This window comes from Myxocyprinus asiaticus, chromosome 13 (assembly GCF_019703515.2).
Source record: "Myxocyprinus asiaticus isolate MX2 ecotype Aquarium Trade chromosome 13, UBuf_Myxa_2, whole genome shotgun sequence".
In the NCBI taxonomy this organism is placed as follows: Eukaryota; Metazoa; Chordata; class Actinopteri; order Cypriniformes; family Catostomidae; genus Myxocyprinus; species Myxocyprinus asiaticus.
The window spans coordinates 17406003-17540012 of NC_059356.1; the positions used below are offsets into that span (position 1 = coordinate 17406003).

At 41.5% G+C, this 134010-nt stretch overlaps 1 protein-coding gene across 1 annotated transcript; it reads right to left on the reverse strand.

Annotated features, from left to right (window-relative positions):
* Positions 1-328: 328 nt before the first annotated feature.
* LOC127450081 (heparan sulfate glucosamine 3-O-sulfotransferase 2-like) lies at positions 329-52506 on the reverse strand. The gene is made up of 2 exons (XM_051713819.1): positions 51805-52506; positions 329-1048 (listed from the first exon to the last, which is right to left on the reverse strand). Exons 1-2 carry the CDS (start codon positions 52338-52340, stop codon positions 430-432), a joined length of 1155 nt encoding a protein of 384 aa, XP_051569779.1. The 5' UTR covers positions 52341-52506; the 3' UTR covers positions 329-429.
* Positions 52507-134010: the final 81504 nt, after the last annotated feature.

Genomic DNA, 134010 nt, shown 5'->3' on the forward strand with positions numbered 1-134010 from the left:
ATAAGTCTATGGAAGTCACATGTGCTGGGATAGTTGTAACTGGAATTTTACAAAATTTTCCCCCAAAATACATTAAGATGTACACCAAAAAGTATATTGTAGAAACATTAGGGAAATTTCTGCTTACTTAAACTTTTTTATCAATTGTAATCACTTTCAAATGAGGCTTTTCTCTTTTCTGTTAACAATTGTCATGTTTCCATCCAAGTTACAAATTTAATCGCAAAAACAATTTTCAAATAAAGCAGCATTTCCAGAGAACAAAATAGTCACTTCTGGGGTAATTTGCGCAAAATAGAAAAAAAAAATAATGAAGTTGGCTCTTTAATAGTAATAGTTCACCCTCTAACTTTGGACAAACTGATTTAATTCGATGACTTACACATCATCAGAAGAAAGGGGCTGGTTTCACCAAGGTCCTCCTCCTCCTCAATCCCACCTGAAGTCATGACCCACCATTTCATAAAATTTCACATTGAAAGGCCTATAAAATTCTCTAAGCTGCTCAATGACCTCCTGGTCTATCTGCACGTGAGTTCTGCCCTTGGACTTGCCGAGGCAGCGGGGCTGGCTGCTGCTCTCCGGCTTCTTCAGGCACGGGAAGCCTTTCGTTCGGTTAAAGTAGAAGTGCTTGTCTGTGATGATGCGTTTGAGACCCAGGAAGTCCTGCACGCGGCCTAGCTCTCCAGCCGGGTCTGTGATGAGCCGCTCCCCGCTGACAAAATGGATCTGCGAAAGACGGAAATACTGCAGCCAGTTCTCCAGGTGTAGGATGTACATCCCAATGCGGATGGCATTCCAGGATGTATCCACGATGCCTTCGCTCCTGTTCTTGAAAGCTAGTTCCTCAAAGGAGGGGATGTCAGGCTTCTTTGACAGGGTCTGCGTGTAGTCAGAGATTGCCCTTGTGACTGGGTTCCGCACCACTACGATCAGCTTTGTTCCACGGGACATGTTTGAGATGCGCCGTGGTGCCTCCCATGTCACAAAGTAACTTGGTGTTTTCTCCATGGTTATTTGGCTGTCCAGAGTCCTTGGCATAAGGCCTCTGTGAAAAAGCAAAACAGACAGATTAATCAAATTGTATGAAAAACAGTTAACCAAACAAAAAACAATGAACCATTAATCATTATGAAGCAACAATTAGAAATTGATTAAATGCCCCTATGACCAGATATCTATACTGTATATGGCTAACACTTTTGTCCTGTGGTGTGAAATGCTATTCTCTGTCCAAAACTATTTAGACTGCATTTTCTTCATTTATAATTATTATGCATGCAGCTTTAATGAGCTCAAATACATTTGAGAAACTGCAGTCACACAGCAGCATCATTTTAAATGAACCAGTGAAGGCAAAATGGTGATTAAAAATTTTGAAAACTTAAAATACATGGTAAAACAACATATACACTTTCCCTTGTTGAAAAAAAAAATGTCCATGGACAGTAATTATGGCACTGTAATGTGGAAATTTGTGTTTTAGAGGTTATGCACACTTTTTAACAAGTTAATTTCCATGAATTTTCATTAGGGCTGGGTATTAATACAGATTTCTGTTTCAATTCCAATTCACAAGCTCTCAATTCCATTAGATTCCAATTTCATTTTGATTCAATTAGATTCCGATTCATTTTGGTATATTTCAGTTATAATTTCCATTTTGCTTACATATAAAATATATTCTGTATTTCATCAATCAATATAATGTATGAAGTCAGAAGTTTACATACACTTAGGTTGAAGTCATTAAAACTAATTTTTTAACCACTCCACAGATTTTATATTAGCAAATTATAGTTTTGGCAAGTCATTAAGGACATTTACTTTGTGCATGACATTTTTCCAACAATTGTTTACAGACAAATTGTTTCACTTTTAATTGGCTATCGCAATTCCTGTGGGTCAGAAGTTTATATACACCAAGTTAACTGTGCCTTTAAGCAGCTTGGGAAATTGCAGAAAATGATGTCAAGCCTTTAGACAATCAGCCAGTTAGCTTCTGATAGGAGGTGTACTGAATTGGAGGTGTACCTGTGGATGTATTTTAAGGCCTACCTTCAAACTCAGTACCTCTTTGCTTGGCATCATTGGAAAATCAAAAGAAATCAGCCAACACCTCAGAAAAAATTGTGGACCAATTGTGGAAGTTTGGTTCATCCTTGGGAGCAATTTCCAAATGCCTGAAGATACCACGTTCATCTATAAAAACAATAGTATGCAAGTATAAACACCATGGTACCACGCAGCCATCATACAGCTCAGGAAGGAGACGCATTCTGTCTCCTAGAGATGAACGTAGTTTGGTGCGAAAAGTGCAAATCAATCCCAGAACAACAGCAAAGGACCTTGTGAAGATGCTGGAGGAAACAAGTAGACAGGTATCTATATACACAGTAAAACCAGTCCTATATCAACATAACCTGAAAGGCTGCTCAGCAAGAAAGAAGCCACTGCTCCAAAACCACCATAAAAAAGCTAGATTACAGTTTGCAAGTGCACATGGGTACAAAGATCTTACTTTTTGGAGACGTGTCCTCTGGTCTAATGAAACAAAAATTGAACTGTTTGGCCACAATGACCATTATTATGTTTGGAGGAAAAAGAGTGAGACTTGCAAGCCGAAGAACACCATCCCAACCGTGAAGCATGGGGGTGGCAGCATCATGTGGGGGTGCTTTGCTGCAGGAAGGGACTGGTGCACTTCACAGAATAGATGGCATCATGAGGAAGGAAAATTATGTGGATATATTGAAGCAACAACTCAAGACATCAGCCAGGAAGTTAAAGCTCGGTCGCAAATGGGTCTCCCAAATGGACAATGACCCCAAGCATACTTCCAAAGTTGTGGAAAAATGGCTAAAGGACAACAAAGTCAAGGTATTGGAGTGGCCATCATAAAACCTTGACCACAGTCCAATAGAAAATTTGTGGGCAGAACTGAAAAAGCATGTGCGAGCAAGGAGGCATACAAACCTGACTCAGTTACATCAGTTCTGTATGGAGGAATGGGCCAAAATTCCACCGACTTATTGTGAGAAGCTTGTGGAAGGCTACCCAAAATGTTTGACCCAAGGTAAACAATTTAAAGGTAATGCTACCAAATACTAACAAAGTTTATGTAAACTTCTGATAATATCCTACATTTATTTTAATTTCAATTGAAAAGCTCCTCGTCCCCCCCGCACTAACACATGCTCACACACATTGAGACTCGTTTGGCGACCAACAAATAGAGCTGCAACCCCCACGACTTGATCAATACAACAGTTCCTATTATCCAAAAGAACTTTTAATATGTGAAACTTTTTATGTTTCAGTGTATTTCACCCTAATCAGCCTCACATAGCACCGCAAAAGCACCGCGTTACCCCTCCCCATCCCTTTCGCTCGCACACACGCACACACACACACACACACACACACACACACACGCACACACACACACTACCTTGTTATTCCAATGCCAAAAAGCAGCACATCCTCCGTTGCTTGTTCTAAAGTGACATTTTCGAACAAGCAACGAAGGCTCACTGCTACTGAGAAGTGCTTAAACTTACATCTTGGCGATTCTGAAGTGATGTTACTTCTGACGAGAGTTGCAACAAATAAAAGTAATCCCACAGGTGATCTCTCTCAGTTTCTGTGCTTCTCTCTTTCGATCCCTCACACACAAACTCTCTCACACACACACAAACGCACTAACTTGTTACTCCAGTAAGTCCTCAAGTAAAGCAGCACAAGCCTCGTAATCCTCCGTTGCTAGTTCTCTGCTGCAGGTCGTGACCGCATTACCGCCTTGGATGTGCATTATTTTTCAATAATTCAATGGTCAATTATTCCTTATACAGGTGCATCTCAATAAATTAGAATGTCGTGGAAAAGTTCATTTATTTCAGTAATTCAACTCAAATTGTGAAACTCGTGTATTAAATAAATTCAATGCACACAGACTGAAGTAGTTTAAGTCTTTGGTTCTTTTAATTGTGATGATTTTGGCTCACATTTAACAAAACCCCACCAATTCACTATCTCAAAAAATTAGAATATGGTGACATGCCAATCAGTTAATCAACTCAAAACACCTGCAAAGGTTTCCTGAGCCTTCAAAATGGTCTCTCAGTTTGGTTCACTAGGCTACACAATCATGGGGAAGACTGCTGATCTGACAGCTGTCCAGAAGACAATCATTGACACCCTTCACAAGGAGGGTAAGCCACAAACATTCATTGCCAAAGAAGCTGGCTGTTCACAGAGTGCTGTATCCAAGCATGTTAACAGAAAGTTGAGTGGAAGGAAAAAGTGTGGAAGAAAAAGATGCACAACCAACCGAGAGAACCGCAGCCTTATGAGGATTGTCAAGCAAAATCGATTCAAGAATTTGGGTGAACTTCACAAAGAATGGACTGAGGCTGGGGTCAAGGCATCAAGAGCCACCACATACAGACATGTCAAGGAATTTGGCTACAGTTGTCGTATTCCTCTTGTTAAGCCACTCCTGAACCACAGACAACATCAGAGGCTTCTTACCTGGGCTAAGAAGAAGAAGAACTGGACTGTTGCCCAGTGGTCCAAAGTCCTCTTTTCAGATGAGAGCAAGTTTTGTGTTTCATTTGGAAACCAAGGTCCTAGAGTCTGGAGGAAGGGTGGAGAAGCTCATAGCCCAAGTTGCTTGAAGTCCAGTGTTAAGTTTCCACAGTCTGTGATGATTTGGGGTGCAATGTCATCTGCTGGTGTTGGTCCATTGTGTTTTTTGAAAACCAAAGTCACTGCACCCGTTTACTAAGAAATTTTGGAGCACTTCATGCTTCCTTCTGCTGACCAGCTTTTTAAAGATGCTGATTTCATTTTCCAGCAGGATTTGGCACCTGCCCACACTGCCAAAAGCACCAAAAGTTGGTTAAATGACCATGGTGTTGGTGTGCTTGACTGGCCAGCAAACTCACCAGACCTGAACCCCATAAAGAATCTATGGGGTATTGTCAAGAGGAAAATGAGAAACAAGAGACCAAAAAATGCAGATGAGCTGAAGGCCACTGTCAAAGAAACCTGGGCTTCCATACCACCTCAGCAGTGCCACAAACTGATCACCTCCATGCCACGCCGAATTGAGGCAGTAATTAAAGCAAAAAGGAGCCCCTACCAAGTATTGAGTACATATACAGTAAATGAACATACTTTCCAGAAGGCCAACAATTCACTAAAAATGTTTTTTTTTTTTTTTATTGGTCTTATGGTGTATTCTAATTTTTTGAGATAGTGAATTGGTGGGTTTTTGTTAAATGTGAGCCAAAATCATCACAATTCAAAGAACCAAAGACTTAAACTACTTCAGTCTGTGTGCATTGAATTTATTTAATACACAAGTTTCACAATTTGAGTTGAATTACTGAAATAAATGAACTTTTCCACGACATTCTAATTTATTGAGATGCACCTGTATAGAGAGAGAGAGAGAGAGAGAGAGAGAGAGAGAGAGATACATACAGTTTACTGTAAATACACATACATTTTACGTTCATTGTTTACATCCATAATTTGAACTACTCACAAGTATTTACATTAATTTGTAGAAGACATGCTAAACCAATATTGCCTTTAAGTATAATGATAGTTCAGTAAGCATCTCATCTCAACGTGTTTTGGTTGAACACATATTAATGAGAGAGGAGTTGAATGGCTTCTTTACTACATCTGAGCTATCTGTATATGTATATATATATATAGATATATATAATTTATTTATAACAGTAAAGGACATTAAAAGAGATATAATTCAATGACAAATGGGTTGTGTGGATCTTGTCTTTGGACACATATTATACAGAACTAGTCAAACCAAACTTTTTACTCTCAACAGACAGTGAAAGTATCTCAGGGTGCTAAACTTCTTCACCACTATACTTCTCAATCACTGGAGAGTTAAATATGAACACTTACCAACCAGTGACTAATCAGACATTTTTAGTCGAATAACGTAAAATTTGGCCGTATATGCGTGTAATTAACTTGCATTGAAGAGTATTGCGCATTTAGCGATTTTGGGATTTAAGAATGTAGAGTGAGATTGTTCTAATCAAGACTGTGATGCATCAGAAAATCGTTAGTTTTACCCAGCCCTATTTTCCATGACTTTTTAGTCATTTGAGATAACTGGATTTTTTAAATAATTTTGATTCAGACCAATTTGTTAATGACCAGTTTGACAGTTTCATTGAAAGGAACCAAATCAGAATTTTTTTTCACTCCAAACTGAACATTTCTAGACAATGAAATATTTCAGAGCAAAGTAAAACCAGAAAAATCCACTATAGAAATTTGCATGACGTTTATTCATTGTATGAATTTATTTACTTGGCTTTCCAGGCCTGGAAAACACAATATTATGATAAATATGACGATTAATATGAACATCAAAATATGAATAATATGATAATTTCAGGTTTTCCATGATCAAGAGAACCCTGGCTCTATTAAAGTATCCAAATAGAAAATATAATTCTAGTTTTGTAATATAATTTCTTTTTTTCACATACTGTATGATGTACTCTATAAAATACTGTATTTCGAGGACACTTTCCAGTTCTAATCATAGAGATTGGACCATTTAGTATAATGCAGTTAATTATTTATTTATGAAACTCTATAAGCTACATTGCCATGATCTTTTTCACTGCCTGTAAAGTGTGCAATGCAAAAGAATGTGGTCAACCCTCAAGTTAGTGTAGACTTCAGCATGACAAATTGGAATTCTGTTCCAGAAAGTGACAAAATAATCAGAGCACACACATAAAGTTTTAATCTTTTCATACAATATTTCTAGTCTCTTATCTCCCAGGTGTGCGTGATGCTGAAAGGTGTGGGAAAATTATCAAATCTCAGCCACATCCTTTTCTCTTGCTCATAAATCACTATCACCTGCATTATACATGCACAATAGAGGGAAAGGCTTCTGCAAATCTGGGACATGTGAAATAGGTCATTATTTTCACAAGTTTCTTGAAGAACCCGTAGTGTCCAACTTTCGAGTTGTTATGACTTGAACTGATGAACTACATAAAGAGATATCCATTCGGCCACAGTTCTGTTGTTGAAGCAGACAGCTGGCTGTCCTGTCAATCACTTTGCAGAAGCATTTTAGATGTACAGCAGCGATTTTTCATGAAATAACACAGAATATCCCTTCTACCAGACAGATTTTACAAGGTCTTATTGAAATGTTTTCAAAACAAATTCACACAAATATGTTGGAGCTGTGTCCTAGTGGTTAACTTGTGGGTACTTGTGTGATATCAGTATTTGTTAATTAACAAGAGCTTTGCTACATTTACAAATCCCTTACATTTTTTTTTTTTTTTTGTCCTGAGAGTATTAAACCATAGCTATAAATTATTTTATTTGTGATTGCATTAGTGTCAACCCATTAAATTGAGAATTACAACTACAAGACAGGATTAGTGAGGTCTTAAATATGTAAAATTTTGCTAAAGACTGTAATAAAGATTAAACATTATATTGACCATCTTATTGTATGGAATACTGGGGTCAGAGAATAACCTCAAGTTTCCACCAGTTGTGACTCATCCACAATTCATAATGGGCTTTCCTAAAGCAGGAGTTGCTATTCTTTATCTCCACAGTCCTGGAAATATTGATCCATTTGGCTTGATTTATAAATGGTGTCCTGCTGGCCAGGGTGTCTCTGTTAGCCTTAGCCGTTCAGGGTCAGAGGCAGCCATTAATCTTACGTACTGTTCAATGGAGCTTCTCCCTACTAAACAACTTCACTATGTGTTAGAAATGCGTACCACCAATCATAGCCTCATACTGATGCAATACATGCTTGAGTTACATAATCAAACATATTTATTTCTGGACATCCATCAAATGTCCTTCAAATTATTATTATTATTTTTTTTTTCTCTAAATATGTGGACATGAATTATTGATTCAAGTTTATGTTGAAAATATGAAAATGATTATTTTTATTATTTTATTAGCTTACTTGTAAAGACTGTGGAGTGTGACAGAATATAAGCACAGCTATTTTGGAGGAAACGACACTCATTATTTAGGAATATCTGACAGCTGAATACTGCCATTGATTAATCAGCATGAAGTATGCCAGAGAGCTGTGCAATAATACAGAATATTTGTTTAGAGGAACACTTTGGTCCAACCTCCATTTCATTTGTCTTTGCACCTACCTCTGCACTCACAGTTCTCAAATTAATTGCGTTTGCGAGAATCAAAAGAATCCATCAATCTGCCAGTCTGCCTGTTATCACATCATTGATGTGCCTCTAATATGTTGTCTTGAGGCAGGGGCTGGCAGGAGCTCTGTTGCTTACATAAGAGTCTGGTCTTTCAGAAGAAAAATCCTTTTAGTGTGAAGACTGAAGGCTAACTTTGTTGAAAGCAGGAATAAAGAGGTGCTAATTGCAGAGTGGTACACAGACACATACTGTGGGATCTACAGTGAGAAACAGCCAGTAAAATAGCCAGAAGTGGAACAAGTTCCAGGCACTTTGTAAAAGGTTTTTTAAAAAGCTTTCATTTTTTAGATTAATTCAGAGATACAAATGGTAAAACTGGTGGTTAATGGTAAAAAAATAAAGGAAACAAGGTAAAGAAGGCACAAAAAGTTTTTTTTTAATTTTTTTTATATTTATTTATTTTTATTCAGTCAGTCATATAAGGTACTGGTTTATTACGATACACATTTATTAAGATGAAATAATGCCAAACTTTGATAGGTTAGTGACATCAATTATTTTTCACGAGTTCACTGGTTCATACATAGTACTCCAGGAGTGTATTAAGGTAAATGGATTTGGTGTGCCGTTCATAACAGAGGGGCTCGAACACGGAACTGGGCATGAGCTCTGAGATCCCCCCTGGACTATCTGACTAAAGCAAAGAAATGAATGACAATTTTGAAAACAAAAAAAATAAAAAATATTGATATAGGCGTTATAAATATAAAGGTGCAGATATGGAGGTTAAGAGATGCCGTAAAGATTGTCACCGGAGTGAGGGAAGCAGCTGCTCATATATCCGTGAGATATGATTGGCATGACTAGATGAACAAACTCCTGCCGAACTTATGTTTGGAACTTCATTAAAATATATTCAGAGTTTTGTATGAGGTCTTTAGTAGCAATCAAACTAGACATCCTTAAGTGCAACTGTGTAAGGTGGGTTTTCAACTAAAGTGGTTCAGCTGTAAGAATGTCGAGGTGACCGAAGAAATGTCAACAGCATGATGCTGTTAATATTTCTTCAGCTACTTATACCAATGACGAAAAAAAAAAGTGTGCCAAATGTGGGAGAGCACCTTCAATAACCTTATTATGACCTTATTGTAATGCAAAGTGTAGCACTTAAATGTTTAATCTTAATACACTGTAGTGTAAACAGTTCAATTAAACTACACATGGATTAAAGAGAAACTGTTTAATAACAGTTAATGGCTTTAAAGGCTACATCAGATTTACAATTTAGATGGAATTTAGATGGAATCATTACAAATTGGATATTTGAAACATGTAGATGAAACCAGTATGCATACTACCTGAGTAGAAAGACAGAAAGACTGTGAAAGGGCAGAGAGCGAGTTGCCATTGAGAGCTAGGAGATTGGCTTGATGGCCTGCAACCCAGTCACCCAAGAGAAGAGCCCAGAGCATAACAATCCTCTTTTATCTCTTCCTTGACAATGTGACCAGAACCAGACCTGATACATTTAAACTGACCAATCAGCAGACCACCTTTAACCCCCACTGTACTCAAGTTGTGACCATTTGCAGAGCCCCAGTAAACAAACACCTCAGCCAATAGGCTGATAGATTACTATCAGTACCCTCTGGAATGCAAGAGATCTCTTTTTACAAGGAAATGGGGGTTATAACAGAAATTAATTCCTTTTTTAATAATACAACTGTTCATTCTTCTTTGTTTTCTTAATTTTGTGTGTGAACTAGTCTGTACTTATTTCCTTTACCATACTGTACAGTCTCTACACAAGTTCTGCTATTTTTCTGCATGTTTCTGAACATTTGTTCACGGAGACTTCCGTTGTTTGCACATGCGCCTTGAGTTGGCTTTACTAAAGAGTATAATAAAGCAGTTGAAGTGTGCATGTGTTAAATGCATCCATACAGGCTTGCGGTCAGTTCTAGAGCATTTGAGTATACTCTAGCCTGGGCATTTCTTGGCCAGAATTAGCTGCAGTGTGGATATTTTGCTTTTGGACTATTTATTTAGTAGAAGAAGACAATCCCAAAGTAAAATGTGTACATCAAATTGTGAACTTGCTGAGACACTGTAATAGGCAAAATTTTAATAACATCAACATATATGCCAATAATGTAAACATTTTAATCACTGGCATAATTCCCCTGCAATGACTTAATTAATATGCTTATCGTAGTGCAGCACAGGAAACATTTTATCTTCTCCCACTGAATTAACTTTGAAGTCTGTCTCTTGCAGAATTAAAGAGAATTAATTCATAATTGAATTTCTATCATAAACTAGAAAGACATAAAGCAATTACTGCCAGTTTGAGACTAAAAGTTCCAGGGGGAACATTCCTCTGTAACATTTACACCAGCAATCTTTTCAAGCCCTGCCTTTATTAGATCTCTGTATGTGTAGTAATAGGTCTACATAATACAGGTTATCCTGATGTCCACTGGCTTTCACTTTTAATGCAGATTGACATTCTAATTCATCAGGGGGCTTAGTCCCTACTTACTGTCAACACATCCACCATGTCAATGTAATAAGTAATGGCATAGGGCAAAGGTCTGATATTACATCTGAAAGTTACAGTGCTGTTAATTGTCTGCCAGTTCACTATGTACTCCTGTTGTCTTTTTTGGTGAAGCTAAGCTTTCACAGAGCTGGGCGACTCTTATTATATGTCTGGTATGAGCTGACAAGTTCGTGATAGCTCTAGAGAACTGGGAATTGCATCAGCTAGTGTCTTACTAATATCGCCTGCTGAAAGTTATCCCCTCAAATTAAAAGTACCCTAAAGGCCTTTTGTGAGCCCAAGCAACTCTATTCTAGAACCACATTGTGAGCTAGACGATAAATGCAAAAAACACAACTTCAGACAAAAATATCTGACGAGTCTGCATGCCGTGCTAAGTGCAAACCAATGTGCCGTTCATACAGAGGTCATTGATTCTGATTAAAAAGGCTTGTGCCCAACCTGCATGCTGAGATGACTTTCCTGTGCGCTGCACCTTTACCTTTACGTTTCTCTAATAGATGACAGTGCACATTTACAATACAGGGGAAACAGAAAGCTGTGATGCAAAAGTTCCTAGAAATATCCAGTCATTCTGCTACAGACAACAGTAAAGCATTTTTCACTCTGTCATCAATAAATGTGAGTTCTTTCTCTCTTACTTTAATACTTTAGTAATACAATTGCCTTGGTTATCTGTTAAACACTGGGTCTATTCAAAATCCTAGAGAGCTACCACAGGAAGCAGCATTTTAAAGGGATAGTTCTCTCATCATTTACTCACACTCATGCCATCCCAGAAGTGTATAACTTTCTTTTTTCAGCAGAACACAAACAAAGGTTTTTTGAAGAATATTTCAGCTCTGTAGGTCAATACATTGCAAGTGAATGGGTGCCAAATTTTAGAAGCTCCAAAAAGCACAAAAACCCATCATAAAAATAATCCATACGACTCCAGTGGATTAATTAGTGTCTTCTGAAGTGAAATGCTAGGTGTGAGTAAGAAATAGATCAATACATATAAAACTTTTTTTTTTACTAAAAATGTTCACTTCCGGCCAGCTTGTGGTTTGTAAGTTGACAAGGGTGGAGTTCAAACTGTCACTCGCATGACGCAAACATGTAAGCTCCTCTGCATAGATATTCATATGTAGATACCTTATTATCAGCTGTTCCTATGCACCGCAATACTGTTTCCACACAAAAGCTGTTTATGTAGCGGTCTGACTTGCATTCAAATCGATCGAAACAGCTCTCCTTGTTGACCGTCCCAAGATGGCGCCGCAGTATCCAAACCAGCCGAATGAGGCATTTATGTGTGATTATCTACGCTCCTCTGTTGTAAACAACTCTGCGCTTCAGTATTTTTCTGTATTTCAAGCTTCAGTTCTCATGTGAACTTGCTAACGCGCTTATGACATGTAAGAGGCTGTGTGACCTCAACCCTCATGAATTTTTTGTAAAAAAATAAATAAATATTGATCTATTTCTTACACACACCTAGCTTTTCGCTTCAGAAGACATTAATTAATCCACTGGGGTAGTATGGATGACTTTTATGATGGCTATATGTGCTTTTTGGAGCTTAAAAAAATTGGCATCCATTCACTTGCATTATATGGACCTACAGAGCTGAAATATTCTTCCAGAAATCTTTGTTTGTGTTCTGTAGAAGAAAGAAAGTCATACACATCTGGGATGGCAAGAGAGTGTGTAAATCATAGGAGAATATTCATTTTTGGGTGAACTATTCCTTTAGGGCACCCCCAATGCAAAGGCTGTTCCAAAAGAAAGTACCTTAATTATGCTGCCTCTGGCAATACCTTATTTTGACCATATTCTAAGGTATCATTGTATGTATCCTTCCCTGGGAAGGCAAGCCAGGTCACTCTGCGTCCATGTCCATGACAACTTCAGATACAGTTCATATTTACTTAAATGGGGAAAGACCGAAATCTCCAAAACGCTTGGTCAAGATTAAGAGCAAATAACATATTTGAAATCAGCAATAAAACCAGTCAACAGTTGTATAGTAAATTATGCTTCTTTAGCTAAAATGATGCAGAAATAAGCTATTTTTCAGGTTGGTGCAGCGTTTTTTAATTGTCTCTGTCAAAAATGTGATTGGCATTTTTAACTATAAGGCGGGACTTCCATTCCTAGAGACGCCATATTCAGTGTTACGGTTTGTCCCATTCATAAGTAGGCCTATACCAATGTCTCATTCTATAAAGTCTCTGGTATTGCATCGTTCCTCTCGCATAGTGTATAGCTGTATTGAAATCAATTGCACATAGAGTCTCCCGTGCACTTCGAGCTATTTGTATGGTGCACTATTTGTATGGTGCACTATTGAGTTGCTGCCTATGTAAAGCGTTCCAAATTGTTCACTGATGAGTCTGCATTTCAGTTAGGTTGGATGCTGCCATAGAAGACAGCTGCCTCTTTAGGCAGGTGGCAGCTTGGTTTTGAAACAGACCCATTGTCTTTCAAAACCAAGCTGCCTCACTGCCTACTACCAAGGCAGCTGCATCCAAGGGCAGCGTCCAAAATGTCAGGAAACCTTATAAGTGACTGATTTGTCATGCTCTACGTAGGCAGCAACTCCACAGACCACACGCTCAGCAGGAGAGACTAATTAATAAGCATAAAATGTATAGCACACACAAATATTGGGTAAAACAATCCATTTTTAATTACACTGAAGTATTTTATTATATCTATGAGAGCAAGCTGTGAGCTAGCTGTGCTTTAGCCTATATAAATCATTCATTATTTTATTTTTCATTATTTCAACTATTTTATTATATTTGATAGTTTTAAGTATTGAATGAAATATAAGTTTAATTATAACCAATATTTCTCTGGCCTTGTCCACCATCTTGGATTTATTTTTTCACTGAACTGTTGCAATACTTTTTGGAATTGCCTTCACCGGAAAGGATATATGTGATGCTGCCTTATAATTTGGCTAAAATGAGGTATCTAAAGAAGCATCATAAACTTGCCAACCTTTTTGTAACAGCCTTCGTATTTGGAGTGAGCCTATAATGGTTGAAAATGGCGCCTTCATAGGCAGCTCATTAGGTTTATGAACAGAGCATGGGAAAGTGACTTTGACTGACTTTGCAGTGCTTTGCATTTCCTATTATAGTATATAATACATTACTGCCACCTACAATGTGTTATACCCTATTCTTTTTATTTTGTACCCCTGAAACTTTACTTCAGTTTGGAACTTGAAAGAATTCAATACCAGCATCTTGAACATCACAAATGCCTTTCCAAATTCTGATGAAAAGGTCAGTTTTAGATGCTCGATCGATAAGATATACTAAACACCCTCCAGATGCTGTTTGAGGAAGGGTAGGAATAAAGTCCATGTTTTCCCCTAGCTTGTGCTCACTTTCATGCTCTGTAGCACACCTGACCTGTCTAAAAATGCTGTACGCATAAAATCACATAATTAAATGTGTATGAGGATATTTGTTTCACATTTTAATGTACTATTTTGTGTGGTAGATTTTAGTCATTTTATGTGTGATGGCTTATTAATGTTTGCTTTTAGAGTATTCTTTTAAACATGCTGTCCGCTCTGTCCACAGAACCCTATAGAAATGTAATGACTCAATCCCAGGGTATTAAGTTTAACCTGGGCATATTTAGACAATGCATGCTCAGAGACTCAGCTAAATTGCATTAGCTAAAGTCTTGTTCAAACTAGCATATGTAATTACTAACTGGTCTGTTATGCCGGTATCTCTATATAATTGAATCTAAGACTTGTGCTAATTAAACTGCTTTATGATGAGATGGGGGATTGGGCAGTAATGTTGCTAGTGCTGATTTGGTTAGTATTTAAATTGGAAAGCATCAATTACAATGACGAATTAGACACAGCGATTTAGACAGTGAGCCTCATTTCCTGTCTAAGTTCAGATGATTATCATCGCTGACACTCCTAATGAGCCCAGTTCATTCACAATATCCTGGACCAGAATCTTTCGAGGGATGAGGCAAACATCATGGCCTTCTATGGAGTTTGGCTGGGATCTACTGCACTTTATAAGTGCTAACAATACAGGGGCCTTCACATTCTACACATTTTTGCATTTGTCTGTTTTTTACTTGGTTTTCCATGTAAACATGTGTTAGATTGACACCTTTGACTGCTGCACTGTGTCTAGCTGTTTTTTTTTTTTTTTTTTTTTTTTTTTGTCTCACACAGGAGCGCCACGTTTTTAAGATGTCTCTAGAACTGCATTCTGTTCCATTCATGCTGCATCTACCTTTTTTTAATGCAAGTACTACCTCAATTTGAACAACACATAACACCTGCTTTAAAAGGGTCATGTCATAAGGAATCAAATTTTCCTTGATATTTTGAGATATAAGAAATCATTGTACTATAAAATCATAGTACGGAAACTGCACTTGTCAAAATGACTAATGATCTGCTGTTGGCTGCGGATTCTGGTCAGCTGTCTATACTCATTCTTCTTGATCTGAGTGTGGCCTTTGATACGATCTCACATAACATCCTCCTAGACAGGCAGGTCTCAGTTGGAATTACGGGCACCCCCCTGTCTTGGTTTCGATTGATTTCTGGTCGCACTCATTTTATACAACTCCAAAAAATTTTATCTAAATCATCACAAGTTATCACTGGCATTCCACAAGGCTCAGCTTTGGGCCCTCTTCTATTTATTATTTATTTACTGCCCCTTGGTCATATATTTAGGAAACATGGTGTCAATTTTCACTGCTATGCCGACGACACCCAGCTCTACCTGTCTTCCAAGCACACTTCTTCCCTTCCTCCGCCCTTTCTGTCCAGCTGTTTATTTGAACTTAAAAACTGGTTCTCATCTAATTTTCTCAAATTAAATTGTGGTAAAACTGAAATTCTCCTTGTAGGCACCAAATCTAATTTGGCAAAAACTGACAGTTTTTCTGTGACTATCGATCAGTCCACTGCTTCTTTTTCACCACAGGTTAAGAGTCTGGGTGTTGTCCTTGATAGCACCTTATCCTTTGAAGCACATGTTAATATTATTACTCACTCTGCATACTTTCATTTACGTAATATTAATCGTCTTCGTCCCTCTCTCACATTGAACAGCACTGCCATTCTCATTCATGCACTGGTTACATCACGTATTGATTACTGCAATGCTCTCCTCTCTGGTCTTCTTTCCAAACTTCTTCCAAAACTTCAGCTGGTTCAGAACTCAGCTGCATGAATCATTTCTAGAACCCCCTCTATTGAACACATTTCACCTGTTCTTCAACATTTGCATTAGCTTCCGGTTAAGTACTGAATTGATTTCAAAATCTTGCTTCTTAACTACAAGGCCTTAAATAATCTTACTCCTTCATACCTCTCTGATATTTTTCATATCTATACACCTACTCGTACCCTCAGATCTTCCTCATCAACTCTTCTTGTCATACCATGTATTTGTCTGAACACTATGGGGTCTAGAGCCTTTAGTTATACTGCCCCTCATTTATGGAATTCCCTTCCTTTTGACATTTGCAACAGTGAAAGTCTTCATACTTTTAAATCTCTTCTTAAAACTCACCTTTTTAAACAGGATTTTTTATGACTGTGCATGTACTGAGTTCATACTTTGTATCTTCCAGTGTTTTTATTGTATATCATAGTATTGTTTGCTTAATGTTGTTATTATTGATGTTTTCAAGGATGACTTTTTTGTGTTCTGTTTGTAAGGTGACCTTGAGTGTCATGAAAGGTGTCTATAAATAAAAAGTATTATTATTATTATTATTAATATTATTATTAAAAACATTTTAATTCAAATCTCCTTTCCAGCCCAAAAAGAGCATTAATTGTTCCCATCCTACAAAAATTACTTGTTTTGAAATCGCCCCCCTGTGGCGTAGGAGATAGGAGTAATTTGAATAGCCCCTATGTAATCGCCACAGTGAATTCAGAGAGACAGTGCATAAGGGATGCCAACATTGGAAGTTGCACAATTGTTACTATAGACGGGAAACCTGCAAGCCAGCACACTGTCTTTTATAACTCTCTTTACAGCCGAAGACTTATTAACCTTTTACATTCATGGCTTCTGTTAGTCTAGACTACTTACACTGTTGTCAGCTTTACATATCATTTTTTTTTATCACCAAGTATTGTATGTCTGATAATAAAAGTATTGGCAAGCAACAGTATGATAACTTTATTCGGTTTTCAGTTATTCAGTCGAACAACTATTGTAATTTGTGTGCTTCACATATATTGGGACATACAGCTATCAATGATTGTCTGGAGTGAGTGCTTTTAGTGGATTTTGTAAATTGCTTGCATGTTTTCGTTCTTTCATTTTTGGAAAATACAGTTCTATCAGGAAGACTCGCAGACTTGAGTGAATTTAAGATGACATTTATTTGATGAATATAAAACAGAAATGTAATGTCTCTCTTTGGTGTAAGCCCCGTTTGGCGGTCTGAAGATGTTGTACTCAGAACCGTCATATCCTGCCAGAGATAGGACTCTAACCCCATGCAGGACAGGACTCAACTGGTGGTGGTGGGGTGGTGGAGGTTGCTGTGTTAGCACACTGAAATGCAATGTGATAGATTGTGAGCAGACTTATAAGGCATTGGCTTACATGTGATTGGCTAGGAGTTACCTAGCTAATGGTGTGATGATGTACAGCTGCTAGTCTTCCCACTAGAACTACGCTGCGCTTACATTTCCACATGTGTAATGGCGTTCACTCTGCAAATATGTAAGCCAATCAGAAAAGTGGCCGGCCTTAAAGCTATACTACGGGGAAAACAGAGTGTTTTATACAGAGGGCTAAACACAGGGTAGTAAAAGGTAATGTATTACTACATTGTGAGTGTTTTTTGTGCAAGAAAACATAATAAGTGAACCTCAAGTAAGAAAAAAAAAATCCATGACATGTCCCCTTTAATGTTTTCTTTGCATCATCAGTTATGGTAAATAAGAGTTGATCAGAGTCATACAAGTGCCAAGATATTTATATCTGTTGCAATGTGCTTTTTTATGAATCTTCTGGTGTCCATGGGTAAATGTTCTTCTCATGTTTGAATTGAATAGAGTAATCAATAGACTACAGTACTTTGTATTGAGCAGTGTGATAAATGGTTGTATATGATATATGAGTTGTATCGCTTGCTAACACAGTAACCTTTTGAAACATACAGTATATTTCCATCCAGTACCGATCCCTATTTTCTGTGGCAGTTTAATCAGTGGCTTATTGCCATAAAAAGAAGAAAGGCACTATCAATTTGTTATATAATTTGTTATTTATAAGTAATTGCTGTTATTTACTTCATTTGCTATATACTTGTTATAATAATAATAATAATAATAATTATTATTATTATTATTATTACTATTAATTTAGCTTTTTATGCAAGTGCACAGATCATATGCATGGTAACCTGATGAGGACAAAAGTTGCTGAAAGCATTTTTGGAGCCATTGTAGTAGTGAGTAGAGCATTTGCGTCAGGTAGCAAGACTTTTGACAATCAGCATTAAGTTTGTCCAGTTTGAAGCTTATTTTGGCCAAGAGATTCCCACTTTAACAGGAAGAAACTGTCTGACCGACATTGCAATTTACAGGGTTGGGGAGTAACGGAATACATGTAACGGGATTATGTATTCAAAATACAAAATATAAGTAACTGTATTCCACTACAGTTACAATTTAAATAATTGGTAATTAGAATACAGTTACATTCAAAAAGTATTTTATTGTCATTTGTTTCATTTAATATTTAGTCCTTTCAGATGGAAAACATTTATACATAATGTTATAATGTTATAATAAATGATGCGATCCAAAGTGCATTTGAATAGCGGTGAAACACTTTCTTATGATGTGTTACATTCATACGAGCAGACAGAGAAGTAAGTTTGAAGTAAGTTTTGAGCAGAAGAAATAGAAATAAACCTTGTGTAAATTGTCAGCTTTACTCTACGCTAAAATGCTATTTCTAGCCATTTTACATGCACATGTTCCCAGCCACAATCATATTTTTTTTTATCAAGAAAATTCACATTGGATCATAATTTCATTTTTTTCTAGTAAGACCTTTGATGTTAGGGCAAAAATCGTATTCTTGATAATAATTTTTTTATTGTTTTCCTGTAAAAATATCTAAAAATCCTTAAAACAAGATCAATTTGATTAATCTTGTTTTAGAAACAACACTGCATAAGATATTTAGGTTTTTCAGAGAATGTATTTTTAACATGTGTATTTTGAGAGTTTATATAGTCAAAACAAGTGAAAAAATCTACCAGTGCTGAAGAAGTAATCCAAAGTATTTAGAGTACGTTACTGACCTTGCGTAATCTAACGGAATACGTTACAAATTACATTTTACAGCATAGTGGAATCTGTAGTGGAATACATTTCAAAAGTAACCCTCCCAACCCTGGCAATTTAGGGGTGTGATTATCTGAAATTGTACATACCACTGGCATGGATGAAAAATTCAGATGATTGCGCCACAGTGTCAGTCCATGACAGGCTGCTGAGAAAACATCAAACAAATTTGTAGATATGTCTGTAGACTTATCCTTATAATTCTTATAATTGAGGCAATTCTTATAATCAGAATTTCTGTCTGTCCAAAATCAGAATTAAAAAACAAATCTGGCCTGTATCATGTCCCAATCACATCTCTCTACCCAATATTTTCTTGTCTCTCTCCACTAATCCCAACCTAGTCTTATAGAATCACATTAAAATGCCTACAGTACATTTATGCAAAAAAAAAAAAAAAAAAAGTATGAGGCTTTTTCTGCATATCATGACAGTTTCCTGTTCAAATGAACTAGAGGTACTACAACAACCATGACTTTTATTCATTTTCACACAAATTGTGAGTAAACCGGCAGTTTATCAGTTTATAAACGACTTTCTGCCCTGTTCCTCACAATATGCTATCTTATCACATGAAAACACTTAGTATAGTGCATGACTTGTAAAGAGATACATTTTAATGTTTGCATTAGATAACCAACTAAATTTAGAAACTTGTTCAAGTGAGGTTTAATTACACAGTAGCGCAGCTGATGGCGCGCTGCATTTGTGATGCAAAGGAACAGGGTACGGATTCTGAAGAGCACATGAGTCAACACAGGAGTGGAAATAGTCATAGAAGCACCACAAAATGGCATGGTTGCTTCAGCAATTGCGGTTTTAAGGTCACATTTGCTTCTTTTTGTTTTTTTAACACTATCTGTTCAGTTTAGGTTTAAGGTTCAGGGTAGGGAGGTAGGTTTTGTTGATTTAAAACTCAATATTGCATTAACTTTACGAACCTCATCTGTTTGGGAGACCATTTGACTCGCTTTTCAAGTCAAAGGACATTTCACCTCGGAACGGCCAAGATGCGTGTAAGGATACGTGTTTTGGCAAAATGTCGCCACAGTCACGAAATTTTAAAAAGATAAGGCTGACTTATCCTATAAGGCATATAGAGCCCATAAATAAATTAAAGAAGTGTTATGCTCACAGATACTCCATGTCACACCCATGGAAAGCTTAATTGAAAGATGATCACATCACGTAGCTCACTTTAAGCTAATTTTTGACCCATTTAAGAGTTAAAAACTGTGATAAACTAGACTTAATCTTATGTTTGGTCAAAATGCTTTTGGGTTATCCTCAACATTGAAAAAAAAAATGAATATGTGAAAAAAAAAAAAAAGATTTTTGTTTTTTATATTATTTGTTTATATTTATGGAATGTCAAACTTTTTGCTTACACCTATTCTGTTCACGTCAAATATGACCCGGGTGTAAATAATGCTGGTTTTCAATGCAGTTGTAAAGCATCTCTTGAGTCAAGAGTGACTCTCTCTCTCTCTTTCTCTCTCTCTCTCTCTCTCTCTCTCTCTCTCTCTCTCTCTCTCTCTCTCTCTCGCTCTCTCTCTATTAAAGAGATAATAAACATTATTGTTACTTTTACTTTATCAAAATCAGCAAATATTTCACCTAAAAAAGACAAGTGCATAAACATATGAAGGTGAACATTTTAGAAATTATATTACAAAGTCTTCTACTTCCAGAAATACAGAAACTTTCACCAGGAGGTAGTAGACATCTAATGCATTGAATACAACAGGGTTTCAGCTAAATATTTATCATGTTGATGATGTAGAGTTTTAAAAAATATAATTTATGAACATACACACACGCACGCAAGCACAAGCACAAACACACACACACGTTGGTACTCCTATCATTATGAGGACTCTCCACAGATATAATTATTTTAATACTGTACAAACTATATATTCTATCCCCTAACCTTACATAAATACTAGTTTGTAACCTAAAAAACCACTTACTTTAGTGCATGACTTGTAAAGAGATACATTTTAATGTTTGCATTACATAACCAACTAAATTTAGAAGCTTGTTGGAATGAGGTTTTATTACACAGTAACTCTTTCCTTTGTGATGCAAAGGAACAGGGTACGGGTTCTAAAGAGTAATTTACTAGTTTTTAACCTAAAAAAATGTCCTCGTAAACCACAAAAACCAACTCACACACACACACACACACACACACACACACACACACACGTTGGTGCGGCTATCCTTATAAGGACTCTCCATAGACATAATGATTTTTACACTGTACAAACTATAAATTCTATCCCCTAAACCTAACCCTCACAAAAAAACTTCCTGCACTTTTACATTTTCAAAAAAACAAAGAAACAAATACATCATTTAGAATCAGAATCAGAATCAGAATGAGATTTATTGCCAAGTATGCTTACACATACAAGGAATTTGTCTTGGTGACAGGAGCTTCCAGTGTACAACAATACAAAAACAATACAAAAACAGCAGCAAGACATAGATAATAATAAAAAATAAAAATAATTATACACATACATACAGACACACACATACATACATACACACATACACATGGGTAGTGCAAATCTAATACAATCTGTTATGTACAGTGTAAATACAAATCTGTTATGTACAGTGCAAATGTTTTTTTGTTTTTGTTTTTCAGAGGAATGAAAAGGCAGAAGAGGTTGGATGTGTTGGATAAATATATGAAGACTAAACTGTGTATTGCACATAGTTATTGCTCAATGAGGCAATTTAACTGTTCATGGTATGGATAGCCTGAGGGAAAAAAACTGTTCCTGTGCCTAACGGTTCTGGTGCTCAGAGCTCTGAAGTGGCGGCCAGAAGGCAACAGTTCAAAAAGGTAGTGGGCAGGGTGAGTGGGGTCCAGAGTGATTTTTCCAGCCTTTTTCCTCACTCTGGATGTGTATAGTCTTTGAAGAGGGGGCAGGGGGCAACCAATAATCCTCTCAGCAGTCCGAACTGTCCTTTGTAGTCTTCTGATGTCTGATTTCGTAACTGAACCAAACCAGACAGTTATTGAAGTGCAGAGGACAGACTCAATGACTGCTGAGTAGAACTGTATCAGCAACGCCTATGGCAGGTTGAATTTCCTTAGCTGGCGAAGGAAGTACAACCTCTGCTGGGCCTTTTTCACAATGGAGTCAATGTGGGTCTCCCACTTCAGGTCCTGTGAGATGGTAGTGCCCAGGAACCTGAATGACTCCACTGCTGCCACAGTGCTGTTTAGAATGGTGAGGGGGTCAGTGTTGGGGTGTTCCTCCTAAAGTCCACAATCATCTCCACCGTTTTGAGTGTGTTCAGCTCAAGGTTGTTTTGACTGCACCAGACAGCCAGCTGTTTAACCTCCCTTCTGTATGCAGACTCATCGTAATCTCAGATGAGGCCGATGATAGTGGTGTCATCTGCAAACTTCAGGAGCTTGACAGAGGGGTCATTGGCGATGCAGTCATTGATGTAGAGGGAGAAGAGTAGTGGGGAAAGCACACATCCCTGGGAGGCACCAGTGCTGATTGTACAGGTGCTGGAAGTGAGTTTCCCCTGTCTCACTAGCTGCTGCCTGTCCGTCAGAAAGCTGGTGATCCACTGACAGATAGACATGGGAACAGAGAGTTGGTGTAATTTATTCCGGAGAATAGCTGGGATGATGGTGTTGAAAGCCAAACTGAATTCCACAAATAGGATCCTTGCATATGTCCCTGGTCTGTCCAGATGTTGCAGGATATGATGCAATCCCATGTTGAGTGCATCATCCACAGACCTGTTTGCTCAATAAGCAAATTGAAGGGGATCTAGGAAGGGTCCAGTGATGTTCTTCAAGTGGGCCAACACCAGTCTCTCAAATGATTTCATGACCACAGACGTCACGGTGACAGGTCTGTAGTCATTAAGTCCTGTGATTTTTGGTTTCTTTGGGATGGGGATGATAGTGGAATGTTTGAAGCAGCTTGGGACTTCACACTGCTCCAGTGATCTATTGAAGATCTGTGTGAAGATGGGGGCCAGCTGGTTAGCACAGGATCTAAGACATGCAGGTGAAACGCCATCTGGGCCCTGTGCTTTTTTTTGGACTCAAGATGGTGCCGAGTATGGCTGCTGCGTTGCAAGCTCTGACACAACATTGTAGTGTTTTGTTTGTTTTGTCTACAATTCTTATGTTTTTTGTATTGGATGTTGTCTGCCTTATTGCCTATGACAGACAAACACTTTTGGACATTGGTTCAGCAATTACACACCGTAAACCGGACTTCAAATTCCTCAATGCCGACCCGCTGTTTACAAACACATCAGCGGAGCCCTTTGTCTGGGCTGCCCGGCCACGGAAACGCAAAAGAAAAAGGGCAAACAGAGCCGGTGTTCTCATCAGAGTAAGACGTCATGCAAATCGACCCCCGCTACCCAGTATTCTACTGGCAAATGTTTAGTCTCTGGATAACAAGCTCTGCGAGCTGAAAGCGCGGATCTCTTTCCAACAAGAGACGAGGGACTGCTGCATTATCTGCCTTATGGAAACTTGGATGTCTGCGGAAATTCGAGACTCAGCCATTGAACCCGCGGGGTTCTCCGTGTGCCGAGTGGACAGAGCGAAAAACCTCTCAGGTAAAAGCAGAGGTGGTGGTGTATGTTTTATGATCAACAAATCCTGGTGTGATCAGAGGAACGTACATTCTATCAAGTCTTTCTGCTCTCCTGATCTGGAATTTATCATGCTTCTGTGTCGACCATTCTGGCTACCGAGGGAATTCACAGAGGTCATTATCACTGCTGTGTAAATCCCGCCACAAGCCGACACAGACCGGGCACTCAAGGAACTGTATGAGATTATAAGTAAGCAGGAAACCGCGCACCCAGAGGCCACGTTCATTGTGACCGGGGACTTTAATAAAGCCAGTTTCAAATCAGTCGCACCAAAATACCACCAACACATTAGTTTTAACACACGAGGGGACCAGGTTTTGGACCATTGCTACTCTCCCTTCCGGGACGGCTACAAATCCCTCCCCCGCCCACCATTTGGCAAATTGGACCACTCCATTCTGCTTCTGCCCGCTTACAGGCAGAAACTGAAACAGGAAGCACCCACCCTCAGAGAGATCCAGTGCTGGTTGGACCAATCAGACTCTACGCTACAAGACTGTTTTGATCACGCGGACTGGGAGATGTTCTGGTCCGCCTCTGATGATGACATTGAGCTTTACGCTGATAGCGTAACGTGTTTCATCAGAAAGTGCGTAGCGGACGTCGTTCTGACCAGAACAATATGGATCTATCCGAAGCAGAAACCTTGGATTAATAGCGATGTTCGCGCGGCACTTGATGCGCGGACCTCCACTTTTAATTCCGGGAATGCGGAGGAGCATAAACAAGCCAGTTATGCCCACCGAAAAACCATCAGATCAGCAAAACGTCAATACAGGGACAAGATTGAAGGACAGTTTAACACCACCAACTCTAGAAGCATGTGGCAGGGAATTAACATCATCACGGACTTTAAAGGGAATAAAAACTCCGCAGTGAACACCGCTGCCTCTCTCCCGGATGAGCTAAATACTTTTTATGCTCATTTTGAGGGAAATAACACCGCACTCGCGGAGAGAGCTCTCGCGGCAGAAGCTACAGAGGTTAGTTCACTCTCCATCTCTGTAGAGGATGTAACCCGATCCTTCCAATGGGTGAATATCTGCAAAGCCGCGGGTCCAGATGGCATTCCGGGCCGCATCATCAGAGTGTGCGCGAACCAACTGGCTGGTGTTTTTACAGACATTTTCAACCTTTCCCTCTCTTTGTCTGTAGTCCCCACATGCTTTAAAACATTCACCATTGTGCCTGTTCCAAAGCAATCCAAAATAACTTGCTTAAATGACTGGCACCCTGTTGCTCTGACCCCCATCATCAGCAAAGGCTTTGAGAGACTAATCAGAGATTACATCTGCTCTGTGCTGCCTCCCTCACTAGACCCATTGCAGTTTGCTTACCGCAACAACCTCTCCACTGATGATGCCATTGCATCTACAATACACACTGCTCTCTCCCACCTGGAAAAAAAGAACACTTATGTGAGAATGCTGTTTGTAGACTACATCTCAGCATTCAACACCATAGTGCCATCCAAGCTAGATGAGAAACTCCGGGCTCTGGGCTTAAACAGCTCGCTGTGCAGCTGGATCCTGAACTTCCTGTCAAGCAGATGCCAGGTGGTTAGAATAGGCAGCAACATCTCCTCATCACTGACCCTCAACACTGGAGCCCCACAGGGCTGTGTTGTCAGCCCACTCCTGTATTCCCTGTACATACATGACTGTGTGGCAACACATAGCTCCAATGCCATCATTAAGTTTGCTGATGATACGACAGTGGTAGGTCTGATCACTGACAATGATGAAACAGCCTACAGAGAGGAGGTGCACACTCTGACACACTGGTGTCAGGAGCACAACCTCTCCCTCAATGTCAGTAAGACAAAGGAGCTTGTGGTGGACTTCAGGAGAAGAGATAGAGAACACAGTCCCATCACCATCAATGGAGCACCAGTGGAGAGAGTCAGCAGCTTCAAGTTCCTGGGTGTCCATATCACTGAGGAACTAACATGGTCCGTCCACACTGAAGCCGTTGTGAAGAAGGCTCATCAGCGCCTCTTCTTCCTGAGACGGCTGAGGAAGTTTGGAATGAACCGCCACATCCTCACACGGTTCTGCACCTGCACTTTAGAGAGCATCCTGACTGGCTGCATCTCTGCCTGGTACGGCAACAGCACCGCCCACAACCGCAAAGCACTGCAAAGGGTGGTGCGAACTGCCAGACACATCATCGGAGGTGAGCTTCCCTCCCTCCAGGACATATATACCAGGTGGTGTGTGAAAAAAGCTCGGAGGATCATCAGAGACTCCAGCAACCCGAGCCATGGGCTGTTCTCACTGCTACCATCAGGCAGGTGGTATCGCAGTATCAGGACCTGCACCAGCCGACTTCATGACAGCTTCTTCCCCCAAGCAATCAGACTTCTGAACTCTTGATCTCCCATGATCAAAATACATCAGCACTGCACTTTATTACTCTTACTCTTATATCTCACACCGGACTGTCATAAATTATATTATTATTATATTATATTCTCTCTTAACAACTTACTATCAACCGACAGCCTAAATGTCAATACAGTACAATACAACCTACTGTACATTCTATATATACTATATATACTTTTTTTATTGTATAATGTGTATTCTATATTGTGTGTATTGTATACTGTACATTGTATGTTATTATTTGTATATTGTGTTGTGTGTAATTATGTGTATATTAGATTTTAAATTGTGTTGTAAATCTGATGTTTATTGTAAATTGTCTCATCACTGTCATGACTACTACGTTGCTCTGAACTGCACCCAAGAATTTCACACACTATTGCACTTGTGTATATGGTTGTGTGACAATAAAAGTGATTTGATTTTGATTTGTGCTTTCCTTATCTTTTGTTGTCGAAAGACGTGGCTCACATCATCTTCACAGATCTTAAGTGCAGGTTGAGTAGCAGGAGGGGGAGGAGGGGGGCTGCAGGAGGTGCTGGTGTTTGTGTGAAGTGAAGGTCAGAGTGGGTGTAGGGTGTGAGATTGGGCCTTTCAAATCTACAGTAGAACACATTCAGGTCGTCAGCCAGTTGTTGGTCCACCACAGGGTTGGGGGCAGGAGTCCTGTGATTCGTAAATTGTTTCATGCCACTCCACACTGATGCAGGGTCGTTAGCTGAAAACCTGTTTTTCAGCTTCTCAGAGTATCTTCTTTTAGCCACTCTGATTCCCTTATTCAGTGTGTTCCTGGCCTGATTGTACAAGACTTTATCCTCTGTACTCATCCTCTTTGGCCTGACAAAGCTGCCTGAGTTCTGCTGTAAACCATGGTTTGTCGTTGTTAAATGTTAAATAAGTCCTAGTAAGAATGCACATATCCTCACAAAAACTGATATATGATGTAAGAGTATATGTGAGCTCATTCAGATTGGTGTCAGCAGCCTCAAAAACACTCCAATCAGTGCAGTTAAAGCAGGCTTGTAGTTCCAGCTCTGCTTCGTTGGTCCATCGCTTTACAGTCCTTAATATAGGTTTAGCAGATTTTAATTTCTGTCTGTAGGTTGGAAGAAGATGAACCAGACAGTGATCAGAGAGTCCCAAAGCTGCTCTAGGAACAGAGCGATATGCATCCTTTATTGTTGTGTAACAATGATCCAGTATATTTCTGTCTCTGGTTGGGCATGTAATGTGCTGTCTGTATTTGGGCAGTTCACTTGTGAGATTTGCTTTGTTAAAATCCCCAAGAATAATAATAACTGAGTCCGGGTATTGTTGTTCCATGTCTGTGATCTGATCAGCCAGCTGTTGCAGCGCTGTGTTCAAACATGTGATTGGCGCAATATACACACTCACCAGAATAAACGAGGAAAACTCCTGCGGCGAGTAGAAAGGCTTACAGTTAATAAAGAGCGCTTCCAAATTAGGACAGCACATCTTCTTTAACATTGTTACATCTGTAGACCAACTTTCATTGATGTAAAAGCATGCCACCGCCTCTCATATTCCCCATTAACTCCGTGATGCGATCCGCACTGAACAGCTTAAAGCCCGGCAGATGTAACGCGCTGTCCGGAATGGCTTCACTCAGCCAGGTTTCTGTGAAGCACAAGGCAGCAGAGTTTGAAAAGTCCTTGTTTGTGAGGGTGAGGAGATGTAGTTTGTCCATTTTGTTAGGAAGAGAGTGGAGATTCGCAAGATGAATGCTCGGCAGCATTGTTCGAAAGCCCTGCCGACGGAGTTTGACCAGCGCGCCTGCTCGTCTCCCTCGCCTGCATCTCATAGCGCATTTAAACAACACAGCCGTGCCTCCGACTAAAATGTCAAACAAAATGTCTGAATATTCAAAATCCGAGAAAAGATTTACTGGTGTATGCTGTCGAATGTTCAGCAGTTCGTCTCTGGTAAAACTGACTGAAAAAAGATGACTAAACACAGGACAAACAAACAAAAACAGCAAAACAATAGAAGCGCTCCACACCGAGGCAGCCATCTGCGGCGCCATCATGATGTATATTTACAACATATTTAGTATGTTTTTTAAGTGATTTGAATTATGGGGACACTAGAAATGTCCTCATAAACCACACTTATAGCATAATACCCTTGTAATTACCAGTTTTTAACCTAAAAAAATGTCCTCGTAAAATACCCAAACCCGTCCACACACACACAGACACACTTAGTTACAGTATTTGACAATGCTGACAATATATTTGCTGTGCAATAATAAAATTAAATTTGTAATTAATATGAGTATCAGCTTATGTCTTAAGTACTGTAAATCCTTACAGTAAAGCTAAAGATTTACTGTATATCTATTGTACATGTGTAGTACCAAAACTCACAAATAGGTGGCACTCTTTCCAGTTAAAATGCTACTATAGAAGTCTTTATTCAGTAATTTTTGACCCGAACATCACAGGTGTCATTATTTTTAAACATAATAGATGGGTTAAATGTTGAAACTGTGAATTGTTTACCAGTCACAGCATCAAGTGCAGAAATAAACAAAGTCACAGATAATCCCTGAACTAGTGAACAGGCTTCTTACTAATGGCAATCCACTTCCTGGCTTAATTCTGCCTCCGTAATTCAGATCATGAATATTTAACATGTTTAGAATTTCTTCTGGGAGGATGTCAGACCATTAATGACTAGTCAGCAACAGGCACTAGCCTCAGAGAAAGTCTATTAAAAGTTAACCATGAACCATCCACACATACATCATACCGTGGGTGCAGGTGAACAGTGCTGGCAGTAGTAATGGAACTAAAACCAGCATTTAAATGAATAGTAACTCCTTCAATATGACACCTTAAAAATCTGTTATCATTTCTGCAATGCATTCATCCTACTCCCTGATTTCTGATTAATGATTTATACATGCTAAAGCACTGCTAGACATTTGTCAACACAACATGTTCATGGTTTATTTGACACACTTGGTCTCATAGATTTGTCATTCTATGTCTTAGATGTAATCAAAACATATTAAATTAAACAATAACGATCTGTTGGTATTGTTGATCTGGCCAGAAAGATCGATAACAATTAGACCATCGACTACACCAAAATAGACTGGAAGCTGCCACATGATGATGAATTAACTTTACCTTTACCTTTAATTCAGAACAGTACATTATCAGAGAGGTTTAATACACAGTGATGCTGAAAGACTTCATGTGTAGTTGCTCAAAGAGCTCCTCAACAGAGACTATAAAAAGATGAAAGGTCCTAGACTTGTCAATCTCCAAACTCATTTGTGTTGGAACTGCAACATCTTTTGAACCTCAGCAGTGACATAGTATTTTTGGTCTCATTTACTTCACACACGTTCTTTGGGAGGATGAGGTGATATTTTCTGGATGATGGCTTGAATTCAGTATGTGGTGGACCCACACTTCCACTCCCGGGTGCAATTCAATGCACAATATTTCACAGATATGTAGTCAAATCTGACCATATATTGTACCAGCAATTTTTATGTCTGCATTGTTGTAGCCTAATCAATCAATATTAATATTGATGAAATGAGTGGGGGTGGCGTAGTGGGTTAAAGCACATAATCGGTAATCAGAATGTTGCTGGTTCAATCCCCACAGCCACCACCATTGTGTCCTTGAGCAAGGCACTTAACTCCAGATTGCTCCGGGGGTATTGTCCCTGTAATAAGTACACTGTAAGTCGCTTTGGATAAAAGCATCTGCCAAATGCATAAATGTAAATGTCCAATATCATTGTATTGACAGCATCTGAAACGTAAACCCTTTTATGCTTGAACAACTTTAGAGATATACAAATGTTTATGAATCCTTTGGGATTCAACGAATCTGAAGTTTCAAACAATACTGACAGTACATATAAATCAAGAAATTAGTGAAAGGCAAGGCAAGTTTATTTATATAGCACATTTCATACACAATGGTAATTGCGAGTGAAAAGTTTATGTTACAGCGAAACATTTACAGTGTTTCAATGACACAAGTTCAGCCATGAAACTCTATGGGGTGCAAGCTGATTTTTCTTGTTCAACGTACGTGCTCTGCAGCAGCAGCAGCATTAGCAGATCTAGTCTGATAAGACCAATATCATATCAATATGTCATTCCCACATTAACAGTGACTTGTAGCTATAACATTAAAATTATTTTCATAAAAAGTCAAGATTAAAATTGATCATGACCATGTTGTGGAACTAATGAAAATTAAAGTGTATAGGTTTCTTAAAAACAAAACACCAGTCAAAAAACCAGTTGGTGGGTTTTTGTTAAATGTGAGCCAAAATCATCACAATTAAAAGAACCAAAGACTTAAACTACTTCAGTCTGTGTGCACTGAATTTATTTAATACACGAGTTTCACAATTTGAGTTGAATTACTGAAATAAATGAACTTTTCCACGACATTCTAATTTATTGAGATGCACCTGTACATCTGAGATGATATTACGTGTTCCAGATCTTTTAATCGTGAAAATTCCTCTCTACCTAATTCTGTTCTTCAAATGCATGAGCGGATTTGATACTGTATATCTGGAATGAGTTGTTTGAGATAATTGTGTGTTCCTGTGTTTACAGAAGAGGGCACATGTATCGATTCTCAAAACCATGATCATCAATGCAGTAATGACAGTACATGACAGACCATTGTAATAAAACCATAAACTTTAGTAAAAATATAAATCATTATATGTATTTATTTCTTGATATATACTTACACAGTATAAGCAATTAGTTTTTGTATGTATTTAACACTGTAAATATATACATAAACATACTTTATATAGGCCTATAAACATTTATAGGTTATGGTATTATGTCCAATTTGGCTTCATGCATTTTTGAAAAACCTTTATAGCATTTTCTAAAAAAATAATAAAATTAAAAAAAATTGTCATGTGGTGTAACCATCAAGTAAAAAGTATTATAATACTTTCTTTGCAACTTGAATACATGAGAGTATAAACAACTTTTATAAAAAAATTAATTAATTAAAAAATTAAAAAAAAACTTAAGGAATTTTCTTTTCTTTTTTTTTAATAAATATTATGAATTTTTGAGTAAAAAATATCAAGAATTTTTCTCAGGGTTACACCACATTAACAAAATGTGCCTTTTCATAAACATGTCAAAATAAATATCATTTGTTTTTTTTAACATCTTCCTTTCTCAGGTAATTATCTAAATGTTTCCTCGAGCCTATAGCTAAACCCCAAACTATGCATTAATAAGTCCCCTTTTTGTTGGTCAGAGTGGATTGCAAGGGGAGTTAATACACTCGGTGATCTTTATGAGAGTGGTGTGATGAGATCCTTTGAAAATTTGGTTCAATATTTTGGGATCCCCAGATCTCAGTTTTTTAGGTATCTTCAGTTACGCCACTTGCTCTGTACTATTTTTGGGAGTAGCATACACCCCCCTAAAGCAGCAGATACTCTGGGAGAGGTGATTTCTGCTTTTGGAAAAGGTCATGTGACATCAGTGTATTACTCCCTGTTAATTCAGAGTCTGGGGGACAGAACTTCGACTTCTCTCAAGAGATTGTGGGAGAAAGATTTGAACTTGGTATTGGAGGAGGGAGTGTGGAATAGAATTCTAAAAAAACATCAAGTCTACATCTAGAAATGCAAGGGTCCGTCTGATGCAATTTAAGATTTTGCATTGATTATATTGGACCCCCTCTAGATTGTATAGGCTGGGTTTAAAAGACACACCCACCTGTTGGTGATGCCAGTTGGAGGATGGAGATTTATTACATGCCTTCTGGTCTTGTTTGAGGATTCAGGAGTTTTGGTTGGGAGTCCAGAATTTTGTTTCTGAGGTCCTGGTCACCAGACTTTGTGTGTTGGGGTGGTTATGTATATAGCCAATGGGTATGTAAAGAGGTGGGTCCTCACTGGCGTGATGATTGGGAGACAGATAATGGTGTGGGGATGGAAGTCGATGGGCACTCCAAAGCGACTTACAGTGCACTTATTGCAGGGATAATCCCCCTGGAGCAACCTGGAGTTAAGTGCCTTGCTCAAGGACACAATGGTGGTGGCTGTGGGGATCGAACCAGCAACGTTCTGATTACCAGTTATGTGCTTTAGCCCACTATGCCGCCACCACCAATATCATATAGACGGCTTGGCAATTCGGCTGCATATGATAAGAAATGGGGCAGGTTTTTGGCCTTTTTGGGGGTGCTTGGTGACGGGCTGTAGAGAGAGACATTTTGTTTGGATATATATTTGTTAAATTAGATTGCTTTTTATATATATATATTTATTCTTAAGTGTTTTCTTTTAAATGTTTTTTTTTTCTTTCTGTTTATACAGTGCATCTGGAAAGCAGTCACAGTGCTTCACTTTTTCCACATTTTGTTATGTTACAGCCTTATTCCAACATGGATTAAATTCATTATTTTCCTCAAAATTCTACAAACAATACCCCATAATGACAACGTGAAAGAAGTTTGTTTGAAATCTCTGCAAATGTATTAAAAATAAAAAACGAAAGAAAAAAAATCACATGTACATACACTATATTGCCAAAAGTATTCGCTCACCCATCCAAATAATTGAATTCAGGTGTTCCAATCACTTCCATGGCCACAGGTGTATAAAATGAAGCACCTAGGCATGCAGACTGCTTCTACAAACATTTGTGAAAAAATGGGCTGCTCTCAGGATCTCAGTGAATTCCAGCGTGGTACTGTGATAGGATGCCACCTGTGCAACAAGTCCAGTCGTGAAATTTCCTCGCTACTAAATATTCCACAGTCAACTGTCAGTGGTATTATAACAAAGTGGAAGCGATTGGGAATGACAGCAACTCAGCCATGAAGTAAAATGACAGAGCGGGGTCAGCGGATGCTGAGGCGCATAGTGCACAGAGGTCGCCAAATTTCTGCAGAGTCAATCGCTACAGACCTCCAAAGTTCATGTGGCCTTCAGATTAGCTCAAGAACAGTGCATAGAGAGCTTCATGGAATGGGTTTCCATGGCCGAGCAGCTGCATCCAAGCCATACATCACCAAGTGCAATGCAAAGCGGCGGATGCAGTGGTGTAAAGCACGCTGCCACTGGACTCTAGAGCAGTGGAGACGCGTTCTCTGGAGTGACGAATCACGCTTCTCCATCTGGCAATCTGATGGACGAGTCTGGGTTTGGCGGTTGCCAGGAGAACGGTACTTGTCTGACTGCATTGTGCCAACTGTGAAGTTTGGTGGAGGGGGATTATGGTGTGGGGTTGTTTTTCAGGAGCTGGGCTTGGCCCCTTAGTTCCAGTTAAAGGAACTCTGAATGCTTCAGCATACCAAGAGATTTTGGACAATTCCATGCTCCCAACTGTGTGGGAACAGTTTGGGGATGGCCCCTTCCTGTTCCAACATGACTGCGCACCAGTGCACAAAGCAAGATCCATAAAGACATGGATGAGCGAGTTTGGTGTGGAAGAACTTGACTGGCCTGCACAGAGTCCTGACCTCAACCCGATAGAGCACCTTTGGGATGAATTAGAGCGAAGACTGCGAGCCAGGCCTTCTCGTCCAACATCAGTGTCTGACCTCACAAATGCGCTTCTGGAAGAATGGTCAAAAATTCCCATAAACACACTCCTAAACCTTGTGGAAAGCCTTCCCAGAAGAGTTGAAGCTGTTATAGCTGCAAAGGGTGGGCCGACGTCATATTAAACCCTATGGATTAAGAATGGGATGTCACTTAAGTTCATATGCGTCTAAAGGCAGATGAGCGAATACTTTTGGCAATATAGTGTAAGTATTAGCAGCCTTTGCTCAATACTTTGTTGAAGCACCTTTGATACCAATTACAACCTCAAGTCCTTGAGTATGATGCTACAAGATTGGCACACCTATTTTTGGGTAGTTTCTCCCATTCTTCTTTGCAGGACCTCTCAAGCTCCATCAGGTTGGATGGGGAGTGTCGGTGCACAGCCATTTTCAGATCTCTCCAGAGATGTTCAATCGGGTTCAAGTCTGGGCTCTGGCTGGGCCACTCAAGGACATTCACGGAGTTGTCCCAGAGCCACTCCTTTGTTATCTTGGCTGTGTGCTTAGGGTCATTGTCCTGTTGGAAGATGAACCTTCACCCCAGTCTGAGGTCCAGAGCGCTCTGGAGCAGGTTTTCATCAAGGATATCTCTGTACATTGCTGCATTCATCTTTCCCTCGATCCTGACTAGTCTCCCAGTCGCTGCCACTGAAAAACATCCCCACAGCATGATGCTGCCACCACCATGCTTCGCTGTAGGGATGGTATTGGCCAGGTGATGAGCGGTGCCTGGTTTCCTCCAGACATGATGCTTGCCATTCAGGCCAAAGAGTTCAATCTTTGTTTCTCATGGTCTGAGAGTCCTTCAGGTGCCTTTTGGCAAACTCCAGGCAGGCTGTCATGTGCCTTTTACTGAGGAGTGGCTTCCGTCTGGCTACTCTACAATACAGGCCTGATTGGTGGAGTGCTGCAGAGATGGTTGTTCTTCTGGAAGGTTCTCCTCTCTCCACAGAGAAATTCTGGAGCTCTGTCAGAGTGACCATTGGGTTCTTGGTCACCTCCCTGACTAAGGCCCTTCTCCCCCGATCGCTCAGTTTGACCAGGCGGCCAGCTCTAGGAAGAGACCTGGTGGTTCCAAACTTCTTCCATTTACGGATGATGGAGGCCACTGTGCTCATTGGGACCTTCAATGCTGCAGAAATGTTTCTGTACCCTTCCCCAGATCTGTGCCTCAATACAATCCTGTCTCGGAGGTCTACAGACAATTCCTTGGACTTCATGGCTTAGTTTGTGCTCTGACATGCACTGTTAACTGTGGGACCTTATATAGACAGGTGTGTGCCTTTCCAAATCATGTCCAATCAACTGAATTTACCACAGGTGGACTCCAATCAAGTTGTAGAAACATCTCAAGGATGATCAATGGAAACAGGATGCACCTGAGCTCAGTTTTGAGTGTCATGGCAAAGGCTGTGAATACTTATGTACATGTGATTTTTTTTTTTTCGTTTTTTTAATTTTTAATAAATTTGCAAAGATTTCAAACAAACTCCTTTCATGTTGTCATTATGGGGTATTGTTTGTAGAATTTTGAGAAAAATAATGAATTTAATCAATTTTGGAATAAGGCTGTAACATAACAAAATGTGGAAAAAGTGAAGCGCTGTGAATACTTTCCGGATGCACTGTATATGTGTGGTTATTTTCATTTTGTGTCGGACCACTGATTGTGTCTACATCTGTTGACTGCTGGACGTTCCAATTTCTCCCATTCATTTTAATAGAAGTGGCCCATCTCAGTACCAATGTTTATCTCAGCAAACTAAATACTAACAAAGCACTATTTTACTGTGTTTTATAGTTTTATGGTCAACATAAACAACAAAATGGCTACCTACATGTTGGTTACACCCAAAGATTTTGATTTGGTGGACAAAAGCATTTTAAAATATTAATTAGTTTCACTGTTTATTTGTTAAAGAAATAATAATAATATATTATTCTGCACTAATCATGCCAACATTTCTTTTTCTGGAATGTCAGATTTTAATGAGACTTGTTAGATTGAGACTGTTACTTTAAGCCCCAGAAAAAAAGAAAAAAAAATATCAATATGACTTTAAACTCAGCAATTGAAAAAGGTTAATCATAGAAGAGGTGTTTTCAAGTGAATGGTTTGTGTGAATTGCATTTTTTATGTATTTTTCATTTAATAGATCTGGACAAAAATGAGTGTCACTTCGTTGACCTTTAGGACACATGGCCATAATATGCAACTGTTACCCTCTGTAATTGTATTTTATGATTAATTTTGTGAAAAGAATCCACATTATGATCATGAAAAAAGTTTTTTCTTGATTGCTCGCCCACTGCAGACATGCATTTTTCTACTCCAATCTACTACTTGACCATGTTTGAAAGTGCGTGAAACATTTGGAAACTTGTGGCTTAAGTTTCATGTGAACACTAGGAAGGACAAGTCGACCCATCGCAAACTCTGACATACCTGTTTTACAGTGTTTTCAGAAAACCGGCATCTTTTTTCGCAGTGGAGAGGGAGTTCGCACGCTCAAGATTGCCAGATTGCGTGACTAAAGCATCACCCTGGCAGCATATATTCAAACTGTACAAGTGTCCAGATCTGATTGGGGGATTTCACCTATAGAAATCTGGCATCCTCACACATGTCGAAATCTAATTCTGACTGGCTAATCGCCCTTATTTAAAGTGTGTTATTTATTAAACTTATTAAAATTAAATATTAAATATTTTACTTGCATGACAATTGATCTAAAGGGGATGGTAAGGGGGGATGGTGATTTTACAAGGGGGATGCTTTTTGGTATTTCTTGCAACAAGGGGGATGGCATCCCCTCACATCCCCCCTCAACTCGAGCCCTGCCTATAAAGTAGTTAGAGGGATAGTTCACCCAAAATTGAAAATTCTTTCATCATTTACTCACCCTCATGCCATGCCAGATGTTTATGACTTATTTTCTTCTGCTGAACACACAAACAAACAAACAAAGATTTTTAGAAGAATATCTCAGCTCTGTAGTTCCATACTATGCAAGTGAATGGTTTTTAGACCTTTGTAGCTCCAAAAATCACATAAAAGAAACATAAATGTAATCCATAAGACTCCAGTGTTCACATCCATATCTTCAGAAGCAATATAATAGGTGTTGGTGAGAAACAGATTAATATTTAAGCCTTTTATTTACTCTAAAGCTCCACTTTCACTTTTACATCTGTGTAGCCAAGTGGAGAAATGTCATGTAATTTAAATCTACACTGTAAAAATGTCTGTAATTTTAATGGTAAAAGACTGTAAAAATGCTACAGACCAAAACGTTAATTGATGAGTATTAACTGTAAAATATCCAGTAAAATTTTTAAATATATTTTAAAATGTAAAATTCAATATAATGTTGTAAAAATTAAATTTTTTAGATGTAAAAAGTATGATTTTCCTGTATAATTAATGGTAAAAATTTACATTATGTTTAACAAGAGTACATGTATTTTTTACAGTAAATGATTGTTAAAATTACAGTAAAAAACAATAATCGGGCATTTCCACAATTCTCTGCATGAACCATCTCTGCATGAACCATCATATTTCATTATATTTTATGGTAATAGTTATGTTTCTTCTTATTTTTAATATCAGTTACGTACATTGAGGTGTTCTGTGTTACATTTGATGTAGTTTAGTTAATGTTTACTGCATTATTAAATTTCACATGTGTTACCCTGATGGTGTTAAGTGTTTGTGTGAGTGACACTGAGCACTTTCTCTACATGTTTATTGGTCATTGCTCCTTGAAGAGCGACTATTGGTGAACTTCATGTCATCATGCGCTCTTCTGTGATTTTTATGGTGATTAACAATACCTTATAAAGTAAAAAGCAGATTTTTACAGTTTCAGAAGGTTAAGTGCCAGCATGGTCATGTAAATTACAAGTTTTAAACTGTCAAATTTACAGGTTGTTCTGTATAGTTGTTTACATTTTTACTGTATTTTTAACATCATTATTCTGGCAACCACAGCTGCCAGTTGTTTTTTTTTTTTTTAAACAACAGGATTTATTTTTACAGTGTAGTCATAAATTGTATATGGCTCCTTTAAGACCAGAGTTCTGCGACACTGGAGTTTGATGACACCTGCTTCAGGCACTGTCTCATGTTAGAGACGTGAAAACAAATGTTGGGCAAAAGAGCTCCCGGTTTTGTTCATCGGTTGATAATTGTTTGGGTAAATATAAAATTTCACACAAAATGCTTATAAATTGCATGAAATATGTGTTCACAAGTGTCATATGTTAAAGTTGAGTGTTTGTTATGGGTTATTTTTGAAGGATGCATATGGATTGCATGTGTGGAGTTTGATCACATTTTGCTGCACATGGGGGAACTGGGTATGTACATTTAGTATTAATCATATCTTATTTAATGATTTATAGCCCAGAGTGTTTTCCAGTTTAATGAAAAACTTTAATACGTGTTATTTGTGAAAATATGTGTAATATAGAATTTTAGATATCCTTAAATCCTGGTTAGAAATGCATAATATGCTTTGAGTGATTTAAGCAAGTACTTAAATGCATAAAATGCTGTGAATGCTGTAAGCATGTATTAAGTACTGTATGTCTTGAGGCATGTGGGTAGGCTAATGCCCTGCGTGTGTTTTCATTTAACATTAGCCTCTGGTCTCGGCACAGCCATTGACCAGGAAAATAAAACATGGCACTCCATGTTTCATGATTCACTGTTGTTTTGCCTTGTGTTTTGCCCCTTTCATCCAGTTCCCCGGACTACACTTCCCATAATTCCCTGCCTCATCACTGCCAGCTGTTCCCTATTGTTCTCACCTGTGTTTCATTCACTCATTAATCCCTGTGTATATAATGCCCTGATTTCTATCCAGTCGTTGTCAGTTGTTATGTGTTCTTCTCCCGTTCATATGAATCAAGTTCCCATCGTGGATGTTTTGTTTGTTTTATTCCCTAGTTCTTAGTTCTGCCGTGTTCCAGAGTTTTCTATGTTAATTTGTACCACACTTTGTTTCTTTATTAAACTTCTTAAGCCGCACCTATATCCTGCTCTTGTGATTCCTTTTGAAACATTACAGAACAACTGACCACACAAATGGATCTAGCGGCTATGTTCATTCAGTTGAGCGGGGAGGTCTTACCCATTATGGAGTATTCCCATCGTTTCTGCAGCATTGCCTGCATCACAGATTTTGCAGACTCCCATCTCAAGTCAATATACCGTATTGGTTTAACAGCTCACCGATGGAGGGAATTGCCTGAGATGGGAGACCACACATGGGAATATGTGAGGTTGACCCAGGAAACCCTCTCTTCTGAGGATCCTCCTCTCTCTGTCCCGATCCTGGCTTCCGAGCCTTCCATGCCTGAGTCCTCTCCACGACATGTCACAGCCATGACTGAGTCTGCTTCACACCATGTCAGTCAAGTCTGAGTCTGCTTCGCATCATGTTACGGCCACGTCTGAGTCTGCTCCATGCCAAGTCACAGCAAAGTCTGTGTCTGATCCACGCCATGGCACAGCCAAGCCTTCCTCGACTCCTTGCTCCAAGCCTCCCTCAGCCCCTGTCTCGAAGCCTTCCACGGCCCCTGTCTCCAAGTTGAATGATCTGCCACTGATGACAGTGCGTACGGCCATGAAGACCCTACCTTGCCAGCCTCGTCCGTCCCAGAGCCAGCATTGCCAGCCTCGTCCGTCACAGAGCCAGCGCTGCAAACTTCGACCATCCGGAGGAGGAGGAGGAGAAGAAAGGCTTCTGTTCCCAAGTCACAGCCAAGTCTGTGTCTGCTCCACACCATGGCACAGCCAAGCCTTCCTCGACTCCTTGCTCCAAGCCTCCCGCAGCCCCTGTCTCGAAGCCTTCCACGGCCCCTGTCTCCAAGTTGAATGATCTGCCACTGATGATGGTGCGTATGGCCATGAAGACCCTACCTTGCCAGCCTCATCCGTCCCAGAGCCAGCATTGCCAGCCTCGTCCGTCCCAGAGACAGCGCTGCAAACTTCGGCCATCCGGAGGAGGAGGAGGAGAAGAAAGGCTTCTGTTCCCAAGTCTTTTCCCGTGTACACAACCACGGAGGTTGTTTCCAAGTCTCTGCCCATGTTCACGACCACGGAGGTCGTTCTCGAGTTTCTGTCTATGCCCACGTCCATGGAGGTCGTTCCCAAGTCTCTTCCCGTGTACACAACCACGGAGGTCATTCCTGAGTCTCTGCCAGTTTTCATGACCACAGAGGTCATTACCGAGTCTCTGCCCATGCCCACTACCACAGAGGTTGTTCCCAAGTCTCTGCCAGTGTTCACGACCACAGAGGTCGTTTTCGAGTCTGCCCATGTTCACGATCACAGAGGTCGTTCCCGAGTCTCTGCCAGTGTTCATGACCACAGAGGTTGTTCCCGAGTCTCTGCCCGTGCTCACAACCACAGAGGTCGTTCCAGAGTCTCTTGCCATGTTCGTGACCATGGAGGTCATTTCCCAGTCATCCAGGACTCTTTATCTCAAGCCTGCCATGGCTCTGCTGGGGTGGTAATGTCTCGGCACAGCCAATGACCAGGAAAATAAAACATGGCACTCCATGTGTCATGATTCACTGTTGTTTTGCCTTGTGTTTTGCCCCTGTCATCCATTTCCCCTGGACTACACTTCCCATAATTCCCTGCCCTCATCACTGCCAGCTGTTCCCTATTGTTCTCACCTGTGTTTCATTCACTCATTAACCCCTGTGTATATAATGCCCTGATTTCTATCCAGTCATTGTCAGTTGTTATGTGTTTCTCTCCCGTTCATATGCATTGAGTTCCCATCGTGGATGTTTTGTTTGTTTTATTCCCTAGTTCTTAGTTCTGCCGTGTTCCAGAGTTTTCTATGTTAATTTGTACCACACTTTGTTTCTTTATTAAACTTCTTAAGCCGCACCTAGATCCTGCTCTTGTGATTCCCTTCAAAACGTTACACCATGTCAAAAATATTGCCTACCCCTGCCCTAATCAATGTATGAAGAACGGGCCCCAGGTCTATTCATCCATACAAAAATGTACAAATAAGTGTTGTGCACAAATATCTGTGAATAATTGTCAGATCACCCAGTTATTTAAAATGAATTAAGATCCCTTGAATATAACACAGGCAAGGACCATGTATGCCTGTTTTTTTATTTTTCTTTTCTTTTAATCCTTAGCTTTCACTCATTATGTCACTAATAAAAAAATAAATCTGACTTTTTAAACTCTGTCATGATATTGTTGCTTCATTTTCCCAATTAATTTCAGTCTTGTATCAGTGCCATTGTTTGTAACAACACAATATGCTAAACATTTGTTTCAATGCCATAAGCAGAAAATAGCTTCCTTCAAAAGATTATGTGAAAGTGGGAAGCGATGAGAGCCAACACTTTCATTGTCCAACAGGAGAATGGGTCTGATCAAGCCACAAAGAAAAAAGCTTTAAAGATTGCCTCCAAAGTCAAAGGCCAGCAAACTGCACATTGTCTGATGAGCTTCTGTCAGTATTTCAGAATAATTAATTGTGGGTTCCATTCAGAGAGGAAAATAGTAAAAAGATCTATCTATGTAAATAGAATACTTTTGTTATGATATACCAGCCTGGTTTAAATTCGTATTCAGTTTACTTGCCTCTGAGATATTTTTCTATCCTGGTTTAACGCTTGAGCGACCTTCGGGACATTTTTGTCTTTTTCATTTCTGTTTTTTTGATCATTTTGGCTGTTAATGCCAATGGCATAAATTTTACCAAAGGTGTGTATTTTGGGGGGGATTCTGATATTTCAACCTCAGTTCCTAAAATACATCTATAATACACTGTGTACACAAAATAGTTACACTCAGGACCTTCAGGACAAAAATGTCCTCATTAAAACAGCAATATTTGATCCCAGTGCCATTTAAGCATACAATCATGAATTCTTTAATATTATGCTTTCATTCCAGAGCCCTGGCTTAAAATTTATTATTTGTTTTTATATTTTCCACCAGGTGGCGCCAGTTTTCTCATGTTTAGACTATGGAGCAAATACATGCTTTTTTCCAATGTTCTGTTTGCTGTATTATAGAGCACTGCAGGCCAATTGAATAAATGATGCAGCTAAAATTGTGTGGGTGTGTTGGTATGGATGTCAGAGTGTGTTTTGTATGTGTGTATTGAGAAATGTGTGTGTGTGTGTGTGTGTGTGTGTGAAAACAACAGTGGCATTATGTAAACAAACTGGCATTTAAAGGGTTAATATCCTGAAAATGAATTAATATTTGGTAGTTATGAACAGGACTGATGTTGGTTAAAAAAGTCAGTGAAAGTGGAAAATAATATGAATATATAATATTTTTATGGCAGTTTTTTGACATGGCACAAAAAATAATAATGCATCAAAATCAATGTTGTTGCTAATCATTGACATATCCCAGACTGAAAAAAAAAAAAAAAGAAATTCCCTTAGCATTTAGTATATGGAAAATATATTTTTTAAAATTATTATTATTATTATTATTATTATTATTATATATATATTTTTTTCATAAAAAACAACAGTGGCATTATATAAACAAACTCACATTTAAAGGGTTAAAAACCTGAAAATGAATGAATATTTGGTAGTTATGATCAGGACTGATGTTGGTTTAAAAAATTAACTAATTGAAAGTTGAAAATAATATTAATATATAATATTATTATGGCAATTTTTTGACGTGGACATTTTTGTCCTCGAAAGACCACTGAGTAACTTTTTGTTTTATTGACGCACAAGGGTTAAAGGGTTCATTGTAAAGCTGCAGGATAAAATGGGAACATTACCACGGAATAATGAGAAGCAGGCTTACTCAGTGTGTGGCAGAAATGCAAATGGATAAAAGGACACCTGTAATTGTGAGACTACAACACAGAATGCCTGCACTTCATCTAATACCTGATACAAGAATGACAACAGGAAGCCTTGAAAACTTAGTTTATGATCTAAAAATAATTTCATTTCAAACAGTCACATTAATGACTTTAGATAATAAAGAGATGTTCTATTACACCACTTGTCCATTAGAATGAAAAATAGAAGAGGCTTTTTAAATAACATATTCTGTGTGCTACTGTGTTCATATAAAGTCATAAGCATTTTTTTTTTCTTGATGTACTGAAGGGTAATGGCCATATAGATGATGTGTACAACTGCAAACATTAGAGTCATTCCCAAGGAAATCATGACTAAAATAGCATCCAGTAGAGACAGATAATTTTACTGCATACCTTCTCCCACTGCCATCTTTTCCCATAAGGTGTGAGCTAGTGAATATACATTGACTTGTGAATTGATTTTAAAATGGGAAATGGTTATATTTATGCACTGAATCCTGGGAAAAATTTAAGTGAAAAATGATAACATATCTATATCTCTATCTCTCTCTGTTGCCTATATTTGCACTATAATCTCTCTTGGAATTTGTCCACATCAAAACACTATACAGGATGTATGGGGGGGGGGGGGGGGGGGGGCACAAACATTTTACAGAATTTATTAAAAATAATAATGTAATTAAATATGTTAGTATTCCTCTTCTTCACTCCAGAGGCCTGTTGGATGAGGCTAGTTGAACAAACCCAGAGTTTCAGAGTAAGTTTCAGGTTGACAAATCCAGATAGAGCCAACATGATTTAGATCGGGTTCAGCGATCTCAAGACGCTCACTACAAATGTTCTCTGTCAACTCAGAGTTTGATCCGGAGTTCATGGTTATCCCTGAAACTCGTGCACATGAATCAATGACGTTTGCCACAAACAGCCAATGGGTGAAGCTTGGAGAGAGTCAGAATGACTTACTTCTTGCGAGAAATTCTGGGTTATTTTCGTCTCCACTTGTGATTAAAAAGATCATTATGAAAGTATGAAGAATTTGAACATTTAGAACAAGAAACACAAAGACTCATCACCCAGTAAATGTGTCTTTAAAGTGTGAGATTCACCACATGAACACTTCTGCAAACAATATTTTCTGAATTTCTCAGCTTCACGCGCTGCATACAGGTAAAATCAATGTAAAGAAATGCAAAGGAACTCGATAACATATATTTCATGTGCCGCTCAAAAGATAAAAGGTTCCTGATCTCTAAAATAAAAATCTTAATATCTTAATATATAGGTCTAATATATTTAATTTTAATATATAAATAGAAGTTATTTAAATGTATACCTTTTATACCATTTGAAGCGCAGGGGTGTCTTCATTGCTTTAGAGATGTCTCTTTACTCACAGCTGATTGGTTCAGTATCAGTTGGAGATCTGTAACTCATAATAAAACCTGCTCCAAGTCAGGTTACCCATTGTAAGGCTTTACAGGTTGTTTAGATCAGTGTTACTATCAAAAATAATTGGTAATTATTTCTTTAGTAATTAATTAATATTTAAATTAATTAATTGAATTTAACTCATTAAAACCTCATATGGGGCTCCAGAAATTTTGTGCGCTACGTTTAGGGTTTGGTTATTAGCAATAATGAATAATTATCAAAGATAATTATTAATTATTAAAATCAATAGAACATTGATGAGAATCAATGTTAGCTTTTTTTAATCCTTTAAATCAACAATTATCAAAGATAATCACTAATCATTAACATCGATGAAACATTAATTAAAATTAACACTAGCTTATTGATCCTTCAAATTCAACATTCATCAAAGATAATTATCAATTATCAAAAATCAATAGAATATTAATAAGGATTAATATTGCCGGGGCACCACCCTGGTATCAGCGACTAATAACCAGATATTATAACAGTCTCAATATTAGACTGTTTTCTTAGGAAAATTGGCATCCGAATAATATAAATTTTCGAAAAAAAAAAAAAACAATGAATGAAGGCTTGAATCCGAGCAGTGACATCCCGTCAGCATGTGACGCAGGTGTATGCAAAACAAACCAAAACACTTCTCTTTGAAATATAACAAAGTTTATTTATGCAGTAATATCAATTAATAATTAATACAATGCAGTCAATAAACCTCCAACTTACAACTACAAACTAAACAGTGATATGATTATATGTGGAAACCAAAATAATCCTATAACACATGAAGGTGTATGTGTGTGTGTGTGTTTGTATGTGTGTGTAAGAAGGGACTCGCACAAAATGGCGGACGTGACTCACGTGGAGAGTATGTCACGCGAGACTTCCAGCCAGAGAATATGAAAGAAACCAGTCAATGGCATCTACCAGTTTACCGCTTGTATCTGCTTGTACGATAGCTTAGGGACATAGCTGAGCTTTATCACGAAGCTATCTACTAGCCAAAAATGTGTGCGAGAATATTTGTGAGGGGTCACGTGTGTGTGTGTGTGTGTGGTTAGTGCGAGAGAGAGTGAAAATAAAGTGACGGCCCCAAAGCCGATTTTGCGATCGTGGGAGAGAAAGCAGCTGTTAGTTTATCACTCAGAGACGTGGTGGATGGCTCGTAAACCGTCCCGCAGTCTTTGGTTCTTTAATGGATAAACTCAGTGTGCCGGTCTCACCCGTGATGCACAACACTCCAATGTGGTTGGACTACAGTACAGCAAATCTCATTCGTGATAATTAAATACCTTGAGTATTTGCCGCAATGAGTGGGCTCAGTGGTCCGTAAACTGTACAAGCAATAACCCTGATACACAAGAATAACACACTATAATATCCTATCTCTGCCCAGATGTAAACCTCTTACTTGAATCGCATGAGGACACAGGTAGAATGTGTGTTCATCCGTCCTTTAACTCCGTCTCGGTTCCTCGAGGCTCAGGTGATGATGGGAGGCCGTTTCCTCGCTCTGTCGGCAGGCGGTACGGCTGCTGATTCTCGGCGGGCTGGCGGAGAAATCAGCGACGTTGACTTGATTGAAGATGGAAGAGAAATCTTTAATCTCTTCACTTCTGCAGGCAAACAGATGAAGATGCGGATTGCTAAGCTGTCTCCTTCGGAGTGTTCAGTGGAACACAGAGTAATCTCAACTCGTCCAGCGAGATGGAGATTGTATGGCCACAGTTTCAAGTCGTACGTTACTTCCTAGTGCCACGAGGCTACACCTGAGAGCAGTGATGAGCTGCGTCTATGCACGGCGAGCAAAGTTGCTGGAAGCAAATCCCGGAAGCATTTCAGAGGTATTTCTACTCCTGATGATGTCATGGTTGAGGTGCGTTCTGTCGTGTGCCTCATCCAATAGGAGTTGAGAGTTCGATCCTTTAGTGAGCAAGGCTTCATGGGATTTGTAGTCTTGTTTGATTTTGGCATGGTTTTTATCAGTTAGATTTATGACTTGATATGTGGGCCTGAGTTAGGTTTTACAGCTGTGTTAGGCCTGCCTTTGTCTTCTATCTGAATACATGAGGCCCAACACCATGTAGCGTAAGTTGCTATGGAGATGAACACCAGTAAAAACTGACATGCCTTCTTGAGACTGAAAAACAGAGTTTGCTCAAACTAAACTCAAACTTACCTGGGTAGCCACTGAAACCGGCAACAAGCCTCAGATGTAATGTTGTTAAGGCAAGATATAAATTTGCCTCTGAACATGCTCACTCTTCTGAACAAAACTGCCGATGCTTCAAATTTGTTGGGGAATGTTTATTAATTTCTTTTTTAAGTCATTTTATAGATGCACCTAATTAATATGGAGCTGACAGTGACCTTTTTGTGACTTTTTGTATATTTTTTGGGTCATTGTCCTGTTGGAAGATATATTGGCTTTCAAGTTTCAGTGCTTCACCAGACTGTCACACATTTTCCTCTAGAATCTTTCAGAAGGGCAGTTCACACCGAATGCACATTTGCATCCATCTGCTTTGTCTTGCAATCGTTTTTCTATCATGTAAACATGCTAGATTTTTTCTCTACAAAGACTTTCTTTGATTTATGAAGCTTGATGTTAGTCTTCATGGTGTAATGTTTCCCTAGAAATGCACTACTTAAGCCAGGGTGCTTCCACACAAAGGTTTGGATTTTCGGAACACTGCAGCTGCACATGACCCCCAATAATGTAAGTATGAATTATACAAAATGCAAGAGGTAATTCAGATGTGTAAAAGCAAGGGGCTGGATACTTGTGCATTTGATTATTTTAATTTTCCTATGCCATTATAGAGAGCACAATAAAATGTGAAAACATCCAAGCAGGATGTGTTTTATAGGCACAGTATACGCATTATTTAATTTGCACTGCAGAGGGCCAGCAGAATACCATAATATATGATAATATATGATGACCACTTCTCTTCAAATATTCTAAGTGAATTTGAGTGCTTACCTTCAGCTCCTCAGTGGTTCTATGGTATGTCTCTAGAGTGAATCTGAGCATTCAACATTCATCCTTAATCTAGTCAGTCCCATAATGGACTCCCATAGGTAGACACTGTCTTAAAGTAGCTCATATTTACTTACAGCTCTTGCTAGTGGCACTCATGTCTAATGAGTAATTTACACTAAAATCACCAAATCAAAACAAGTCAGTAGCTTGATGCTCCCTGGAATGAATCCAGGAATGATTTGTGTAGGTAATTAATGCTCCAGTAAGTTCTGTAACTCTCAGAGCCGTGCTGGGATTAGCAATTCCCATTAGAGATGCCGGGGAAAAGTAGGGTCTCTCATGCGCACTGAGGTACAGCGGTTTTCCCTGTTAAGTAAGCTCTGTCCAACTTTCTGTCCTCATCAACCTTTCCGACTGTTGTGTTTTGCTGCTCCTTTCCCCTCCGAGCCAATTAATGGTGGGCCATGAGGAATTTCTTGGCTCTAGCAAATGTTAAAAGGCATCTCATATATTCTGAGGACTTCTTAGAAAATCTACTTGAAGAGCTTCCAACGTTGAGAAAATCAATAGATTCAGATGCCCTTTTAAGTTCGGATGGTGTGTACTGCAAAATATTTGTTTGATTACACGATCCAATGGAAAATGGAACCAATGACCATAGACAATTGGGGAAATGGACCTGGTTACAATGCGATATGACATCAGCAGGCTAATAAGTGTCCACTCATAATGGGAAAACTGGTTTGCCTATAATACATGAGCCCATAAAAATGCTTTTCTTTCCTAAATATAAAGTAATGAGCATTACCACATTTGTATTATCTCCCTCTCTTAAGCTTTGGGGAAGTAGCAGTGCAAACAAAACTCAACAATTAAAATTGCCCTGAAACCATTCCTGTGCTTTTTCAGCTACGGTGATGATCTTATTATTTTAAACAATGACTGCATTGCTTTTGCTCCAGTTAGGACAACTCATGGTAAATACCCGGTCACAGGTAATCTGAACAATGCAATCTAAATTTAATGAATGGACCCTGCCAAGACAAATATTGAAATAAAATGAAAACAAGACTCTATAACACTATTAAAGGGCTTTATATAAGGAACATTTGACTTAATCAGCCAATTTATCTTTCTCATTATTTCTGCCCAATATTGCAGGCCTTATTGGTCCTCTTATTGCAGTATGTCAGTGGCTAAAATAAAATAGCTTTCAGTGAGGATTAGGGGGACTGTTTCGATGTCTTGGCCTCTGTGGCATTTTAATTATCCTGTCCACAAATAGTATTGATGAGTTTCTGTGTGAGAGAAGAGGTGCAGTGTATGAGTGTGTGTTTTTGTGCAACTGTGTGCATGTGTGTGCATATTTTATAGGCATGATTTATATATAGATGTTAACTATTAGTCTGCCAAATCCTAATTTATGTTACATACAAGTGCTTATGCTGTATTATGTTTTATGAGTTAATTACCTGAATAGCTGTATGCAAACTGTTCCACATTTCCAATCTTTGACTAATATAACATGGACCACAATTGTTTTATCTCCCAGCAGTTAGTGCGCAAAAGAACATACAGTATCTACACTAATAATAGCTTATTTGTTGGCATTTGTTTGTGCTTAGCACTCATATGGCACAGTGGAATGTCTTTGAACTCTTTTTCTTTTAATCTCCCCTTTATACTGGCTGTTTTTCTCCCTGACTCTTTTTCCCCCTACATCTTTTTCTGACTATGTCCAAATACAAGGGACTAGCATCGATCTGCATATTTCACAAACACATCGGCTTCAATTGATTTAAGCACAGTAGGATGCGGGTGAGTAGAGTTGCCCCTGAATGAAAACACAAGCACAGAAGAAGTGTGTTGTGTTGTGGTTTCGAGATGACAAGCAGACAGAACAAGCTGCAACACCTGCTAATGGCTGGAGGGCTGCTCCCACACAGCTCTGTACTGTTAGCTTCAATGGATTTTCCCCCTCACGTTTGGACATGGCCCACGGGGAGTCCTTTTTTATGCTTGCTGTCCTGTCTCTGCTGGGATGTGATGTGTGTGTGTAATTACTGAATCTGCGCTGCAGGCAGACACTGTGGTGGAAGAGGGAGGGATGATATTGTCTCCAAGAGACCCCTACTCCATGGCCCTATCCACAACACAGAATCAACACTGACTTCTCACACACTCAAACGGCTCCCCAATGGGTATTTGAATGGCAGCCCATCAGTAGAAAGGAAAGAAGGAAGGAGGGACTTGATTTTAATCTGCCCACTGATCAATATGATCCATGCATTTCCTTGGCAGGGTTTATGGAAGGTTTACTCTTGAAAGTGATCCACTGCCCTTTATCTGCATATTTTCCCCCTGAAACTGAACACTGCAATCACTCTGTGTCATTCTCCTCTGGGTCTCTTGCCAAAGCGCTATCATTCTTGCTCTCTCAGTATGACTTACTGCTGACATCTCCTTGTCAGCAGTTTGAATTTTCATCTCTTGTCTTAAAGCTATCACAAAAGCCATATTTTTTTCTTTCATTTTTGTACCCTGCTGATGTTACATTTTACCCATTAGTCACAGTTCTTTTAAGATCTGTGATTTTGCATGATTTGCTTAAAGGGATATTTCACCCAAAAATGAAAATTCTCTCATTATTTACTTACCCTCATGATATCCCAGGTGTGTATGACATTCTTTCTTCACCAGAACACACTTGAAAAAAATATCATAGCTCAGTAGGTCCTTAAAATGCAAGTGGATTGTGATTCGACTATTGAAGCTCCAAAAATTACAGACAGACAGCATAAACAGTCAGAAGAACATGAGATTACATCCGTAACATGGCAACGCGAATACATCACACGAGTGACCATGAGATCTCCACCCTCTCATGAAGCTTACTAGAAGCATTGGATTATAATTAAAAAGTACTTAAATATTGATGTTTTTCGCACCAAAGCAAAAAAGACATTTTTGGTGTCGCTTTAGAAGACATTAATTCAACAGCTGGTGTTGTATGGATGATGTTTATGCTGACTGTCTGTGATTTTTGGACCTTCAAAAGAGAAATCTCCATTCACTTACATTTTAAGGACCTACTGAGCTAAGATATTTTTCTATTTTTCTTTAAATGTGTTCTGGTGAAGAAAGAAAGTCATACACACCTGGGATACCATGAGGATGAGTAAATAATGAGAGAATTTTCATTTGTGGGTGAACTATCCCTTTAAAATATTACCATTTGCATTTCAATTCTTTCAGAGTTTGGTCAGTTCTTACAGGAAATATATCAATTTGATTTTCTTGATTCTAATTAGCTGTCTGGTGGCATTTCTAATGGAATAGCTTAATTTTTTACACCAAAAGTTCATATATAAATTAATAAATACAGTATAACTATGCTGAGCATTAGTGATAGGCAGTGTTGGATGTAATCTGATTACAAAGTAAACAGTTACTGTAATATAATTACTTTTTTAAATGAATAGTTTACCCAAAAATGAAAATTCCCTCATTTACTCACCTTCATGCCATCCCAGATGTGTATTCAAAAAACAAAATCTGGTATGCTCCTAAGTTCTTCAAAAAATATATGAAGGTGCTAATGAATGAGGAAATAATAATCCAAAAAGGAAAATCAAGGCACACTTCCAGATCAAAAATATAGTAGACGACTTTATTGTCAATGGCTATAACAATAGTTAAAAACAATGTAAAAAAGAGGGCTGCAAACCTACGCATATCAGCAAAAATGCCTTCTTCAGGGTGTGTATGACTTCATTTCTTTGCTGAACACAAATTAAAATTTTTAGAGGAATATTTCAGCTCTGTTGGTCCATACAATGCAAGTGAATGGTGACCAAAATTTGAAGCTCCAAAAAGCATATAAAGGCAGCATAAAAGTAATCCATAAGACTCCAGTGGTTTAATCCATATCTTCAGAAGTAATATAATCAGTTTTGGTTGAGAACAGACCAAAATATAGCTCCTTTTTCACTATAAATCTTGACACTAGCAATCTCTTTGGTGATCATGAGTTCAAGCTAAATTACACTTTCTAGCGCCATCTAGCGCCCTGTGTATGCATCAAGTCCTAGGAAATGTAATCAAGCTTGAAATCCTGATAGTGCCTTAAGACTGCAATGGCATTATGTACAGAAAAAAAAAAAAGTTTTGGTCTGTTCTCACACAATACCAATTGGATCGCTTCAGAAGACATGGATTTAAACACTGGAGTTGTATGCAATAACATTTATGCTGCCTTTATGTGCTTTTTGGAGCTTCAAAGTTTTGGTCACCATTCTCTTGCATTATGAACCAACAGAGCCAAAAATATTATTGTAAAAATCTTTGTTTGTAATCTGGGATGGCATGCGAGTGAGTAAATGATGAGAGAATTTTCATTTTTGGGTGAACTATCCCTTTAAGTTAAAAGCAGTGTAGCATTAAAACTTACTGACTTTCAATCAAATTAACAATTATTATTTTATTATTAATTCATTTAGAAGTAATCCAAAGTATTTAGAATACGTTACTGACCTTGAGTAATCTAAAATAGTACATTACAAATTACATTTTACAGCATGTATTCTGTAATCTGTAGTGGAATACATTTCAAAAGTAACTCTCCCAACTCTGACTATATCATAGATTTAATCTTAAAAGTTGTATCTGCATTTTAAAATTATGAATTCTATATTGTATATTGGACTAATAAATGCCAATGCAAAAGGCTACAAGAAAAACCTACCTGTACCAGTCCAAGCCTTTGTCATAGTTTCTATCAAAGAAATGTGGCTCGGTCCCAAGTGCTCGAACATCTGGATGAATCCGGATGAACTCCAGTACCGCCCTGGTTCCTCCTTTCTTAACGCCAACTATAAGTGCATTGGGTAACTTCTTGTTCCCATATTTAGGCGAATTCGTGTTATTACTCTGCTTGTGATCCACCGCGTCTAAATTTCGCGCCTGTGTTTTCTGTTTGCTTTGGTTTCCAGTGAGGTTTGATAAGAGACCCACAGCTCTCGTCTCTTCCGAGATAACTCTGGCCTTCGTTGATATAGTGCAATAATGTGACTTCTGTAAAAGTTTTTTACTCCCTATGTTCTTCAGATAGACGCAGCGATGCTCCTCCAATCTCTGGTTAGGCATGACTGAACCGGAACAGAAGAGGATGCTGTAGCATAAATACATGAAAGACAAAGAGATAGTGAATATAAAAATATATCTTCTGTTTAATCTGTTTGAGGATGGCACGATTCGACTGGAGAGGAACCTATATGCCATGTCTCCATGGATGAGAAGACGGCATGTTTTTTTTCTGTTACTTTCTCTGTGATGTTTGCGTGCTGGCTCGCGCTCCCCATCAAGACACGCAAACTCCGACGGCGCGAACTGACATCTAATTTAGGAAATTAATAGTTGATATTTACGACCAGACACACAAGATGGAAAGAAGTTTGATAATAACACGTCTTAATAATGAGATTAATTTCCAAAATGGGCAAAAGAACATGTAATTCCACTGCCCTTTAGTTTCGGCGTCGCGCGCTTTTGAACGTGAAATCACCTCAGCAGTGCTCCTCACTTCAGAATTGGACTTTGTGTCGATAACATAGTGTTTAAAATATTTAAAGTACTCCCTTTGTCCGACACAACATCCTACTCAATGAAATCCGTGTTTGAAATCTGGTATTCCAGGTCTAAAAGGCTCATTTTGCCCCCAAGTTCCCAACGCGTAGCCGCGCAGCACTCGCCGCGTCAGCCCGTTCAGCTCATGTTTGTCTCTTTCTAAAGTTCTCAAGAATGCCTTTGCGGCAGTGAAGTGCTCGAGATCAATATTTAAAGACGACGCCTGACGTCACGTCATATTTTCATATTCCTCGTGCGTTTGTCTTTTTAAAGGAGCACTCCACAGCTGCTGCTACCATCAAACTAAGTGCCAACGAATTACGTGCGACAGTGCAACAATGAATAGATTGTAAGACAGTTTGTATATTCGGCAACATAAAAGTATGAGACCCAAGATGAAAGAAAAAGTGTACAGACACCTCTCTGTGTATTTCTCTCTTTCTCTTTAAAGCCAATGGTTCAATAAGGATGCAAAAAATAAAATAAAATAAATACATATCCGCATACTACTGATATTAATTGTCCTAAATCAGTGCTTCAGCATCTGTGTGAAGATTGTAATATTTTTAATACATCTGCATTGCGTCCTACACCTGTGAGCAACTTGGGTTGCATTTGCACACTTTTCATAAAATTTCTCCATTTAACATTTGTATCCATGTTGGAGTAGCTTGTATAACAGTATTGGAGTAAAGATAGTTTCAAAATGTTGTAGCTAATTGTATTTGTTGAATACTACTGTTTTGTGCAACATGTATTGGTATAGTGTTCATACTGTATTTAATACAGTGAATATTTCCCATGTTATTTTATTTATTTATTTATTTTTGAAAGAAAATGTCAGTATAGTTTCAGTATATACCTTATAGTCTTGGCTACAAAAATAAAATAAAAATAAACAATATTGCTCAGGCAGGAAAAAAGTACAGATGTAACACATGTTGACAACATGCCCCTAAACACTACTAGAGAAAACGTCTCAGTTACTGTCGTAACCTCCGTTACCTGATGGAGGGAACGAGGCGATGTGCCGATGTAGTGACACTAGGGGTCGCTCTTGAGAGCCCTGAACACCTCAGATCTTTGAGAAAAGGCTAATGAGAATTGCTGAGTGGAATTTGCATGCCACTCCCCCCGACATACGGGTATAAAAGGAGCTGGCTCGCAACCACTCATTCAGGTTTTATGCTGAGGAGCCGAGACAGGGTCCCGGGCATTTCAGCAGGTAGTACAGCGTTGTGGCAGGGGGGACACAACGTCTCGTTCCCTCCATCAGGGAACGGAGGTTATGACAGTAACCGAGTGTAGAGCCGAGGAGGGCGGGGCCGGGCTGGAATGAGACACACCCGGTCCCCAATCAGCCTGATGGGGCGCGCGAGGGATAAAGGCGGCCGGGGACAACAGTTCGAGAGAGGGAGAATTGCAGGCAGCTGTACTGTGTGGTTTTTGGTTGTGTGTTTGTTTAAGTTGTTTATTAAATTATTATTTAAGTTGTCAAGCCGGTTCTCGCCTCCTCCTTTCCACTGAACCCCCTTACACTGGTGCCAAAACCCGGGAAGGAGGAGGGATTCCCGTCGCAGAGTCCTCGACACTGCCGTCCACCCAGGGGAGCGCCGCTGCCGTCCGACGGGGGACGGAGTAGCCCGACCACCAGGATGCGGGGAACGGCCGCTGTCCGCGAGGCGAGTGGGGACGGGACTCCCTGACCGCCTGGAGCGATGGAGCCGCTTGCTGGGGGCGGAGGAGTGCCCTGCCGTCCCCCGGGAACGCGAAGGGGTCGAGGGAAGACCGCCGTCCGCGGGGGGGAGGAGGGAAGCGACTCCCCGACCGCCTGGAGTGGTAGGGCCACTGCCAGGGGCGGAGGAGTGTCCCCACGGGACGCCGGGAACGCGGAGGAGCGTTCTGTCCGCTGGGGGTCGGAGGTCTGTCTCCAGTCTGTCCGGGGAGGAGCGGCTGCAGTCCGCCTGAGAGGGTGGAGTAGTGATCGAGGACCACGCGACGGTGCATCAGAGAACCGGTGAGTTTCATTTTCTCTCTCTCCTCTCTCTCTCTCTCTGTCGCTCTGTGTTGGCCTTTCCCTCGCCATTTTGTTTTGTTGTTTTTCCCCTACTGTCTCCTCCCAGGTCGAGGAAGGCGGGGATGACCCGCCGGCAGTCGGGGCGTAAGGCACGCCCCCCCCGGAGAGGAAGGGTGGGGGATGTACGTCATGCCGGGGGCTCCCCGGCCTGAGGCAACGCCGGGAGGAGTGTAGAGCTGAGGAGGGCGGGGCCGGGATGGAATGAGACACACCCGGTCCCCAATCAGCCTGATGGGGCGCACAAGGGATAAAGGCGGCCGGGGACGACAGTTCGAGAGAGAGACAATTACAGGCAACTGTACTGTGTGGTTTTTGGTTGTGTGTTTGTTTAAGTTGTTTATTAAATCCTATTCTTACAGGGGGAAAAGACCCCGCGGAGACCACATCCTGCCCGGAGGGGAGGTAACATGTGGCAAGCACGTCATGTGGGCCCAGAGCCGCACATGGAAGAGGCGCGGTGGTAGGTCCTGCCTGAAAGGGGAGGAGCTCTACAAACACAGCGACCGGGACAGAGAGGGCTCTGTCGAAGGGAGACGCAGGACTGCTGACAGTGAGACTGTACTGCAGAAAATACATCACAGGGGGTTACCGGAGTAACCTGCACCTGTGAAGCACCTACCTTAGTAAGGGCATATTAGCACATGTACTGGTTCCAGCTGTGAATTCCTCCACTGAATTCCCAAGCCACAGGGCCAGGGAGGAAGGAAATCCAGTGTTCACGGGTTCGTGAACTCACATGGGAAAAGAAGCATACATCTTCACCTCTTTGGAGGGGAAAGGCGCTATACGCAAGCGATACACCCGGCCAGATGTCCGTATTCCCGAACTTACCCGTTCGTACCTGACAGAACAAAACCGGCTCAACACAGAGATTGTAAAATCTCACAAAGGTATTGGGTGTCGCCCAGCCCACTGCAGATGTCTGCTAGAGAGGTGCCATGGGCCAGTGCCCACAAGGATGCCAGACTCCTTGTGGAATGTGCTCATATTCCTGAAGGGGCGGGCATGGCCTGGGCCTGGTATGCCATAGCAATGGCATCCACGATCCAGTGGGCAAGCCTATGTTTGGAGACAGCATTCCCTTTCTGCTGTGCGCCAAAGCAGACAAAGAGCTGCTCAGAGCGTCTAAAACTCTGTGTGTGATCCAAGTAGATGCGCAATGTCCGCAACAGACACAGCAACAACAGGGCTGGGTCTGCCTCCTCCCAGGGCAGCGCTTGCAGGTTCACCACCTGATCCCTGAAGGGGGTTGTGGGAACCTTGGGCACATAGCCCAGCCGGGGTCTCAGGATTACGTGAGTCACCCGGACCGAACTCCAAGCAGGTATCGCTGACAGAGAATGCTTGCAGGTCCCCGACCCTCTTGATGGAGGTGAGCGCAATCAGGAAGGCTGTCTTCAAGGAGAGGACTTTCAACTCGACTGACTCTAGCGGCTCAAAGGGGGCTCCGCGAAGGCCCAGGAGGACCATGGAGAGATCCCATGAGGGGAACAGGTGCGGCCTAGGAGGATTCAGCCTCCGGGCGCCTCTCAGGAACCTGATGATTAGGTTGTGCTTCCCTAAGGACTTACCGTTCACTGTATCGTGGTGTGCCACTATGACGGCCACATAGACATTCAAGGTGGAGGGGACAGCCGTTCCTCCAGCCTCTCCTGCAGGAAGGAAAGCACTGACCTGACTGTGCATCTCTGAGGGTCTTCAGCTCGGAAAGAACACCAATTCATGAACCGATGCCACTTCAGGGTATAAAGCTGCCTCGTGGAGGGAGCTCTGGCCTGAGTGATCGTGTCTACCACTGCTGGTGGTAGGCCACTTAGGTCTTCTGCATCCCGTCCAAGGGCCAGACGTGGAGGTTCCAGAGGTCTGGGCATGGGTGCCAGATGGTGCCCCATCCCTGAGAAAGAAAGTCCTTCCTCAGGGGAATTCGCCAGGGAGGGGCTGTCGCGAGGAGCGTGAGGTCTGAGAACCAAGTCTGGGTGGGCCAATACGGGGCCACAAAGGTGACCTGCTCCTCGTCCTCCCTGACCTTGCACAGGGTCTGTGCAAGTAGGCTCACTGGGGGGAACGCATACTTGCGCAGACCCCGGGGCCAGCTGTGTGCCAGCATGTCTGGGCCGAGGAGGGCCCCCGTCAGAGAATACCAGAATGGGCGAGTTACGACATGCGACGTGAGCGTAAGACACCTTGGCAATTTATATATGCTACTGTTGCTGAGTTGTCCGTCCGGACCACACATGCTTGCCCTGGATCAAAGGCAAAAGCCTCCGCAGGGCAAGCAATACTGCCAGCATCTCGAGGCAGTTGATGTGCCAACACAGTCGCGGTCCTGTCCAGGAGCCAGCGGCTGCATGCTCATTGCACATAGTGCCCCAGCCTTGCTTGGAAGCATCTGTCATAATGATGACGCGCCTGGACACTTGCTGTAGGGGAACTCCTGCCCGTAGAAATGCAAGGTCTGTCCAAGGGCTGGACAATTGGCAGCAGATCATCATGATGGCCATGCGATGTGTGCCGTGGTGCCATGCCCATCTCGGGACTCAAGTCTGAAGCCAGTGCTGAAGCGGTCTCTTATGCATCAACCCTAGTGGTGTGACCAGCGCCGAGGGTGCCATATGCCCCAGGAGCCTCTGAAAGTGTTTCAGTGGAACCGCTGTTCTCTGCTTGAATTAATTCAGGCAGTTCAGCACCGACCGCGTGTGCTCGCTCGTGAGGCGTGCTATCATCGAGACTGAGTCTAACTCCATGCCGAGAAAAGACATGCTCTGAACCAGGGAGAGCTTGCTCTTTTCCTAGTTGACCCGAAGCCCTAGTTGGCTGAGGTGCCTGAGCATGAGGTCCCTGTGTGCGCATAGCAACTCTCGAGAATGAGCTAGAATCAGCCAGTCATCGAGGTAGTTGAGTATGCGGACACCCACTTCCCTTAATGGGGCAAGAGCTGCCTCTGCGACTTTCGTGAAGACGCGAGGGGACAGGGACAGGCCGAAGGGGAGGACCTTGTACTGATACGCCCGCCCGTCGAAAGCAAACCGTAGGAAGGGTCTGTGTCGAGATAGAACCGAGACGTGAATGTACGTGTCCTTCAGGTCTACCGCCATGAACCAATCTTCATGCCGGACACACACCAAAATGTGCTTTGGCATCAGCATCTTGAACAGGAGTCTGTGCAAGGCCCAGTTCAGAACTCGCTGGTCCAAGATTGGCTGCAACCCACCGCCATTCTTTGGTACGAATTAAGGGCTGTAAGACCCTTCTTCATCCCGGCTGGAGGGACAGGCTCTATCGCGCCCTTGCGCAGAAAGGTCACAATCTCCGCACGCGGAGTTCCCTGGCGAACTGAATCGAATAGACGAGTCGGATGGTCCTGGCCATCCACCGCGACGGGCTGGAGAGCGCTAGCCATGTGTTCATGCTCTGGGCAAGGGGCACTAAGGGGACGATCACGTTTAATGTACCTGTGGGTGGGACCTCGCAGCGGGAGGGAGCAGGGGATGCCACGTCAAGGAGCCTTGCTACGTCTCGAACTCGTACCCGGCATCGGGAAGGGGATCGGCGATGGGGGAGGAGGGACTTTTTGACCGTCCTCGTAGTCCGTCACAACCACCTGGCCGTGGGTGTGAGTGTGGTGCGACCGGATGCGTGAAGACAGGGATCCCGCATTTGCGGTGTCTAAGTCGCAGGTGCTCAGTGCCCGGTTGCCATGATAACGGCGGTCGTAAACACTGGCTATGTGACCCAGGGAGTGAGGAAACTACTCTTTTGAGAATATGGGTACCTCAGCCCGTTTGGGGTGCGGCGAACATAAAAGAAAAGGAAACCAAGGATTACCTCCCGGCCCTCCACTGGGGGACGGAGTGGTCTGGATACCAAATCTGGGTTTGCAGCAGACATCTCGCTCCCTGGGACGTCCATCTCAGGGGTGCTTAGGAGCCTTCTGGGTCCTTGTGCCGGCCTGTGGGGGGCTCTACACTGGGGCTGAGAACTGGGCTCGGGCTGAGGCGGAGACGCCTGGGCTTTTGCCACCGCTGGGGGACACTCTCGGCGAGCAGACAGGATACGGGATCTTGAGCCGCGCCGGGGCAAGATGTGTTTTATAACCTTTTATATCCGTCTGCTTCCTCACCACCAAGAACTGCTGGGCAGTCCTCAGTCCTCAACGGTGTTGTCGAATAGGCCGATAGAAAACAAACCTTATCCGCGTCCCTCATCTCGACCAGATTCAGCCACAGGTGGCATTCCTGGACCACAAGGGTGGACATCAGGCGCAGCTCCTGCATCACATCGGGATCAAGACTACCCATGTGCAGTTCCTTTAGTGCCTTGGCCTGGTGTACTTGCAGGAGGGCTATGGCATGCAGGGGAATGGCCCAGGGGCGAGCTGGTCTCCTCTCGATACTCGTCGGAGAACGAGCATGCTAGGGAATGGGAGGTCCATGGGGATTGACCCGGTGGAGCAGCGCCCATTGAAGCCCCCAAGTTACCTCCAGAGCCAGCCGGGCTGGTCTCATACCCGGAGGTAAAAGGAGAGGCATGGGGGGCGGCTAGAGTGGCTTTCCCCCGGATGAAAGAAAGCTGCGACCGCAACGTTGCCATGGTCATATTCTCACAATGATCATCCACGAACGCTGCCTCAGTGTGATCGCTGCCCAGACACGTGAGGCAGCGCCCGTGGCCATCGGAAGCGGAGAGATAGCGGCCGCATCCAGGAATCACACAAAGACGGAAAGGCATCTTTATAAATACGCATCTTTAAAAAGACGTTCAACGTCAGTGTGTGTGCTCTAATTGAGAAAATGTACTCTTTAGCAGGAATATACACTCTTTTAGCACTGTTGAAGCGCCCAGGGGCGAAATCTGCACTCGACGTGCAGAAGGAGAGAAAATTGCTGGAAATGCGCCATATATCCAACTGCATACGCTTCTTAAGAGGTGAATGGAACAGCAGTAGTATTCAGCTCGCTGATAGTACAACCGCTTGGCCCCCGAAAAAAAAAAGCTGAATGAGTGGTTGTGAGCCAGCTCCTTTTATATATGTCCTGGGGAGTGGCATGCAAATTCCACTCGCCAATTCCCATTGGCCTTTTCTCATAGATCTGAGGTGTTCGGGGCTCTCAAGAGCGACCCCTAGTGTCACTACATTGACACAACATCGAGTGAGTGACAGAACGGGAACAAGTTTTGTGGATTTCCCTCCCCTTGTGGCAAATATCCCCAGTTTCCCCTATTTGTAATAAATACAGTTGACTTATAGCATCTGTGATTAAGTTGTGTTTAAATCTCTCTCTCTCTCTCTCTCTCTCTCTCTCTCTCTCTCTCTCTCAATTTCAATTCAATTACTTTATTAGCATGATTGTGTTTACATACAGTGCATCCGGAAAGTATTCACAATGCTTCACTTTTTCCACATTTTGTTATGTTACAGCCTTATTCCAAAATGGATTAAATTCATTATTTTCCTCAAAATTCTACAAACAATACCCCATAATGACAACGTGAATGAAGTTTGTTTGAAATCTTTGCAAATTTATTAAAAAATAAATAAATAAAAAAATCACGTACATAAGTATTCACAGCCTATGACACTCAAAACTGAGCTCAGGTGCATCCTGTTTCCACTGATCATCCTTGAGATGTTTCTACAACTTGATTGGAGTCCACCTGTGGTAAATTCAGTTGATTGGACATGATTTGGGAAGGCACACACCTGTCTATATAAGGTCCCACAGTTAACAGTGCATGTCAGAGCACAAACCAAGCCATGAAGTCCAAGGAATTGCCTGTAGACCTCCGAGACAGGACTGTATCTAGGCACAGATCTGGGAAAGGGTACAGAAAACTTTCTGCAGCATTGAAGGTCCTAATGAGCACAGTGGCCTCCATCATCCGTAAATGGAAGAAGTTTGGAACCACCAGGACTCTTCCTAGAGCTGGCCGCCTGGCCAAACTGAGCAATTGGGGGAGAAGGGCCTTAGTCAGGGAGGTGACCAAGAACCCGATGGTCAGTCTGACGGAGCTCCAACATTTCTCTGTGGAGAGAGGAGAACCTTCCAGAAGAACAACCATCTCTGCAACACTCTACACTCATCAGGCCTGTATTGTAGAGTGGCCAGACAGAAGCCACTCCTCAGTAAAAGGCACATGACAGCCTGCCTGGAGTTTGCCAAAAGGCACCTGAAGGACTCTCAGACCATGAGAAACAAAGATTGAACTCTTTGGCCTGAATGGCAAGCATCATGTCTGGAGGAAACCAGGCACTGCTCATCACCTGGCCAATACCATCCCTACGGCGAAGCATGGTGGTGGCAGCATCATGCTGTGGGGATGTTTTTCAGCGGCAGGAACTGGGAGACTAGTCAGGATTGAGGGAAAGATGAATGCAGCAATGTACAGAGACATCCTTCATGAAAACCTGCTCCAGAGCGCTCTGGACCTCAGACTGGGGCGAAGGTTCATCTTCCAACAGGACAACGACCCTAAGCACACAGCCAAGATAACAAAGGAGTGGCTCTGGCACAACTCTGTGAATGTCCTTGAGAGCCCCAGCCAGAGCCCAGACTTGAACCCGATTGAACATCTCTGGAGAGATCTGAAAATGGCAGTGCACCGACGCTCCCCATCCAACCTGATGGAGCTTGAGAGGTCCTGCAAAGAAGAATGGGAGAAACTGCCCAAAAATAGGTGTGCCAAGCTTGTAGCATCATTCTCAAAAAGACTTGAGGCTGTAATTGGTGCCAAAGGTGCTTCAACAAAGTATTGAGCAAAAGCTGTGAATACTTATGTACATGTGATTTTTTTTCGTTTTTTATTTTTAATAAATTTGCAAAGATTTCAAACAAACTTCTTTCACGTTGTCATTATGGGGTATTGTTTGTAGAATTTTGAGGAAAATAATGCATTTAATCCATTTTGGAATAAGGCTGTAACATAACAAAATGTGGAAAAAGTGAAGTGCTGTGAATACTTTCCGGATGCACTGTACAATATTGCCAAAGCATTAATACACAAAACAGATAATGACAAGACAAAAAATAATAATAAAACAGTAACAAATAAAAATAAAAATAGAATTAAAATAAGGTGCCAGGTAATTAATAAAATATAATAATAATAATAACAATAATAATAATAATAATAAAACTATAATAGCAATGTACACTATACAATATAAAATAAAATTAGCATTTAACAAGACATTATGAACATAAACAAATACTGTGACCGAAGTACATTAAGGCAGTGATTCATTTCTGAGGGTGTGCACTTCAAAAATGAATTTTGCTGCAACTGATGCATGATTATCCTCTCCCAGTAACACCTGCATTTGATCTGTTTCTGCTGGACTGGAAAACTGTGGCATGAGGTTTGAGAGTTTGTCAAAGTATGTCTCTATCACCTCTGTAAATTTCTTACAGTGAAGGAGAAAGTGTGTCTCTGTCTCGACCTCACCAGTGTAGCAGTGAGCACAGACTCGTTCTTCCTTTGGAAGCCATGTTTGTCTGTGTCTGCCTTTTTCTATGGCCAGACTGTGATCACTGAGTCTGTATTTGGTGAGGATCTGTCTCTGTTTTGGATCTCTTACCGTGTGGAGATATTCTGCCAGATTATACTTTCTGTTTAGGGTCCGATAACATTCCAGTTTTCTTTGGTTTTTACTTTAATTTTCCCAGTGGTCCAAATATGAATTTGTGCTTTTTTATATGATTTGGTTTATTCTGATTTGGTTTTCGTCAGCAGTGCTGGTCTGAAATTGGTGTTTTTTAGTTGTTAATATGTTTGTGAGTTTCAGAGCCAGCTGACAAAGGGGACTGGTTTTAGGCTTCAACTCTTGGGTTTTATGGGCTTCATGTTGCAGTGTGTTAAGGGACCTTGAATTTAGGTGTGTCCAAAATTTGAGGGATCGTTTTTTAATATATATAATTAGGGGGTATCTGCCTAGTTCGGCCCGGGATGCATTAGTAGGTGTTCTTCTCTGAACTCTTAGAATGTTCGTACAGAATTCTGCATGCAGGGATTCTATGGGGTGTTTGTCCCATCTAGAGCAATCTGCCAGACAAAGTGTACCCCAAACCTCACATCCGTACAGAGCAATAGACATAATAATACTATCAAATATTTTACACAAAAATGTGACAGCAGCACCAGATCAACTGCATAGAGTAGAAATTTAACTTCAGAATTATTTAGAGTAAGACCGGGTGTTGCAGATTTTTCCAGTAGCACTGCTAACTCATTAATGTAAAAGTTTAACAGAGTTGGACTCAAACTGCAGCCCTGTCTCACTCCACGCCCTTGAGTGAAGAATTCTGTTCTTTTATCGCCAATTCTAACTCCGCACCTGTTGTCCGATTACATAGATTTGATAGTGTCGTACATTTTACCCCCAATGCCGAATTGTAGAATTTTATAATATAGACCATCATGCCAAATGGAATCAAATGCTTTTTTAAAATCAACAAAACATGTATAAATTTTGCCTTTGCTTTTTTGATGAACATGCTGGTTGACTATCGTGTGTAGTGTGTGAATGTGGTTGGTGGTGCGGTGGTTTGGCAGGAATCCAGTCTTTCTCTTACTCAAGACATTGTGCTTGGTATGGAAGGCCTGTATCCAGGCGTTGAGTATACAACAGAAAGTCTTCCCCAGATTACTGTTCACACAAATGCCTTGGCAGTTATTGGGGTCAAATTTGTCTCCACTCTTATATAATGGGTGATAGTCTAATCTGATAGTCTAAATGGTTTTGGTTCTTTGTTATTGTAGGTTTTTTATCTGGTCAGGTGTGAGATTTTCTGGAGAAATTTCTTTGAATAAGTTTTTAAAATAGCCTTTCCATAATTCTCCATTTTGTATGGCTATGTCCTGGCTGTCTCTCTCTCTCTCAATTTACAAGACAAAGAGGCCCTTAATCCCCGTTCCCTAATCCACTGCAAAGGGCTTAATTTTAAATGCGGAGAGACAATATCAAACAGGCATTGGTTTGCACAGGTGAAATCCCTCTGATAAGTATCATTCACCTGGAGCTTACAGGATTTTAATGTCCAGATATCGTGTGTGGAGTGTATACTGTGGAGTATGAAGGCTTTGGATGATAAACAGCATCTTATTATTAACACTGGCTGTAAGGAGCCCTGCTTCTGCTTACAAGCCAATACACTAAATCTACTTTCAACTGTCATCTCTGAAGGCCTAGTTGTGTAGTATGCATAGATTGCACAGAAGTACAAGTTTGTTTCAGTCAGCAAATATCTCATAATGTTGGTCTTACATTATATTTACAGTATACGAATGTTGACACCATGAAATGAGTGCTGTACACCAAAATAACATGAACACATTTGGATTAACAGGCATTCAGTGAAAAAAATGCAACAGTCTTACAAAAGTTTTGTTTGGTTAATCTAAAAATTTCCCAAGTGGCATGGCACAGGAAAGTAAGCAATAGGACTCTTCTGCTCAGTGAAAGGGTGAGGTTTACAGACAGAGACAGAGAATGTCTAACTGTGAGACAATTCTCCCAATTAGCAGGGCACCAGTGAGTCTGTCTTGCTAATCAGCCACCCTTGCTGTGACTCTGAATCCGCTTTTAGTGAAATGTGATCAGAGACCATGGATCAATTGGGTCAACAGCATTGCCTAAGACGACACTGATATAATTAAGCACTGGGCTTCATTAAACTTTTCATTCTAGCGAGCATAGAGATATCAAGAATGAGACTCTAAACACGATTAGGAGCGTTCCCTGCAATATATAGACATGTTATTGACTCTAGAGTTTAGTACTGCAAGATATGATCTGAAATACTCCAGGTCAAAGAAAGGTCAGTCTATAAGGAGTTGTTTAATTTTTACTGGAACAATTTCAAACTCTGCAGGATGTAATATTTCCAGAGGAGTGCAGCACAATTTCAAAATCATTCTCAATTACCTGGTTATATTCTAGAATGACACACATGGGGGTTGTTTTCATTTATCATATTTAATGTGCTTTTGTAACTGTTCTTTGTATATTACAATTCATGTTTCAATAAAACCACTACCTGTTTCTTATTTCTTTGCTTTCTATGAAGCAAACATTGAAAAGAAAGACAGATCATTAAAATTCAAAATATCTTAATGCATTTAAAGAATTAAAATCCTCTTAAGATAAAAAGGCACTCATTTGAGCCTAAGGCCTCTGTCCATGGTGCTGAATACTGCTACTTTTCAAATTACATGCAGCAGCCAGTGCTGGGTAAGTTACTCAAAAAAATTAAAATAAATAAATAAAATATCCACTACAAATTAATAATAACTTCTCTAAAATTGTAATCAGATTATTCTGATTACTATTTAATCATGTAATCACATTACTTATTACTTTACTTTTAAGTTACTTACTGAAACACTTTTCACAGAAACATTTTAGAAACACCCTTCCCTTTATTGTCACATAAATGCAAACAGACTTACATATGAACGTACAGGAACGTATGATATTTTTGGAATATATTTAACCCAGACAATGCACTTAAAAGTAAATACCTTAACTGAAAGTCAGTAACTGTTATCTGTTTACAAGATTTTAAAATGTAATGCGTTACACTACCTTGTGATATAAGTAATTATAAAACAGTTACTAATTAATAATCAGATTACATCCAACACTGATGGCATCATGTGGACTGGAGCTTCCTTTACAAAAAACATACTGACCTTTCGGTCATACTTCAGCTATTGTATGGTCATGATGTAAGAATAGTTTGCTACAGCAACAATAAATAACTCCTTAAAGGAACAAATCATAAAAAATTTAAAAATTAAAACTGACAGACAAACCAGTAACCCATCTGTACTTACATTTTTACTCATCCATACAGATGTTTTTCAGAAACACAGGGTTCTTTTCTTCTCTCCTGAATGGATACTGTATGTGGCAGTGCATGTTGTTTTTTTAACCAACTGTAAAGTTTGCATTGTTTTTTCATTTCATTTTCTAATTTTTGTTCTAAAATTAGCAAACATAACTTACAGTTTCAGGGTTACCTTTTCTGACATGCAAAAAAAATAAATAATAAAAAAAAAATAATAAAAAAAAAATTCTTATCTTGGCCTTGGCTAAACAATGTAGATGTTTAATCTAGTGTAAACACTTTGTATTGGGCTGAGCTATTTCTCTCTAAGCTCCAATCACTATTGTACAGCTGTTCATTCCTGTGAATTCACTTTCGGGTGATCATTCAACAGTAATAAGATCAGAGGCTTTGCTTGCATGCATTACTCTCAGCCTCAAATGCAAGAGGACATTTTCTCACTTTCGCTTTGCTTCAATCATTGCAAGTGGAAAATTTGACATTATTGACTCTAGTGTATACGCCATTAGTGGTGTTTCTTCTTTTATTAGAAACTGAGAGGTATACGTAAATGTCTGCTGCCATTTGTCATTTTGGTATCTTCCACATAATCTCTGTTGTATTATAGCAATGATAATATCGTCGTCCCCTGCCAATGACAAAATCAGCTAATTGTTACTGACATTTTCCCTATATTGTTCAAATCAAAACTGTTTTGATCCTCCGATCGCTAATGTTGCTCACAAAAGGGGACAGGACATCAGCCCATTGTCTTGCTTGAGCCTTTCTCTGAAACCTGGTAATTGTCACCCAGTCTGTATTGGCAGTAGTCAGCAGGAAACCCAGCAGGCAGTGATATTTACTGACAGTCCCATCCAGAAACCTGCCAACATACACCCTCATTTTTAACCCCGCAGTGTATGTGAAGTTTCTAGACTGTGGAGAAATGGTATAGTTTTTGCCTAGACCACATTTCTGCTTCAATTGCAGACAATGTTGGGTAGATTACCTCTGAAATGTAATCTGGTACAAATTATACAACAAAAATTGTAATCAGTGAAGTAATCTTTTAGATTACACTTTAGGTAATCTAATCTGTTACATTAGGATGACTTTCGGATTACTTGCTGCATGCTTTGATGTTTTTTTAAAAGTATATTAAGTACTCATTTACATTAAAACTTACAAATTTAGTTAATCAGACAGATCTCACTGTGATTTCAGAAATAATGACTATGTTTACATGTAAACAAGAAAGCGGCTTATTGCGAGAAAGCCGGTTATTGCAAGAAAACAGTGTTCCGGTTTACATGCACTATAAGCATCATACTCTTTACTGCCACATACATGTGGCTCAGTCAGTCAGAAGCTTTCTCCACAGCAAAGTAATTTCCCCATGACGCTTGAGTAAATAACAAACATGGGATCCGACAAAGACTTTGCTATTTTGTTCTCCGTTGCTTCGCTTTATTACCAGATATTCCAGAGTTGTTGCTGTGTTTGTTTCTTTCACTTTCTATTGCGATCTGCAGCAGAATTGGGCTGCAATAGTGGGGTTTCCCTCTTACATAAAACTCTGGAATTTCCCCAATGTAAGAGTGCATATACATGAGCGTGAGGGACATTTGATATTTTACATTGGTGTGTATACTTGAGTATAGTTTATAATGAATGTGATTCATATGTGGGTCTTCAAACACCCATCAAAACGCTGCTTTATGTGTTTACATAACCACATTAAGCCACGTTCTCCAGGAGAAACCTAGGTGTGTTAAACCGCCTTCTTTTAATCCCATAAATGGCATAAGGAAATCAGCATTCTCGTTTGCATGACACTTCAGAATGCCATTTTCTCCAACAACCTTGGAATAAACTGTTTTCTTAAGTGCATGTAAACGTGATCAATAGGTTGACACTTCTTGAATTAAACTCGGCCTGTGCTTACCAAAATTTGAAGCACTGCCCTCTCAGTGGCCAAAACGGGAAGTGTTTTTGAATGTAAGGGCATGTGTGAGCTCCAATTTCCAGGTGAAATGCCCACAGAGGGGCGACAAAAACGAGTTGTTTTTGGCTGTAAATGTAGCTTATGTAATACAGTAAAGAGAAAGGCATGTTTTATGAACTTCATTCCCAAAACCTAAACCTAATCGTCAGTGAAATAAAAATGTAATCTTGGAGGGAAAATGGAGCCTCCGAATCACGCTCATCACTAATTTTGCAAATGTGATTACTCCTGGTTTTAACACAGGACAAGAACCTGGGTCTCTCATGCAGCTTACACAATATTTTATCAGTCGCACCACAGGAGATGGTAAAAAAGTCGATGTCAGGGTACTGGAACATTTGGTAACAACATGCCGAATTCCCATGTAATCATGTTTCATTAATATGAAATCAAACTACAATTTGCTTTTTGTCAGTCCCTTAAAGATGATTCTTTGAAAGCCAAGTTATTTTCCATTAAAATAACTGTAATCTAATTACACACATTAAAAAAATTTAATGTATTCTAATTACTGGTACTAATTTATTCATAATCTGATTACATAATCCATACTGCATGCAGTCCATTACTACTAGCACTGATTAAAGACTATCCTAATTTCTAAAACAAGACTTTTTGATTGTTTCCCAAATAAAGGATACAGCAGTGAACTTGAAACCCCATTAGCAAATATCACATGGAACTGTGCTATTGTTTGGAGATAAAAGAAACAAATATGACATAAACCATTTCCACTGATAACACTTCAGTGCAATTGTGAATGGTTTGTGGGCAGTGAGGGTGGTATTGGCTCTTTGATGGATAGTTTTATGACACTTACAACAACACACAGGATACTTTATCTTAGAACGTCATCTTGAAATTTCTTGTAATTTATCTAGTCTGGCTTGTCTCTCTACGATACAGCTGAACACTTCACTGTAAAATATTATTTGGGTTTCATAAAGTTTTCCTCATATATAACAAATGCGTCACCCATGCACTTCATATTAAGAACAATTTTAGGTCAATTCGCCTATAATACTGTATTCTCTGGTGATGTGCAGTCTAATGTTTGCTCCATTTATCCCTTATTTTAGTGAAATATAGAATCCTTATTTAATGGTTCTCGGTAACACTTTATTTTGATGGTCCCAAATAGACTATAAGTGACTTATCAACTGGCTTGCTATAGCTAGTAAACAGTGTTTCAACAAACATTCAGTAGACTTTCAGTAGCCTGTATATAGATCTCTATTAATGACCTACTCACATTTATCAACTGACTTGCTATAGCTAGTGAACAGTGTTTCAACAAACATTCAGTAGACTTTCAGTAGCCTGTATATAGATCTCTATTAATGACCTGCTTACATTTATCAACTGACTTCTTATAGCTAGTAAACAGTGTTTCAATAAACATTCAGTAGACTTTCAGTAGCCTGTATATATATCTCTATTAATGACCTACTCACATTTATCAACTGACTTGCTATAGCTAGTAAACAGTGTTTCAACAAACATTCAATAGACTTTCAGTAGCCTGTATATAGATCTCTATTAACGACCTACTTACATTATTGTTGAGAACATCAGTTCATTAAAAGGTCATTAATAAAGATCTATATACAGGCTACTGAAAGTCTACTGAATGTTCATTGAAACACTGTTTACTAGCTATAGCAAGTCAGTCTATAAGCTGTTATTTTGCTGCTGTTATACAGGCTATTGATAGTCTACTGAATGTTTGTTGAAATGCTGTTTACTAGCTATAGCAAGCCAGTTGATAAGTCACTTATAGTCAGTTAAATATCTACTTGGGACCATCAAAATAAAGTGTTATCTGGTTCTCATTGATAGCACTGTGTAACAATGTTTTTTTTTTTTTTTTTTTTTTTTTTTTTTTTGGTTCTTGGGTAGTAAGAGGTATTTCCTAATTGCTTATGCCTCAAAAGTATAGAAAATGGCTATTATTCCCCACAATCTTTGCTTTTGTGACCAGGACAATGATATTTTGAAATGTACCTATTTTCCTGAACATTCCAGATAGATTCAGTGATGAGTAAACTTGGAGTAGCTTCTAGAACTTTCTAGGACTTTCCAGTAATATAAATAGTAGTATAAATGCAGGGGCCTTAAGCCCACCAGTTCAGTTTAGTTCCAGCTGCCTTAGTGGATACATATCTGCATTTTTCTGAGATGGCATCAAGAGTCTACAAGCATCCGGCAGATGCATTTTGCTATGTCTGTGGCCAATTTATCAAGACAAGAGTGAAAAAGTACTCCGTGGAAGCATCTGTTAAGATGTGTGAGGCCTACAAAGCATATTTCGGCATGCCTGTCGGGGATCAAGACAAACCCTGGGCACCTCATTTCACCTGTGAGCACTGCAAAAAAACTCTGGAAGGTAAGATGAACAATTGTTGCTCAGAATTTTGTTACAAAATGTGTTCATTTTTAAAATTGTAAAAGTTTTTACATTTAAAATGTTTTTCAATTTTCAATGTTATTGAAAAAATATATATGAAAAATGTTGTGAGAATCTCTTACACATTAGTCATGGGTGAAATAAATGTATTTTTGTAGGATGGTACAGAGGGGAAAAGAGAGCCATGAAATTCGCTATCCCAAGAATTTGGTGGGAACCCACTGACCACTCAAGCAACTGCTGCTACTGCATTGTGGACCCTTCCAAATGTCAGATTGGCAAGAATGCACCTGCTATCACGTATCCGGACCTTCCTTCATCCATTGCCCTTGTGCCACACTGCCATGAGCTCCCCGTACCCACTCCTCCGGAGAGAGAGCAGTCAGAGAGCGAGGAAGACATTGTAGATCCAGATGACAATTTAAGAGGTGGAGCTGAGGAGAGAAACCCATACTACCCCAACCAAAAAGACCTCAACGACTTGATTAGAGATCTTGGTCTCACCAAGTCCAATGCCGAACTTTTGACGTCTAGGCTCAAGCAGTGGAACTTGTTGGATGAAAGTGTGTAAGTCACAGATCAGAGGAAGCATCACCAACATTTTTCCAGCTTCTTCACCCATCAAGATGGGCTCTGCTTCTGCCACAGTGTGACCAGTCTGTTCGAGGCAATCGGAATCGCCTGTAACCAGAATGAGTGGCACCTCTTCATTGACAGCTCATCCAGGAGCCTCAAAGCCGTGCTGCTCCATTATAGTAACAAGTACCCATCTCTTCCACTGACTCACTCGGTGCACCTCAAAGAGGATTACAGCAGCATCAAGACCTTGCTGGATGCCTTGAAGAATGATGAGTATGGCTGGGAGGTCATAGGAGACTTCAAAATGGTGGTATTCCTGATGGGTCTCCAAGGCAGTTTTAACAAGTTTCCCTGCTATCTTTGCCTTTGGGACAGCAGGGACACCAAGGCGCACTACCACAGGCGGGACTGGCCACAGCGGACCGAGTTCTCTGTGGGGAGGAACAACGTCAAGTGGGAGCCACTGGTGGACCTCCGGAAGGTGCTGATGCCACCACTGCACATCAAATTGGGTCGTATGATACAATTAGTCAGAGCTCTAGATAAGGAGTCGGCAGCCTTCAAGTACCTTCAAGACTTCTTCCCTACGCTGTCTGAGGCAAAGGTCAAAGCCGGTGTCTTTGTTGGACCATAGATAAAGAAGACCCTGGAGTGAAATGAATTCCCCAAGAAGCTCACTAGTAAGGAGAAAGCGGCTTGGAACACTTTTGTCGCAGTGGTTCGGGTCTTCCTGGGCAATCACAAAGCCAAAAACTACGTGGAGCTGGTTGAGAACTACGGCACAATGGGCTGTAGGATGTCCCTCAAAGTCCATATCCTTGATGCTCATCTTGATAAATTCAAGGAGAACATGGGAGCGTACTCAGAGGAGCAAGGCGAGCGCTTCCATCAGGATATCCTGGACTTTGAACGCCGCTACCAAGGACAGAATAATGAGAACATGATGGTAGACTACATTTGGGGGCTGATTCGTGAAAGTGATTTATAGTATAATCGTAAATCTCAAAAAACGACTCATTCTAAATCTTTTGTAGTCCTTTTTGTATTACTTTATTATAAATACATGTTAATTTGGATTCATATGCTGTTTTTTTCTGACTTTATGTGAACAAAAAGACACAAATTCACCCGTTTTCTCACTGGAAATAGGTACATTTCAAAATATCACTGTCCTGGTCACAAAAGTAAAGTTTGTGGGGAATAATAGCCATTTTCTATACTTTTGAGGCATAAGCAATTAGGAAATAACACTTACTACCCAGGAACAAAAACTGTGTTACATAGTGTAGTGTAAGCGCAGGAATTTGATCAAGGCTGTTTAGATGATCATTAACTGGGCTAGCAACTCAGACAGGCATTTGGTTATTTCCTCTGATTGGCAGAATTCCCAGAATAATTTTTATATGTGTGACTCCAAATCATTTTGCTCTCTATGTACATTATGTATTCCGACAACAATAAATTAAGGTGGCATGTTTTATTTTTTTTATTTTTTTATTATTTATTTATTTATTTATTTTTTTTTAGTAACATGATATTTACCTTAACAAAAATCACCCAGAAATGAAAATTCAGATTATTTACACACCTTCATATGGTTCTAAACTTGTGTAACTTTTTTTCTTCTGTGAAAAAAAAAAAAAAAAGAAAGAAAAAAGAGAGATTTTAGGCAGAATGACAGCCTTAGTTACCATTTATTTTATTGTATGGAAAAAAAATGCAATGAAAGTGAATGGTGACTGAGATTAACATACTGTGTAACATTTCCTTTTGTGTTCCACAGAAGAAAGAATGTCTAATGTGTTTGGAACAACATTAGGGTGAGTAAATAATGACAGATTTTTCATTTTTGGGTGAACTATTCCTTTGAATTCCTTAGCAATATCACTTAATAAAACACAGGCAGATCATAATCTGTTGCTTTTATGCACACTGCATAACATTAAATAAATTATAATGCACTGTGTATATTTAATTATTGAATATATAATAAAATGAAATTCCAATGGATTCGCTCTCTCTCTTTCTTTGTGAATGGTTTCTGCACTGCATTCTCAATGCAAAGTCATGTGTGTCAACCTTCTGTCTTTAAAAATCTCCATGTATAGGTATTCTTTATGTTCGATATTTTTTTTCTAACAGTCCCAAGAAAATGAGAACCAGGCAGGTATAATGAAGATTTCAACACCCTCTCGATGGCCTCCTTTTTTGGCACTCTCATGTTCATTAATAGCACCTGCTTCTCTGACACTCTGTGAAGTGCATGCAAACAAGGCGTTTTCGGCCCCAAACCAAAGTGTCATCCACTCTCGGCTCTGACTAAATTGAATTCAAACAAAATGGTAGAGAAATGAGAATCGCCCCTCATCGATGTCATCTATCACCGAGCCACAGTCAGTCAGGCTGGAAATGATTCTTGTAATGATATGTGCCTGGCCCTATGCAAATAAAACTAACTGGGTTGTCTTTGGAGGCTGAGGTCATGGATAATGATTATAAACTATCATCACATTAAGGCCTGATTTGCATATGGTGTGTGTGCATTTGCATACCTTCAGTTCTTTATCCAGCACTTGTTTGCACAGTCTTTCTGTGTTTGCATTTTGACTGATAATTTTATGTTGGTTTCACTAGATCAATTTATTTAGTTGCTTTGAGCATTTCCTAGAAGTCCTCCTTTCTTTTTCAATATGTTAAACATTTCAGGAGCATGACAACAGGCCATTAAAGGTGAAGTGTGTCATTTTTATTTGTTAAAATACTTTTTCTATCCTTGCTTAATATACAGAGCAATTATAATTAAGCTATTCATAGGTTGATTCCTCTGAAAAAATGTGTCTCGAAACATGACCTTTTGTTTGAGCATCCCAACCAGCATAATATTATCACACACAAAATCAACATGTTGCTTCTGAATGGTCCGGTACGCTGATAAAGACCCCATTCAGCCGAATTACTGACAAGAGCCATCTCCCATCAGATAGACTGTATATATATATATATGTATATATATAGCGTATTGCACAAGCAACCTCCGAGACACAGGTTCTGGTCCCATGGATTCCAGGAATATTTGAGGTTGTTAGATTTATGGTTGGGGTTAGAGTTAGGGAGTAGGGTTAGTAAAATATGTATTCCTGTTGACTGTATTACATCATTTACAACTAGAATTAATCATAATTATCATACCCTGAAACTGGAACTTAAACATGCTCATACGTTCAACAACACTTTCAGCATTGGCCACAGTGATTACAAGTAAGAACAGATTGATTTATCCTGAAACAAACATTCTCAGATACTGTAGACATTGTGGAAATGCATTATTTACAGTCAGCCATGATTCATTTTTTCCATGAGTAAAAGTGTCTAATTACTGGTAATTATCGGGATATATTTTGAGTAATATCTGGCTGGCAGTGTTGTACTCGAGATCGGTCTTGGTCTCGAGACCACTTTTTGAAGGTCTTGTCTCGGATTCAACCACATTTTTACTCTGTCTTGTCTTGGTCTCAGACAAAGAGGACTTGGGATTTTATTTAAAGACCGGTAAAGACCACAACTGTGGGGATATCACCAAACTGCCTGTACATTGTCTGATTTATTTGTTAAAATCATTACTGTGATTGGATGTAAAACTTCTTGCTTCAAATGCAAGCAATAACTTGACTCATTTCTAATTTTAAATTTTTGTTAGTGTTAACGGCTGTCACCCCTCCCCACCCCCCCTTCACACACTCCAAGAAAGTGAATGCGGGAGACAGGAGAAGAAACTGTGTCTGTATGAGAGATGTCAGCCAAATCTTATGTAATACAATTTGGCTAGCTAAACCAGTGTTTCCCAACCACTGTGCCCACTAGTGTGCCATGAAAGATTGTCAGGTGTGCCATGGAAAATTATCAAATTCCTCAAAATAAGTAAATACCATTTTTTTCCGGTATTTTAGTTTAGGCATAGAGATGGTAGAAGAGTTTTAAAATTGCCAATTCAGTATATTTTCCATTACAAAGTATTTTATGCAACCAGTTTATCTTAACATTATTGTTCTAACAAACTCAAACGCAACTCCTCACATGCCCACAAAATGATGCTTCATCATCACACTTGTTGTAAAAACATTCAGTCAGTGAACCGAATGAATTAATAGAACTTAACAGGTGTATTGTTTTACTCAAAGACTAAAAGCTGTTTATTTGTGCACAGCATAGATTTACAGATGTTATGAACAGATGTGGCTTACTTGTCACGTTTCTCTCATGAAACATAAAAAGAATATGAGAAACTGTTACATACGATTACTAAAAGCAAATTCTCCTGTTTTAAACAAGTCCAAAAACACAGTGATTCGATGTGTAGATTCTCTGTAATCTAGTACATTTGACATCTGAACCAGTAAATGGCGGCCGGGCGGCTGCTCCCGGGTCCTAGTGCCTGCCGGATCCAACCTCTGTCAGTGCGACTTGTGTGTTTTTTTTTGTTTTTTTCTCTCTATCAACAACGCGATTTTGACCCGGTGTAACTTATGGTCAGGTGTGACTTTATTTACATAAAATACAGTAAATAAATAAAAAGCATGGCCTGGTGAGACAGGGCGTGGAGCAGGAGACCAGGGCGGAGCCGGTGGTGGGTTTGGTGGCGGCTCCAGGAAGGGAGCGGGGTCTGGCGGTTTGGGGGGTGAGCACAGGGCAGGGATAGGGTCAGGAGGACTGGGAGGCAGCCACAGGGCAGGGACATGGTCAGGAGGCCTGGGAGGCTGCCACAGGGCAGAGGGGACAGAGTTCTGGGCTGCGGCCGCTGGACAGGGTTCAGGAGGGAGCGGCTCAGAGGGCGGAGCCATGGAAGTCTCAGGGACTGGCCGCGACAGGGGGACAGTCTTCGTGGTTGTGAGCACAGGCAGTGGCAGCGTAACAGTCTCCATGGTCATAAACACAGACAGTGACGAGGGAATGACCTCCATGGTCATGGGCAGTGGCATTGATGGGGGAACAGCCTTTGTGGCTGTGAGTTCAGGAAGGGACAGGGGAACGATCTCTGTGGTCATGGACACAGGCAGTGACAGGGGAATGGCCTCCGTGGCCATGAGCACAGGCAGTGACTGGGGGACGACCTCTGTGGTTGTGAACACTGCTGTGGCAGGCTCTGAGGGCGGAGCCATGGCCGGCTCAGGGGTCATGGCGACTTTGCATGATGGGATAGGCGTGCCAACTTGACAAGGCGAGGCCGACATGGTGACATGGCAAGGTGGGGCCACTCGACTAGGCATGGCAGGCGTGGAAGTTGGCATGGCAGGCCGGACAGCATGGCATGACGAGGCAGACGTGGCTACATGGCATGACATAGCAGATGTGGCAACATGGCATGACGAGGTAGACGTGGCAAGGCAGGGCCTCTTGACGGCATGGCAGGCGTGATAACATGGCATGACATGGCAGACGTGGCAACATGGCATGATGAGGTAGGAATGGCAGGCGTGACAACATGGCATGACATGGCACACATTGCAAAATGGCAGGATGAGGCAGACGTGGTGGCCGAGGCTTCAGGCACTGGCTCTAGGACAGATGAGGCTTGCAACACTGGCTCTGGGATAGACGAGGCTTGTAACGCTGGCTCTGGGACAGGCGAGGCTTCAAGAACTGGCTTGTTGACCATGGCAGGCATTGGCGTTGGCTCGTTGACCATGGCTGGCATTGGCGTTGGCTCGTTGACCGTGGCAGGCATTGGCGTTGGCTCGTTGACAGTGGCAGGTGTGGGTGCTGGCTCGTGGAACGTGGCAGGCGTGGGTGCTGGCTTGTGGAATGTGGCAGGCGTGGGCGCTGGCTCGTGGAACGTGGCAGGCATGAGCGCCGGCTCGTGGACCGTGGCAGGCGTGGACGCCGGCTCGTGGACCGTGGCAGGCGTGACACTGGCTCGTGGACCATGGCAGACATGGACGCTGGCTCGTGGACCGTGGCAGCCATTGTCAGCCACTCCCACAGTGAAAGACGAACCACTCAGCACCAGGGCATAGTCCATGAACTGAGCCAGAGTCCATTTAATTTTACCTCCAGGCATCATGGAGCATAGGGGCTCATTTAAGCCAGCACGAAAACTGCTTCTTGAGAGCGACATCATTGAAAGCCACATGCTCGCATAGTCCACAAAAATCGACTACATAGTCTTCAATGGGATGACTCCCTTGATGTAAATGCAGAAGTTTGACTGCTGGGTTCATTCTGGCAGTCAAGTATTCTGTAATGTTACAGAGCAGGCAGGACAGGCTGAAGACAGGAACGGATGAGGATGATGATGATATGAGAAACCAAGTGCAGTTTATTTACAAATCCAAAGACGTGAGTCCAAAGTGAAAACAAAACAGAATATACAGTAAACCAGAACATAAACTAAACTTGAATAAACTTCACTATAAGACTTGACTTGACTTGACAGCATGAAGACTGACATGACATTACACCAACACAATACTTGACAAAGGACAATGGCAATCATGAAGGCTTAAATACATGGACATGGGTAACCACATGACAGACAACCAATGACGAGACTAAACTAATGAACATGATAACAAGACTAATAAAACAGAACTGATAATAAGATAACAAGACACATGAAACCAGATACTCACATGACAGGAACAAATGAGGGGAACAGGAAATCACATGACAAGGACACATGACCAGAAACAGGGACAGGAAGTAAACTAAATTAAAAATAAAAAGCATGAAAATAAAACATAAAGAAAAACACATTTAAACATGACAGTGTGTGTGTGTGTGTGTGTGTGTGGGCAGGTTTGGGTGGTTTATGAGGACATTTTTTAAGTTACAAACTGGTAATTACATGGGTATTATGTTATGCTATGCCCCCATAATTCAAATTGCTTAAAAAACATAGAATGAGGGCCCAGGTCACTAAAGGCCTGAGGTATGCATTTGGGTTAAACATATTTTTCAAAGACTATTTATTTATTTCTGTTTAAAAGTTTGGTAACAATTAAAAAATAAATAGATAAAACAACAATAAAAATAAATACATAAATAAATAATTATATACATATACATTCATATTCCAATACATATGTAAATTAATTACAACCAGTAGTGTAGTCTAGGGCATACACAGGCATATGCTGTATGCCCACCTATCTATTTTAGGATTTTGTGTATGCCCACTTAAAATAAGTGATGATACGTATGGCCGCCAGAATAACGAGAAGTCTTTTGACCCGGAACTTTTTCAATCTACTAACGTGATGCCGCACACATTGTGAATTGTGTGTGTATATAGTGCAACTGATGGCACTGGCAAGACAGACAGTCCGCCTAAACTGATCCACCAAACAGAACTTTCATTTCAGACATGATTGGATATTTGCTAACCAATCATATTTTCTGTTTCAGTAAGGGGCGGGACATTTCCAGCATCTGATGCTCAAGCATCCCTGGAGTGACCATAATTTGCACTGTAAATTGATTTCCCTGCTAAACATATACACTGATAAGCCACAACATTAAAACCACTTGCCTAATATTGTGTAGGTCCCCCTTGTGCCGCCAAAACAACGCCAACCCTCATCTTAGAACAGCATTCTGAGATGCTATTCTTCTCACCACAATTGTACAGAGCAGTTATCTGAGTTACCATAGACTTTGTCAGTTCAAACCAGTCTGGCCATTCTCTGCCAGCCCATCTGGCACCAACAATCATGCCATGGTCCAAATCACTGAGATCAAATTTTTTCCCCAATCTGATGGTTGATGTGAACATTAACTAAAGCTGCTGACCCATATCTGCATGATTTTATGCACTGCTGCCGCACGATTGGCTGATTAGATAATCACATGGATGATTGTTGGTGCCAGATGGGCTGGTTTGAGTATTTCTGTAACTGCTGATCTCCTGGGATTTTCACACACAACAGTCTCTAGAATTTACTCTGAATTGTGCCAAAAACAAAAAAAACATCCAGTGAGCGGCAGTTCTGTGGATGGAAACGCCTTGTTGATGAGAGAGGTCAACAAAGAATGGCCAGACTGGTGCGAACTGACAAAGTCTACGGTAACTCAGACAACCGCTCTGTACAATTGTGGTGAGAAGAATAGCATCTCAGAATGCTACTATGAGATGTGGGTTGGCGCTGTTTTGGCAGCACAAGGGGGACCTACACAATGTTATTGCATATATTTTAATTGCACCCCTGCTAGTTTTTGATGCTTTTTTTTTTTTTTTTTACTGCTGTCGTGGTGCCTTTTTCTTGTGATATCAAATCATTTAAATTTATATCTCTAAGTAGGAAAACAATTTCACTATACACAGAACAGCACATAACAGTACACAAATAAAATAAATTACCATTCATTTTTATGTAAGCTATATATTGTATGGCAATACAAGATAACGTTAACGTGAACATTACTACACTCATATTAGCTACAATGCTTAACAGTTTATTGCGTATTATGAATTAGTTTATTAGTTAGAGTAATAATAATGTATTAACAATTTTCAAAGTAGCTTAGTAAAAGGAACATTAATGACACCTGTTAATTTAAATACATATTTAAAATCAAGTTACCATATCATGGCTCTTAGCGGTGTACTCTACACCATGCCAGCAAGAAACTTACCCTGATATACATTTTGTAATTTTATATGGGACTATAATTACAAGTCTTTTTTTTATTTTTATTTTTTTATTTACTGTATATAAATGCAGATTAATTTTAGAGATCAGGTGCATGTGTTTTTTGTGTGTGTGTGTGTGTGGTTGTGTGGGGGGTATGCCCACCTCTTCAGACACTACTACGCCACTGATTACAACAATATTTGAATGACAGTGGCAAGCGGGATCTTTGTGAGCTACACTGCTGTATTCCTTTTTAGAACATAAGCACAAACTCCTTGTTTTACACTAAGGCAAGCTGCACATAGAAACTGCATGGCCAACAGTTTGTGTTCAGTGAGTTTTGACTGGATTTTTTCCTTAGGTTGTGATCTGCAATCAGGCTGCAGAAGTCCTTGCAGAAACAATCACTGCATACTAACAAGGAAGTGCCTAAAGCCATCCAAATGAAATATTATTCATTATGTTAAAAATGCTTTGGCTTCATTATGTAAAGGAATATTTAAATACAACTACACCGAAAAAGAAAAAACGAAAGTTTAATGTTACAACCTGCACTTTTTTGACCACTTTTAATTTAATTACTGATGAAGACAATTGACCCTAAACTCTAAAAACTCAAATTTTAGAAGAAATTACAGAAATTACTGTGATTAGTTATTACTGAAAGAAGATAGCAAATAAAATCGACATCTAAATGTTCATGTATCCTAAAATGGGTTTCCATTCTGCCGAATTACTGACAAGCGGCATACTTTCAAGTGACATGTTTGCATCAATTCAACATGTTCATCCTTCCCTCTGGCGTTACTGATAGCACATTGCGGAAGCAATCGCCAAAACCTGTGTTCTGAAACCAGGAAGTAATTGCATTCACATAAACAATGTTGAGCATGATTCAATGCTGAGCATGAGAGGTTGCATTTTTCCTCTAAGATTACTTTTTACTTCTCTGTTTAGATTTAGGTTTGAGGTTTGAGTTAGGGGATAGGATTAATAAAATATGCATTCATATTGCCTGCATTACATCATTTACAACTAAAAATACAACTTGCTTTCTGTGGCCCTTTGTGGACATTTCACTCAGAAACTGGAGCTCTCATGTGCCCATATGTTTAACAACACTTCCAGATTTGGCCAGTGGTGGCAGTGGTTTGAATTTCAGTAAGCACAGACCGATTTCACAGTGTGATCAGTCTGGTAACTGTATAAAATAATGATGAAAAGATTTTTACAGCATAAAGCTCTATTTATCTAGCAAGCTTTAGTTAATGGTATGGTAACTGGCATGCTGTCAGTTACCACAAAGACAAATGAGACTCATTTAATAATCAAAACGTGTCTAAAGGAGCGAATGTACAGCATACAGAATACAGGTTATAAATATGTTACAAATAAACAAAAATACCAATAATCATATGTATGATAATGAGAAAACATTGCAGGCTAGACTTCTAAGACAAAAACAAAAAAGGCAGGTCACCATTAGTGGTGAGATTGTGAAGAGCAGTCAGAAATACTACCTAATAACAGATGCTATACTGGCCACACACGATTTTATAGGCTAACTCTGTTCTCAGTAAACTGACAGTATCTCTCTTTTAAAGACTGGTGCCCAGGTCCCAGCGCTATCAGAGGGCCGTGGTGCTAAGTGTCTTTCCTAAAAGCTTTTAAAATGCTCTTGCTTGGCGAGATTTAATCTCTGGTATTAGATAAGTTGTTCGTGGTGATTCTGCAACTTTCGGTATTGGCTATGCAAATCACTGCTATTTGTGCCATTGACCCAAGCCACCAACAGAAGCACTTGTCTGTGAAATAGGTTGACATGGCCCATTGATCACAATTATAGCAGGTTATATGCTCTAGGCCCTGGTCAAAACAGTGTTCTGAAACAAGGGCTTGAGAGGGGAATCCATATTGCATTCAGGAGGTAATTAACATGGTGCAAAAACCCCAGTGGACTTTCTGTGCACTAATGAGGGAGACTCACAAACTTGACTCAAGTCAAGGTAATTGGACTGCTGTGTTGTGTTCAAGTACAATGGCTGTTAGAACACCGGTTCAGTGCCAGTCATATTTAATGTGTTTCTTAATGGGTGTTAAATCCATCTCATGATATAGGGGAAATGTTGTAGAGGAGACTGGGGCTATAGGTAGTTGTAGGGCTATATCTCAGTATCTATAGGGTTTTAAGCCAATTGTCCATTTACAGCGTGTTTTCTCCAGCAATGGTTTTGCATGTTTGTTCCAAATGCCTAATTTACCTAGTGAACACAATAAAACCACACTAGCATACTGTAGATTATGGCAAGAGTCAACTATATAATACATTTTAACCGAAAGGTTGATTTGTGTTCTCAGGACATTGGTATTTTTCATAAATATGTCAGGTAATGGCCACATTTTTGAGGCAAGTTATCACAGTTTTTAAATGCAAAAGTTAGTAACTTACACATAAATGTATGATGTGTTATTTTTCAAGACACTATTCAAAAGATCTTTGTCTTAAAGTTCTCGTACTGATCAGTCATGAGACAAGGAAGGATCGTGGAACTAATTGAAAGGAATAGTTCACCCAAAAATGAATATTCTCTCATTAACTCACCCTTATGCCATCCCAGATGTGTATGACTTTCTTTCATCTGTTGAACTCAAATGAAGATTTTTAGAAGGATTACTCAGCTTGTTGGGGAGGTGTTACATCGTAAGATGTATTCAATGTGGGGTAACATTTTATCTGTTTTGGTTGTGTATTTTGGGGTGGGAATGTTTAGTTGTGCATGTCTGTTTTTTCCCCTGGCTTTTCTCCTCTCTCTCTCTCTCTTTCTCTCTCTCCCTCACTCTAATCACTACCAGGTGAGAGCACTAATGAGGAGTTCTCCTGATTGGTCTGGCTGTGAGCTGATAGCTTTACTCTGCTTCTCCCCTCTCCTGGCTCAGACGTGTTGTTATACTCTCTTGTGAATTTGTTGTATATCGCTTGAGACTGCATTTGTGCCTATTGAGTGAACTGATGTTAAAAGGTGTTAAAAGGTATTGTCCTATGTCAAGTGTGCCTTGGACTGATTATGTTGGGAGCATTTGTAGGGAGGTGGGTGCCGTTTTGTTTCGATATTGATTTTCCCTTATTTTTGTGTAGAAATGGAGTTAGAGTATGTTTATGTTGTTTATTTCCATTTTCTTTTCTAGGAAAGTTAGTTCAGAATCAGAATCAGCTTTATTGCCAAGTATGCTTACACATACAAGGAATTTGTCTTGGTGACAGGAGCTTCCAGTGTACAATACAAAAACAGCAACAAGACATAGATAATAATAAAAAAAATAAAACTAATTATACACATATGTACAGACACACACATACATACATACACACATAGTTGACTCCACCTTTAGGAATTAGTGAACTTTTGTTTGTTATTTTGGACTTTGCCCCCTCCTGAAGCCTTTTTGCTTCCTTTCTCATTCATCAAATGCCTTATTTTGATTTCCAAAAACTTGACTATTTTTGAGTGCTGAAGCGGAAGATGGGAAGCAAAATGTTCTTGTTACGGTTTTCCCAACCTAGACTGGGACAAATCATAACAATATAACTTCTGAAGATATGGATTTAACCACTGGAGTCTTATGGATTACTTTTCTGATGCCTTTGTTCTTTTTGGAGCGTCAAAACTTTGGCACCCATTCACTTGCATTTTATGGACCTACAGAGCTGAAATATTCTTCTAAAAATCAAAATTTGTGTTTTGCAGAAGAAAATCATACACATCTTGGATGGCATGAGGGTGAGTAAATGATGAGAGAATATTCTTTTTTGGGTGAACTATTCCTTTAATGGTTGTGATGATGCTTAACATCATATTGTTTATATCATCAGCAAAATCAACGCAAATATATTGTGAATATTTGATGCATTGCCTAGCCCTTCTCATTTGTCCCTCTCTTGTCCCTACCAAAAATTTGCTGCTGTTTTTTAATTAGACTTGATTTTTTATTTGGTTCAGACCCAAAGTCTGCAATCACAGATTTTGTGACAATGACTGACAATACCCAAAAATGAACACGGACACCTATTATAAAGAAGGCAATCCCCCCCCCCCCCCAAATGGATGGCCTGAAATCTCTGTACCAAAATGACGTAGCATTTATTGCCAGTAGCACGCAGAGCTGCAGAGACTGAGCGACATTAATGGCAGGCATTGCAGTCTGTGGGCTCAGTAATATTTCTTTCTTTCCAAGCAAACAGAACAGCACTATTTGGCCTTTTACTGTCACAAACACCCTGGCACAAAGTCTTAAAGAGATCAGCAAAGCACTAAAGAACATGCATATTTCATGTGCACAGAAGATCTCAGAGGTTTGGCTGGATTCATTATTGATGGGAGAATCTCACTTAGTCCCATCTTCATATTCAGCACTCATTTACTTTCAACAGAGGAGATGTGCTACTGTTATCCCCTTCAATATCAGCCCTCAATCAATGTTCTTAGTAGGATTTGGGCCTGGATTTAAACCGAAAGGCATACAGCAGCAAGAAAAGGACCAGTGAGCAAAAAAATAGCAAGCTGCTTCTCGTTTCTTTTCTCTTTAATCCTCATTGTGCGTGTGTCACTGCCACTCATATACTCCGTGTCACCAAGTAACACGTAGACTGTGATATTCCTCTGCTTAATAAAGATAATGAAGATGATTAGAGTATTGCAATACATGGACCGGCATTTATCAGAAAGGAGGAGGCTGGGGGGGATAGACGCATTAATATTTGATCACACATGATGACTGTGGCAAATACTGATGGAGGTGTTCTCAGTTTTCTGCACAGTTTGTCTTGTCACAGAGGACCAATTCTATATTTATACAATTCAGCAGTTTGGCTCAGACTCAGTCCTAGACAGGTGGTGTCTGCAGTATGAGAGCTCACATGAGATATGTACACAGGTATCTCTTTTGAAAAAAAAAAAAAAGTTTTACCTCATGCTTTCATCTGGTGGTAATAGCGCAAATTGCACCCCCCAAAAAAACAATTAAAGATTTAAGCATTCAGAACAACAATCCATCAAATAGAATTAAGTAATATTTAATAAAATAATAAAAGTTTTATTTAATTTTGTCACACAATTCAATTTAACAGAATTTTGATATGAAATTGAAAAGCATTATTTATAAAAAGATATTTTTTGAGTGTAATAAGCCTAATTTACTTTTATTTTAATTTACTCCATAATTTAATTTATGGAGGCGTGTTTGCATGGAAAGGAATGACGATGACTTAAAGCTGAAACATGTAACTTCTTCTGTGTTAAAGTACTTTCTCCTATACCAGCTTAAAGGGAAAGTTCACCCAAAAATTAAAATTCTCTCATTATTAACTCACCCTCATGATATATCTGGTGTTTATGACTTACAGGAAAATAGAAAAATGTCTTCACTTAGTAGGTGCTTAGAATGCAAGTGAATGGCAATTTCTCTTTTGAAGGTCCAAAAATCACAGACAGTCAGCATAAACGTCATCGATACGACTCCAGCGGTTAAATTAATGTCTTCTAAAGCAATACTTTTTAACTATAATCCAACGCTTCAGGAGAGGGTGGAGTCCCTCGTGTGATGTGTTTGCATTGCCATGGATACCGAGGTAATCTCATGTTCTCCACTCGGTTGAGACATCCAGGATAAGTACGCAAACACACCATTGTGAGTAAAGAAATGGATAATAACAGATCTAAACCAAAATCAACCAAGCTACTGTACAGTGTACTGTGATCTGGTGAAGAAAGTCATACACACCTGGGATATCATGAGGGTGAGTAAATAATGAGAGAATTTTCATTTTTGTGTGAACTATCCCTTTAATATGCAGAGACAACTATAAGTAAGCCATGTTAATTTCCTTGAAAACTGTCAGCACTGTGTCTCTATAATGTGACCCATCTATACAAATACATTGAATCAATTACACTGAATCGACCGTTAATTTTTGCAATACCATTTGGTGGCACTCCTGCTGCAGAAATTACATATTTCAGCTTTAATTTAAATACTTAAGATGCAGCGCTGCTTCAGTGCTGAATGTGTCTGCTTAAACTACATTGTGGTGGTTAGTAAATAAGACTCAGATTTTTGCACTAAAATACCATCCGTAAAAGTAGCGCAACTGATTAGTGAATTCGCCTTTTTGTCGCAATTAAACTATATAGCCACTTGGACAACCTTAAGGTATATGGCTTGGTTTCCTGATAACATTGCAACTTAAGCTTTTACAATCATCTTAAAGAATGTCGCTCGTTATTTTACGACGGAGTAACGCCTGTTTCCCAAACCAGCACGTAGTCTTTTTCAGTGTTTTACACAGAGCTGGCCACGGATCGTCACTGCTGTAAAAATATTTTAATGTAGTTTTTTTTTTAGTTTTTTTTTTATTTTATTATGGTGGTATCAACTCTATCAGAATTACCTTTCTCTATACTGCATGTACAAGCAAGTTGAACTGTTGTTGTTCGCTTTACATGTTGGTCAAACGTCATGGTTACTTGCGTAACCTCCATTCCCCGATGGAGGGAACGAGACGTTGTGTCGATGTAATGACACTAGGGGTCACTCTTGGGAGCCTGAGACACCTCTGGTCTTTGATAAAAGGCCAATGAAAATTGGCGAGTGGTATTTGCATGCCACTCCCCAATCATATGGGTATAAAAGGAGCTGGTATGCAACCACTCATTCAGGTTTTATGCAGAGGAGCCGAGACAAGGTCCGGCCATTTCAGCAGGTAGTTCAGCGTTGTGGCAAGAGGGACACAACGTCTCGTTCCCTCCATAAGGGAACGGAGGTTACACAAGTAACCATGACGTTCCAAATCTGTCACTCACTTGACGTTGTGTCGATGTAGTGACACTAGGGGTCCCTATACAAAATGCCGCAACTGGCTGAACTGTGTTACGTGAACTGGCGGTGTGTGAGTGGCAGACAACTGTGTGCCTCGTAGCCAGCGCACCAGGCCGACACGTAACCTCCCCCAAAATAGTTATGAGTGTCGAACGGACCTTTGGAGACAAGTCGACTACCCAAAAGATAGAGACAGGCTAGCCCACTCGTGGCCTCTTTTCCCCTTCTTTTTTCCACTCCATAAAATAAAGGGGGATTATCCGACTGGGCCGACCAGGTCTAGTCGGGGGGTGTCCCTCCCAAGGGGAGGACACCGCGGAGACCACACCTCGCCCAGAGAGAGGGGGATATTTAAGTGGAAAATACGTCACATGGTCTTGCCGATCATGTGGAGAAGTCTCATGGTAGGTCCTACCCAACGGGGGAGGAGTTACTACAAACATGGTGACTGTGGCAGAGGGGCCTCTGCCCACGGAAGATGCAGTTTGCCAACAGGGAAACGAATTAGCAGAAGATATACATAGCATGTGGTTGTCTACAGGGAACCGCCACATGCGGAGCACCTACCCCAGAACAGGGCTTTTAGTTAGCACATGTACTGGGCTGGCAATGAGTCTCTCCAAAAACTCAACTGCCACAGGGCTTGGAGGAAGTCAATCAGGGAACATTTGTGAACACTACTGGGAGTTAATGGTGCATGTCTTCAGCTCAGAGGAGGTGAAAGGCGCTATGTGCAAGCGATACACCTGGCTGGCTATTCCGGGCTTATCCACTTGTATTGTGTGCCACTAACCGGGACGAAACTGGTTACACCCGGAGGTTGTAGAACCTCGCAAAGGTGTTGGGTGTTGCCCAGCCCGCTGCTCTGCAAATGTCTGTTAGAGAGGCACCTCTGGTCAGGACCCAGGAGGCCGCTACACCCCTGGTAGAATGGGCTTGTAGCGCTACCGGGGGCAGCACGTCCTGGGAGTGATATGGCATAGCTATGGTGTCAATGAGCCAGTGGGCGATCCTCTGCTTGGAGACAGTGCTTCCTTTCCGCTGTGCTTCAAAGCAGACAAAGAGCTGCTCAGAGATTCTAAAGCTCTGCGTGCGATCCAAATAGATGCGTAAAGCGCGCACCGGACACAGCAACGACAGGGCTGGGTCTGCCTCCTCCTGGGGCAGCGCTCGCAAGTTCACCACCTGGTCCCTAAAAGGGGTCGTGGGAACCTTGGGCACATAGCCCGGTAGGGGTCTCAAGATCACGTGAGAGTAGCCTGGACCGAACTCCAGGCACGTTTTGCTGACAGAGAAAGCTTGCAGGTCTCCTACCCTCTTGATGGAGGTGAGCGCAGTCAGGAGGGTAGTCTTTAAGGAGAGTGCCTTAAGCTCAGCTGACTGCAAAGGCTCAAAGGGGGCTCTCTGTAGACCCTGAAGAACTACGGAGAGGTCCCATGAGGGAACAAGGCACGGTCTGGAGGGTTTCAACCTCCTGGCGCCTCTCAGGAGCCTGATGATCAGGTCGTGCTTCCCTAAGGACTTACTGTCCACTGTGTCGTGGTGTGCTGCTATAGCGGCAACGTACACCTTCAAGGTGGAAGGGGACAGCTACCCTTCCAACCTCTGTTGCAGGAAGGAAAGCACCGATCCGACTGTGCATCTCTGTGCAACACCACTTAGCGAACAGACGCCACTCGTGAGTGCCTCGTAGAGGGGGCCCTAGCCTGAGTGATCATGTCTACCAGACCGCTTAGGTCTTCCACGTCCCATCCAGGGGCCAGACATAGAGATTTGAGAGGTCTGGTCGTGGGTGCCAGATGGTGCCCCATCCCTGAGAAAGAAGGTCCTTCCTCAGGGGAATTCGCCGGGGGGGGGGACTGTCACGAGGAGCGTGAGACAACCTGCTCCTTGTCCTCCCTGACCTTGCACAGAGTCTGTGCAAGTAGGCTCACTGGATGAAACGCATATTTGCGCAGGCTAGGGGGCCAGCTGTGTGCCAGCGTGTCTATACCGAGAGGTGCCTCGGTCAGGGCGTACCAGAGCGGGCAGTGGGAGGATTCTTGGGAGGCTAACAGGTCTACCTGTGCCTGTCCGAATCGACTCCAGATCAGCTGGACCACCTGAGGGTGGAGTCTCCACTCTCCCCAGAGGGTAACCTGCCGTGACAGCACATCCGCTGCAGTGTTGAGGTTGCCCGGGATGTGAGTGACTCACAGCAACTTGAGGTGCTGCTGACTCCAGAGGAGGAGACGGTGGGCGAGTTGTGACATACAATGAGAGTGCAGACCACCTTGGCGGTTGACATATGCTACCATTGCCAGGTTGTCTGTCTGAAATAACATGTGCTTGCCCTGGATCAATGGCCGGAACCTCCGCAGGGCGAGTAGAATTGCCAGCAACTCGAGGCAGTTGATGTGCCAACGCAGCCGAGGGTCCGTCCATAAGCCAGCGGCTGCGTGCCTGGTTCAAACAGCGCCCCAGCCATTTTGGAGGTGTCTGTCATGACCACGACAGGACAGACCGAAAGGGAGGACCTTGTACTGATATGCCTGACCCTCGAATGTAAACCGCAGGAAGGGTGTGTGTCGAGGTAGAATCGATATATGGAAGTACGCGTCCTTCAGAAATATACTCTTTTAGAGAAATATATGCATTCTCTGCAGTGCACCAGTGCAGAGGAGGGAGAAGCCGCTGAAATGCGTCGTCAGATCCAGCTGAGGTGAATGAATAGTCGTGGGAATTCGGCTCAGTGAGCATGACCATTCGGCTGACGCAAAGATGCACTCTAGCGAGTGTCCGGCAGAGTGAGTGACAGATAGGGAACAATCTTTTCCTGTCTAAGAGATTGGTTCTTGGCTGGAATAATCTGCAAAGTGGACCAGATCCCATCCCAATGCTAAATAGCCAAATAGTTATACAAGACTAGTTCACACAATAATTAAGGACAGGCACTCTCCAACATATGTGATTATTTTAGCACTGTCTGGATCATAATCTCTTGATCCCTTGCTCCTAAAGCTTCCTATTTAAGTGAAATTGCTAGATATGTTCTATCTATCAGCAAGCTCACCCCATCTGCACGTGTACCATTGCACCACAGTCTGAGCAGCATGTGCTCAACCTGATCACGAGGAAGGAGACACTCTTCAGAAACAGTCAAATAAGACCTTTAGGGCTCACATCTGAAGGATGTAATGCCCCTCTGGGTATCACTGCACTGTAGTATCACATACTAATCATAACATAATTTCCTCTGAGGATGGGCCTGTGAGTCATCTGCTTCTAATGGCTGATACATAACAAAGAATCCACACAAGTGTTCTGCTTCAGACAGTGGACTGCACATTGTTGTAGTTTACTAAAGTGTCATGCCAGTGGATCACAACAATCCTTACATGCCATTCCATACCATACTATATCGTCTTGTATACAATACAATAGCATACCATATAACACATCATACTTTTCTAGATCACATCATATTTCATTCCACACCATACCATACTACAGTATATCATAATATTTAATGTCATATACAGTACCATACAATACAATTCCATACACCTTAAGAATAAAAAAAGGAATAGGAGGAGAAATGCAGCCAGACCACTGGTAAGAAATAATGTAAGCTAGATGGTGTTTGTTCGTTGTCATGCATTAAGTTGCAACAATTCGTTTGCTAATGTTTTGCAGTTGTTTCCCATTTTATATAGTTATTTACTATTATTTATAGACATTTATTGTTAATTTGTATAGTTATTTATTGTTGATGTTTTAATTTATTGTTATAATTTATTTATTTGTGTTTTGTGTAGTTAATATTGTGTTTCAATTTTAAGTTAATATATTGAAATTTGTTGACGACTGTATTGTTGGGAGCCTCCAAGTAGAATTTTGCTTAGGGCCCCATATGCTCAGAAACAGCCCTGCCTAGCCCTCTTATTTTTTTATTTTTTTATTTTTTATCCCTTTCCCTCCAACCACCTGGCTCCATTCTGGATTTTTATGCCCACTTTTCACAATCCAATCAATTTCAGATGGAGAAAATCAAGTAACGCTATAGACTTTTTTTTACTTGTTTCACTTGAAAATATGTCACATTACCAATGTAAAGTGGCTTGCAAATACTGTTTCATGTTGACTTTTTATTTTTATGTACTTACAGCTATCACAACCTACCTTCAAATAAACTCAAGAAGCTGAGCTGTTATGTTCAGTTATTATGGCATATTTCCTGTAAAATCCTTATTTAAAAAGCACATTGTATTGATATGCCTGAAATTAGGCCTATTGGCTACTTCATCCAAATTTCAAGTTAAAACTGCATTTTTTTAAATGAATTGATTTGAACATCATACAGTTAATGAACCATTCTTGATTGTAGGAAAATTAAAGCAATATTTTATTATATTGTTGAATAGGTTTTGATCCACACGCCTGTTATGTGTAGCTGCCCCTGCACAAATGAGGTCTGTCGAGCAGTTGACAATTTTGACAGCTCAACTAATTGAATGGATCTAAATGGGCACAACTGCCACAACCAGCAGAATTTATGTCAAGATTAGCAGAATAACATGAAAAGTGATGAAATTAAGAACCATTATCATCATTTTATCTCAAAGATAAATACTAAAATCTGTCATATTCCAAAAAAAAAATAAAATAAATAAAACTTATGCAGGAAGGGCATTTACAGGTGATGACACACTTTCACATTTATCATGCTACTGTCAACCAAAGAAAAAAAAAAAAAACTTTGATACCTGCACAACACTTTTCTTTTGGATCAGGCATGCAACTTCACAGCATGCCTCCACCACTGTGAACCAGGCATCTGAATCAAATCTTTAAAATTAAATTATAAAATACCACTTTTAACACTCAAAAATGTCATGGTTACTTGTGTAACCTCCGTTCTCTGATGGAGGGAACGAGACTTTGTGTCGACGTAGTGACACTAGGGGTCACTCTTAGGAGCCCGAGACACCTCTGGTCTTTGACAGAAGGCCAATGAAAATTGGCGAGTGGTATTTGCATGCCACTCCCCCGGACATATGGGTATAAAAGGAGCTGGTATGCATCCACTCATTCAGGTTTTATGCTGAGGAGCTGATATAAGGTCCGGCCATTTCAGCGGGTAGTTCAGCGTTGTGGCAGGAGGGACAGCACACCAGGTCGACACCTAACCTCCCCCAACATAGTTATGAGTGTCGAACGGCCCTTTGGGGACAAGTCAACTACCCAAAAGATAGAGACAGGACACTTAGCACGTGTACTGGGCCGGCAGCGAGTCTCTTCAAAAACTCGACTGCCACAGGGCTTGGAGGAAGTCAACCAGGGAACAAAGGTCCCTGTGTGCACACAACATGTCTCAAGAGTGAGCTAGGATTAGCCAGTCGTCGAGATAGTTGAGAATGCGAATGCCCACCTCCCTTAACGGGGCAAGGGCAGCATCTGCGATCTCCGTAAAGACGCGAGGAGACAGGGACAGGCTGAAAGGGAGGACTTTGTACTGATACGCCTGACCCTCGAATGCAAACCGCAGGAAGGGTCTGTGTTGAGGAAGGATCAAAACATGGAAGTACGCATCCTTCAGGTCTACCGCCGCAAACCAATCTTGATACCGGACGCTCGCCAGCATGCGTTTTTGCGTCAGTATCTTGAATGGGAGTCTGTGTAAAGCCCGGTTCAGTACTCGCAGGTCCAAGATTGGCCGCAACCCACCACCCTTTTTCGGTAAGATGAAGTAGGGGCTGTAAAACCCTTTCTTCAACACGGCTGGAGGGACAGGTTCTATCGCGCCCTTCTGTAGGAGGGTAACGATCTCCGCACGCAAGGTGGCAGCGTTTTCGCTCTTGACCAAGGTGAAGTGAATACCGCTGAACCTGGGCGGGCGCCTGGCAAACTGAATTGCGTAGCCGAGTCGGACGGTCCGGATCAGCCATCGTGACGGATTGGAAAGCACGAGCCTCGCGTCCAAGTTCCACGCAAGGGGGACCAAGGGGACAACATCGTCAGACGTACCGGCAGGTGGGGCCACGTGGCAGGGCGGAGCTCGAGGTGCCACACCACGTCATGGCCGTGCTGAGTCTAGGGACATCGAAGCACTTATCTGGCTCCTTGTGACTACCCCCAGAACAGCCTGGGACGGGGGAAGAAGAGGCCTGTCCTCGTAACCCGTGGAGACTGTCACATCGGGCGTGGCTGTGTGCCACATCTGGGCACTCAGGGGTGGAAAGGCCACCGCTGGAGCGCCAATCCGTCAAGAAAAAAACCCGTGGATGGTAGTCGTGGTGACGACCGTGCACACCGGGTATGTGACCCAGGGAGGAAGGAAGCAGTTCTTTTGCTGAACTGTTGGGTACCGCAGCCACTTGGGCATGCGGCAAAATCAAACAAAAAGGCAACAAAAGATTTTCCGCCTGGCCCTCCACCGGGGGATGGAGTGGTCTTTTTACCAGCTCCAAGTGAGTGGGTTCCCTCATCCCTGGGACGCCCGTCTCAGGGGCGCTTTGAGGACCTCCGTGGGTTCTTAGGTGCCGGCTGTGAGACAGGTGGCATCTGCTTCCTGTGGTGGGCTGCGTCCGACTGGACAAGCCCTCTTTCCGATGTTGCGATCGAGAGCTCATCATCTTCACGGACTCCGAACAAGAAGCCAGACTCGCCGTGAGACGGGCCAGCAAACTCATCCGGAAGCCCGAATGGGGCAGATGAGCGTGCTTGGGAATGGGAGGTCCGCGGGGGGATTCCCTTTGGAGACGATCCCATTGGGGTCCCCAAATCGTCCCCAGTTCTAGCCGTGCTGGCCTCATACCCTTACGAAAGCAAGCCGCGACCGCAACATTGCCATGGTCATGTTCTCGCAGTGAGAACATGAACCATCCACAAACGCTGCCTCCATGTGGGCCACGCTCAGACACGAAAGACAGCGATCATGACCATCCGAAGTTGAGAAATAACGACCGCAACCAGGAATAACACACAATCGGAAAGGCATCTTTAAAAAGACGCGTCTTTAAAAAGACGTTCCGTGTGTGCCGCTCTTTTAGAGAAATATATACTCTTTTAGAGAAGAAAAAGCTCTTTCAAAAAATATACTCTCTGTTTTTATGCCGAAGCACCCAGGGGCGTTCTCTGCAGTACACCAGTGCAGAGGAGGGAGAAGCCGCTGAAATGCACCATCAGATCCAGCAGAGGTGAATGAACAGTAGTATTCAGCTCAATGAGCATGACCGTTCGGCTCCGAAGAGAAATGCTTTTATACCCATATGTCCGGGGGAGTGGCATGCAAATACCACTCGCCAATTTTCATTGGCCTTTTATCAAAGACCGGAGGTGTCTCAGGCTCCCAAGAGTGACCCCTAGTGTCATTACATCGACACAACATCGAGTGAGTGACAGATAGGGAACACAAGGTGAACTACTCCAGGCAAATAGCACTTTTGTGAACAAGTTGCATTATGAACAAATGAAATAGAAAGGAGACATGCTTAATTTAAATATGTCACATCGGTGTTCCAGCGCATTTAGTGCCTGGTTAAACTGGATTGGAGGAGGTTAGTGAATAATCTGTAGGTTTTTGAACTGAAATACCACACAAAGTACCACAACTGTTTTGTGAATTCATCCCAGTAAGCTTTTAAAGGGGTCATGACATGGGGAATCAATTTTTCCTTGATATTTTGACATATAAGAGGTCATTGTACTATAAAAACATGCCAGAACTGAAAACTTCCTCCTTAATATAAAACTGCAGGCTCCAGAAACAGCTCGTTTGGAATTTGTGGAACTTGTGACGTCACAAGGACCAAATACATCTGCATATGACTGCCTCTTCAGAAAGACATCAATGCCTATTTTTCATCATTGCACCCTTGGCTCTGCCCACTGGCACTCAGGCAGTCTGTCACACAGGTGAAGAGGAGAGAGGGCCTGTCATGGGAGATCCATCTACATCAGGGGTCGGCAACCTTTTTGACATGGGGTGCCATTTTTTTATTCTTAACTGGGGGGTGGGGGGGGTGCTCCTTCGGTAGCGGAGTTTAAACCACTGCTGCGGCAGTGGATTGAGTATTTGGGGGCATAGTGAAGGAGCTTCTGTGGGAGCGCTGCTGTGTTTCCATTGCTGTAGATGCATTTCTATGAAAGTATGGAACTTAGACATTGAAAGTGCCTGTGGATAAAATATTAACAACCATGTACGCACATTTTGTATGGTTGGGGCACTGTTGCTGTGGTATCGTGTAGGGCACAAAAGACTTATTAACACCTGTAGGTGAGCAAATGGTTAGTTAGGAATATGTAAATGTATTACCCTTATATATGCCTGTAAGGAAAGCAAAAAATTTAGTAAAGAATACAACAAAAATGTATGTCATGACCCTTTTAATGTCAGATGTCTGACATTACACAACAGTACGATGTCGATCATTAGACCAAAGCCCAGGTTGCTAATATTAGCATCCACCCAGCTAAACAGAACAAACCCAGAGTATGCAAGGGACTAGAATTGCTGATACCTCACAGTAATGCTTTATTCAGTAGTTCATATTTTAATGTAATCTTGTGTTGAAGCAGTAAATGTATTTGGCTTGCTGTCCGTATACTGGAGGGCTCGGAGCTTGAGACACGACTCGAGTCCTGATTACCCCAAAAAGGCGTTAAGATGAAAGAACAGTACCATGACTAAGGCAGGAAGTATTTAGGACAGCAAGCCAGCAACAATTCTATTTGGTAAATTGGCTTGGCGGATGCTTCTGAATTGTTCTTCCCCCCAAAATCTGTATAAAGAGTGCTTTAAGCATTTGTTTGAAAGTGCGTTCTTGTACGATTGCTGGTCGAGAGGGCTATGCTGTGATTCGAATGAGAGACCACCACTCGACGTAGAAGTAGGTGGGCTCACGGTATGTGGACAGGGAAGCTGAAAATGAGAGTTGGCTCATGCTGCATTCGAAAGGGAGGGCTCACACTACGATTCAAATGGGAGACTGTTCTAAGAATGAGAGGTTTAGCTCATGCCGTTTGAACGGGTAAGCCCAGCAAGCAATCGAACAGGGAGAATGAGAACGAGAGTTGGTCACGCTGCGTTTGAAAGGGAGGGCTCACACTGCGATTCGAACGGGAGACTGCTCTATAGAGAGAGAGAGAGCATATGGCATTCGAATGGGTAAGTCCAGCAAGCAATCAAACAGAGAAAGTGAGCACTAGTTGGTCGTGCTGTGTTCGAAAGGGAGGGCTCACACTGCGATTTGAATGGGAGACTGCTCTATAAAGAGAGAGAGAGCTCACGGCATTCGAACTGGTAAGCCCAGCAAGCAATCGAACTGGGTAAATAAGAGCTAGAGTTGGCTCATACTGCATTCGGAAGGGAGGGCTCACACTGCGATTCGAACGGGAGACTGTTCTATAGAGAAAGCGCTTGCGGCATTCGAACGGGTAAGCCCAGCAAGCAATCGAATGGGGAGAATGAGAACGAGAGGAACGGAGTTGTATGAAGAGGTAGCCTCACTCAATAGACTACCCATAGATAGGGAAATATGGTGCTTTGAGAAGAGGAGGTGGTGACCGCCATCTCCTGTAATGCTAGCTGCTGCTGCTGAGAAGCAAAGACAAAAAGGCTTCGGCAGAAGTATGGTAAAACGCTGCGGCGGCAGTAGAGAAAAGTGGGCTCCTGTGGGAGCAGAGTTAAGGCAGTGCTGTGGCAGTAGAGTAGAGGAGATGGAATAATAATAAAAGGGGAGGGGGTGCTCCTGCGGGAGCGGAGTTAAAACCACTGCTGTGGCAGTGGATTGAGTATTTGGGGGCATAGTAAAGGAGCTTCTGTGGGAGCGCTGCTGTGTTTCCATTGCTGTAGATGCACTTCTATGAAAGTATGGAACTTAGACATTGAAAGCGCCTGTGGAGAAAATATTAATAACCGTGTACACACATTTGGTATGGGCGGGGCACTGTTGCTGTGGTATCGAGTAGGGCACAAAAGACTTCATTAGATTTGGACCTGTAGGGGAGCAAATTATTAGTTAAGAATACGTAAATGTATTACCCTTATATACATCTGTAAGGGAAGCAGAAGGTTAGTTATGGAAAATGTGTCAATTACGTTCATATGCAGCTTTGAGGAAAGCAAAAAATGTAGTTAAGAATACAACTTACATTTACATTTGTCATGGCAGGGCACTGCTGCGGCAGTATCAAAATGCGAAAGGGGTGATGCTGTGTCATAATCGAGAGTATGTGGTCAATGCTGCAGCAGTATCGAGCATGGGCAGGCGCTGCAGCACATTATCTGGTGGGGCACTGTGGCTGCAGGCACACCTGGTTTACTATATTTAGGCACACCTTATTGTGTGTCGGGCTCATTTCGACCATGAGCAAAGGAAATGCCAATGCCAAGGTTAACGGAAAAGCTAAATGGCTCTTAAGATTACTGCACCACCACTGCACTCGAACAGGAGAGCTCACAATGCATTCGAATGGGAGAGCCCACCCTGTGATTCGAACAGGAGAGCCTGCATTGCAGTCGAACGGGTGGGCCCACACTGTGATTCGAACGGGAGAGCCTGCGACCAATGCGCTGAGGCTCACACTGCATTCGAACGGGAGCGCCCACACTGCATTCGAATGGTGAGTGGCGCAGAGTAAAGAACCTTGCTGAATTGCAGTTTGTGATGAGTATATATTTATGAGCTGTGCCCCTAGAGTTTTAATAAGAGGAAACATAAGAGGAAACAGGAAACATGATTGCGGTGTTGTGGGAGATTTAGTGGTACGGCCTAAAGGTTCCGCAGTTGCGGCACCTGTACAGCACGTTTGCGCTACTTTGCGGTGTGGTGTGTATTTGTCGCATGGTCCGAAGGACACCACATTTGCGGCACCTGTACAGCATGTTTGCGCTACTTTGCGGTGTTGTGGGAGTTTGTTGCATGACCCAAAAGATGCCGCAGTTGTGGGACATGGACAGCACATTTGTGCTGCTTAGGGATGTTTTGAGCTGAAGGCAGAAGCACAGTATTTGTGCTTTCTTAACTAAAATGGTTGCCATCTTTGGCTCCTCAGTAGGTAATGGTGAAGTCTTGGAAAGACACCGACTGTAGATAGAGAAAGTGAGAGGTAAACCTGTATACAATCCAGTGACAGGAATTTAAATGGGCTCTCGCAGAGACATGCTGGAAGTAATATTGGTGAGACCCAGCAGAAGGCGCAATTTCAGGCATTGCTGTAGAAAAGACTAAATAATCATATTTAGGTGAAACTTTAAAAAAAATGTGCTAGGGAATACAGTACATCTTCATAAACAATGTGAAAAAAATAGCATAAAATTATCTGAGAAATAAGAGCTTTGGCTCTGTACTGCATACTGATATGCATGGACTAGCAATCATCATTGAAGGATTCACTTTAGGCCATTCGCTCCTTAGGAGTATAACTGTCACCTGTAGTACAATATAGATCTTGCATAGGAAATGCATCGCATAGCAATAGGTGTGAATTATCTAGGAATGCATTGAATTGCAGCTCTGCACTGCATACAGAAATGCAGAAGATATGTGCTTGGAAATACAGTACGTCTTAATAAACAATGTGAAAAACAGCGTAAAATGATCTGAGAAATAAAAGCTTTGGCTCTGTACTGCATGCAGATATGCAGGAGAAATGGACTTGCAATCACTGCTGAAGGATACACTTGTGGTCATTCGCTCCTTAGGAGTATGACTGTCTCCTGCTGTACAATATAAGTCAGTAATGCTGAGAGCAAGTGAGACGCGTTGCGGGATGTTTATGAATGAGTTGGGACGAGGTGCATGATCCGCCTCTTGCAGAGCCGAATTCGGCTCGTGTCTGTCCGGACAGAGGCTGTGTAGAACTGCAATGTGCTGTGGAGTAGTCAGAGCGAGTGCTGCGTGACAGCGAGCTTGCGTTAAAATTATCTGCGTTGGTTTGAAAAGAATGTGTCATTAGATTATCGGTCGATTGAAGGGAGTTCTGTGTTGCATGATGCCCCTGTGTTCATAATGAAATAAATCATGCTCCGAAGGGCACTTCGGAGGGAGAAATAATCGCGATATTCATGTTAGAAGATGAGGAAGATGAGCACGCCCCCTAAACAAGCTGCAGCGAGGTAATAAGGCTGACGGGCATCACCAGTGCTGCAGAACATGATTAAAAATGCTGGGGGGTGAAATGGTGGTTGGATTGAATAGTTAATCTTCGTTTCTCTCGCTTTCAAAAAATTGAATTCTAATGGCATGAAGCCGGAACGGCGCCCATACGCGGAGGCAGCTGGCACTGCTTTCTGGGTGTAAAGTTTAGATAAGAGAACATATGAGCAGTTGTAAGAGTTGTTTCACATTTTTAAAGTGCAGGAGTAGCCAGTTTGTGGCAGCAACTTCACATTATAAACTGCTTCGTCGAATGGAGCAAAGAAAGACAGACAAGGTAAAAATGTATATATATATATATATATATATATATATATATATATATATATATATATATATATATATCACTTAACGTGGTAGCCATCAATACTGCTAAAAACAAAGAGCTGCTATGGCAGCTTCTGTTGAATAACGAGATTGTTTGGATGGAAGAGCTGTTCTGGTGGAGCCGAATGCTTTGCAGGGAAGTTGCATCCTATGATCCGTCTGCCTGGGTCTGTTCGTGGGGAAATGGATGGGGCCGAATGCCGGAAAGATTCTCATATCAGGAGAGTTGTCACAGGAAGCAGGTAAGCAGCAGCTTATATACTCCTGCTCGTGGGCTGTGATTTGTCAGATTTAAATTAACATGCTCCTCCCAAACCTCTGTTAATTAACTCCATTATGTCCACTGAGTCCAAAAAAAGTCTGTCCATTTAAACTAATAAAAGCTAAAAAACTAAAGTTGTTGTGATTAATGTCTTTCTACGGTCGCTACATTTGTTTCCCCTGACAGTGTGGGCAATCACAATTTGTCAGTCAGACCACAGACAGGGTGAAACCTAGCTAATGGAAACACCAGGGACTGACACTAATCCCTCCTGTCACCTTCAGCATTTTAAATACTGAGTTAAAGGCCTACATGGATTTTTACTGACTGGATGCAGATGTCATCCATTAATTTCAGAGAGCAGACAAAAACATTTACTGAATGCTGGATAACAGTTAGTTCACAAGCTATTTACATTGCATACCCATTGTATAATCTCCTTTTTCTGGCAAAGAACTGCCCACTGAAGCCGGCATCACAGTAGGCGATTTTTCCAGCCATTTTCAGGTGTGAGCTTCATTAACGTAATCACAGGTAAGTAGATGAGAGACGAAGCATGCATTAGCGTCTGCCAGCGACAGGTCCTGTCGGGACTCATTGCTGAGGTAATGGTTCTAGCAACAGGAAAAATGGATCCAACATTACAGAACAAATCATTCTATTGCTGGGGCGCTGGGGTGTTCTTTTCAAGTGACCAGTGAGCTTCTTCTTTTACTGAAGAACTGACCAGACATCATGCTGATATAAACTTTTACATTCGCACTCAGCTGCATATCATCACAAACACAGATTGAAATCTATAAGTGGTTCTGTCACCAAGCGTTTTTGCTATATTTGTCTCCTAAACTAAAATGACTAATGAAATCAGAAAGCGTCTGTTACATACACAATCACTAGGGTTGCCACCATGGCCCTGGAAGATTCCTGGACACCTGATCAATGACCGAAAAACATATTGCTGGTTATCGTACAAGAAATAAAAAATATTTGTGGGGATGGGGGTGTGGTTGTGTGTCTGTCTGCGGGAGAGGGAGAGTGGTAAGACTCGTCACCTGGGCTGTCATTATCATTAACACCTGTCTCTTGTTATAGTGAAAAGGCAGACAAAGAGCATCAGTTGGCAGAAAGAGAGGGGCCAGAGAGAAACACTTCCTGTGTGTGCGACAAGACTAATTGACTCGTTTGTGTGCGATTATTTGGCCACTGAGTGCCCTTTTTGTTTGAGTTTTGTGAACGAAGCTGAAGAGTAATAAAATACTCGTGTTGACTGTTTCCACTGCCTCCTGACTTCTCTGTTTGCCCTGAGAATACGATCTCTGTTACAATATTATTTATGATTGTTTACTCCTTGTTTGATATGGAAACGATCACATATATAGCAAATAATTCAATCAAACAATAACATCAGTAAACTGATAAACACTCAAAAACATATGTTAGTCTATTCTTAAGGTACACATTTAAATGTCATAACAAAATTCCACCAAAATGATGTGTTCAATTTTTACATAAATTAAAATAATGTTAAAATGTTTATATTTTTTATTGTATTTTTTTTAAAGATTCCTCAATTAATTATGAAATTGTGATGTGTAATGTTTCAGTTTCACAACAAATTTCCATTAAATTGAATTGAGTAATCTTTAACAAAATTAAGTAAAAAAAATAAAATAATAATAATAATATTTTAAGTCTTACTGTTTTGATTTTGTTAAAGATCACACAGTTTAATTTAAAATGTGTTTTGAAATTGAAATGTGTAAATCATAAAAATAGTCAAAACTGATCTTAGATATTTTTCTTGGATTTTATTTCGATTAACCATGCAGCGCTATTTGTCATCCCTCCTCTATGCTTAATCGGCAAGTATGTCATACCTCCTACTGAAAAGAGCAAGATCTTAGCATGTGTGACACCCTCGGCCAAAATCGAGTTGTTTTCAGTCTGCTAGTAAGAGGCTGACTTTAGACAGGAAGAGCCAGTCCAAACCAAATTTAAAGTGACCAACCATAGTTTGTTTTGTTTGCATGTGCCGTTTAGGGGCAAATTTATCTGAAATACGTTACCACAAAAATACAAAAGTAAAACACTCACATATGAGACCAAATTTCATGCTAAATGACTAAATGTCTGTCATTAGCCACTGGCCCCATTGAGTGTTCCGTCATCCATCTGTTCCCCTGAAATATGGGACAAGAGGTGTCCTTTTTGGGACGTCATAGTTTCAGCCAAAATATGGGATGTCACAGTTAATACGGGACAGTTGGCAACCCTATGCCATAGTAACATTTACATTGCACCTCTGTTTTTGGATAAACTTTTTGACAGACTGTTTTCACAACATTTTCTGTTTTACCGCATATGGCTCTGCAGACTAGTGTAACGTATCTGTTGGATTTCCATAAACATTATGAGAGTTGACTTGTTCCATGCAATTTGTGTCCAAAGATGAGATCCGCACAATCCATTTTCATTGAATAATGTCTCTTTGAATAGTCTTTCTATGATTAACAGCAAAAAAAAAAAAACAAAAATGAAAAAGAAACGTTAATTCTCATACACACTGTATAATCATACATACTGTAGCATGCATGAGAATCCACTCAACCGAAACACTTGAGTGAGACATCCTGAACTGCTGCTATTCTTAAAGAGACAGTACCATTTTTTACTTGTAGTTTGTATTTATTTATTTAATCAGGGAAAATACACATTAATAAACATCATGTCGATGTAAATGTGCCAGAATAAGCAAAGATGGCTAATTTAAGTTTTTCTTTTTTTTCTTTTTTTTTTTAGGGTTTGTTATAAATGTATTCATGTAAACTGGGGATGTCAGTTTTCAGACATTTTCATAATCGATTATCGTGGAAATTAATGATCAATTAATCAATTAATCGTTAACATTAATCACGCAAAATGTATGTGGAGGACTCCAAATAATATGTGCACGTAGCCTACTGTTTGAATATAATTAAAATTATTACACTTAAGAAATGCAATTATTTGCATTTTCCTCTTAGTCTAAATATTCTTAGTTAAATGTATTTTAATAAATTTAGGCTATGTTTAGTACAGATTTATGAATTGTTTAATTACTGTTAATGAATTAGTGTTAAAAATAACTTCTATTTTAAGATACTTATCACTTGTATACATATTTGAGGTCTTTAAAACTTTACGTTGTGGATCGTGGGATATTTCAGAGCTTTGGACTATTTTTCTATTTGAAATTAAACATAGTACATAACAAAGGCTACTGCTTCTCTGGTGCTGCTGAGATGTCAGCTGAATGTGCCTTCATTCTTACCTGGCGATCGCTGACATAATCGTAGGTTGGGATGAAACGAGGATATCAACAGTGCTTGTTGTCATGTTGTACTTTAACACACTATCATGGTGTGTGCAGAAAACATAAATGTTAATTTATAGAGAAATGATCCAACATTGTTTACAATGAGCCACTTCCATCTCTGATCTGTGCATATGTATATATATTTTTCCCCAGTTGCACTATGCTTGCATGTCATGTTAAAGGTCTTGTAACAACTAAAATTTACTAGCCAATGGCAATTATTTCTACAATGTGTCCATAGAGGCTTTAAATGGCACTGAAAAATACTCTTCAAAATATGATGCAGCAGTCTCCATTAATGGTCGTCCAGAAAACATAGATGTTTGGGGAAATGTATGTAGACTTTGTGCTTTGTCCAAAAGTAATAAGTAGACTACTGATTTTTTCTACTTATTATTTATGTTATTACATAAAAAAAATAAAAATAAAAAAAAGAATGCAGTTCTGCTTGTGAACATCTAGCTTTTTTGTTTCTGTGTGATTCAAACAGAAAACTGAATATCATTCAAAGAAAAAGGCATGATTCTCACAAACTTTAGCAAATCCATTGATGAGTTCCTGTGCATCTGACTCCTGGAAGTTGAGTTACAGTCTGACAATCTTATTGGAGCTTGTGATTTTCAAAAGTGCTTCCGTGTGCTTCGTATGTGAGTGTGCTTTCTGAAGCTGAGACTAACCATTGCATAACTAATCTAAATTGAAGAATTGTTGTGCTTTTTGAGTGAAAACATGAGTTAAAGTTTTGTGGTTTTAAAATGTCTTTGGATGAATGGATGGAGGGGGAGTGTGTGTGTAGGGGGTGGGGGATAAAGAGATGAGGATCTGGAGAGCAGTAACACAGACAGTATTGAGTCAGGGGTCCTCCAGTGGGCCAACAGTGTTTCTGTGCTCACACTGAAGGCTCTGATTAAAGAATGATTTATAGGCCTGCTGGAGAGCCTTTTCAGCAATCCATCTGCTGAATGAGATTTTTTCCCTCCTTCAAGGGGTTTGGTAAATCAAGCCTTTCTGGCAGGGATCCTGGCCGGACAATGTCAATGTATTACTGAAGGCGAGTTATTAAACGCTATAATCACAGCAGCACAGGGGGCAGCCCGGCCTTCGCTGACATGTATTTATCTTGCCAATGGCAGAGGAATAAAATCAGCATGGTGAGACGCAGGGTGATCCCTCTTCGGTCTGACTTGAAGCTGTGTGCAGTGTGGATTAATGGTACATTTGGAACAAAATTGTGTTGTGCTGATTGACAATGGGAAAGCAGCTCTTAATTTGAGATTGGAATATTGTTTGTGATCTAAGTGGTTGTGCTTAAGTGGACAGACATCCTCTCATTAATCTTTAATTCAGGCGGCTTGCATACAAGCATGAGGCAAAGTAGGAGTTCTCTCCACCTCTGTCTTGATATGAGATATTAGATAAACCAATCAGCATCAAGAAAAAAATAAATATAAAAGAAGGAAAAGTGATTTAAAGTAAATTTGCGCGTTGAAATAAGCTCTGTGGCATGATGTCAATAGAGCTGTTCAGTCGTGACGTCAATTTGTAGGCAAACCTGGAAAGCTAATTCACCATGGGTTCCCCCTGGCATATGGGATTTTATAATGGTGTTTTTGAATTTAATGAGTAAAATAAGGCCTGTGATGAACATTACTTGAAGACACTTGGACGTTTTGTTCTTCAAATTAAATTAGACACAGTTACTATATATCTTAAATGTGAATTTTGAAGCTATCGTGTTTAAAGAAAATGTTGCGAAAAGGTTGCTATAAGGACGACAGATACCACAAGCCCAAGTGAATGTGCCTGACGAAACCGAAAACTGTAGTAAACCTAGTTCTTACAGTATCTAGCAACTTGTTAGCAACATACTTTTTAAAAAACACTGCGACTTCAAAATTTTGGGTATGACTATTGTTATTTACTCTGTAGAACAATACTGTCCATGTTCAGTATCTTAAAGTAATGTTTACCACAGAACTTACGATGAATTTCTTACATGTTTAGTCCAATTCACTCTGCCCCAGAAAATGGCAATAAACACCAACACCCAACAATTCAATGTTCACCCTTCAACGTACAATGTGTCACCCGGTTGCTGTTTGTTGGCACTTGTTGGCATTTGGTAAGCCCCTTCCTGTGGTTCAGCGCTAAGATTCTTGTTCGAACTGTCAGATCCTGCTGGAAGAGGATGACGGCAGGGGAGAGGACCTAACCCCTACAACTGAACGGGACCTAAACTGGTGGTGAATGGGTGAAGGGGAGTGAAAACAAACAGCGGCATAACAAGCAAAGAGCAACAACTGTGAGCTTATAAAGCAGAGGCTGGATAGTGATTGGATGAGATATCTGAATTGAATGAAAAGCATAGTACTGCTATGTGTCTTACTGACAGAACTAACGCTTCCATTTCTCAAACTGTCAAATTACACTGAAAATGCAAACACTGAACTTAATGCAGATCTACAATAATTAAAAATAAACTTTCCTCACATTTTATGGACATACCCTTGCAAAAAATCTAGACTTTCTGCAAACTTGCCGCAAACTGGCCACTCATTATTTTCCCATGAAAAATGAGCTTTCCAGCAAATTCTTCATTGTCGCTAAATGTTTGCTGCAGGTTCACCACTACCGGTGAGGTGCTGCAAACTTCTGGCAAACATTTGCTATGAATAGCAAGTTCATTTGCATGTGAAAAATTAGTGGCCAATTTGCAGCAAGTTTGCCAGACCTCTAAATTTTTTCTAAAGGCGGTTGCATACCGGACGAGAAACACTACGCCACGTTGTAGCAAGGACACGGCACAGGTATTAAATACAGGGAACGTCGATGCGGTTCAGGTGGCAGACATGTTACCAAGGTTTCTCCTTTCTTCAAGAATGAACAATGCTAGAGTAAATATGTGAAAAAATGTCTTTTGATAATGATTTTGGTCAAATTTAATGGAAAATATGCGAGTTGCACTCCATGGCGCAGCAGAAATTTGAGCAGCCTCCGGAGTCGTAGCTGGGTGCTGCTGACAGACGCCGAGTGGTGGCGGCGGTGTGCGAACCTTAATGGAAAACAGTTGTTTTGAATTTTAGAACATGCCATGTCATCCGCCAGATGCGTCCGGTGTGCAACCCCCTTAAGGGTAATCTCATAAAACATTTAATAAAATATTTTTGCAGCTGGATTGCTATCCTCCAATGGAACTCTCAAGTTATAGCCTTATGTCAAATTGAATATGCAGAACATATTTAATCAATAATTTTTAGATATTAAATTGTGCATGTTTGGCTTTATCCGCAACCACTTCCTCATCAGTCATCTTCTTCAAAGGTGAACAACAACATGCAAACACGTAAATTTGTTCGTTGGATCAGTTTGGAAATGATAGTTATGTTTCTCAAAATTTTAAACTGAACAGCAAACTTTAGAATGTTTGAAGTGTTGCCGTTTGTTAGGGCAATGTGAACTGTGGGTGGATGCTCTTTTAAAAAGTGCTTTACGGTTATTTATACCATGGGGTCTGTTCCAAAACCTAGTGAGCGTTCTCCAGAGGCAGTATTTTAAGACATCGTAAAGGCGCACTCCCGATGCGAAGGCTGTTCGAAAAGGTAGGTATCTTAACCCTATAATGCTGTGTGTATCAAATATGATACACAATGTTTGACAGCTCCTGTTTCACTCTCTGTTTAAGCTGATGAGCCAAATGACTTATGGTATGCAAGTTTCACATGTTTAAGGCACCATCTAATGGTTATTTGTGAAAAAAGTGGTTTCAATGTTTATATCGATCTATTTAAAATGGTGATGGACTTGCGCAAAAAGTGACTCTTATGTTGGGATAAATGACAGCTTATTTTAATAAAGCAAAAGTGACAGTAATGATTATATTTTTATTGATATTTTAAAATGAGTATTAGCTAAATATAAGCAACTTGTGCTTGGTTAAAATGTTGTATGTTATTTTATTGAAAAAGCCAATTGAAATCAAAAATGATACAACAGGCTTTTGAGGTGATCTCTCAATCACCATTATATATATATATATAGGGTTGAAAATTCTGACATACTTTTTATAAGATGTATTTAAAGTGTAAACTAATATTTCTGTGTATTTTCATATATGCAGCCTGCTCTGTCATTATAAAGATCTTATTATTTTACATTACAAGCTATTATGATGTTATATTACCATAAGTTCCTGAGACCCAGCGAAAAAAGTTTGATCATTTCCCTTTTTTAAATGTCAATATAGTGTTTGGTGCATAAAATACATATGATAAAAATTGTTTATGTGCTGAATTGAACTGTGATACATTTCAATCAATATTTATAGACCAAGGAGAGGAAGTTGTCATGGCCAAACTCTCAAACATTTGGTATCTCTGAAAAGTGCAGGGAGTCCTCTGATAATACCCCAAGATTGACCTCAGTAGCATGTATGGGCTAAGAAAAACTTAACTAACAAATGTCCTACACAAAAATTAATTGCTGGGCCTCAGGAAGATAATGACCTTTAAAGCCTAATGTATCAAATATGATACATAAATAATAATAATAATAATAATAATAAAATGTGAAAAATTATTTGTTATATTTTGTCTAATGGTACTAAAAACAGTTTAATGTCAAAAAATTTGCATTTTCTGACAATTCTTTCGTATGTCAGGCTTTACAGGGTTAATTATGCTGCGTTCTAAGATATCTCATTTTGGCCAAATTCAAAGGTAGCATTGTATGTATCCTTCCCCGGGTAGGCGATCTCAGAATGCACCATGATGAGCTTGGTAGAAATATAAATTCAAGACGGTGGACCAAGTGAGAGAAATTATGATTATAAATATACTAATAATCCATTCAATACAGAAAAGTATTAATAAATAACATTAATATGATACAAAACCAACAATTTTACCCATAATGTGTGTGTGCTGTACGTATTTATGCTCACTAGAGGATTGCGTTGTTTCTCTCCCATCACCTGTATTGAAGTAAGTTGCGAGTCGATTCTCCAGTGTGCTGTGCATAAGAAGTGGTATTTGAATGTTGAGTGGAGCTTCTGCCTATTTAGAGCGTTCCAACTCTGTCTCTTATGAGGCATAATTTCAGGTAGGATGCTGCCATAGAAGACAGTTGCCTATGTAGAATGGAGACAGTGAGGCAGCTCCCTAAGGTTTGGAACAGACCCATGGTCTATTCGAGTACTCGTTTGGCATGCATGTGTTAAAACCATTTAATGCAGAGGTATTTCCAGTCAGTTTTTATCAATGCTCTATATTAATGTCGCTACAAAGCTGTCCTCCGTAATGAGACATTACGAGAGTATTTTGCTTCTGTTTAAATGACCTCCGGACGCGAATATAGTCTCAGAGCTGGGATTAACCATCACATCACAAAACAACATCATCAAGTCATGTAGTGCCGTCTTTAAATGAACTGTGAAGCACTACAGGAAACACAGAAAAGACAATTGTGTTCATCAGCCCAGTTTTACTCACCCAAAGTGCATTTTGGATGGTTTTACCCTCATCATGTAAAAGTGCCACTTTTACAACTGTTACATAAGCAATGCTGGTTTTTCCTCAGTAATCTGAAAATGACAAAGAATATGAACTAAATATAACATGTTCTGAGTAATGCCAACACTTCTATGTTATGTGGCTATTATCATTTCTGGATTGAGTATTTAAAATCACAGTTTTTAAAGAGTGTTTGGTCTCCAAAATACTCATGTCCATTTTATTATTTATTTAATTATTTTGTATTTAATTAATTCAAATAAATGTGATATTATTGCACTAATTTATCTCTGTGTCTGATTGAGAATGGGCAGAACTCTAGATCTAATGACCCGTAGATAAAGTTAACCATTATTTTTATCCTTCCAGTCAAACTTTGCACTGTAAAAATCAACGACAGCTGTTACTAATCAATGCTGGAAAGTGGTGTAAGCGGGATAATCCACAGCTAGGTGTGCATTAAACAATTTAAATGCACTTCACGGAGGCATGTTTTTCACCTTCGCTTCAGGTGGTTCTTCGCCACCCTGCTGTGCAGTAAAATCGTTAAACGCACACCTAGCAGTGGATTATCCCTTACTTACCTCACATATATTCCAGGTATCCTTACCGAATATCATGCAAATGTTACCAAGTTTACTGCTATGCTATGCCTTAAGCACAGCACTATGCAATACATCATTGCATGCAAAGTCAGTGGGCATGGCCTTGATGTTCTGAAATTTTTGTGCTGGATGAGTGGGCTGGGTGAAGAGGGTCAAGTGCAATTTCATTCTGAGGTTCTTCTCCAGTTATTGCACTGTCTGCATCCTATTATATGTTCCATTTCCTGTCAAGCAATGTCGATATAAATGAAGATAGCCCATTCTTAAAAATTTGGCAGTTTAAATGGGCTACATGCAATGCATCCCCTGCTCTGTGACTGTATTGTCGCCTGCACTGCTCAGGACCATATGTGTATATGTTGTATGTTCTCTGTTGGCATCTCTGGGACTATTGGCTCTCATCCTGCTCACCCATTTGCGCCAATTTATTAACATACAACACACCCACAGTTTGCACCCACAGATCGCTAAAACACTCCCACCCATGCCCACTGAAAATTGCGCTCACAATTAACGTGCTCAAGAAAATTGGATAAGACTAAGCACACTGCGCCTAGCCAGGTCACGAAAATAGAACCCAGAATATTCAAAGTGTAGCTGGAGGGTTGTAAAGAAGCAACACAGGATACAAAAATATATTTTGGGGTTTTATTCTGACTGCTGTCCCATAAAAAGGACAGCGATCGATAGGGCTATATTGAAAAAGAGAATAAAAAAAAGAACAAAGAAATTAAATAAAATGAAATACGGCAATGAAATACAAAAATGAAATAGAAATATGGTAGAGGCTAATGTTAAATGACAATACAAACAGGGCATTAGCCTACCCATATGCTTCAGCATACATCACCTTATACAACCTTATATCATTCACAGCATTTTATGCATTTAACACATGCTTAAATCACTCAATGCATTTTATGCATTTAAAACATGCTTAAATCTCTCAAAGTATTTTGCTTATTTGTTAACCAGACTTTAAGGACTGTATAACAGTTTAAAGAAAAAATCATTACACATGTTCACTTAATTGGAAAACATCCTGGGCTATAAATCATTAAATGAGATATGATTAATTCTAAATTTACAGACCTAGTTCTCGCATGTGCACAAAACGTGGTAAAACTCCACACATGCAATCCATATGCATTCTTAAGAATTCTCAAATGATGAACAAAACCTAGAGCTCTTTTGCACAATGTATGTTCTCACGTCTCTAACACGAGAGAGTGCCAAAAAAGCCGGTGTTGCAAGACTCCCCTGCTATAAGTCATTGTACCCCATGACTTAATACATATTTTTCACTTCTTTAAAAGCTTCACCAAAGAACACACTACCCAGGCTTGTTAACACCTGTGAGAAGACTTCAGGACTGAGTGAATCAGCATTGCATGCTGATTTTAGCTCATTAAATTGGTTTGAGTGTTTGCCAGAATTGGCTCTTTTAGTTCTTCTTGGTGCTGCTACAGGCTTTTTCATCTCTGGTTCAGACACCCTAGGAGCCGTGCAAGTGTCAGGCTCAACCCTCTCTGGACCAGACACACTAGGAGCTGTGTCATTGCTAGACTCAACCCTCTCTGGTACCAGACCTTGTTGTTCAATGTTCCCTGAAATCAGTACAGGTTCACCTATAAGGTTTGAGCGACTGACATATGGTTTTCAGGTTTTACATCTCTTGCAGACTAGGATATGTGACCTCTCCTAACACAACAAAATCAGGATGAGAATGATCAACAACATTGTGGTGTTGTAGGAGAATGGGTTTCAGTCACCTCTGGCTCAGAAACAGAGTTAACACAAGGGCGCAAGCCAACTCTATGGACTCTCTTTATAGGACCACCCTCAAGGGGCTCAATAGTATGTGTGGTACCCTGCACATCTATGACTCTGTATACAGCAGGACCCCTTGAATCCTGTATTTTGTTCCTACCCAAAGGTCTGTAACACAAGCATACCTGCTGACCCACACCAATCACAGGGCAATAGACCTTGTTATTCAAAGGGGCAAGTCTCTTAGCAGCCTTGTATTCGGCATATTCCCTGGCATTTTCATGAGCTTCTTTCAGTCTGTCTTTGTGAATCACTAACCAATCATGTTTTTTGTCCACAGTTTGCTCTTGACTTAGCAGTGTATGTACTGGAAGATATGGGTTGACTCCAAACTGCAAGTAATGTGTTGAGAATCCAGTGGTTGCATGTGGTACATTATAAGCATAAACCAAATCAGGAAGGTGTTCTGGCCAACGCGTATTATTTTCATGGGAAAATAGAGTGTGGTGCGTGTTTTCTTTATCCCATACATTTCACACAGCTCAGCAATCACATCGCTTTCAAAATTTCTGCCCTAATCAGAATGCAGTCATCCAGGCACACCATATTTCATGAATCACTCTTTCAGAAGGATCTTGGCAGTGGTCTCAGCCTGCTGATCCTTGGTTGGAAAGGCCTATGTGAAATTTTTGAAAACATCAGTCACAATTAACACATTCTCACGGCCATCTGAGGCACGTTCAAGCACAGTAAAATCTGCTCCGACTACTTCAAGGGCCATTGAAGCCAGAAATGGCTTCACAGGTGGATGTATTCTTGGCTGTGGCATCTTGGTTAAGATGCACGTTTGACACTTTTTGATCCACCACTCCCCATCATTATACATGCCAACCCAGAAGTATCATTGCCTCAACAGATTTAGCGTGCACTCGATGTCCCATACTGTGAATAATTTCAAGGACCTATTCTTTTAGACATGAGGGTAAGAGCAGCTGTTGACATTCACCCAGTTATTGGCCATCCACAAAGCGATAAAGCAAGCCATCCAGCTCTCTAACACACTTCCACTGCTTTATCAGTGACAGTACAGACTTTGATAGACAAGATCTCTCATGAGTGGAGGGTTTTTTGTTTATGTTCCCAAAAGGTTCTGAAAGAACTGAGAGTAGGATCTTTAATTTGAAAATCCTTCAGTTCAACTGTTGTATAACCCGGCAGAGTAGGCATTCTTCCTTGAGGGTTACTGCCTTCCTCTACTCCACACTCTAAAGCATGAATCTGTCTAACCCTACAGCACTTTTCACCAGCCATCACTAAGTCTGGTTCTAAGGCTGTTCCTTTGTTTATGATATTGCAGATGGCAATACAGTCATCATATTCTGCATCCTCAGGAGTGGCAGGCTCCCCTGCTGATGGCTGCCTAGAGAGGGTACCAGTAGCTGCATTATGCCGTCCTGGGCAGTATTTCACCTCAAAATCAAATATGGCTAATTGAGCGATCCATCTTTGCTCAGTTGCACCAAGCTTGGCCATTTTTAGATGGCACAGAGGGTTGTTGTCTGTGATGACCACAAACTTGGAGCCCAGCAGATAACCACAGAATTTTTCAGAGATAGCCCACTTTAGGAACAGTAGCTCAAGCTTAATGCTACTGTAATTTCTGTCATTCCTTTCTGCTTTACAACGTCTCCTACTAGCATAAGCTATGACTTATGTCCTGATGCTGGTTTAAGAGAGCACCCAGGCCTTCACTGCTCGCATCAGTCTCCAATGTGAAAGGTTGATTGAAATCTGCATACCCTAACAAATGAGCAGAAGTAAAACAAGCTTGAATTGAACAACTCAAATGCTGATTGGCACTCTGATGAACACAAAGCACTAAACTCTCTTTGTGGTGCCAAGCTGCTTGATACAAAAGTTCACTAAACCATGAAGAGGGCTGGCAATTCTAGAAAAACCCTCAATGAACTTTCTGTAGTAACTACAGAACACTAAGAATGAGCTTAATTCCTTAACTGTACCGGGAATTTTCCATTGCTTGACCACTTCAACATTACCTGGAACAGTACTAATAGCTTGAGCTGACATCTGATGACCTAAATAAGTTACTTCTTGCTGCAAGAAATAACACTTTTCAGGCTTAACTTTGAGACCTGTTACTTTTAGTCCGTTAAAGACTACTTCCAGTCTCTGCAAGTACTCAGGGAAAGTGGGCAAGTACACTAGTATGTCATCAAGGTACACTAACATGATCTAAAAAAATTAGATCACACATGGAAGCCTGCATAAGATGTTGAAACATCAAAGGTCCATTGCAAACACCAAAGGGCATCTGAGAATACTCAAAGATCCCAAATGGAGTCGTAAATTCAGTATCATGCCTGTCTCACTCGTGGACAGCAACCTGATGATATCCACTAGCTAAATAAATGGAAGAAAAGAACTTTGCTCCTTGTAGTGCTTCAAAGCTTTCATCTATCCTAGGCAGAGGAAACATGTCTCACTTGGTCTTTGAGTTCAGCTGCCTGTAATTGACACAAAGCCTGAGACCATCAGTTCCTTATCTGTCACTCACTCGACATTGTGTTGATGTAGTGACACTAGGGGTCGCTCTTGGGAGCCCCAAACACCTCTGATCTTTGAGAAAAGGCCAATGGGAATTGGCGAGTGGAATTTGCATGCCACTCCCCCGACATCCGGGTATAAAAGGAGCTGGCTCGCACAAACTCAGATTTGTTCTTCGGAGCCGAGTGGTTCATTCAGAGAGAGCTGAATTCCACTACAGGTACATTCACCTCTGCATGCTGTTGGATTTACGGTGCATTAAAGCGGTTTCTCCTCCTCGTGCAAGGATTGAGTGCAGAGAATGCCCCTGGGCATTTCGACAGCCTAAAAGAGTATATATTCTTGCAAAACAAAAGAGTATATTTTCTCTAAAAGAGTGGCACAGACGGAGAGCGTCTTTTTAAAGATGTCTTTCCATCTGTGTTTAGTTCCTGGTTGCGGTCGCTACCTCTCTGCCTCTGACAACCACGACTACTGTCTCACCTGCATGGGTCGCGCCCACGCTGAGACAGCGTTTGTGGATGGTTCATTGCGAAAACATGACCATGGCTACATTGCAGTCATGGCTTTCCTTCTTCAGAGGGAAAGCCACTTCAGCTGCTCCCTGCCCCGGTCGGTTAACACAGGGGCGATTTGGGGACCCCAATGGGAGTGGTTCCGCTGGGTAATCCCCCCACAGACCTCCCATTCCCCAGTACGCTCGTTTTCCCCGGTCGAGTTCTGGGATGAGTCAGGAGACTCGCCCCACAGTGAGTTTGATGTCTCATTCGGGGCTCGGGAACAGGATGAGCTCTCAATCTCAGCATCGGAGAGCGGGCTGATCCAGTCGGATGCAGAGGACTTGCCTGGGCTCCCACTTTCGGGTGCGGTTGCCCAGTCTGAGGCCAACGTGGAGCTGGCGACCATGCTTGCCCGGACGGCCACGAGCGTTGGGCTGGAATGGAACCCTCCACCCTGCCCTGAACTCTTGCGGCTTGACGATTGGTTCCTGGGCTCAGAGCGACGCTCACGGCTGCGCCCCGCCCCGGTCCCATTCTTCCCGGAGGTGCATGAGGAGCTCACAAAATCGTGGCAGGCGCCTTTTACTGCCCGGACCCGATCTCTGAGCTCCTTCACTCTCACTACCCTCAATGGTGAAACGGCCAGAGAGTACACAGCGATTCCTCAGGTGGATAAGGCGGTTGCGGTGCACCTGTGCCCGCAAAATGCCGCAACCTGCCGGAATCGTCCGAGACACCCGTCCAGGGCCTGTAAACTCATGTCGTCCCTGGCGACCAAGGCTTACAGTGCCACTCTGCAGGCCTCCTCCACCCTGCACACCATGGCTCTCCTGCAAGTGCACCAGGCCAAGGCGCTGAGAGAACTGCACGAGGGTAGTCCTGACCCGGGATTGATGCAGGAGCTGCGCTCGGTGACCGATCTCACCCTCCGGGTGACGAAGGTCACGGCGTGGTCTCTCGGGCAGGCGATGTCCACCTTGGTGGTCCAGGAGTACCACCTGTGGCTTAATCTGGTCGAGATGAGGGAGGCCGACAAGGTACGTTTCCTTGACACCCCCATCTCCCAGGTTGACCTATTTAGCGACACCGTCGAGGACTTTGCCCGGCGTTCAAGATGCAGACGGAGGCCATCCAACATTTCCTGCCCCAGCACAAATCAAGGTCCCACACCCCGTCTGCTCGTTGCCAGGGGCATCCCCCTGCAGCGATGATACCAGCTCCTCCGGCGGCCCGGCCCCGGCGTAGAGCCCCCCGCAGGAAGCTGATGCCCCCGTCTCATGGTCCGCAACCAAGAACCCTAGAAAGGCTTCAAAGCGCCCCTGGGAAGGCAACCCAGGGACATGGAGACCCGCTACAAGTCTGGAGGTGGTGAACAGACCACTCCATCCCACTTTGGAGGACCAGAAGGAGAACCCTTTGTTTCTTTTGACAGTCCTTCAGGTGGAGAATGTCGGTCCCACTGAAACAATTTCAGAGGCTCCTGGGGCATATGGCATCCTCGGCGGCGGTCACGCCGCTAGGGTTGATGCATATGAGACCGCTCCAGCACTGGCTTAAGACTCGAGTCCCGAGATGGGCATGGCGCTGTGGCACACATCGCATGGCCATCACGCCGATCTACCATCACTTGTTCAGACCTTGGACGGACCTTGCATTTCTGTGGGTCCCCTTAGTGCAAGGGTCCAGGTGTGTCATTGTTATGACAGATGCCTTCAAGCGAGGCTGGGGCACCGTGTTTAACTGGCACGCAGCCACGGGCTCCTGGACAGGGCCATGACTGCATTGGCATATCAACTGCCTCAAGTTGCTGGCAGTATTGCTCTACCTTGAAGGTGTATGTGGCCGCTATAGCGGTGCACCACCACACAGTAGATGGTAAGTCCCTCGGGAAGAATGACCTGACCATCAGGTTCCTTAGAGATGCGAGGAGGCTGAATCCTCCCAGGCCACACCTCATTCCCTCGTGGGATCTCTCCGTGGTCCTGCGGGGCCTGCGGAGAGCCCCGTTTGAGCCCCTAGAGTCAGTTGAGCTAAAGGTGCTCTCATTGAAGACTGCCCTCCTGACTGCACTCACATCCATCAAGAGGGTTGGGGACCTGCAGGCGTTCTCTGTCAGCGACACCTGCCTGGAGTTCGGTCCGGTGTACTCTCACGTGATCCTGAGACCCCGACTGGGCTATGTTCCCAAGGTTCCCACGACCCCATTTAGGGATCAGGTGGTGAACCTGCAGGTGCTGCCCCAGGAGGAGGCGGACCCAGCCTTGTTGCTGTGCCTGGTGCATGCTTTGCGCATCTACTTGGATCGCATGCAGAGCTTTAGACACTCTGAGCAGCTCTTTGTCTGCTTCGGAGGACAGCAGAAAGGGAAGGCTGTCTCGAAACAGAGGATCACCCACTAGGTCATTGACGCCATCGCTTTGGCAGGACGTGCAACCCCCCCCACCAGGAGTGTGGTGGTCTCCTGGGCCCTTACCAATGGCGCCTCTTTAGCAGACATCTGTAGAGCAGCGGGCTGGGCTCCTTTTATACCCATATGTCCGGGGGAGTGGCATGAAAATTCCACTCGCCAATTCCCATTGGCCTTTTCTCAAAGATCAGAGGTGTTTGGGGCTCCCAAGAGCGACCCCTAGTGTCACTACATCGACACAATGTCTCGTTCCCTCCATCAGGGAATGGAGGTTACAACAGTAACCAAGATGTTTTCCTAACTAGCACGATTGGTGAAGCATAAGCACTAGTGTATTCTTGGATCACTCCTTTCTTAAGGAGCTTGGTAACATGTTCCCTGACTTCCCTTTACTGAGTGGGTGGGATAAGCTTATAAGGCTGGGCCACCAGTAAATCATCCACCACATGAATCTCATATTGCACTTTGTCTGTAAAACCGAGGTCTACATCCTCAAAAGCAAAAACATCAGAGTATTTCATCAACAAATTACTCAGCTCTGCCTGCTGTTCAGGAGTATCAACAATGTGTACAGTAGCTTGTTGAGAAACTCTTTGGATCTGTCTTCCAATACTGACTGTGTTTTGTGTTTACACTGATCTCTTTGATATCAGCATAAAATCTCTGAAATCTCACCTCACACGTTTCCTTGGACTTAACACTCTCTACACGAGACCAAGTCAGGTTCTGGCCTGTAACCAGGTATCTCCTGGGGAGATATTTACAGCCTGTACAGGAAACAAGTTTCTCTGAAGACATAAGAGAGGGAACGACAATCAGACAGCCAGGTAAGGGTGTTTTTTGCTGGTTCTAACAGGAAGTCACATGAACCATCATGTAACATATTCTTTGCTCCCTCGACCATTACCATTGTAATTGATGAAGCAGATATGTATACCATGTCTTCTCCAACTACTCGGACTACGCTTCACTTCTCTAGACTGCTGGCACTCTGCATCTGCTGAAATGTCTCCCTCTAATCAGACTGCAACTTTCCACCTAGGTTAGTATCAAAGTCTGCATGAACCAGTTGTCTACATCTGCTAATGATGTTCATGCCAATGAGGGCTGGTACAGCAGAAGAGTTTTGTGAGTACTAGAAAACCTCACTCTGGTAGTGTAATTCCCATGGTTTCAACCTCCAACTCAAGATAACCTAGGTAAGGTATGTCTAAACCGTTGGCAGCTGTAAACTTCAGCCAACCTGCTGTAGACAGGATATCTTCATCCTCCCCAGACATGTGTTCTCTGAAGAAACTCTCAGAAATAGTACTGACTTGGCTTCCTGTATCAAGTAAACAAGAGGCCATTACTCCACTAATCTTTAGATTAGCGATACTGGCTGAGCCAATGGACTGCCCTCGCACTGCCTGGCTCACAGCAAGTTTCTCACAAGCAAGTTTCCCTGCTGCATTTAGCATTCTCTGTGACTGTCTGTTTGTTTTTTTCACACACCTCTTAGTTGTGTGTCCTATACCATTACACTAGAAACACATTGGCTGACCATCATCTGTAAACCTTGGCTGCATCTTGGGTTTACAATGAGCCACAGGTTCTGACTTAGTGCACTGCAAAGTGAGTTTCTAGACAGCTCTCCTATAGCTTTTCCTTGTTCTGCTACAATTTTTTAAACATCTTCAAAAGCAACAGGGTTTTTCTCAGGTATACCAACAGCAGTGCACTGAGCTTTTGCTGTCTCAGACACAACAATTCTGTTGCTGACTAATTTTGTGACATGAGATTTAGGATCTTCTAGAGACCACATAAGGGTTTCATCTAACACTTCAATAAGTTTTGACTGTGGCTTGTCTCTCACAAGCTTACGAAGCTCCCTTCTAAGGCCTGTGTCCCTAATCCCCTCAATGAATTGATCTCAGATTGCCAAATTCAAATTTAATATTACATTTGATGACTGATTCAGGACAGAACACAGAATTTGAGACAAAGAATGAGAGTAAACACAAACATTCTCACCCTTGATTTGTTCATGGCTACAGAATGTTTGTAATAACTGATATTCACTGTGCTTTTCTAGAAAAGCTTCTCTCAGATACACAAAAAAGTCACATTCTCTTACCATAAAAATAAATAAATAAAAAAAAGAACAAAGAAAATATTTAAAAAAAAAATGAAATATAGTAATGAAATACAAAAAATGAAATAAGGAAATGAATTACAGTAGAGGCTAATGTTAAATGAAAATACAAACAGGGCCTCAGCCTACCCATATGCTTCAGCATACATGCTTAAATCATTCACAACATCTTGTGCATTTAACACATGCTTAAATCACCCAAAGCATTTTATGCATTTAACACATGCCTAAATCACTCAAAGTATTTTGCTTATTTTTTAACCAGACTTTAAGGACATGTATAACAGTTTAAAACAATAAAATTCTCATTATACATGTTTACTTAATTAGAAAACATGCTATAAATCATTAAATGAGATATGATTAATTCTAAATTTACATTCCCAGTCCTTGCATGTGCACAAAACGGGGTCAAACTCCACACATGCAATCCATATGTATCCTTAAGAATTCTCAAATGATGAACAAAACCGGGAGCTCTCATGCACTACGTATGTTCTTACATCTCCAACACGAGAGAGTGCTGAAAATCAGGTGTCGCAAAACTCCGGTTCTTAAAGGGGCCACGTCCAATTTATGACTAGATTTAAATTACATGAAATTTCTCCACTTGGCTATACAAGATTGAGTAAATTTTTGGGTGCACTGTGCCTTTAAGTTGTATTTAAGTTCGGAAATTATACTAACATAGAGAAAAGAGAGAGGGAGATGGAAAAAAAAGTTAGGAAAAGAAATAGTGACAGATTTTGTGGCAGGAAAGAGTACATCCCACTTCCAGCCTCTGCATTCTTAATCACTGACTAACAGACTAGAGAGAATATTGCAGAGTGACAGGTTCAAGTGCAAAATGAATGGCTTTGATTTGTCATCTATGTATCTATGCTAAAAGATGACAAGGAAAACATTTTCCAAATAATTTGCATAAATACAACAATAATCTGTAGATATCCAGTTGAGAATTACATGCTCTTTAGTGTGTTCATTTGTAGTGAAAATGATTCTTATGAGCTTCTGCAATAAACCCATTATTATTATTACATTTTCAATTGCTTCCATCCTACTCGAAATCACGCTGGTAAAATAAAACAGATAAGTGCACACTTCAGCTGGATCTCATAAAAAGTGAATTGCCCAGGGCTTCTCTCAGGAGCCTCAAATTGCTGGCACTATAGGAAATAATAATGAAATATATGAGAAGTCTGTAATTGTATTTTAGCAGGTTAGACTCTTCTCTTATCAGTCAATAGATGGCAGGCCTTATTTTCTGCGGGGTATGGCTGTTTACTGAGTGTCTAGTTGTTCTGATAAGGTGAGGCCCAGGACTATCACGGGAGAGTGGGTTTGGGACTAACCCTTGCCATTGATAAACTATATGTGTGTCCTGAGGCTGGAGGTGTGATCTTTGTTTGGTCTGGAGTCTGCAATATGGGCAAACTGTAAAAGTGATTATCAGAATATGCTCTAAACAGTTTTCAGAGGGCTGCAGCTAAATAAAAGCAGTACTTAGCATAATTTTCACATTAGTCAAATTTACGCACTTGCCTTAAAACTGAGTGAGCTAGGACAACAATCAAATCATTCACTTTGAATGTCCACTCTCAAGTAGTATCGGGAAGTCCATTTCATTGTTGCAAATCAGTTTGTTTGGACAGTTAATTTCAATGAACCAGTTCAAAATAAAACGATTCACAGATTAATTATTTAATCTGTCATCACTAAATAGGGTTCTCAGTAGGGTTATATAATAGCTTAATATGATAAACATGTTAAACTAAAAAATGTGCTTCATGCAGTATCTAAATAAAGCTTTGGAAAGGTGCTATACAAAATAAACGTATTATTATTATTAATCATATTGACAGGGTTGGGAGGGTTACTTTTGAAATTTATTCCACTACAGATTACAGAATACATGCTATAAAATGTCATTTGTAACGTATCTTGATAGATTACTCAAGGTCAGTAACGTATTCTAAATACTTTGGATTACTTCTTCAGCACTGGTAGTTTGTTTCACTTGTTTTGACTATAAAAACTCTGCCAGTACAGTAAGACAAAATACACGTTTAAAATACATTCTCTGAAAAACCTAAATATCTTATGCAGTGTTGTTTCTAAAACAAGATCAATCAAATTGATCTTGTTTTAAGGATTTTTAGATATTTTTACAGGAAAACAATACAAAAATTATTATCAAGAATAAGATTTTTGCCCTAATATCAAAGGTCTTATTAGAAAAAAAAAATAAAAACAAAATATGATCTAACGTGAATTTTCTTGATAAAAATAAAAATATATATATGATCGTGCCTGGTAACATGTGCATGTAAAATGGCTAGAAATAGCATTTTAGCTTAACATAAAGTTGACAATTTACACAAGGTTTATTTCTATTTCTGCTGCTCCAAACTTCAAACGTACTTCTCTGTCTGCTCATATGAATGTAACACATCATAAGAAAGTGTTTCACTGCAGTTCAAATGCACTTTGGATCGCATCATTTATATGGATAAATGTTTTACATCTGAAATGACTAAATACTTTTTAAACGTAACTGTATTCTAAATACCTATGATTTAAATTGTAACTGTAGTGGAATACAGTTACTTATATTTCGTATTTAAATACGTATTCCCATTACATGTATTCCGTTACTCCCCAATCTACTGACACAAATCACAGCTAGTATTAAAAGTAATCATCTGGTGGTGGAATCCCCAAACCGCAAATGCCAGAACTGAGTTTAGACTTTGCATTGAGATGAGACGTGGTTCTCAAAAGTCTTAGCGCAGTGACCTATTTCTCAGGTAATTAGCAAATTGCGCTTTGCACCAATTTATTAACATACAACAAACCCACAGTTTGTGCACATACAGTACACCCACAGACAGCTCAAACACTCCCACCCACACCCACTGAAAATTGCGCTTTTTTCAATTAACACTCTCAAGAAAACTGGATAAAACGCAGCGCACTTCCAGCTTCGGCCTCTGGGGGGCAGTCATTTGAATTTCATTAAGCACAAACCGATTTCAGCAGCAGAAATTTTGACCTAATGTTGCCAAATTCACAGTATGCTTAGTTCCCTATCTGTCACTCACTCGACGTTGGTGTCGATGTAGTGACACTAGGGGTCACTCTTGGGAGCCCGAGACACCTCTGGTCTTTGATAAAAGGCCAATGAAAATTGGCGAGTGGTATTTGCATGCCACTCCCCCGAACATACGGGTATAAAAGGAGCTGGTATGCAACCACTCATTCAGATTTTCTCTTCGGAGCCGAACGGTCATGCTCATTGAGCTGAATACTACTGTTCATTCACCTGCTGGATCTGACGGCGCATTTCAGCGGCTTCTCCCTCCTCTGCACTGGTGCACTGCAGAGAACGCCCCTGGGCGCTTCGGCAGAAAAACTAGAGAGTATATTTTCTGAAAGAGCATTTTTCCCCTATAAAAGAGTACATATTTCTCTAAAAGAGCGCACACACGGAACGTCTTTTTAAAGACGCGTCTTTTTAAAGATGCTTTTCCGATTGTGTGTTATTCCTGGTTGTGCTCGTTATCTCTCGCCTTCTAACGGTCACGATCACTGTCTTTCGTGTCTGGGCACTGCTCACGCGAAGACAGCGTTCGTGGATGGTCACATTCTCATTGCGAGAATGTGTCCATGGCAACGTTGCGGTCGCGGCTCGCCTTCGTAAGGAAGCGAGCCACCCCAGAGGCTCCCGCCTCGGTCCTTTTACCCACGGGTTTGAGGCCAGCGCGGCTAGCACTGGGGGCGATTTGGGGACCCCAATGGGACCGCCTCCGCCGGGTATCCCCCCGCGGACCTCCCATTCCCCAGCACGCTCGTCTGCCCCGATCGGGCTTCCAGGTGAGTCCGTCGGCTCGTCTCACGGCGAGTTCGACCTCTTATTCGGAGCCCGCGAAAGTGATGAGCTCTCGAGCGCAGCATCGGAGAGCGGGCTCGTCCAGTCGGAAGCCTCGGCTGAACTTCAGTTCTTCCCTGAACCCTCGCGGCTCTGTGATTGGTTCCTGGGCTCGCGGCGCCGCTCAAAGCCATGCCCCGCCCCGTTCCTTTCTTCCCGGAAGTGCATGAAGAGCTGACAAGGTCGCAGGAGGCACCTTTTACTGCCCGGTCCCGATCTTTTCAGCTTCCCCGCTCTCACTACCCTCGATGGTGGGGCGGCCAAGGGTTATTCGGCAATCCCCCGGTGGATAAAGGCGCTCGCGGTGCACCTATGCCCGCAGAGCGCCGCCACCTGGCGTGGGTGCCCAAAGCCCCCGTCCAAGGCCTGTAGGTTTACGTCGTCTCTGACGGTCAAAGCCTACGGCGCTGCTGGACAAGCCGCCTCCGCCCTGCACGCCATGGCTCTCCTGCAAGTCCGCCAAGGCGCTAAAGGAACTGCACGAGGGTAGTTCCGCCCCGGGATTGATGCAGGAACTGCGCTCGGCGACCGACCTCGCTCTCCGAGCGACGGAGGTCACGGCGCGGTCTCCCGGGCGGACGATGGCCACACTAGTGGTCCAGGAGCGCCACCTTTGGCTCAACCTGGTCGAGATGGGTGAGGCCGACAGGACACGATTCCTTGCTGCCCCCATTTTCCAGGCGGGCCTATTCGGCGACACTGTCGAGGACTTTGCCTAGCAGTTCTCGATGGTAGAGCAGTAGATGGATGCTAGCCGGCTTGTCCTGCCCCGGCGTGGCTCAAGATCCCCCCATCTACTCATCGCCGAGGGCGTCCCCCTGCGGTGACTGCACCGGCTCCGCCGCAGCCCGCCCCTCCGGCCCGGCCCCGGCGTGAAGCCCACCGCAGGAAGCCGACGCCACCCGTCTCACAGCCGGCACCGAAGAACCCACGGAGGTCTTCGAAGCGCCCCTGAGATGGGCGACCCAGGGACAACGAAACCCGCTGCTCTGGAGCTGGTAAGCAGATCTTCTTTTTGTTACCTTATGCATTTAATTGCGCTGCATGCCCAAGTGGCTGCAGTACTCAAGAGCTCCGCAAGAGTGGTTTCCTTGTTCCCTGGGTCACATATTCGGTGTGTACGGCTGGCATCACGACCACCGTCCACCACTCCATTTGGCAGGTTGGCGCTCCAGCGGCGGTCTCCCGCCCTGAGCGCCCAGCTGTGGCACAAATCCGCCCCCGATGTGACAGTCTCCACGGGTCATGAGGACAGGCCTCTTCCTCCCCCGTCCCAGGCTGTTCCGGGGGTGGTCACAAGGAGCCAGGTAAGTGCTTCGATGTCCTCGGACTCAGCACGGCCACGATGTGGTGTGGCACCTCAAGCTCCGCCCCGCCGCGAGGCCCCACCCGCCAGTACATCCGATGACGTTGTCCCTTTGGTCCCCCTTGCGCGGAACTCGGGTGCATGGCTTGCGCTTTCCAGTCCGTTTCGAGGGCTGGTCCGGACCGTCCGACTCGGCTGCACGATTCACTTCGCTGGGCATCCGCCCAGGTCCAACGGTGTCCACTTCACCTTGGTGAAAGATGGAAACGCTGCTACCTTGCGCGGAGATCGCTACCCTCCTACGGAAGGACGCGATAGAACCTGTCCCTCCAGCCGAGATGAAGAAGGGGTTTTACAGCCCCTACTTCATTGTACCGAAAAAAGGCGGTGGGTTGCGGCCAATCTTGGACCTGCGAGTACTGAACCGGGCCTTACACAGACTCCCGTTCAAGATGCTGACGCAAAGACGCATTCTAGCGAGCGTCCGGCATCAAGATTGGTTCGCGGCGGTAGACCCGAAGGATGCGTACTTTCACGTCTCGATCCTTCCTCGACACAGACCATTCCTGCGGTTTGCGTTCGAGGGTCAGGCGTATCGGTACAAGTCCTCCCTTTCGGCCTGTCCCTGTCTCCTCGCATCTTTACGAAGATCGCAGAGGCTGCCCTTGCCCCGTTAAGGGAGGTGGGCATTCGCATTCTCAACTATCTCGACGACTGGCTAATCCTAGCTCACTCTCGAGACGGGTTATGCGCACACAGGGACCTGGTGCTCTCACACCTCAGCCGACTAGGGCTTCGGGTCAGCTGGGAAAAGAGCAAGCTCCTCCCGGTTCAGAGCATCTCTTTTCTCGGTTTGGAGTTGGACTCAGTCTCCTTGACGGCGCACCTTACGAACGAGCGCGCCCAGTCGGTGCTGGCCTATTTGAAGGCGTTCAAACAGAAAACAACGGTTCCACTGAAACATTTTCAGAGGCTCCTGGGGCATATGGCGTCCTCGGCGGTGGCCACCCCGCTCGGGTTGATGCATATGAGGCCGCTTCAGCACTGGCTCCAGACTCGAGTCCCGAGACGGGCATGGCGCCACGGGACACACCGCATGGCCATTACGTCGGTCTGTCACCGTCTTTTCAGCACTTGGACCGACCTCTCGTTTCCACGAGCAGGTGTTCCGCTAGAACTGGTCTCCAGGCGCGTCGTGGTCACGACAGACGCCTCCAAAATGGGCTGGGGCGCTGTTGGCAACGGGCACGCAGCCGCCGGCCTCTAGACGGGTCCGCAGCTGCGTTGGCACATCAACTGCCTCGAGTTACTGGCAATTCTGCTCGCCCTGCGGAGGTTCCGGCCGTTGATCCAGGGCAAGCACGTGCTAGTTCGGACAGACAGCACGGCAGCGGTAGCATATGTCAACCGCCAAGGCGGTCTGCGCTCCCGCTGTATGTCATAACTCGCCCGCCGTCTCCTCCAAAGGAGTTAGCAGCACCAAGTCGCTGCAAGCCACTCACATCCCGGGCAACCTCAACACTTCGGCGGACGCGCCGTAACAACAGGTTACCCTCAAGGGAGAGTGGAGACTCCACCTTCAGGTGGTCCAGCTGATTTGGAGTCGATTCAGTCAGGCACAGGTGCACCTGTTCGCCTCCCAAGAATCCTCCCACTGCTCGCTCTGGTACGCCCTCACCGAGGCCTTCCTCGGCATAGACGCGCTGGCACACAGCTGGTCCCCTGGCATTCGCAAATATGTGTTTTCCCCAGTGAGCCTGCTTGCACAGACCCTGTGCAAGGTCAGGGAGGATGAGGAGAGGGTCGTCCTGGTAAGCACCCTACTGGCCCGCCCAGACGTGGTGCTCGGACCTCACGCTCCTCGTGACAGCTCCCCCCGGGCAAATTCCCCTGAGAAAGGCCCTTCTTTCTCAGGGAAGGGGCACCATCCGGCACCCGCGCCCAGACCTCTGGAATCTCCATGTCTGGCCCCTGGACGGGACGTGGAAGACCTAAGCTGTCTCCCACCTGTGGTGGTAGACACGTTCACTCAGGCTAGGGCTCCCTCTATGAGGCACCTGTATGCCTTTAAGTGGTGTCTGTTCGCTAAGTGGTGTTCTTCCCATCAGGAAGACCCCCAGAGGTGCGCAGTCAGATCAGTGCTTTCCTTCCTGCAAGAGAGGTTGGAAGGGAGGCTGTCCCCTTCCACCTTGAAGGTGTACGTTGCTGCCATAGCAGCACACCATGACGCAGTCGACGGTGAGTCCTTAGGGAAGCATGATCTGATCATCAGGTTCCTAAGAGGTGCCAGGAGGCTGAATCCCTCCAGGCCACGCCTTGTTCCCTCATCGGACCTCTGTAGTTTTTCAGGGTCTACAGAGAGCCCCCTTTGAGTTTTGCAGTCAGCCGGGCTTAAGGCACTCTCCTTGAAGACTGCCCTCCTGACTGCGCTCACTTCCATCAAGAGGGTAGGTGACCTGCAAGCGTTCTCTGTCAGCGAAACGTGCCTGGAGTTCGGTCCGGGCTATTCTCACGTGATCCTGAGACCCCCGACCGGGCTATGTGCCCAAGGTTCCCACCACTCCTTTTAGAGACCAGGTGGTGAACCTGCAAGCGCTGCCCCAGGAGGAGGCAGACCTAGCCCTGTCGTTGCTGTGTCCGGTGCGCGCTTTACGCATCTATTTGGATCGCACGCAGAGCTTTAGAATCTCTGAGCAGCTCTTTGTCTGCTTTGGTGCACAGCGGAAAGGAAGCGCTGTCTCCAAGCAGAGGATCGCCCACTGGCTCATTGACGCCATAACTATGGCATGTCTCGCCCAAAACATGCCGCCCCCGGTAGGGCTACGAGCCAATTCTACCCGTGGTGTAGCGGCTTCTTGGGCCCTGGCCAGAGGTGCCTCTCTAACAGACATTGCAGAGCAGCGGGCTGGGCAACACCCAACACCTTTGCAAGGTTCTACAACCTCCGGGTGGAACCGGTTTGGTCCCAGGTAGTGGCACGCAACACAAGCAGATAAGCCCGGGATAGCCGGCTGGGTGTATCGCTTGCACATAGCGCCTTCCACCTCCTTTTGAGCTGAAGACGTGCGCTGTTAATTCCCAGTAGTGTTCACAAAAGTTGTTCCCTGGTTGACTTCCTCCGAGCCCTGTGGCAGTCGAGTTTTCGGAGAGACTCGCTGCCGGCCCAGTACATGCGCTAACTAAGAGCCCGGTTCTGGGGTAGGTGCTCCGCATGTGGCGGTTCCCTGTAAGGCTAACCCCATGCGATCTATATCTTCCGCTAGTTCGTTTCCCTACTGGCAAACTGCGTCTTCCTTGGGCAGAGCCCCTCAGTCTCCATGTTGTAGTAACTCCTCCCCCATTGGGTAGGATCTACCTTGAAGGCTCTCCACATGGTTGGAAAGACCATGTGATGTATTTTTCCACTTAAATATCCCCCCTCTCTTGGGGCGAGGTGTGGTCTCCGCGGTGTCCTCCCCTTGGGAGGGACACCCCCCGACTAGACCTGGCGGCCCAGTCGGATAATCCCCCTTCTTTTTTAGGGAGTGGAAAAAGAGAAGGGGAAAGAGGCCATGACTGGGTTAAGCCTGTCTCTATCTCTGGGTAGTCGACTTGTCCCCAAAAAGGGCCGTTCGACACTCATAACTGTGTTGGGGGAGGTTACGTGTCGACCTGGTGTGCTGGCTATGAGGCACACAGCAAGTCTGCCCACCACACACCGCCAGTTCACGTAACACAGTTCAGCCTTGTGGCGTTTTGTATAGGGACCCCTAGTGTCACTATATCGACACCAACGTCGAGTGAGTGACAGATAGGGAACGTCATGGTTACTGGTGTAACCTCCGTTCCCTGATGGAGGGAACGAGACGTTGGTCCCTCCTGCCACAACGCTGAACTACCCGCTGAAATGGCCGGACCTTATATCGGCTCCTCAGCGTAAAACCTGAATGAGTGGTTGCATACCAGCTCCTTTTATACCCGTATGTTCGGGGGAGTGGCATGCAAATACCACTCGCCAATTTTCATTGGCCTTTTATCAAAGACCAGAGGTGTCTCGGGCTCCCAAGAGTGACCCCTAGTGTCACTACATCGACACCAACGTCTCGTTCCCTCCATCAGGGAACGGAGGTTACACCAGTAACCATGACGTTTTAATGGTGTAGCCTAATATGTAATCATGTTGATTTAGAAATGTAAATAATATTTTGCTTTAATCAAATCAGTTTTTTAGCTACACTATTTTTATCTTGTAGTCTAACACCATTTTCTGTCGGGTGGCTCAGAGTTTAACTTCAAATAAATATATTTTTATCACAAAGACATATTGTTGTTATTAAATCAGATTCATTCTGAATTCTTAGTGCACTGAGTAATGTGCAATTTTCATGCTTACTAATCATTTCTTCATGTTCTCTTACTGACATTAATTTGAAAATCTCAACAACATGCAACAAATAATCAAGTTTGCTAAATTTCACTTTTTTAAAATTCACTTCATGTAGGAATAATTATTTGCCACAAATGGCACTCATGTGGTGATTCGTTTAGCAGTGATTGATCTGCCATCTGAGTCATGTTCTGCTGTAATACAGATGCAAACACTACAGGTGCTGGGATATGACACATGCACAGTGATATGCTGATGGAGGAGAGATAGAAATTGTAATACTAAGCCTAGATCCTTTTTTCAATCAAATCTCTGTCCTAACCCAATGGGCCCAGAAAAGCCAAAGGGCATTTATGTATACACATAGTGTGTGTGTGTGTGTGTGTGCATGTCGAAAGCATGCATCAGCAAACAGATTCCAATATTGTCTCTGTGATAAAGGCCCCTGAGCCCAAACCATGCTGTGCTGCCTCCTGGAATAAGATTTTTGTTATTTACAGTTGTTCAGTTATGAAAACTATGCAAAGACAAAGGATAGAGGCTGCCCCCTATGTGTGCTCTTTGTCTTGGATCAGTGTGTTGTTGTGATCTTCCAAAAGAATTCAAGAAAATAAAAAAAAGAAAATATGCAAATATCTTAGCAATTAATTTAGCAAGAAACCTTTAAATTAAATTAAATTAAATTAAATTAAATTAAATTAAAATGTATGATGGTATTAACATTTATATATTTTTTAATTAAATGTATAATTTTTTAAATGAAAGTGAAAACTATCAAAACAGAACACTTACTATACATGCTCTTTTTTAAAAAAACAAAACAATAGTGATTTCTTGTCATTAATTATTTAATCATTTACAAAAAAACTATATGTAAAGATACTGTGAAATTCATATTTATTGAAAGTTAGAATTACATAAAATCTCAGGCGGTATTGCAATTAATTGCTTTATATGCCACGGGTCCAGCTGACAAAAAAGGCTTTGAACTTCTGAATTATTTTAATAGCAACTACTTAATGACAGATGCTACTATCTAAATAGTGTACTAGTACAGTTAGTGTTTTGAACACATGGCAACACCCAGGGCCGGAGTGGCAATCGGGAAGATTGGGAGAATTCCCCCGGTCAAAAATTGGGTTAGGTCCGCATGTTGATTGACAAACTTTCATCATATGTCGCATAACAATTGCCAACAGTCCGTAACATCAGGCATTTAAAGGATCAGAATTGCATCCCGTATTATTACGGACGCAGTCTGTATTTTATCATCTCACACCCAAACAAATGAGAGAGTAGCCTGTGAGAGACGAAACTGATGTGCGGGAAGGATCACGGAAGATCCATCGAGAACAGATAGGCTACTAATAGCTGAATGGATGAACGTGCTTCAAGGAAGCCTACAAGATCATCACAAGTTTAATACTGACTGCAGTCTCACAATCTCAATCAATTAATCTCTGAAATCCTCTTCCTTAGCAGTGCAGAATGATAATAGCAAAATTATTTTTTTGTGACAAAATAACAGAATACGTAAATTAAATGAATACAGATGCAACAGCACGACACGGTACGAAAATAATGGGACTTTACAGTCTCAAAAGAGTAAACTCACTGAACTTCAATGTTGTATAATGCGATAAAACCCTCTTAAAGAGACAGTAACCATTTTTCCTTTGTCCTGAACATTTACATTCCAAGTAAAATAAAAGTACAAATGTTTTATTTTTAGTCTTTTATTTCACTCTTATCATTGTAAAATGGCACTTTTTGAATGGCATGTAAAAATGTAAAAACAATCACTCAACCTTCATTGTTTCACTGGATCTGTTGCTATTTTAATTATCTAAAGTACAAAGCACTGACCATTTAAAGTGTGAGCCTGTACATCTTGAAAGAGTTATAAACATTTACAGTTCTATGGTGTTATGATGTGCCTAGATAGTCTTTAAAATAAACTTAGTTTACCCAAAAATGAAATTTCTCTCATCATTTACTCAACCTCATGCCATCCCAGATGTGTATGACTTTCTGTCTTCTGCTGAACACAAATTAAGCTTTTTAGAAGAATTTCTCAGTTCTGTTGGTCCTTTCAATGCAAGTGAATGGTGATCAGAACTCAGAAGGTACAAATATCTCATAAATGCAGCAAAAAGTAACCCATACAACTCCAGTGGTTTAATCTATGTCTTCAGAAACGATATGATAGGTGTGGGTGAGAAACAGATCAACATTTATTTTATTTTATTTTTTATTTTTTATTTTTACTATAAATTCTCCTCCCTGACCAGTATGGGGCAATATGCTTATGCAAATCACCAAAAACAGATGAACTCTTAAGAGAGAACAGTGCTTATGAAAGTGAAAGTGGAGATTTATAGTAAAAAATGACTTAATTATTGATCTGTTTCTCACCGCTTCTCATTTACTTGCATTGAATGGACCAACAGTTCTTCTAAACATCTTCATTCGTGTTCTGCAAAAGAAAGTCATACACATCTGGGATGGTATGAGGGTGAGGAAATGATCAAATATTCCTTTAACATTCACTTATTTTTACAACACATACAATGATGTCTTATGACAAAGTGAAAATCTTAGTGAATGCCGTATGTGGTATAATGACACGGAGAGCTTAAATAATTTTCAAGTAATTACATATATTGCATATTTTTGCTGTGATCTTGTTTTATTGTTATCATCTTCACCTGCAACCCCCCTTTTGGGTGTGGGCTGACTTGGACATGACATCCCGGGCTGAATATGAATCCCACTCCGGCCCTGGCAACACCTATGAGTCGGCACATTATGTGCAGGTCTTTTTCCATTTTTCCCTTGTACCGTGAGCTTGTGTGGTTCTTTAGATGCAATAGCATGCTGGTATGTTCACGCAGCATATGTAATCAGTCTGTCAGGAGGTGCGGAGAGTGACAACTGGAGACGGGAGCAGCTGTTAACACACACGCACACACACACTGTTGTCAGTGTCATTTAGTGACCGTCTCACTCCATGATTAAGCAGGAAGTACTGTTTGTTCGGGTATGACAGGAAACATGCCATTGCTCTGCAAATGTGCTATTTTATTTAATTTATTTTTTGAAAAATGGATGGAATGTGCACCCACCACAACAGATCTGTCTCATTGGGCAAAAAGTACCAATTACACAATTAAAGCTGTCTGTACCATTGACCTTTCTGCATTAGCTCCGTTTGCTATTACACTCAATCATGAAAGGTCAGCAGCAAATGTGGATGCAATTTAAAAACCACTGTTTTGTCTTCTTTCTGTTTTATTCTGACCCTAGGAAAGTGTGTCATGTTTTATATGTGCCTACTCTGGCCAAAGTGAATTTGCATAGTGACATTTGCTGACCTCAACAGTAGGTAGTTCTGTAGATTGTTCAATTTAAACACTGCTGCTGTCCCTAATTAAAGGTGCACTAAGTGATCTTTCCTTTAAAAACATTCACTGAAATATCTATTTAGTTGACCTCACTTAGATTTTTAAAGGCAATCGGTTTGCATGCTTTATCTAAGTAAACATACTTATTTGGCTCAAGTAAAGTTAAATTATTTTTTTAAGTAATATTAACCGGTTACAAGTAAACTTAACTTATCTGTAATTATATAATTATTTAAATTGTGTTATGTCTTATACTGTACAGTATAAGGGGAATTATGACTGGACTCTAGGTTAGCCATATGGCACACTGGATTCTACTCAGTACTTCTTAGTGCACATAAACATGCACTTTTGTAAAGTATAATTCAGTAAAGAAGAATGGCTTAAACTTAAGAGGCTACAAATTCACCAGAGGAAACACTAATCACCCTCATGGTGACTTCACAAAAATCTCAATTATCAACCAGCTACAAGAAAAGAACAACAATAGTCATAAGAATTAAATCTATATAAATGTTTTAATAAAAAAAAACAAAAAGTATTTTTCTACATAAGTTCCCTTGTTTTGACCAAAGATACATTATTTATTCAAGCGCAAAGGCTTGTGGGTATTCCACACAGTCACAGTTTTGTTCTTGATAATTTTGAGTTTGTAGTACTCAAAGCCAAAATTTAAAGAACGAATACATCTGAGTTATGATAAAAAAAGAAAATATGACATTTCAAGTACTGTTTAATTAGGACCACTTAAATGTTTTTTTTATTAATGACAACTTTGGGATTTAGAGAGTAACTGTAACTTAAATAAAACTAGTAAGAATAGTAAAAACTTAATCTTAATTTGAGTAAACTATTTTTTCACAATTTGAGATAACTCTTAGTATTTACAGTGTTCACCCGTAAAAAAAAAAAAAAAAAAAAAAAAAAAAAACTTTTCAAAAGTAGGTTGTACATTTACATGAAGAGAAGACTTCAGTTATATCAGTAGCCTAATAAAGATTTGTTTCATTTTACATGGAGATGGGCCACCTCACAGGGACCACCATGTTGAGATGAACATGACTAGCCGAACACACCTCGGTAATCCCCCTATTTCTGGACACCATTTCTCATGGATTAAATTTATCATGGTTGACTGTAATTTGCAAATTTATGACTTGCATCCACAGCACTAGGTGTCAGTGAAAGGCCAAGATGACTGTCATATTTTTCCAGTCAGTTTCACCAGAGACGAACTGCTGAAAATTCGACAGCATATATCAGACAATCTTTTCCTGGTTTTTGAATATTCAAACGTTTTGCTGGACATTTTAGTTGGAGGCGTGGCAGTGTTGTTCAAGAGACGCAGGCGAGGGAGACAAGCATGTGCGCTGGTCAAGCTCCGTCGGCGCGGCATTCAAACAGCGCTGCCGAGTATTCATCTTGCGAATCTCCGCTCTCTTCCTAACAAAACGGACAAACTACATCTCCTCACCCGCACAAACAAGGACTTTTAAACCTCTGCTGCCTTGTGCTTCACAGAAACCTGGCTGAGTGAAGCCATTCTGGACAGCGCGTTACATCTGCCGGGCTTTCAGCTGTTCAGAGTGGATCGCATCCCGGAGTTAATGGGGAAAACGAGAGGCAGTGGAACATGCTTTTACATCAATGAAAGTTGGTATACAGATGTAACAACATTAAAGAAGATGTGCTGTCCTAATTTGGAAGCGCTTTTTATTAACTGTAAGCCTTTCTACTCGCCACGGGAGTTTTCCTCGTTTATTCTGGTGAGTGTTTACATTGCGCCAAACGCATGTTTGAATGCCGCACTGCAACAGCTGGCTGATCAAATCACAGATATGGAACAACAATACCCAGACCCAGTTATTATTATTCTTGGGGATTTTAACAAAGCAAACCTCACACGTGAACTGCCCAAATACAGACAGCACATTACATGCCCAACCAGAGACAGAAATATATTGGATCACTGCTACACAACAATAAAGGATGCATATCACTCTGTCCCTAGAGCAGCTTTGGAACTCTCTGATCACTGTCTGGTTCATCTTCTTCCAAACTACAGACAGAAATTAAAATCTGCTAAGCCTGTAGTAAAGACTGTAAAGATATGGACCAATGAAGCAGAGCTGGAACTACAAGCCTGCTTTGACTGCACTGATTGGAGTGTTTTTGAGGCTGCAATCTGGATGAGCTAACAGATAATGTTACATCATACAGTATATCAGTTTCTGTGAGGATATGTGCATCCCTACTAGGACTTATTTAACGTTTAACAATGACAAACCATGGTTTACAGCAGAACTCAGGCAGCTTCATCAGGCCAAAGAGGATGCTTACAGGGGTGGGGATAAAGTCTTGTACAATCAGGCCAGGAACACTCTGAATAAGGGAATAAGATTGGCTAAAAGAAGATACTCTGAGAAGCTGAAAAACAATTTTTCAGCTAACGACCCTACATCAGTGTGGAGTGGCATGAAACAGCTTACGAATTACAGGACTCCTATCCCCAACCCTGTGGTGGACCAACAACTGGCTGATGACCTGAATGTGTTCTACTGTAGATTTGAAAGACACAATCTCACACCCCACACCTGCTCTGACCTTCACTTCACACAAACACCAACACCTACTGCAACCCCCCTCCTCCCCCCTCCTGCTACTCAATCTGCACTTAAGATCTGTGAAGATGATGTGTGCTGTGTCTTACAAAAACAAAATATAAGGAAAGCTTCAGTCCCAGAAGGCATTTCACCTGCATATCTTAGATCCTATGCTAACCAGCTGGCCCCCATCTTCACACTGATTTTCAATAGATCACTGGAGCAGTGTGAAAGAAACCAAAAATCACAGGACTTAATGACTACAGACCTGTCGCCCTGATGTCTGTGGTCATGAAGTCATTTGAGAGACTGGTGTTGGCCCACCTGAAGGACATCACTGGACCTCTTTTAGATCCCTTTCAATTTGCTTATCGAGCAAACAGGTCTGTGGATGATGCACTCAACATGGGATTGCATCATATCCTGCAACATCTGGACAGACCAGGGACATATGCAAGGATCCTTTTTGGGGACTTCAGTTTGGCTTTCAACACCATCATCCCAGCTATTCTCCAGACTAAATTTCACCAACTCTCTGTTTCCATGTCTATCTGTCAGTGGATTACCAGCTTTCTGACGGACAGGCAGCAGCTTGTGAGACAGGGGAAATTCACTTCCAGCACCTGTACAATCAGTACTGGTGCCCCCCAGGGATGTGTGCTCTCCCCACTACTCTTCTCCCTCTACACCAATGACTGCATCGCTAAGGACCCCTCTGTCAAGCTCCTGAAGTTTGCAGACAACACCACTGT

Coding starts and splice junctions, on each gene's coding strand:
- LOC127450081 (XM_051713819.1), bottom strand. CDS start 52,340: ATGGCATATAGGTTCCTCTCCAGTCGAATCGTGCCATCCTCAAACAGA. Junction 1,049..51,804: donor AAAGGCTTGGACTGGTACAG/GTAGGTTTTTCT, acceptor GCTTTTTCACAG/AGGCCTTATGCCAAGGACTC.